Source organism: Sorghum bicolor, chromosome 1, assembly GCF_000003195.3.
Source record: "Sorghum bicolor cultivar BTx623 chromosome 1, Sorghum_bicolor_NCBIv3, whole genome shotgun sequence".
Taxonomy (NCBI): domain Eukaryota; kingdom Viridiplantae; phylum Streptophyta; class Magnoliopsida; order Poales; family Poaceae; genus Sorghum; species Sorghum bicolor.
The window spans coordinates 65,479,404-65,619,595 of NC_012870.2; the positions used below are offsets into that span (position 1 = coordinate 65,479,404).

General features: G+C 43.1%; 12 protein-coding genes and 1 pseudogene across 20 annotated transcripts in view; 10 read left to right on the forward strand and 3 right to left on the reverse strand.

Moving 5' to 3' along the window:
* Nucleotides 737-2,564, forward strand: LOC8082622 (S-norcoclaurine synthase 1). Its single transcript, XM_002465198.2, has 3 exons — nucleotides 737-1,097; nucleotides 1,411-2,016; nucleotides 2,121-2,564. The coding sequence occupies exons 1-3, from the start codon at nucleotides 831-833 to the stop codon at nucleotides 2,364-2,366; spliced, it is 1,119 nt and encodes a 372-aa protein (XP_002465243.1). The 5' UTR covers nucleotides 737-830; the 3' UTR covers nucleotides 2,367-2,564.
* On the forward strand, nucleotides 4,766-16,289 carry LOC8082623 (S-norcoclaurine synthase 1). 2 transcript variants are annotated; one of them, XM_021456597.1, is made up of 5 exons: nucleotides 4,766-5,118; nucleotides 5,492-5,542; nucleotides 14,741-14,865; nucleotides 15,041-15,377; nucleotides 15,539-16,289. In XM_021456597.1, exons 1-5 carry the CDS (start codon nucleotides 4,858-4,860, stop codon nucleotides 15,782-15,784), a joined length of 1,020 nt encoding a protein of 339 aa, XP_021312272.1. In that variant the 5' UTR covers nucleotides 4,766-4,857; the 3' UTR covers nucleotides 15,785-16,289. The 2 variants fall into 2 exon arrangements, with proteins under 2 accessions (XP_021312272.1, XP_021312263.1); XM_021456588.1 differs by having other exon boundaries at nucleotides 4,768-5,118; nucleotides 5,420-5,542; nucleotides 15,539-16,288.
* LOC8082624 lies at nucleotides 20,601-21,818 on the forward strand (annotated as a pseudogene).
* LOC8082625 (telomerase reverse transcriptase) lies at nucleotides 23,281-35,055 on the forward strand. 4 transcript variants are annotated; one of them, XM_021451237.1, is made up of 12 exons: nucleotides 23,281-24,004; nucleotides 24,160-24,240; nucleotides 24,844-24,909; nucleotides 24,994-25,167; nucleotides 25,351-25,953; nucleotides 27,163-27,289; nucleotides 29,026-29,155; nucleotides 29,850-29,949; nucleotides 30,705-31,790; nucleotides 32,677-33,179; nucleotides 34,212-34,472; nucleotides 34,623-35,055. In XM_021451237.1, exons 1-12 carry the CDS (start codon nucleotides 23,663-23,665, stop codon nucleotides 34,894-34,896), a joined length of 3,747 nt encoding a protein of 1,248 aa, XP_021306912.1. In that variant the 5' UTR covers nucleotides 23,281-23,662; the 3' UTR covers nucleotides 34,897-35,055. The 4 variants fall into 4 exon arrangements, with proteins under 4 accessions (XP_021306912.1, XP_021306913.1, XP_021306915.1 ...); XM_021451238.1 differs by having other exon boundaries at nucleotides 31,047-31,790; XM_021451239.1 differs by lacking the exons at nucleotides 23,281-24,004; nucleotides 24,160-24,240 and adding an exon at nucleotides 24,264-24,711.
* LOC8082626 (GDP-mannose 4,6 dehydratase 2) lies at nucleotides 42,754-44,314 on the reverse strand. Its single transcript, XM_021452797.1, has 3 exons — nucleotides 43,798-44,314; nucleotides 43,516-43,593; nucleotides 42,754-42,806 (listed from the first exon to the last, which is right to left on the reverse strand). The coding sequence occupies exons 1-3, from the start codon at nucleotides 44,312-44,314 to the stop codon at nucleotides 42,754-42,756; spliced, it is 648 nt and encodes a 215-aa protein (XP_021308472.1).
* On the forward strand, nucleotides 45,494-47,415 carry LOC8080808 (cytochrome P450 93A3). Its single transcript, XM_002465202.2, has one exon. It carries the CDS (start codon nucleotides 45,510-45,512, stop codon nucleotides 47,190-47,192), a length of 1,683 nt encoding a protein of 560 aa, XP_002465247.2. The 5' UTR covers nucleotides 45,494-45,509; the 3' UTR covers nucleotides 47,193-47,415.
* Nucleotides 53,422-56,384, forward strand: LOC8082627 (probable F-box protein At2g36090). Of its 3 annotated transcripts, none has more exons than XM_021451087.1 (3): nucleotides 53,447-53,749; nucleotides 54,481-55,304; nucleotides 55,407-56,384. In XM_021451087.1, exons 2-3 carry the CDS (start codon nucleotides 54,531-54,533, stop codon nucleotides 55,650-55,652), a joined length of 1,020 nt encoding a protein of 339 aa, XP_021306762.1. In that variant the 5' UTR covers nucleotides 53,447-53,749; nucleotides 54,481-54,530; the 3' UTR covers nucleotides 55,653-56,384. The 3 variants fall into 3 exon arrangements, with proteins under 3 accessions (XP_002465248.1, XP_021306762.1, XP_021306761.1); XM_021451086.1 differs by adding an exon at nucleotides 53,852-54,019 and having other exon boundaries at nucleotides 53,448-53,749; nucleotides 54,481-56,384; XM_002465203.2 differs by having other exon boundaries at nucleotides 53,422-53,749; nucleotides 54,481-56,384.
* LOC8082628 (villin-2) lies at nucleotides 56,394-71,785 on the reverse strand. The gene is made up of 24 exons (XM_002467792.2): nucleotides 71,493-71,785; nucleotides 70,454-70,619; nucleotides 70,259-70,358; nucleotides 70,099-70,164; nucleotides 69,765-70,001; nucleotides 69,494-69,671; nucleotides 69,264-69,396; nucleotides 68,559-68,718; nucleotides 68,328-68,484; nucleotides 68,149-68,252; nucleotides 67,900-68,058; nucleotides 67,449-67,517; nucleotides 67,294-67,362; nucleotides 67,001-67,138; nucleotides 66,475-66,603; nucleotides 59,565-59,715; nucleotides 59,428-59,438; nucleotides 59,199-59,339; nucleotides 58,987-59,112; nucleotides 58,723-58,779; nucleotides 58,540-58,641; nucleotides 58,257-58,461; nucleotides 57,661-57,854; nucleotides 56,394-56,759 (listed from the first exon to the last, which is right to left on the reverse strand). The coding sequence occupies exons 2-24, from the start codon at nucleotides 70,507-70,509 to the stop codon at nucleotides 56,646-56,648; spliced, it is 2,856 nt and encodes a 951-aa protein (XP_002467837.1). The 5' UTR covers nucleotides 70,510-70,619; nucleotides 71,493-71,785; the 3' UTR covers nucleotides 56,394-56,645.
* Nucleotides 73,122-83,451, forward strand: LOC8080809 (alpha-N-acetylglucosaminidase). Of its 2 annotated transcripts, XM_021459288.1 has the most exons (19): nucleotides 73,122-73,762; nucleotides 73,885-73,964; nucleotides 74,372-74,583; nucleotides 74,844-74,965; nucleotides 75,324-75,409; nucleotides 75,869-75,963; nucleotides 76,171-76,252; nucleotides 77,089-77,195; nucleotides 77,361-77,391; nucleotides 77,829-77,946; nucleotides 78,273-78,323; nucleotides 78,464-78,573; nucleotides 78,710-78,812; nucleotides 81,187-81,285; nucleotides 81,821-81,931; nucleotides 82,011-82,246; nucleotides 82,479-82,716; nucleotides 82,801-82,879; nucleotides 82,978-83,451. In XM_021459288.1, exons 1-19 carry the CDS (start codon nucleotides 73,517-73,519, stop codon nucleotides 83,214-83,216), a joined length of 2,445 nt encoding a protein of 814 aa, XP_021314963.1. In that variant the 5' UTR covers nucleotides 73,122-73,516; the 3' UTR covers nucleotides 83,217-83,451. The 2 variants fall into 2 exon arrangements, with proteins under 2 accessions (XP_021314963.1, XP_021314970.1); XM_021459295.1 differs by lacking the exons at nucleotides 73,122-73,762; nucleotides 73,885-73,964 and having other exon boundaries at nucleotides 74,434-74,583; nucleotides 74,834-74,965.
* On the forward strand, nucleotides 90,770-94,137 carry LOC8082630 (XIAP-associated factor 1). Of its 2 annotated transcripts, none has more exons than XM_002465206.2 (5): nucleotides 90,770-91,133; nucleotides 92,373-92,508; nucleotides 92,966-93,103; nucleotides 93,187-93,308; nucleotides 93,686-94,137. In XM_002465206.2, exons 1-5 carry the CDS (start codon nucleotides 91,063-91,065, stop codon nucleotides 93,855-93,857), a joined length of 639 nt encoding a protein of 212 aa, XP_002465251.1. In that variant the 5' UTR covers nucleotides 90,770-91,062; the 3' UTR covers nucleotides 93,858-94,137. The 2 variants fall into 2 exon arrangements, with proteins under 2 accessions (XP_002465251.1, XP_021314984.1); XM_021459309.1 differs by having other exon boundaries at nucleotides 90,775-91,133; nucleotides 93,692-94,137.
* Nucleotides 100,584-113,911, forward strand: LOC8082631 (rho GTPase-activating protein 7). Its single transcript, XM_002465207.2, has 23 exons — nucleotides 100,584-101,087; nucleotides 102,314-102,350; nucleotides 102,879-102,955; nucleotides 104,312-104,382; nucleotides 104,478-104,556; nucleotides 104,659-104,803; nucleotides 104,883-105,002; nucleotides 105,101-105,178; nucleotides 105,805-105,860; nucleotides 105,962-106,031; nucleotides 106,598-106,685; nucleotides 107,110-107,353; nucleotides 107,522-107,746; nucleotides 108,338-108,652; nucleotides 108,796-108,845; nucleotides 109,516-109,576; nucleotides 109,657-109,740; nucleotides 111,114-111,227; nucleotides 111,307-111,476; nucleotides 112,114-112,180; nucleotides 113,062-113,250; nucleotides 113,328-113,512; nucleotides 113,648-113,911. Exons 1-23 carry the CDS (start codon nucleotides 100,998-101,000, stop codon nucleotides 113,661-113,663), a joined length of 2,631 nt encoding a protein of 876 aa, XP_002465252.2. The 5' UTR covers nucleotides 100,584-100,997; the 3' UTR covers nucleotides 113,664-113,911.
* LOC8080810 (phosphatidylinositol 4-phosphate 5-kinase 6) lies at nucleotides 114,294-125,783 on the reverse strand. The gene is made up of 17 exons (XM_021452804.1): nucleotides 124,381-125,783; nucleotides 123,422-123,586; nucleotides 123,161-123,326; nucleotides 122,955-123,068; nucleotides 122,461-122,654; nucleotides 122,272-122,354; nucleotides 122,105-122,189; nucleotides 121,619-121,907; nucleotides 121,370-121,435; nucleotides 117,796-118,085; nucleotides 116,572-116,736; nucleotides 116,300-116,465; nucleotides 116,084-116,200; nucleotides 115,759-115,952; nucleotides 115,575-115,681; nucleotides 115,426-115,495; nucleotides 114,294-115,212 (listed from the first exon to the last, which is right to left on the reverse strand). The coding sequence occupies exons 1-17, from the start codon at nucleotides 125,763-125,765 to the stop codon at nucleotides 114,915-114,917; spliced, it is 3,954 nt and encodes a 1,317-aa protein (XP_021308479.1). The 5' UTR covers nucleotides 125,766-125,783; the 3' UTR covers nucleotides 114,294-114,914.
* The window catches only part of LOC110432420, a 5,474-nt gene continuing 4,084 nt past the window's right edge, over nucleotides 138,803-140,192 (forward strand). Inside the window, exon 1 of the mRNA XM_021452813.1 lies at nucleotides 138,803-138,823. Coding sequence (XP_021308488.1) covers nucleotides 138,803-138,823 — 21 coding nt within the window. The remainder of the gene's footprint in view (nucleotides 138,824-140,192) is intronic.

Sequence of the window (140,192 nt, forward strand, 5' to 3'; positions counted from 1 at the left end):
CAAAACCACCCTCTATAGTATCTTACTACCTCCAGCACTCCTTCTCCACCAACACCATTGTCCACACATTGATCCAAGACTGGCCTGTTGCGCCCTAGTCGCACCTACATATCAGCCCGTCGTGTCTCTTGGCGTGACAAGGGTGGTGCTCGGCGAGGTCGTGGCCACGTGGATCGCGGTGTCATGGTTGTCGGTGAAAGATGGAGATGTCGTGGTAGTTAAGGCAGCGAAGCTTGGCAGATGACATGGGGAGGATGGCCTATCGGTGGTGCGGACTCCTCACTCTACATGTAGCCGAAGCTGGAGGTGCTCTTCTCCGATGACGCCACGTGCCACCAAGAGGTCTCTCGGGCATCGTCCAACAAGGCTCCACCGTGGGCCACAAAATCAAGGAGTTCAGGTTGTCCATGGCGAGGTATCATATCGCTGAAGCCCATCCACAACAGCGAGATGGATGACGTAGGCGAATACGCACCGGTTCATCTCGGTCCTGCCAGAGGGGTTTTAGGTGCAGATGGGTGAACGCGGGATGCACAATTAAGGAAATAACTATGCTAGGGTGTTTTTTATAAAATTTTATCTTAGTCGGCAACTATATGAAGAGATATGGTCCTTCGGTGCACGATTAAATAAGTTTAGGGAGACAGATTTTGAGTTTGTAAGTTTATGTATCTAAGTGGCACAGAGGCACAAGTTAAAGGGCCGGTAGTGTATTTAACTCTCTCTCTATATATATAACATAAGCGTCATCAGCAGGTCTTGAAAAGAAGTCTAAACGAAGGAGGAGGAGCAGGAGCTCATGTGGTAGGAAGGAGCAAATTAAAATAACAATGGCGGACGCAGCAAGAGGCATGGGGTCTCCATCTCTCCCGGTGGCTAACGTGCAGGCGCTTGCCGAGACCTGCAACACCGGAGTTGACGAGCCGGTCCCCTGGAGATACCTCAGCAAGGATCCTACCGCGGAGGAGGTCGTAGCCGCCGACGACAGCGCTTGCGCGATTCCGGTCATCGATTTCCGTAAGCTGCTTGATCCGGAGTCGTCGTCGTCGGAGTGCGCCAGGCTGGGATCCGCATGCCACCACTGGGGATTCTTCCAGGTATGCGTAGTCGGGTGTATATATATATATATAAAGATGAACCATGCAAGCATGCGTCAGGCATATAGGAGTATAAGAGCAAGTATTATGGTGGACTGTAAGCTGGCTAAATGCTGATGTGGAGGAGAGAAGGAAGGAGAGAAGAGAAGCAGGCTTACAGCCAGCTTAGACAAAAAAACCAAGAATCTTTGGGAGAGAGATAAGTAGGTCATATATTAATAGTGAATAGTTAACTATTGTATGGGTGGGGCTGCAAGAAGACTGTAAAGAATCTTACATATTGATGAGGTGCACGTGCATGTGTATATTGCAGCTCATAAACCATGGAGTTCCGGATGAGGTGATTGCAAATCTGAAGAAAGACGTAGTCGGGTTCTTCAAGCAGCCGCTGGAAGCCAAGAAGGAATGCGCACAGCAAGCTGACAGCCTTGAAGGCTACGGCCAGGCCTTCGTCGTCTCTGAGGATCAGAAGCTGGACTGGGCAGACATGCTCTACCTCATTGTGCAGCCGAGGGAGTCGAGGGACATGCGCTTCTGGCCGACACGCCCTGCATCCTTCAGGGACTCCGTGGACTCGTACTCCATGGAAGCTTCGAAGCTAGCGTACCAGCTGCTGGAGTTCATGGCCAAGGGCGTGGGCGCCGCCGACGACGACGACGACCCGGCGGCGTCGCTGCGACTGCAAGGCGTGTTCCAAGGGCAGGTGCGGGGCATGCGGGTGAACTACTACCCGCCGTGCCGGCAGGCGGCGGACAGGGTGCTGGGCCTGTCGCCGCACACCGACCCCAACGGCCTCACGCTGCTGCTGCAGATGAACGACCACGACGTGCAGGGGCTGCAGGTCAGCAAGGACGGCAGGTGGTTCCCCGTGCAGGCGCTCGACGGCGCCTTCGTTGTCAACGTCGGTGACGCGCTCGAGGTACGAGTGTACGACTACGACGGCGTACTTGGTTTGGTGATTTGGTCCGGCCGTTTCTCTGTCGATGACTCCGCCTGTAAACGCCTGTGAACCAATTATTGCAGATCGTGAGCAACGGAGCGTTCAAAAGCGTTGAGCATAGGGCCGTGATACACCCAACCAAGGAGCGGATTTCGGCGGCGCTGTTCCACTTCCCCGACCAGGATCGGATGCTTGGTCCTCTGCCGGAGTTGGTGAAGAAAGGCGACAGAGTGCGGTACGGAACAAGAAGTTACCAAGATTTCTTGAAGCAATACTTCACTGCAAAGCTGGATGGAAGGAAGCTCATAGAGAGTTTCAAGTTAGAGTAGTAAAAACGACTCTATACATATCATTGGAGATTGGAGATGGAAGGAGATTGACGACCTCTCTCAACTCCAACAATAAATAAATGATCTTGTAACGACTAGCTCAATATATTCAGCCTTGAACTGGGTACTGTTTGGTTCTCTCTAAAATGTAACGCAACCTCGGGTATATGCAATTATATATGCATTATATTACCGTTACATCTGTTTGCTTCCTACTGTCCACGAATTCAAGCAACGATCACAGCTAGCTATGACTACTCCCCAACAATCGACGATGCCGCCTTGTTTGTTTGGCTGATAAGCTATGACAGAAAGTACTGTTGGTTGATTTGTTGTGAGAGAAAAACACTGCAGCTGATAAGCTCAAGCGACTGTGCACTGCGTACATTATCTTGTATTAGCCATTGTCCACAAATTCAAGCAACGCGTCATGTTGACTAGTGCACATGGAGCCATTGGTGCCTTTCACTTCGACTAGTGCACATGAAGCCATTAGTGCCTTGAGCATATGTATGGGTCCCCCCATGAAGGTATATTTCTGATCTTACTGTTTGTATATTCAGCAAGAATTAAGATGTTCATGTTGTTTACGATTAGTATGTTCATCATGGTTGTTATTGTAGTTTCTAATTGTAGTTCACACGTACACATATATGTTTCCACGAAATTACTACTATTTTTCTATATTAAGTTAACATGAAATGCCTAAATTTCTAACCGTTACTTTGTGCTTTTGAGCACATATTTGATTTGAAAATAAATTTTCGTAAGAGAAAACTTTTCTGCTTTGGAGAAGCTAAAGAATATGAGACCCAATACATAGATCTTTTTGGCTGTAATCCTAGCACTTTCCCAATGAGAAGAACGTTTCGAGAAATGTCTCGGTAGAAGAACGTTAGCAGGAAAGGGTGTGCGTGGAGAAACCACCCGGCCCCACAACAGGCCTGGGGGCTACACCGGCCCTCGGCACTAGAAGTTCAAAGGTCCTGCTAGGAACCATAGGGAGCTCGGGCCAAGTCTACACCCTAGCCACTGTCCGGGCCTTTACTCGGGGACCAACCAACTGAGGTTCCGAGCCAAGATCAGAAGTCGTCTCAGGAATCTATCAGGCACCTTGAGCCAGGCACTGCACCATCTGCCAGTTCCACAGCCGCGAGGCACTATCGGCAACTCCCTCGGTAAGGTCCCACAATGAGCATGACACAATAGGACAAGGGATTGCCCAAGCCCTAGGGGAAGAGGGCTCTAGGCCCGCTCATAAACCCCTCTAGCGAGGGAGGCTCCTTGCACACCAAGAAACCTCGAGAAGGCCCACCTGGGAGAGGCTCCACAACGACACTTGACGGACAAGCACTAGACTACCCAAGAGTCTTAGGGAGTGGTTATGGCATTGTCCACCCCCTCCTACACATCAATGGAGTACCAGACGAATTCAAGACGAAGGAAACCCTAGGTTAGAATTGACTCGATTTGTGCGCCACATGCCCTCCTTGGTATATAAGGAGAGGCAAGGGCAGCTAGACAAAGGGATGACTGGGCGGTTGATCAGGAGAATGATCAGCCAGGTAGAAACTAAGAACCCTAGAAAAGCACCACACAATCTTAATTCCTTTGTTGTAACCCCCAATTGAGCATTCCTAACACAAAGAATACCATATTGCTGGATGCAAGGCTCAGAGGCCGAAACCAGGTTAAACCGATTGTGTCCCTTGTGTGTTTTGAGTGTCCGAGCCACCGGAGACCCACATGTCGACCTCCGACGAACAAAACCAAGCATGTCGTGGTTCCAAACCCGCGACAATTAGCAGTAGAGATGGTGAGCACCTCTTGCTTCTACTTTTCTAATTTATAAGAGGGGGGATGAAGGGTGGAACGTGACATTGTAAACTTGTTCTCGTAATCAATGTATATCAGTTTGACCTCTGAAATCTCGAGTTCAATCTTTGCCCCTATTCTTTCTAGGTACGGTTTTTGGAGACTCCTTTGATTATTTGCTCTTATCTTTTTGGGCTGTTTGGTGTTGATCTTTTGGTGCTATGGCTTCCTGGGAACGTATCTACCATCTTGTTTAAACAGATTTCACACGAGCACCCAGAAATCGATTTTGAAAGAAAATGGACAAAAAGAAAACCATTTTGGAGAGCCCCTTCTTAGATCTGCTTTGATTCAGGGATAAGAAAGCACTCGGGAGTGATTTCGGGATATTGACCAAGTTCTCTCGTCGGATAATTTTTAATTGGCTCCAATGCTCATCCTTCTGCACGTTTCGTCGTATGCTCGCTTTCATGTGTCAAATGAATTCAGTATCACCACGTAAAGGCAAAGTGGACCACATCTTTTTGGCTGATCATATCAACAGTTTCCACAGACATTTATACACATCAGCGTCATCGACTGCACGTCCCTCAAAAGAAGCTGCACAAAGGAGCAGGAGGTGCCCGTGGGGAAGGAAGGAAGGAGCAATTAAATTAAACTATATATAGTATCATCAATGGCGGATGCAGCAAGAGAGATCGGGTCTCTTCCTGTGGCTAACGTACAGGCGCTTGCAGAGACTTGCAATAACGGCGGCCATGTCCAGGTGCCCCAGAGATACCTCACCAAGGATCCTGGTTCTGAGGAGGTCGTTGCTGCGGACGATAGCTCTCACGCAATTCCGGTCATCGATCTCCAGAAGTTGCTTGAATCCCAGTCATCGGAGGAGGAGTGCGCCAAGCTGGCTTCTGCCTGCCTCAACTGGGGCTTCTTCCAGGTATGTACGTAACTATGTGCTCATCTATATATTTTGACGCAAATTAAATCAATGGTACTCCCTCCATCCCAAATTATAAGTCATTTCAAGAATGTTGGAGAATCAAAACATCTCAACTTTGATCAAAATTATAGAGAGATTTATAACATCAATAGGTATTACTATGAAAATATAATTAATGAAGAATGTAATGATACTAATAAGTTGATACTATAAATATTATTATTTTACCATATAAATTTGGTCAAACTTAAGATGGTTTGACTCTCCAAGATTCTACATATAAGGTATATACGTGCAGCTTATCAACCATGGAGTGCCAGACAAAGTGATTGGAAACCTGAAGAATGACATAGCCGAGTTCTTGAAGCAGCCACTGGATGCCAAGAAGGAATGCTCGCAGCATGCTGGCAGTCTTGAAGGCTATCACTACTGGAAAACAGGACTTCGCCAAGTGCCTGGCGCACTTGGCGAAGGCCACTTTACAATTGGCGAAGGCTTCGCCGAGTGCCGCACTCGGCGAAGAGCACTCGGCGAAGATCTTGTCGGTGAAGAGCTCTTCGCCGAGTGCCAAATTTCGGCACTTGGCGAAGAAATGTTTTATTTTTTTAAAAAAAGTATTCTTCGCCAAGTGCCACGTGGCAGGCACTTGGCGAAGCCTCTGCCTTCACCAAGTGTCAGCCACGTGGCACTTGGCGAAGCCCCTCAGCCCGTGACTTTTACACTTGGCTTTCCCACCTTCGCCAAGTGCGGCACTTGGCGAAGAGGCCTTCGCCAAGTGCGGCACTTGGCGAAGCTGGGAAATTTTATTTTTTTAAAAAAAATGTCCGGGCTATTTCCGCGCAATCCGCTATTAGGACAGCGTATCCATCGACAATTACTCATCACATATATCACAATATAGCACATATATCACATATATCGCAATACAACCATCGACATGTCCACAACCACATATCATCCATCACAATCACATAAACACATCGTCCATCCTCGACGAACACCACGTCCAACACATAGTCCATCACATAGTCCATCACAATCCATCAACTAAGTCCAACACATAAACAAGTAAAGAGACGTGCGAGGTACCTACGGCTCCCCATGGTGAGCAGAGTGTGAATCAGCCCACTGGTCCCACACAGGGTCACCCTGCTGCGGCTGAGTAGAGGCACCCGGCGGCGGACGAGGGAGAGTCGGCCACCCGGCCTGCGGAAGAGGGCCACCGTAGACCCCGGCCTGTGGAGGAGGGCGAGTCGAGTACCCTGGCCAAGTGAACTGCGGAGGGCACCGAGGGGGCCACGTGTACTGCGGAGCAGCGCCAGGGTACACGTACTGTGGAGGAGGGGCACCGTGCAACCCTCCCTGTGGAGAAGGCCCCTGTGGAGAAGGCACCTCTGGTGGAGTCGGGTTCGAACCCGCTGACTGTGGCTGCACAACGAAGTAGGGAATCCGTTAGTAACTGTGAGATGATCGCAAAAGCTAAAGAAATCAATGACTTTGAAGGTACTCACCGGGGTCCCGAAATACACCACTGGCCCACCACCTGGCGCCTGCGAAGCTGCCTGGGCCTGCGCTGCCTGCGCGGCTGCCTGCGCTGCCTGCGCTGCCTCTAGTTGCTGTAGTAACGAGGGAGGGATGGGAGGTATTACCGCACCTGGTATCTGAATCGCCCCAAAGTAGCCAACCATCTCCTCCAAGACCTTTGCAGTGGCAGCTTGTACCTGGGCCTGGATCTGTTCCTGCATGTCACTCTGCATCTGATTCATCTGAGCCTGCAATATACGACACACAAGGTTTAAACAATGCAAAGGAAATGATCGAATACATAAAGCAATGGACAACGAAAGAAAGTGAAGTCACCTGAAAGGCCGCCACCATCTGCGCCGAGCTCTGCTGCCGAGGTCGTATGGGCACGGAGCTGCTCGTGCTCCTCGACCGAATCGTGGCGAGGTTGTCCACGGAGGACGAGGAGATGGCGCTGTTGGCCATCCAGTATCGGCCGTGCTGCTTCCCTCCTCCCAGCCTCATCACGAGGTCTGTGTCGAGGGGCTGGGCGGTCGGGTCGAAGTCGGCCCCATGGCGCTCGCGAGCCGCCGCCGTGTACTCCGTGAGCTTGGTGTAGGCGTTCTCGTTGGTGTACGCCTCGGGCCCGTGAGCTGGGTCGTACACGTTGTCCGGAGCTGTCGCCTTGCCCCTGTGTGCCAGGGCGTACGCCAAGTACTCGTTGCACTCTCGGTTCTCGTGCGACCGTGACTGCGAGGAAAACACAAAGACGATCACAAGTAATGAAAATTGAGCGTTAGAATTAAAAAATGAATAACACAAGTAATATACCCATCTCTCGGCGTACTGGGCGAGGGGCTGTGGGCCCTGGTGGTGTGGCAACCCAGGCATCTGCAAGCGGCACTCCTGACGCTCCATGTGCTTCGCATAGGCCTCCTCTGAGAGCCACTTGTCCACAATGTCCTCCCAGCAGTTGTGGTATGCACCGCACCAGTCCGGACACACCTGCATGCCATCAAAAGTGTTTGATACATCATAAGGTGAATTCAAGTCAACCAATTTGGAATGAAAGAAAACATAACAAATGATTTGTGCTTACGTTAAGGTACTGCTCCTTGGTGAGGTCGGTCCTCTGACACACCATCTCCCTAGCCTCTTGCTTGTCGACCCGTCGATTTTCCACGTCCCCGTAGTGCTTGATGATGCAAGAGAGCCGCGTCTCGTGGTAGAATTCCGAGAGGCGGTTTTTGGCGACCACGTCCAGCACCGCATTCGCCTGGTCCTCGTACCCCTCGTCGCACTTGTAGTAGTTCTGCATGCAAACGCGATGTAACCTTTCATTATTTGAAGAAGTATCGACAAGTGCGTAGTATTGACCAAGGCAGTACGATGAAGACTCACCCAGAAGTCTTGCTTGATCTTCTCAGCAACGCTGATGCCGAGCGACTGGTCCTGAGCGGTGTAGAAGGCCTCCCACGAGTACGGCGGCCCGTCCACCCCGGCATGGAAGACTTTGCCAGGGTAGTGTTTCCGAATGAGCAGAGTCACCGTGCCATTGATGTGGCGACCTCGCTCTCCGGACACAACGATCCAGTTCCTGCACAAGTAATTAAGAATAATTGCTAGTATGAGGTTTGAGTTTAAAAATGTCGTACGAACCAATAGTACAAATATACATGGTTACTTACTTGTTGCCGTTGGGTCTGATCACCGGGCGCTGGTGTGGGAGGGGCATAGCCTGGAGCCTAGAGGGCCCGCGCAGGTAGACTTTGCGGGTACCAGAGGAACTGGAACCCCCTCCACCTGTCGTCTCACCGTCGTCCTCGCCCCCCTGCTGGTGGTCGTCGTCCTCGCCCCCCTGCTGGTGGTCGTCGTCCTCGCCCCCTCGCTGGTGGTCGTCGTCCTCGTCCCCCCGCTGGTGGTCGTCGTCCTCGTCACCCGGGGGTGTCCGCGGGGGCGGCTCCTCCCTCGTACGTGTGCGGCGGCTCCTCGTCCTCCTCACCGACGGCTCTGCACCGTCGTCGGCGTCCCTCGACTGGTAGAGGGACGCGACCTGTCGCTGGGGTCTGCTGCCCGCTCTCCTACCTCCTCCCGGCATTGTGCCGAGTGCCTGCAATTACAAAGATTAAGCCAATTAGTACAAATACACAAGAAGTACTAATAAAGACATGCAAAATGAAATAAACATAATTACGAATAACAATTAAATATTACATGCAATTTAGTCCTCATCGCTATCAATGTTGTCGAACGATTCTCCCTCGCCTTCGCTACTAACAGCCTCGTCATGGTCACTCGGCGACTTCAAGCGCTCAAGCAATCGTAAGTCCCTAGCATCATTCACCTCATATCCCTCGTCCTCATCAACTTCGTTGTCTACTTCCATATCCATTAGTGAACGAATATCTATCTCCAACCTCCCTTCTAGCCCCTCAGGTTGAAAGAATTCTCCGACATATGTGTTAGGATCAAAGTTGTAATCGTCATCGTTCGGGACAGGCGCTTTACCACGTGGCGATACCAAGTGCACAAGGTACCAACCCTTGAGATTATTATTCTGTTGGCACGCCCATGGGAGATAATAAACTTGTGTGGCCTGTTGAGCCACAATATAGACATCATCTCCATGATACACGCGATCATGTCGAATTTCGACTTGCCCAATCTCAGGTGCTCTTCTGACGGCATCTGGATCGAACCAATGGCATCTGAATATAACTACATTGAGAGGTTTTGCACCCTCAAACGTGAGCTCAAATATTTCTTCAACTATGCCATAATAGTCGCGATCATCGGTGCCGGGCGTACGAACTCCGGTATTCGTGGTGCTTCGATTGGGCCGACTCTCCTCATAACTTCTCGTGTGAAAGCGATACCCATTGACATCGTAAACTGTGAATGAGTTGACCCTATAGGCGCAGCCACGAGCAACCTGTTTCAACTCATCATCAATATCAGGATCCTTGATGGCCTGCGAGGTGATGACAGGTATAGATCGTTACAGTAATTGCTCATACAACCAAAGTGGAATGTAAAAAGATCAAACATGGTAAGTTAGACGATACCTTCGTACTAAACCAGGAAATGAAATCAGGCGAATTATTTTTGAGAAGGTGATCTTCTTCTTGAGCAGAAGGTTCCCAATCCTTGGTCCAGGTTTCATGAATAAATTGTCGTTGATACTCATGCACTTCATCAAGGTTGAGCAACAAGTATAGCATGATCTTGCGCCACTCAAGATAGCATAAGGTCTTGGGGGTACCTGCACTTGCTCTTCCGAGTTGCCCTTTGAAAAGGCTCAGGTTCGACGAACTCTCGTTGTCATTGTAACGGGAGAGCGGATTGTGCACGCTAGGAAGATTATCCGTATAGTAATTGGTTGTGAAGTTCGACACCTCCTCAAGAATGGATGCCTCTGCGATGGAAGCCTCAATTCTGGCTTTGTTTCTACACTTTTTCCTCATAACCTTTAGACATCTCTCGATTGGATAACACCAACGGGCCTGCACGGGCCCCCCCATCTTTGCCTCGTACGGTAGGTGCAGAATCAGATGCTGCATCGGCAGGAAGAACCCAGGTGGAAAGATCATCTCCAGCTTGCATAGCAACACAGGTGCTACACTCTCTAGGTCACGAACGACGTCCCGAGACAACTCTTTGGCACAGAGCTGGCGGAAGAAGTAGCTCAACTCTGCCAACACGCGCCACACAGGCTCAGGTAGGTATCCTCGAGTCATCGCGGGTAGGAGCCGCTCAATCCATATGTGGAAGTCATGACTCTTCATGCCGTTGACTCGCAGGGTAGACAAGTTCACTCCCCTTCTCAGATTCGCCGCATACCCATCAGGGAACAATAATGTTTTCATCCACTGTAGAACTTCCTTCCTATGTTCCCGTTTCAGGATGTAATCAGCTGGAGTCCTTTTCCATCTCTTGCCGGCCGCAGGAGGCTTCATCACTAGATTTGGTCTATCGCACAACGTTTCCAAGTCCAATCGGGCCTTTACGTTGTCCTTTGACTTTTCCTGAATGTCCATGAGTGTTGCCCAAAGTGCCTCAGCGACATTCTTTTCAGTGTGCATTACATCGATGTTGTGTGGAAGAAGAAGGTCATCGAAATAGGGCAGCTTAGTCAAGCCCGACGTATGAGTCCACATGTGTTCATCTGCATATCCAATAAAACCACCATTGACTTCATCAACTTTCAGACCCTCTATCTCAGCACGGACCTCGGCAGGGCTCATCATGTGAGGAACTGGGTCGCGAACTTGAACACCCTTCCTGAAATGCTTGTTATCTCGTCTGAATGGATGGTTAGGAGGAAGGAACTGACGATGTTGGTCGAACGAAGAATACTTCCCACCACTCTTCAACCAAGTGAACCTCACAGCCGTCTTGCATATTGGGCATGGGAACTTCCCGTGAACACACCAAGCGCAGAATATGCCATACGCCAGGAAGTCATGCATGGAGTACTGGTACCACACATGCATTATGAAGTTCCTCTTTGTAGCTCGGTCGAATGTCAGTACACCGTGTTCCCAAGCATGGACCAATTCATCCCACAAAGGCTGCATGAACACACCCATATTGTTCCCCGGGTGTCCAGGTATTATCAGCGACAAGAATATGTTCTTCGGTTGAAACATGACGCCGGGGGGGAGATTGAGGGGGATCACGAACACGGGCCAACAAGTGTACGGGACCGCCATCATTCCATATGGGTTGAACCCATCTGTCACCAGCGCTACACGGACATTTCGTGCCTCCATGGCTTTACCGGGATGTTTGCCATCGAAGTGCCTCCATGCCTCACCATCCGACGGGTGGACCATTTTGTCTGGATTGTATCTTTTGTCATTCTTGTGCCATGTCATCTGTTTCGCTGACTCCTCCATCATGAACAGCCGTTGGATCCTCGGTATGAAAGGAAGGTACCGTAGGACCTTATGGGGGATACGGCTCTGTTGTAAGCTGCCAGCACTACTATTTACCTCAACATACCTAGAGGAATTGCATTTCGGACAGTGTGTTGCTTCCTTAAGATGTCCCCTGAACAGGACGCACCCTTCCTTACATGCATGAATCTGCTCATACGGCATCTTAAGTGCACGAAGAAGCTTCTTTGACTCATACGTGTTTTTAGGCAGAATGTGACCCTCCGGAAGAAGGGTGCCAATAATTGTCAACGTGAAATCAAAGTGCTCTCGACTCATGCTAAACTGCGACTTCATCCCCATCAAGCGTCCCAAGGCATCCAGCTGCGAAACCCTTGTGTGATCATGCAGGGGCTTTTGTGCCGATTTGAGCATCTCATAGAACGCTTTTGCGGATTCCTCTGGCTCGTCCTCCATTCCTTCCCCAAAATATGCGTCATGCGCGTCTTCCATCATGTCTGGCACCCCACCATCACAATCATACTCCTCTAGACGTTCTCTCACCACCTCCTCTCTAATTCGACTGGCTTCACCATGGTAGATCCAGCGGGTATAGTTCTCAACAAACCCGTACTTGAAGATATGTTTCCACATCTCACTCTTCTCGAATCTAGACATGTTCTTGCATTTGCTGCACGGACAAGGAATCCTTCTCGACCCTTTAGCGGCCTCGCCAAATGCATGCTCCAAGAACGCCATGGACTTTTGAACCCACTCTGTGGTCCTACATGCGAAGCCCGTGTACATCCACTCACGGTTTTCCATCCTCTGACATACACATGCGTGAGACAATAATACAAGTACGAAATGCATCTATAAGGCATCACTACAATGTAATAGGTGAAGGATAGGTCCTAATCCCACCCGAGGATGCGTAGATGAGGTTAGCTTCCATGCTCTACTCCCGTTCGAGTCCGAGTTTCGGCAGCACCTCCCCGCTGTTCTCCCGATACACGTCCTAGAAAGGAGAGTGTGTATCCGGAGAACAACGCGGAGGTGCTGCCGAAACTCCGACTCGGACCGGAGCTGAGCATGGAAGCTAACTCATCTACGCATCCGTGGGCTGTCCAAAGTATGTGGACAATCCGAAACAGATACGGTCAAGGAGGATATGCACTGATCAACATACCACCAACCATATCTCTTTCGGACGGGAGACGCCTAACTGGGCTAAACCGGTCTACATAATACAACGGTAAAGGTCGAGGGGTTATTTATACCTAAGGTGTCGGAGTTGAAAGGATAGCGGCGCAGTGGTGAGTTGACGCAGTGGCGAGTCGGTGCGGTGCAGGTAGAGCCGCAACGCCTAGGTGCTCCGACTCCGCTCGGACAGGTCCTGCTAAGCAATAGAACAAACAAAACACCATAAGTAAAAAAATTCGACAGAACCTCCCCTGTACGGGGATGTTTCAAAACCTGCAAGAAAATAGCTAGCCGGCTCGATGGCCGGCGTCCATAGTCGGGGCACGATGGCCCACACATCCCCAATCCCGGCACGAAGGCCGTTAACCATATACGTCAATCACATCAAGGGCCCAATGACCAAAAACTTAGTTCTTTACCAAGTTTCGTCTCCGGGGAGGTTGCACGTGTCGGACGATGGAGCGGCGGTGCTAGAGAGACGGCGGCACGGCTCTCCTTTCTCCTTCCCTCCTTCCCTTCTTCCCTTCTCCTCCCGGCCTCTCCCTTCTCCCTTCTCCAACTGGCCTCCCTCCCTTCTCCCTTCTCCTCCCGGCCTACCTCTGCTACCCCCCGCTGCCTTCTCTGGCTGCAGCGCGCGGGGGAGGGCCGGGGTCTCGGGCCACGGGGGCGCGGCGCGCTGGCCGGGCCGGGGCGCGGGGAGGGGCGCGCGGGGCGCGGGGAGGGCCGCGGTGGCCGGGCGGCGCTGGCCGGAGCGGGCGGGGCGCGGCGTGGGGCGGGCGGGGCGCGGCGCGCTGGCGGGCGGGGCGCGGGGGAGGCCGCGGCGGCCGGGCGGCGCTGGCCGGAGCGGGCGGCGGGGCGGGGCGCGGCGGCGGGGCGGGGCGCGCGGGGCGCGGGGCGGCGTGGGGCGGCGGCGGGGCGGGGCGTGCGGGGCGCGGGGAGGCGCGCGGCCGCCGGCGGGGTGCGGGGGCCGGGCGGAGGCGCGCGGCCGCCGGCGGCGGGCGGCGCCGGGCGCGTGCGTGCGGGGCGGGCGGCGCTGGGTGCGTGTGTGGTGTGTGTGCGGGTGAGTGCGTGTGTGGCGTGTGTGTTGTGTTTTCTTTTTTTTTTTTGAGTGAAATGCAGATTCGCCAAGTGCCAGATCGACGGGGAGATGTTGGGTTTCTGAACGTCCGACGTGCAAACTTGCTCCAAACTTTTTCAAATTTTTATCATAGCCTTCCCATACCATATCAAGGACGGTGGACAAGTTTCGTGGTTTTCCGAGTTCATTTGATTTTTTTATAATTAAAAAACCCCACGCACGCAAGTTGGAAGCGTTGCCCCGCGAGCACGCTCATCGACATTTGGTGCCAGGACATGGATTTGACCTAATTGCATCCACACAAGCAAGAATAACAACGTTGTAACCATAGGACACTATTATTCCATGCACCTGCAGTTCAAATCGAATTCGTCGGAAAAAATGGAACGAGTCGCAACTAAATGAAAAAATATAGAAAAAAAACTTCAAAATGCACCAAACCTTGACAAGTTACTAAAGATAGGGTACTAAACCTCCACAAAAAATTTGGGAGCAAAACTCAAAAAGAAAAATTTTGACTTCGCCAAGTGCTAGGGTTGGTACTTGGCGAAGAGGTCTTCGCCAAGTGCCAGCAACGTGGCACTTGGCGAAGAGCGCTTCCAGGCAATTTCCCAGGGTCCTCTCTTCGCCAAGTGCCACGTGTATGGCACTCGGCGAAGCCTCGTCTTCGCCAAGTGCCAGACGGAGGCACTTGGCGAAGCCGACGGCAAGGGATGGGGATGGATGCCGTCAGGCTTCGCCAAGTGCCTTTCTTCGCCGAGTGCTTGGCACTTGGCGAAGAGGCCATTTCGCCAAGTGCGTTTCTTCGCCGAGTGCTTGGCACTTGGCGAAGCCTTCTTCGCCAAGTGCTGGCGTCGCCAAGAGCCAGGCACTTGGCGAAGCCTTCTTCACCAAGTGCCCGATTTTTGGCACTCGGCGAACTCTGGGGCACTTGGCGAAGCCTGGGTTTCCTGTAGTGTATGGACAGGCGTTTGTTGTGTCTGAGGATCAGAAGCTGGACTGGGCGGACATGCTCTACCTTCAGGTTCATCCGAGTGAGTCCAGGGACATGCGCTTCTGGCCTACTCGCCCTGCATCCTTCGGGTGACGATACTGATCGATACCTTTGCATATTTATTAATTCTCCCATTCATGATCAGCTCTATAGTCTTTTTTTTTTAACTTATTACTGGAGTATATGCATATATAGATATAGAATTAGCTGGTAATAATAATAATAACCTCGATATTTTGTCTTAATTATTTGATTATTATTCAGTCACTCCGTAGACGCGTACGCCTCGGAGACCAGAGAGCTGGCGTATCGGTTGCTGGAGCTGATGGCCAAGGCCGTGGGCGCCGAGCCGCCGGCGGTGCTGCTCGGCGTGTTCCAAGGGCAGCCGCAGGGCATGCGGGTGAACTACTACCCACCGTGCCGGCAGGCGGCGGACCGGGTGCTGGGCCTGTCGCCGCACACCGACGCGGGTGGCCTCACGCTGCTGCTGCAGATGGACAACGCCGCCGTAGACGGCCTGCAGATCAAGAAGGACGGCAAGTGGTTCTCCGTGAACGTCGTCGATGGCGCCTTCGTCGTCAACGTTGGCGATGCACTTGAGGTATAGTATAGTAGTACGTAGGTGCGTGGTGTCCCCGTCTAATCACGTTGAAAACGTGTGTTTTCCTTCTGCCTTTTCTGGGGAGGAAATTTTTGAGGTAGACATTTTGAGGAATTTTTGAGGTACGTCTGTCTGTGGTGCTGATGTACCCTGTCTTGCAGATCATGAGTAATGGGAAATTCACCAGTGTTGAGCATAGGGCCGTGATACACCCGGCCAAGGAGCGAATTTCAGCGGCAATGTTCTTCTATCCTTGCCCTCATATGATGGTTGGTCCTTTGCCAGAGTTCGTGAAAGGCGATAAAGAGCGGTATGGATCAACGAGTTATGAGGATTTCATGAAGCATTACTTTGCAACAAAGCTTGACGGAAGGAAGCACCTAGAGAGATTGAAGTTGGAGCAGTAGCTACCCACACCTCCTCTACCTTACGTCTGTACCTATCGCTGGAGGCACCAATAAATTATATGACAATGACCAGCACACAATAATTCTTTTTTTTTCTTTTGCCAATATATTGAGCACAAAATAATTAATTCTGTCTTCAACAGGAAAGCTTGTGTGTTTGTTCTCAAGGTAATATGCAAGCGGTTGCTCCAGAACAACGACTTCTCATGCCACATGGGTCAATAACAAAACTACTATAAGTTTTTACGGACCGGAGTGTTAGTACACCCCTCCACGACACATGAAACAAGTGTTGATGCTCTGAATACCATCTGTAACACTCCACATTACCACTCCACAGGCATATACAACAAAATCTGATGCTCTAAATACTGTATCTAACACTCCACGTCTAAAATCTGCTTATATGGCCTAGATCTGTACGTGGAATGGACCTGTGTATGTATAACACCTATTTTACACTCTCATTCTCGCTTTGTATAAAAGGGTTAACCCAAAGGTGCTATATTTGGAATGACAATGATTAAGTTATCCATCACCTCTAAAGTTTTGAGGCGGTACTGAACCCACCAACCACAACTCCTCATGTCCCATATGGGGCTAACTTTACTACAGGATACTAACGGGCAAGGGTGTTACATTCACCGCCCTTAAGGTTGACGCCCTCGGCAGCTCACCACATGTGCAACAGATGTCCAGAGCCACCCCTTGGTACACCTCACGGGCACATGCAACAAGGGTTGATGCTCTGAATACCATATGTAACATCCTACGTCCAAAATCTGCTTATACGACCCCAGGTGCTACGCGTATGCAGGCTCATTCCACATGTGGAGCTAGACCATATAAGCAATTTTTGGACGCAGAATGTTATAGTCTTTCATGAATGCCCTAATGCTACGCTCATGAATATTTTTTGTTTGCTATGAATAGAATATTCATATTCCATTACTAGTTAAAATATGCTAATTGGTGCTTCTTTATAGGCTCTATCTCCAGTAGGCCCAAATCTATCCCACTACTACAAAACAATTTTTGGGAACATGGTAGGTGGCTCTTGATTGAGCCATCAATATACTGCCCTATGAATCAAGCCACCTCTTTAGATGTTGTAGATGCATCTTTAGAGGTGGCTCCATATTCAGTTGTCTCTACCATTGATACTATAGAGGCGGCTAGAGTTACCAGCTACCTTTGAAAATAGTTACTTTTTTAGAGGCGGTGGGTAACTCTAGCCACTTCTATAGAGCCAATTACAGTGGCGGCTAGATAATGTGCCACTTTTGGTTCTAGTATATGTAATCTGACACTCACCCACTTTGTCTCCTCCTCTCCCCCAAACCCTATCTTCGTCTCCTCCAAACCCTCGCTTTTGCCTCTCCGCAAAACCCAATCTTTGCCTCCAAACCCTCGCGTGCGCGGCAATGTTCGACCATCATGGCTACGACAACAACACGCGGGCGCGAAGTGTATGGTGCCAATTTTCACCCTCGGGTGGCGACTGTGGGGACAACTAGACTGTGGTGCATTGGAACCTGTTGTACCTCATTGACTCTGACTAGGTGGGGAAGCCGACTAACATGTGCCTCACCTTGCAAGGCGGGGCCGCAGGGGGTCCTCCATCCGGAGGGCCGGCAATGGCGCGAGTGCGGCGACCCCTGCAGCGGGGTGGAGTAAAGGTGCAGCGATGTCGACCCCGGCATCAACTTCGACCCCCACAAAGTAGGCTAAGGTGCCTCGACGGCGACCACCACTAAGAAGAAGGTTGTGTCCACCGATGGGCAGGGCAAAGGCACGAAAAAAGTCGGTTAGACCATTTCTTTGATGTGTACATGCAAGAAGATTTAGGGAGTTAGGGTTAATCAATGCACTTATGAGGATTCAACATTGTAATGTGATGCCTATTTCCTAGTATACTTCATTGAATTAGTGACTAGAGATGTTTATCTTATTTAGTTAATCTAGTGTTTAATGTGATTGGTGACTGACGATGTATTTTACTGGATTGACTAAAGATGTTTATCAATTTATCTGATTAGTTATCTAGATTGGTGATTGAAGATATGATGCATATTTCTTTGGCCCCGTTTGGATCTTTGGAATTGAGTTTGTTTTAATCACCATACTTTAGCGATATATTAATTTAGCTAATATGGTTGTACATGCATTATATTTGTATATATTATTATTGGCTATACAAGAGAGATACTTATGTATTGCATTTCTACCTAAGAGGTCAAGTTAAAGAGCGTATTATAAGTTGCAAAGTAGAAATATATAATATTGATATATAGAATCAATTTCTATCTCCCATCTCATGAATGAGATAGGCTTATATATGAACTTTGAAAAGATGCTTTGTTACTTATGAGATGTCTTATACTCTTGTCGGTTTTGTTTCCTCTGTGTTGGAAATGTTACCATGACTTTTAAGTCTACAACTGTCATTGTTCTGAAGGCTTAATTTTTGCAGCATACTTCTTCCACAAGAATAGTAGGTAATCATCACTTTGTGGCTGTGAAAACTTTTGACCAATCTGCAAAACATGCCAAATCAGCAATGGTTGAACTGATCTGCTTGAGTTGGGTGGCAGTTTATAAAACATGCGGGTGAATTACTACACGTTGTCTTGTTGGTTTGGCTGATAAGTCATGATATAAAGTACTATTGGTTGATTTATTGTGAGAAAAAAATACTACTAAATACCTAGAAGATTCGGCTAATAAACTTAAACGAACATTCTTGCCAGACTCACCGGCCGGGTGCTGGGTCTGTCGCCACACACCAATGCATCTGGCCCTGAGGCTGCTGCTGCAGATGAATAACGATGTGCAGGGCCTACAGGTTAAGGCCTTGTTTAGATACACCCAAAAACCCAAAACTTTACAAGATTCTCCGTCACATCGAATTTTGTAGCACATGTATAAAGTATTAAATATAAATAAAAAATAACTAATTACATAGTTTACATGTAAATCACGAGACGAATTTTTTAAGCTTAGTTACTCTATAATTAGACAATGTTTGTCAAATAAAAACAAAAATGCTACAATGTCAAAATCCAAAAACTTTTTACATCTAAACAAGTCCTAAGAAGAATGGCAGGTGGTTCGCCGTGGACGCCGTGGACGGTGCAGCGCCTTCATCGTCAACGTCGGTGACGTGCTTGAGGCACAGTTGATGATCATATCGCTAGCCATTACGTGACGGGGAAAGAGAAAAAATACTCCAAAATTTTATTGTGAACACCATATGTTGTTGTCATTTCCTTTATTTATTACAGATAGTGAGCAATGGAGAGTTCAGAAGCGTTGAGCATAGGGCCGTGATACACCCAAGGAGTGGATTTGGCGATGTTTCACTGTCCTAGCCTGAATCTGAAGCTCTGTCCTCTGCCGGAGTTCGTGAAGAAAGGCAAGAAGTTGCGGTATAGGCCTTGTTTAGTTCCAAAATTTTTGTAAAAATCGACACTGTAGCACTTTCGTTTGTATTTGATAAATATTGTCCAATCACGGACTAACTACACTCAAAAGATTTGTCTCGTCAATTCCGACCAAACTGTGTAATTAGTTTTTATTTTCGTTTATATTTAATACTTCATGCATGCGTCTAAAAATTCGATGTGACGAGAAATCTGAAAAAAAATTTAAAAATTTTTTGGGAACTAAACAAGGCCATAGATCGACGAGCTACCCGGATTTTTTGAAGCAGTATTTTGCAGCAAAGCTTGATGGAAGGGAGCGCTTAGAGTGATTGGAGTTGGAGTAGTATCCCTGCTGTTCTCGGCTATCTCAAGTACTCCTTCCATCCTAAAAATCATAAGTTATTTTAAAAATTTTGGAGAGTCAAAATATGTTAAGTTTAACCAAATTTATATGGTAGGATAATAACATTTATGATATACTAACTAAGTATCATTAGTTTCTTTATTAATTATATTTTCATAGTATACCTATTTGATGTCATAAATCTTTGTCATTTTTTTTATAAATTTGGTCAAACTTGAACTCTCCAAGATTCTTAGGATGACTTGTAATTTGGAGTGGAAAAAGTATATTGTCAAAGAATCTATGTTAATGGATGAGTTGGATATTCACCTACGGGCCATTATGGGAGAGGAAGAATGTTCATTAGCAATTTTGAGGACTTGGTTCACATTTCTAGTAGTATAACAATAATAATTGTAAATCCAAAGATGGGCCTGCTATACACTCCAGCCCACTAATTCCTTGAGGCCTCTTAAATGGGCCTGCTATACACTCGACCCCACAACAGCAAAATAATAACGCTTATCAAGAAATAAAAAAAAATACATGAGGATAGTAATTGAGAGGCTAAGAGAGACTCGTGGATGATAAATGTGAGAATGACATGATGGATATGTGCGTGCTCATGTCATGGATGATGAGTGATTGTTAAGGTGAGTTGATCAAACTTAATTTGTAATGGGGTTAGTGTGATTTGGACTACTAAGGCGTTGAGTTGGCGTGTGTTCTGCCATATATCTCCTATCTCGTGAATGTGTAGATGTTAAGTTTCACCAAGTTAGTGCTACCAAAAACATATTGGCATTAAAGGATGTGTTTGATTTGAGCTCTAATAGGCAATGCGCAGATGATCATGGCCCTATAAGTCTAAAATCAGAGGCCTCATGAGTACTACCTAGCCAACCAAATTTGCCCTAAGTATCATGTTGGGCGAGAGGTGGAAATTAGGATTAGACAATCAAAGGAGAGTACATAAGTAAAAAAAGCAATCCACGTATCCATTACTAAAGGCTTACCAACCAATATATTTATGAATCATGTAGCCGGAATGGGTTTATTTGATAAGCCTCTAGTTGTGAATAAGGGACCATAATGCAAACCACCTCTAGTTGCTTATTGTTGGCACCGTATGATCTAGTGATGGGTAGTTAGTGTCTAGTGTATCATCTGGTGGTGCTATTAAGAGTTGAACTTGCAGGTAACATGCTTAGTGAGGGTCTCTGTATGATCTAGTGGTACCTGTGTGGTGCCTTGTGTGGATGGATATGGTGGTACTGTGCATCTACTAAGTTCAAGTTGGCCAATTGGCAGAGCCACGATGGGTCCGCACGACGGTGAACCATCGTCGTCCCGGCCCTGGACAGCGCCGCCATCTCGGCGGACCCGGACAAGGCGCTGGAGGACTACGTGGCGTCGCTGTCGACGCTCCCCATGGACTTCCCGACCTCCGAGGCGGCGTACGTGCGCCGTGGTGCTCCGCATCCACCACGCGCTCGGCGACGGCACGTCGCTGGTGTCGCTCCTCCGGCGTGCACGCGGAGCGCCGCCGACCCCAGGGCCGAGGGCCCTGCCGGCCATGCCTGCGCCGCCGCCGCCGCCGCGTCGTCGTCTACGGCGCCCCGCCGCGGCCCGCGTGGTCGGCGGGAGCCCTGGCGCTCGCTGTGTGGGTGCTGGCGTGCGCGCGCCGTGCTCGCGTGGAACACCGTGGTGGACGTGGCGCGCTTCGTCGCCATATGGCGCTGCAGCTGGTGCGCGACCCGCCCAGGCGCCCACGGTGTTCGCGGGCGTCGAGTTCAGGCGCAAGCGGTTCGTCATGCGCACCCTCAGCCTCGACGACGTCAAGCTCGTCAAGCACGCTCTCGGCTGTGTGAGTCGTCGTCGTAGTAACACAACCATGCATCATGCATGCACATTTTTTTCTTCTACCGTTCTATATATACGTGCTGTATAATGCTGCATGCATATGGTGTTTGACATCTGATCTGTTTCCGTGCATATGCCGACGCACACTGTGACGGTAAATGACGTGCTATAGTGGGGGTCACGTCTGCTGGCTGCTGCTCTGTCACGGTATCATTTCCGAAAGCTAGATGACGAGCAAGACACACAAGCAGAGGCACATGCTTTAGATCGGTCCTTTTTGTCAATCTAAGGCCAACGTCCGGCATACAAGTAAGTAATTACATTACACCGACGACACCTATATGTACTGTACGTATTATTAGACATTTTTTTTTTATTTTTTTAGACCAAAGCATCCATCTAGCTTTATTAGAAAGCGTAACGAACACTCACGGTCCAGACTAGGTTTATAATATTTATAGTTTTGGCTCAACCAAAGAGAAACACAAAAGCTCGATTTTCTCTCTATAGAACTCTAAAGAACCATGTGGGACGATAACCAAAGAGAAATACAAAAGCTCGATGCTCTCGTTTTGGCTAAAGAGCATCCAAATAGGGACGTCAAATATAAACAAAGTACTATAATAACTAAATTCAAATTTTTTCATCAACTAAATAAAGCCTTAATTCCATTGCTTTAAATCGATACTAAAGTTCTTTCGAGGATAAAAAAGGAAAAAGTTTACTTTTCTTCTCTCAATTTTCACGAAAGTCTGTTTTCCTCCCTCAACTCTAAAACTAGGCAAATCACCTCCCTAAACTTTCCAAACCGTGTATTTTACATCACTTGAGCGGTTTTGAAGGTGGGTTTGATACATTCGGTGGTTTGCTACAGTAAAAATGATTTTGTCTTTTTCTTTTTTTATTTCAGCTAAATCTTTGAAAAATCATAAAATAGAAAATCCTTTTTTTTACCTCCATATAAGTAGATCTACACAATAAACACATAATATTGTATGTTTTAGTAAAAAGTTTTTGCTATGAAGGTTTTGTCTTTTTATTTTTCATTTATTGTAGCTAAATATTTGAAAAATCATAGTAAATTACAGAAAAACCATAAAATAGAAAACTCAATTTTGTTAGACTCCACATGAGCATATCTACACTGCAATATATAATATAGTATACTTTAGTACAATTTTTTTATTGTAAATTTAGATATATGCTTTTTATAATTAATTGAAATAATTTATAGCTGTAGCTTCTATAATTATTTTGTCGGACTAAAGGGTACCCATATTATATGTTCATGGTGTATATATACTCATGTGAAGTCCAACAAACTTAGATTTTCTATTTTATGATTTTTTTATGATTTACTATAATTTTCAAAGATTCAGCCAAATAAATTAAAAAAAAAGATAAAACCTTTATAACAAAAACATCGCACTAAAACATACTATATTATATGTTTACTGAGTAGATCTACTTATGTGAAGTCCAAAAACATTAGATTTTCTATTTTATAATTTTTATGTGATTTACTATGATTTTCAAAGATTCGGCCGAAATAATTAAAAAAAGGAAAAAAACAAAAAACACCGTAAGTGTAGCGAAACCATCTTTCACTTCACTATAACAAAACCGCTTTCGAAACCACTCTAAGGAAGTAAAATGTACGGTTTGAAAAGTTGAGGGAGGTGGTTTACCTAGGCCTTGTTTAGATGCACCCAAAAACCCAAAACTTTACAAGATTTTCCATCACATCGAATCTTACGGCACATGAATAGAACATTAAATATAGATAAAAAAGATAACTAATTACACAGTTTACCTGTAAATCACGATACAAATCTTTTAAGCCTAGTTACTCCATGATTGGACAATGTTTGTCAAATAAAAACGAAAGTGCTACAGTGTCAAAATCCAAAATGTTTTTGATCTAAACAAGGCCCTAGTTTTATACTTAAGGGAGGAAAAACAAACTTTTCGTGAAAGTTGGAAAAGAAAAAATAGATTTTTTTCTAAAAAAAAAAAATGCCATCTCGCCTAGTGGGCCAGCAGGACACGCGTCGTCCGTCTACGCGGTAGCTGCGTGCGGCGCCGCTGCATACATTTTTTCTCCCCCTCCCGAAGGGCGCCGCTTCGTCCAAACTCCCGCCCATCCCCCATATTCCCGCTCGGGGAGTCGCCGAGTCGGGTGCGGCTTTCATTTCCCCTCCCGCCCAGCGCCCACCTACTCGCTTTCTCCGCCTTCCAAGTTCCAGGATGACGCGCCGCCGCCGCGGCGGAGGCGGCGGCCCTCGGGGGAGGGTTCCCCGGGAGCTCCACCAGGCCTACGGCACACTGGCGCGCACTCTCGGCCACGCCGTCCTTTCGCTCCTCCCGCCGCCGACGCCGCCGGGCACGCCCTGCTCCGCCTGCCGCGGGCGCGGAGGCGCCGCCGGTTGCCTCGCGTGCCGCCGCTGGGGGTACCTCCTCCGCGACGGGGACCCGGTCGCGTACCGCAGCCTCGTCACCCGCGCTGTCTGCGTCGTCGCGCCGGCTGGGTCGTCCGCACCCCCGCCGCCGCGGTACACGCCGGGGAATGCCGGGCACTCGCAGGCCAAGGTTCCGTGCGGTTGCGCTTCTCCACGTCTCGTCTTTTTTCCCCCCCTTGCCTTTCTTTTTTTGTGCCTACCTGTGCATAGATCTCGTTTGTTCTTGTTGCCTACTCCCGTATTTGAGATTGCCGGTTGTCTGCCTGCATGTTGCTCGGCGTTTAGCTCGTTCGGGAGATGATCAAGTTGATGATGGCGGATCGAACGTGGAGGACAACCAACGTCCTCTCCAGCGGTTTCCATGCGGTATTAATGGCTTCTAAATCCTACAGAATGACTCTCGCAGTTCTATTAATATCTATGTCTTCCATTCCCTATTAAAATAAGTGTGAGCCAGGCAACCAAACCTGTCGCATTATTACATAACTTTTCCTTTTTTTATTTTCTGTACTAAACTAAGTATGAGCCAGGCAACCAAACCTGTCGCATTACCGAATATGGCTGACATCTTAAAAGGGTGCGCTAAAGACAGCACGTAAATCCTGTCAAACCACTAAATGCTAACTTACTGCTTGTAGGCAGCTCAGTGTTGTTAGATGAGAACAAGATAAAAGTTGGATACCAGGCTTTTATTTAAGTTTATCCAAGCTGGTCGTGAATATTTGAAGGGCAAAATCTATGTTTCATTAGTTATTTGTTCATCCCATGATGCAGATGTCGAGAGACATTCTTCCATTGTCTAAAACAATGCTTCATTAGATTGTTCATGTGCACATGGTAATGTTTTAGATAAACATAAATCAGTTCTTTCTACTTCAGTTAACTGTTGTTGCTTAACCTGACTCTTTGATATGTTTCTATTGCTATCTGTTGCTCCTTCTATTTACTTGGAATCCTTATTTGTATCAGGGTGCCCAAACTACGTGTGCTAGTGAGCTTGTTTCTTCTTTATCTTGGGAAATTCTCTTGCAAAGGGTCAGTAACTCGGTATAAAGGAAGTCTTTTTTATGATGAATGATATCTGTGTTGCATTTTCTTGACATCAATTGTTGTTTTCAGATTGGGGATTTACTCATGTGCTATATTCTAAGGCATTCATCAATATTTGTGCCTGTTAAGAAGGACGGTTTTTTTCAAGTAACTGGCCTCCCACTCAATGTTTTCCTGCAAAAGCCTATGTTTGCGGATATGACAAAAAATCAACAACCCCAATCCACGAAAGGAAAATACTTGGTAAGAAATTATGTTCAGCTGTTCTAAAGATTACATTCAAATCTTTTGTAACACTTCCAAAATAAATTAATGAACTTATGCCTCAATAGCTCTGACTTTGCTGTAGGAAATCCTATGTTTCTCTTGAATAGTCCTTGGAATATTATTGTTGTTTTAGCTGATTCCTTGTCTTTGTGACCTCAGTGCTATCTGTGCCAGATGTCACAAAACATATCTGGAGGCCATGTCAACAATTCAAAAGTTGCATTCCCTTCTCCAGATACCAGCACTTGGAAATTTGATAATCCAAAAAGCTCTGGAAGTTATGGTTCTGCAAAATTTACAGAACCCAATTGTTTAATTGAGGAATGTAATCGCTCAGAACTTCCTTTCACTAATGGATCAATAAAGTGTTCCAGTTTAGATTATCAGAATCCTAGGAAAAGAAAACGGCTGTACAGTTGGCAACGCCACAACAAACAGAAGCAGATTTGTTCTGAGGACAGGTTGTCAACTGGGGGGAGTAAAATAAACATCAGTCGAGTTGGTGTCCATGATGTATTACTGGAGGACTTGGGTGCTACGGTGAATGATAAAGTGCAGTTTTTGGAACCAACAGTAGATAATGATTATTTAGCAAAGAGCAGTGATGTGACTCATTCACATGCTAAAGAGCCATATGGTGTATTGTCCTATGAAAAATCACCAAGTTCTGTGTTTGATGTTAGACCTTCCCAGTGTAACAATACATCGAAAATTCAATCTACATTCCCTCAAGTTGGACTTCCCAATTTCATGCATCTCAATGTCAGTAATCTACCAATCTTGTCAGAAATTATTATTTCATTCCACAATTAGATCTTTGACTATTATTTCTACAACCTGGTCTGTTTATGTACACATGACTATGTTTTTAATTAGAAGTATTAGCTTGATTCATACTTGACTATCATGTGGGAGTGAACAAGAGTATGCAAGAAACAGGCCCATGCCTTGTGACTAGCACATTTAAACTGTGTCCCAAAAACATATCTTGCTTGAGTAAGTTTGAGTTACTCATCCACAAATCGGGGATTAGTTATGTTAATTTTCCCTTTTTGGATGACTGGATCAGTTTATTTATACCTTTTACACTAACCTATGACTGGATCAGTTTATTTGTACCTTTTACACTAACCTGAGGATATGGCAACATATTCTAGGAAGCAGTACATATTTGTTTCCTGGTTTTACTTCTACCTTTTACTTTACCTGAGGATATGAAATCATATTCTAGGGAGCACTATAGATTTGTTTCCTGTTTTTCTGTAGCCACCTTCCTCAGCACATGGTGGTTGCTATGTTTTCTTAGAATCCACAAATGAATAACTGTTAACGTTCATACTGTTAGATTTATATGTATTGTATTTTCCCTCTACTTGGAGGGGTTTTATGCATATGTGTACACATGTGTACATTTGTGGATGAGTAGGCCACATTCTAACACATACATGTTTTGGTTCTTTGGTCGATAGCTTGCAGCATACTCCCTCCATCCACAAATAAATGCATGTCTCGTTTCCCAAGGAGTCAAACCTTTTTAAGTTTGACCAAATATATATAAAAATATACTAATATTTATCATATGTAATATGTATCATTAGATTGAGCATGAAATATAGTTTCATCATATACTTATTTGCAAATACAAATGTTGATATTATTTGATATATTTTCTAGTCAAATTTAAAAAAATTTGACTTCTTAAAAAGCGATATGTGCATTTATTTATGGACGGAGGCAGTACAAATCACCATTCAATCTTTTGGTGAATGTGTACAGTACTTCTGCAACTTTGCAGCATACAAATCTTTTCAGTAGCTTGCATATATTGCTTGTCCTTATCAGTTTTTTCAGTGTTGCATATTTGCATTGAGTATTCTTGAAAATTAAGAGAACTGAGCAATTTAATATCTTATTCATGATATCATGAATCAATAAAACAATTAATGTTTGTGTTATATCTTTGACTTACAGAATGGTCCCATTTGCTTCAATTGCTTAATGTTGAATTCTTCCAAATGTGTATCAGTGGATTTGCTTATATCAAGACATGCTATCTTCTACAACAGAAGGACTTCCTACAACATCTTCCATGGCAACCGTATCCTTATCTACTTTATGTGCTGGCTTACACATGTAGCATATGTTGATAGTGTCTCTTTTCTGGTAATAATTTGAATAGTTTTAAAATGAAAAAAAGCCAAGTTACTCATACAAAATGGCTGGGATGTTGGAGCACGAGGCAAGGAGAATCTGTGATATGGTTCCACTACTTTCTAGGTTGCATTCTGTAATATCCCTGTTAGCATTGGTGTTGTTGGTCCACATGGCCCAGGTTGTATACTTGTATTGGTGTCTGGTGGTTTAGTACCTCCTTGGATTATAATACTTGTTGTAGCTCCAAACATAGTTACACATTCATTAGAGCTATTGGTTTGCTTTGTACATAGATGAGACATTCACAAATTAGATTTTTGTAACCACATAGTTTTGTGAATTCTGACATTCAGAGTGAAATACAACTCGATAAACAATGGAGCTGCAAATTCTTTTTCTGCCTTTCCTACTGAAAAGAAGTTAATCCAGGTAATGGATCAAAAGAGCAATTTTTTTTGTAACTACACATATGGTCAAACATCATATAGCCAAAATTTTAATGGTATCAGTATCACAGAACTACAAAAACTTGATGCAGATCAGCAGAAGTCTTTTAATTATCACATTTGCTTGAATGCAAGCTTAATAACCAGAGCCCACATTTCTAGTTTGAGCAAGCGCAGAACACTCCTTGTCCCCTTCAATTGTTAGATAAACAAAACAGTACATGGATAAAAAAAAAATAAAGTGACACTGTAAGTACACAAGAACTCTTGCTGCAAAATAAATTTGGTCAAGGATAAAGTGACCCAAGTTGTTGGACCCTTCCCCTGAACCTGCGCAAGCAGGAGCTACGTGCACTGGGGCTGCCATTTTATAAAAATACCTGGCACATTTGCACATTAGTTACAGCCTTGCATGTAGTATTAGTTTAGATAGGTTTTACCGTTTTAGCAACACATAAGAGTTAAATATGAAGCGACACCAGTGATTCAATTTCAGGCGACAAGGTGTTGTAACTTATAACTTGGGCAGAAATGTTAGGCAAACTCAAGAGCTAAGATATGTGATCGCATCATAATGGTGAGATGCTCCTGTATCTTACATATGGACCTGAATTCTTAGCTAATGTCCAAACTAAAGTAGGTTTCTATCAAAAGTCTACTCTTATGTGTTATGATAATGGAACATTTGTAGCATTGTGATATGGGTTAAAAAAATACAGTTTTGTCACATGTGTAGTTTCCTTTGAATTTACTCAATCTTAAAGTGTGTAAATGTAGAACATGACTAATGCAGTGGTTAGACACCCAGTTGTGGTGCCAGCCAGCCAGGTCACCCTGAATCTCGCAGAAAAAACATTGCCTTTTTTGAGTAAATGCTTTCAGAGTTATATGGGATCATGTCGTGGGCTTCTGTCATTTGGCACCTTTCTTTACTCTTAGTGGCAATGCTCTAGCCTCTAGGAATGATTCTGCCAAGGATTGAGTTTTTTTCTTAAAGCATGTAAAGGGTATATGAATTTTTGTTTGTGTTTGTTTGGTATATGATTTTCTTCTGCCCAATGTGCTGATTCTTGCAATGTAGATTTAGGATTTGTGCGATACCTCTAGGAGCATAGAAGCACTAATCATGTTACAATAATATTTTTTTCTTCCACCAGTTAACCTTTTAGCAACCCTGCTTTTATGATTTTTCATACAGTATTGTATGTTAGTTTTCCTTAATCAGTGCTGTTAGACATATTAAACAGAAGGAAAAGATCAGATGCATTATCTCTTATAATACATATATTTGGAATCAAGGGATGCTGCACAAATTTACTGAAACGTGACTGCCATGTGTCTAGTACAACAAATTCTAATTGCTTGTGAGTCAAATATGTAACTAAGTATATTGTTAGTAAGGTTTATTAAGTGAAGAAGCTTCCTAATATTTAACATAAACAAGCTTTAGACTAAACGTGGATATTTCATCATTAAGCAAAAATCCATTCAATGGAACATTTCCATTTGATTGGCAAAGGTGGGTCCAGTACATAGATCCATAATGGATTACACTCATCACCATATGCTGCTCTATGAACATATAATGTAGGTTGAGTACTAATCCAGACCATGGAAACAGATGATGGCTACATGGTAACGTTTGTTTCATTATTTTGTTTGCTATAGTCTCTTTCTATCAAAAGCAGATATTACTTAAAAATATCCTTTCAAGGCAGTAAGGTTTTTTGCTGAACCTTCAGATCCAAATATACGTATGTGTAATTACTGCCAGTGCAAGGCGATTAAAACATCACATTCTAGATGTTGATACAGCCATTGTTGGAATGCATAAATCAATAGTTTTCTCCACTTATGTTTTCAGCTTCAATTTTTTCTAATAACGCATGTTCACATACCTACTAGAACTCTAGAAGCTACGGGTGTTTACTCATCCTTATCTCTCCCAATTAAGGATCATATGTTTACAGGCTACACATCCATGTTTACTGATCACTCTCTCTAATGTCTTTTCTTATTGACTTTATTAATGTAAATTTCTAAGCTTTTTGTTGTCAGGTGCCTTTCACTGCCTAAACTAATGAATAAGCTCATCAGAAATTCTAAGCGCTGCCAGTATAAGAAACTATTTCTGAAGCATTGTTCTGTCAATTCCAAGGTACATATGAACAGATGAACATGTTGAACTGTTTTCAATTATGTAAGAAGCACTTGTTAGACAGCAGGGTGTGGCATGGGCTGCACTTCCCAGCCTTTCTTGGGCCCTGCACTCGCACATGATTAGCATAGATATCATTGAGATATTTTAGGCAAGGAGTCGTTTCTGTTTCCATAAGCCAAATCCTAGGTCTTCCTTGCCTATATATGTGTGTTATCCATCACCCTCAATAATCAATCTATTATTCCCCGTGTCAATACTTGTTTACAGCACCTAACAGAGAAGTTCATTGTTACTCTGTCTTTTATAATTTGTTTCGTTGCAACACTTACCATCCTAAAGTTCTTTGCCTTACCAAAAATCTATTATGTTATCTGAACTTTATATATAGGATTACAAATCGTGAAAGACATAATATGTTAGACTAAATTGTAGTTTTTTTTAAATTTCTGACTCTTAGAAAAATCATGGCTATCCAATACAAATATGAACGAGCATGTTGGTTGTTGTAGCATTGGATATTAGTTCTCAACTATTATGTTGCTTAACAAACCAAAACAAATTGTTTAATCTAGTGTGCAGTGTTCTACCTTTAGTTGCTATAATATTTGACATATGTATATATGTTGGTCAAAAATGATAATAGACATGTATAATGACAAACTATAATATTTGACATATGTATATATGTTGGTCAAAAATGATAATTGACATGTATAATGACAAACTAATGATTGAAGTAATATTCTTAACAGCGTGCAACTGATGTTGCCAAGAATTATAATGGCAAGACACAATATTTAGTTGAAGAGAAATCGGAATATTATGATCAACCTTATGTTCAGTTGGAGGCTTATAATACACATCAGCAAGTAGTTTCCTTTATTTGGGCAGTGTTGACACGAATTATACCCGAGCCGTTGCTAGGAAACTCTTGCAGCAAGAGATCTTTAAGGATAAACATTTGGAAGTTTATTAAGTTGCGTAGGTATGAAAAAAATTGCTTGAAAGATTGTATTGGTGAGCTGAAAGTATCACATTATTCTTGGATATCAAATATTGAATTATCTGATTGCTATTGCTCTGATCTAATGAAGAAGGAAATTTGGTTATCAACTGGATCTGACGAGGAGAAACTTCAGAATCTACTACATTGTTGGATTAGCTGGATGTTTTCTGATATTGTGATACCATTACTGAAGGCATATTTTTATGTTACAGAACGAGAATCAAGAAGATATGATGTTTTCTATTATCCAAAGACAGTTTGGAAAGACTTAACTAGTACTGCTATTGCTTCCTTAAACAAACAAAACCTAAGGATTTTGCGTGGTACATCCAGAAAAAAAGTAAGACAATTATGTTGTTCTTCAAGAGTGAGGTTTGTTCCAAAAGCAAAAGATATGAGACCATTAGTAAATCTCAAAGCTCAATCAAAAAATGTCCTCCTCAATAATTGTCATCTGATTATAAAAAAAGTAAGGGATGAGAATCCAGACAAGTTTGGTTCTTCTGTTTTTGATTACAATAATGTGCATCAAAATCTCTGGCATTTTATTTCTTCAGTAAGAAGTCACCTGAAGGAAAAATTCAAGATATATATTGTTGTTGCCGATGTATCAAAGGCATACGATTGCATTAATCATGATATGTTACTGAAAGTTGTGGATGATGCGTTGAAATGTGATGACTATGTTTTGAGGAAATGCAAAAAAGTAGTTTGCAACTGGTCTAAGAATGCCCTCTACCGTTTTGATTCAAATGTTTCTATCTCCAACGGTGATGGTATATGTGATTTCTCGATTCAGTTATCATCAAGGGGTGGCATTTTAGTTGACCAGGTACTATATCATAACCCACATACTGTGTTACATATACGTATTAACAAATTTTTATGCAAACTTTTCATTGGAAACTACTGAAATGGAATTATAATATTCATGACCTTGCTGTTTCTGTTCATTCTTATAACTACTGAAATGGAATTATAATATTTATGTCCTTACTGTTTCTGTTCATTTATCTGAGTAGAATTCCAAAAATAATCACCATCACCCAGAAGCGCAAAGTATTAGAAGTGAAGGGGAAACATGATACTTTTTGGGCCCTATGTTAGCTTAGTGATGATTGGCTGGTCGCAAACAAGTTCCTAAAAATTACGGAAGGAAGTCCTTCATGTAAAACATGTTTGTTTGCAATTGTATCAATTAGTTTTGTCCATGTAAAACAGGTCTCTTCCTGTTAGGCTGTTACATCCTAACAATTTACAGAATAAAAGGTTTGGTAAGTAATATGCGGCCTCAGATGACATGGTTTGCAACCCAATATAGATTCTTAACTTAGATAAGCCATGTTATGTAAACATGCAATATATGTGCAAATTAGTAGACTTTCTTTATTTATAAATGGTTTTAACATTGCTAGGTGAACAACTATAGAACTATTGTGCAAATCAGGATTATAGTAGTGTGCAACAGCTATGGCAAAAAGACTGTAAAAGGATTTTACAGCTTTACTTTCTTTTTGACTAACCTCCAATAATGCTAATAAAACCACTAACAAAGTGCTAAGGAAACTTTTCCTGTCAGTAAAATGGTTCTAGGATGACTGCCTGTAAGTTGATTATATAGTGATCCTGTGACACCTTTCATGCTATAGTTGTGTATTTGCTTGGTAATTTGTTCATTAACTATAGTTTGAGTTAACCTTTTCTCTATCCAAAATTAGGGAAAATTTAACAAGATACAAAAGAAAGAGATTCAGTGTTTCCTTTCGAAGCAAGTGAATTGCAATGTTTTGAAGATTGGGCAAAACTTTTACTCACAACAAATAGGCATCATTCAAGGAAACAAGTTATCTCCCAAACTTTGTTCCCTGTACTTTGGTCATCTTGAAAATTCTGTGCTTTCGGAATTTCTTCATGATAGCAAGATTGATTCAAAAAAGGACGTTTCAACACCTAAAAGTTTATTAATGAGGTTCATTGATGATTTCATATTCATATCTTTCTCCAAGGAGCATGCTCTAGATTTTTTCAATAGGATAAGAAGAGGGTTTTCCGACTACAATTGCTACATGAATGACAGAAAATATGGTTTCAACTTCGAGGTTGCAAATAGTGAGCATTGTTGTAATAGGATCTACAGGTCTGATGATGGATTCTCTTTCATACCATGGAGTGGATTGCTTATTAATTGTGAAACTTTGGAAATTCAAGCTGATTATACAAGGTATGCCTTTTGGTGTCGGGTTTAGTTGGTGAATTCAATACATTAATAATAAGATATGGAGATGAATTTTACTAGTCCATCTAATTTGTGTCAAGATACTCACTGAGTAGTTGTGGACTAGTGGCTGTTTCCTCTAATCAATATCAACTTAAAACAGTTTGGTTTTGCCATATTTTCTGTTGAAATCTTGGCTTTCCTTGATGTGATTTTTTTTAGTAAAGTCTGATTTGCCTCCATGAATTAAAAAAAACCCTTAAGTTCAAATACCAACATAAGCCCCTCAACTTTCGATACCGAACAGATTACCCCTGCAAAATATTTCATAGTCCCCTTAACTTTCAGTGACTAGCTCATTGTTAAATCAGATTTGACTGTTCCTTTTTACCAGTTTGTGAACAAAAACAGTCTATCCATAATATCTTTGGACAACACAGCATCAAACAAGTATCTTTGACAACTAATTTTCATAGTATTGTGTTGGTAAAAAGAAATAAAGGTACAACACTATTATATTACTTAACTTGCATATATTATATTTTGGAACTTGCACACAAGAAAAATTTATTGAACACTATTTTAACATATTAGTCTATATATGGCAGTCAATGTTTTGGAAATTTGGCTGCTCAAAACATAAAACATCATATATCTGAATTAGGGCAGTGTTAACAGAAAATCTAGGCAGTTCCGTGTCTGGTTAGAGATGGCATCGGGGATTTCCCTGTCTGGTATTGCCTCCCTGTCCCTGTCCCCATCCCTGCGAGGCTAAAAATTTCCCCATCCCTGTTCCCGATAAAACTCACGGGGGATGTTTTCTTCCCATCCCCGCCCCCTTTGGTAAAGGAGTCCTGGTCATTTTTCTTAACCTTTTGCCTTTGTAACAGAAACTTGATTCTTCCCACTAAATCATTATTATATTTCTTACTACTTCCTAATTTTGTTCCTGGTCATTTTGTTCCCTTTGACAAAGTTTCAGAACCTAATTTTGTCTACCACACTGTTGAAGAAGTAATGGAGTGCATCTTAAAACAGGTATCTGGACATTTCCTCCACCATCACTGTTAAGACACATTCTTCAGCAAAGTACCTTGAGAGCAAGCTACGCCATTACATGCGTCCGAAGTGTCATCCCATTTTCTTTGATTCCACGATCAACTCACCAGGCACAGTAAGACTGAATATATATCAAGCTTTCCTCTTATGTGCAATGAAGTTTCATTGTTATTTCCGGAGCATGCCTGATGCCAGCATTAGGAAACTGGAGCTACTGCATATAATTAAGAGAACTTTCAGGTACCAAATTATCTTCAAATGTTTTATAGTAATGTGTAAATGGTGCTAGATTTTATTATTTATTGACTATTAATTAACAAAGATTTAGTATCAAATGTATTGGAAGTTGCTACTGTCTTTCCTCGTGATTTCATTTTTTTGGTGAAGCAGGTATATGCATAGCCTCATCGTCAGGCGAATCCACGACGTGGAGCTGCAATACAATGTACGCCCAGTTCTGAAGCTTAGGCGAAAAGAAACCATGTGGCTCGGCCTATCAGCATACCTTCGAGTGCTTCAGAAGAAGCAATCACGTTACAAGGATTTGTTGGCATTGCTGAGAGAGGAAATTCAGAGGTGTGGCCATCTGGACCATCACAATGATGGTTTGCGCTATGCTGTGGATGACTCTCACTCGTCAATGTTCTGGAAATTTAAGTTTTAGAAGGAAACTGGAGGGTAACTACTGCTTTGTGTGAACGGGAACCTTTTGTGTCCAAGTGACAGACGAGTGGCATCAAGCATGATTGTGACTTTTATTCGATATACTCCTTCCATTTCCTCCACCATCACTGTTAATGCAGTCTTTATGATTTCTATTTTTTCTTTTAATTGGGAGTTTAAGATTTTGGATGCAAAACGGGAAAGGTAAAGACCAACATAGGCAGAGCACTTAGGTTGCGTTTGGTTGCATTTATTAGTCTGTATGCAGCCTTGTACAGTGCAGCTAATCTGTGTTTGGTTGTATGTATATGCTCTTATATAGGCATTCATCATAGTGCTTAAGTTAGGCCAAATGTTGTACTAGTGTGCTAGAATAGACCGGATTAGGAATTGGAATCCTAGAGGACTAGGCGTCACTGATGCAGCACACAATAATTTTTCCCAATAATTTTGGTTCTGGGATGCTTGTTGTCCGATTCATTCTAGAATTCGATGAAGTTGGTATGGTCCCAGAGGAAGCCCCCAACCCTGAAGAAGCACCAAGATAACCAGCACTAAATGTTCAAAAGGTTAATGCTGATGCTAGTGTTTTGATAGTTGAACGAGATCCAGGTTTTCGTCGGCAAATTTGGGAGTGTCCTGTTAATAAAAGAGACCAACTTCACAAAGTATACATTATGCATGGTCCTTTTTAATTTCACATGGACATATCCTGCTTCTGGTCCAGCAAATCATATCCTGGATACATATCCTGCTAATAAAAAGAGACCAAGTAGACACATATCTTGCTTCTGGTCCAGCAAATCATATCCTGGACACATCCTGCTAATAAAAAAGACTGAGTTCGCAAAGTATACATTATGCTTTTCCTTGGTTAGAATATTTACCTTCAAAAGTTGAGCCTTGTGTTTCCTTGTGTTCTATTTTATAAGGAGCCATCTGGAAATGCAGGGTCAGATATATTTATAGTGAAAGTATTTAAAATTTGGAGAAAAAAAGAATGATGGAGCTAATCATTCTTGGTTCACATGGGAAATGATAGTAAATCTGCTCATAATTACAATATGAAGTGTTATGATAATTTGAAGAATACACCAGGCCATATTGAGCATGTAGTGCAGAGACAAACAAAGATATCAAGCATTTGCGTGGACATATATTGATGCAGTTCGATGGTTAGCATTTCAAGCTTGCCCTTTTGGAGGATATGATGAATCAACTACCTCAAAGAAAGTTGATTCATATAATGAAGAGGTCAATGCAGTTGGCTGCTGGTGCTGTTAAATTGATGATGTCATTTGACTTTGTATTTATTTTACATCTGGTGAAAGAGTTGATGGGAATCACAGTTCTTTGCAGAAAGTTACAACAGAAATCTCAAGATATGAATGGTTGGAGCAAAAGTTGATTCAGAATCTAATGATTGGAGCAGACTTATCAGTGAAGTGACAACTTTTTTAGTAAACAAGGCATTACTGTTCTAGATATGAATGTGTAATATGCTATTTTTTTCAGCCTCGTTCTAGTAGTGAGACAACAGTTGGGCATCAATATAGATATGGTGTTTTCATAGTTGCAATTGATCAACAAATGCAAGAGCTAAATTCTAAGCTCAGTGAACAAGCAACTGAGCTTCTCATTTTGTGTACTAGTTTGGATCTTAAAGATGCATTCAGTCAATTCAAGATTGATGATGTGTGTTCTTGAGCTTCAAAGTTTTATCCTGCTGATTCTTCAGAGCAAGAAAGAATTAAATTGAGATGTCAATTACAACATTTATGAACTTGATGTGCCTACCAATCCTGCTGACTTTTCAGATCAAGAAAGAATTAAGTTGAGATGTCAATTACAACATTATGAGCTTGATGGTGCCTACTGACCCAAAGTAGTTTCAGAATTTAGCAAGTGTTGCAACGAAGCTCTTCAAGACACGGCTTCAAAATAAAATGAAAGATGCATTTTTTGAGAGATTGTTTATCAATCTACATTGAGAAAGAACTTGCAGTATAATTCACCACGGATATCATCATAGATGATTTCTATTCTACGAAGACATACAAATTGAGGCTCAAATGAAAAAAAAAAAGGTAAGCTGCAACTGGCTGGCTTGGTCGCGGAATGCAATCGGGGCCGCATATAGTACCTACCCTGCCTGCCCAGGCCAAGAATCGACGGTCGATGGAGAGTGGAACAGCAGAAGCTATCACGCAACAAAGACGGCAAGTATACTAGTAATCCATTCCAATCCTTTTGTCTGCACGAGAAAGCGACCAACCTCTGTGTAGACGACGTGGAAGCAGAGGAGACGAGAGAGCAGGCGACGGCCGGATACAGAGGAGAGGAGCTGAAGCATGCACGGGGGTATCCATCTGTTGGTGTTGGTGATGGTGCCACGGGACATGCGCACAGCAGGAGCTGGAACATGGAGAGGCACAGGACAGGGCAGAGAAAGAGAGAGAGGTAGGTGCCACGGGTGGTCCGTGTTCGTCCTCGTTGCTCCTGGCCTTTTTTGTTATAATTCGGGTGCTTTCATTAATCACTAGGTCGTAGCTAACCCCGTGCGTTTACTGCAGCAATTGAAGAATTTGTTTTCTCATAGATTAAGGATAAGAATAGATATATTGGTGTGCCAGGGGATTGTAGAGATTCTTTTTTATGGATGTCTAGTCTGTTCGTTTGTCATGAAAAGCCATGACTAGAAGTATTGTTCACTAATTTATTATGAGAGAAAAATATGTATGACTAAATACTATAATATTCACTGCACGAAACTGGAATTGCTTTGGCGGTCTCAAATTTTCTTGGGGGCCAAAATCAAACTGCCAAGGAAATAATAGTTTTCTTGGCAGTGCTACTCCACACTAGTTTAAGTAAACCGCCAATTAACTTAACGGTTCATGACAATCAAGAAAAACTATAATTTCCTTAGAGGTGAAGAGCAGCCAAAAAAACAACAATTACCTTGGTGATCTAGAGTGTTTTTTTGGAGGTTGTCAACCCTCAAGAAAATTAATTTACTTGACGGCTGTTGACCCTCAAAAGAACTTTTTTCCTTGGCGGTTGTAACATTTTCTTGGTGCTTTGGCAAATTAAGTCTGATTATAGTTTTCGTAGCGGCTAGCCTTCAAGGAAATCATCCTTGAGTGCTAGAACCGCCAAGGAAACTAATTTCCCTTAGCTTCTATCCTTGAATGTGTTTGTTTGACAGTTTGTGGTCAAGGATCATTTCCTTGGCGGTTTAACAACTTTTCTTAGCGGTTTTTGGCATTTAAGACAATTCGAGATTGTGGTAGTGATTTGGCATATGATTTTGACATATTTTACTGGAGGAAGCGTCTGGTTAGAGCAATCCATAGATAGACTTATAAAAAAAATTAAAGCTGCAAGTAGTAGGAGTGCTGTAATAAGGAATGTAGTTAATCTAAGGTAGAAATACTGTACATAGGGATCTGATAGTGATCCATATACAGTAGTTCACATAGTATACAATGCCTTGGGATGGCTCTATCTTCTAGAATTCTAGCGATAGGCACGTGGTGACCAGCAGGAAAGTAGATGTTGGCCATAGCGTCGATGTAACAGGCTAACAACGCACCTTATTAAAGTTGATGCAGACATGCATGACCATATGAAGGAAGATTAACACATCACGTGATCACCCTATATATGCATGGTCTCCATGCTGGAGATGTACGTATGGCCTGCAGATGCATGCTGATCACTGAGAGCAGTGGGCTTTTCAAGCAACTGGAAATGAGTATAGTGGGCGCAGGTCCTGCTAATAGGATCACCATTAGATTGATGATCACCATTAATGCGTCGGTTTCCAATATCAGTCTTCCCACACCAAGATTCAAGGCTGCTTTGGACCCCATGTAGGCAGGCTACTAGTTCAGCCTGGAACACACTCAACATGTAGTCGAGCTTCTTCCCCCTACCGGCAAGCACAACATCATCATCATGATCTCTAAAGAGGAGACCCCAGCTGCCTGAAGCCGTCTCCTCTTTAAATGATGCATCACAGTTTAGCTTTAGGACTCCTTCTGGAAGTCTAGTCCACCGCCTTTTAACCTTCAGATGAGTCTGTTTTAGTGTTTTTCAGTGTTAAATGATTTGGTATCTTCATTTAGCATAAGACCTGATAGAACGTGCCAGCAGTTCTGAACTCCTTCGCCTTCGTTCCCTTTTCTGGAACTGCATTTCGTTTAGACCACAAGTACCACAGCGTGATCGCCATTTTGACCCTGTCGTTCTGATCTTTTGCTTTCATGAGATGCTTGTTGTTTCCCACACGCGGCCACGGCTTGGCTGCTAGTAGTGAGTTAGTGACCGATCTCTCTCCATCATCAGTTCTTGCCACACCTGCTTGGCAAACTTGCACTTAAAAAGATAGATGAGCTCGTCCTCTTCTCTGCTCCTCGCCACACATCGGTCCCCTTCTGTATAAGATTGTGTCGGAGGGGATGGCTGTCATAACGCCATATATAGAAAGTGTCTGGTTTTGCCTGGACATTTCATGTCCCACATTTGACGCCACAACGGATTAATTTCCCGTTGGATTAGGACCACTGCTGCTCCCTCCTTGTTCACCCTCCCCGTACTCTACTACGAAGAATATCATGCCGACACATCTTGTACGCACTGGGAGAACACTGAAGCAGCCAAACTTATCGAGGTACTAGGCCAGTTGTTGTCATTGCCTTCGAGGACAGGCAGAGCAAGCTAGGATAATGCGGGCGTCTTCTTCCCAAAAAGATGTCCTTGATTAGTTATTCATCCCACGAGCCCGTGATCGGATTAATTATTAGCTCATCTACATGGGTGAGTAGGATGGTACCTTTAGGGCACTCCCAATGCAAGACTCTATCACAGAGTCCAAGACAATTAATTACATATTATTTATGATATTTTGCTGATGCGGCAACATATTTATTGAAGAAAGAGATAGAAAAAATAAGACTCCAAGTCTTATTTAGACTCCAAGTCCACATTGTTCGAGGTAATAAATAACTTTAGACTCTATGATAGAGTCTGCATTGTGAGTGCCCTTAGGGATAATTGGTCTCCTTGAGCAGTCCCTTGGAAGCCATGGATCTGCTCAAATCTTTAAATTTCTCCATCAAATCTCCATTTAACTCTAATTCTGTATGAAACTATATTTGTGTGCTTTCCATTATCAACTTAATCCATTGCTACACAAAACCCATTCTCCACAGCGTCGCTTCTAGAAAATTACATTCAACGCAATCATAAGCCTTACTCATATATAATTTGTGAGCTACACATGACCCAAATCTCCATCCCTATTATATTCAACAAAAATGTGTTAATTCATAGGCTATCAATATATTGTCCGAGGTCAACCTCCTAGGTACAAAGGTGCCCTGATTTGGAGTTATGATATCTAGCAGTACATAGTGTAGTCTACAAGACAGTACTTTTGAGATCACCTTGTACACCATGTTGCAAAGGTTTATCGGCTGGAGCTCAGTTACTTTCTTTGAGTGTTCGGTCTTCGGGATCAAGGCTATGGCAGTGTCGTTCCAGCCCTCACGAATGTTTTGACCATTCATAACTAGCATAACTCTAGTTGTCAACTCCCCCCCCCCCACACACACACACAAAGTCCTAGAACTCCTTGAAGAAAAGCGATGGCATACCATCTGGACCATTATCGAGTCCAATGCTCATTCATGTGGGGTGTAACACGGGGCTGTACAGCTTCAAGAATTTACTGCACCCTCCCCTCATCACCACCGCCACTAGACCTGAAAAGCTATGCAAAATGGTTATCATTGAAAGCCTTCTTCTCCTCTTCATTCACCACCCATCCTCCTTTTTTAAAAATTTCGTAAACAATTTCTCCTTCGTTCAGAGCATGTTTTGTGGAAAAACTAGTATCGCGATCACCATATTGTAACCAATTTACATGTGCTCTTCGCATGTAATACAAGTCTATTTGCTGATCCAATCTTTCAACTTTAAAGCACCAGACCCAAACTGCCTCCCTCCCTACTGCTGCATCACTGATCGTCTCGTGTCTTCATTTCTCTAACTACTTCTAGGCTAGACGCTTCTCCATTTCCTCTTTCAACCAGTTGGCCTCAAACTTGAAAAGATTTGAGCCCCTAGCCAGACTCCTATTGAGCGGCCTCTCTATTATAATAACCACCAAACCTGGTCAGAATGAAACGTATCCCCATTCTTTACAAACACTAGTGGAAATTTCTGCCTCTCCACTCCGCGTCCGCCATTGCGCTGTCCAACCTTTCCCTAATGTGGTTATCCCCTTGGTCTGTTTGTTCCTCCACGTGAAAACATCTCCCACAAACCCCAAATCATGGAGACCACACAACTCCAGCGTTCCCTTGAATCGATCCAAGCACACATGTGCCCTCGGCAAGCCCCCTTCCTTCTCATGGTGGAAAAGAGTCTCGTTGAAGTCCTTGGCACACAACCATGATATCAAGGGTGGATGTTGTGTTTGCAAATCACACACAACATCTCCCACATCTTGAACTTCAACTTTGTCTTCGCATCACCATAGACCCCCATAAAACGCCATCCATCCCCACCAGTCTCTGAGACCTCCACATCAATATAGTACTTCAATTTGCTTTGTAGTAACATATTGACACCTCTTCTAGATCCGGACCAAAACCTAATAAATAACTTGAGGAAGAGAGGGACAATAAAGAGCAAATAACAGCAGGTAAACACAACAACAATAAACATGTGGGACACAAAAATTTATTCTGAGGTTCGGCTCGCCACTAAGGCTTGTGTACATCCTCATTGTTGAGGTGACCACTAAGGTTGGAGTCTTTTCACCTCCTTGAATCTCGCAAGCAACCACAAAGGTAAACTTGAGTTCTTTACTAGAAAATTTATGGTGATACAAAACTTTCTAAAGTTTTCCTACAAATTGGGAGCTCTTGGACGACGTCTAGCCAGTTAGGGGCAAAGCTCCAAAAGTAACAAATGCAAATCCAACCAACTTAACGAAGAAATCAAGTGCTCAAGCTTAAATCGATGTTTCTCTCACCAAATCTCTTCTCTCAACTCAATCTCTTGCAAGATTTGGATCTAGGAGCAAAGAGGAGATGAGAGGGTGAGCTTGAGAACACTTTTACTGAAGGTGTTGTCAAGTGAAATAAGTGGGTAACAATTAGAAAAGAGGAGAGAGCTATTTATATTCTTAGCTGAAATCCAACTGTTCAGATCTAAGCTAAAACTTTTGTCTCTATACCAAAACACTATTCATATGTAAGTCCACTGGGCTTGCTTGCAAAGGGAGCTAGAACTTCCGGCAGTTGCCCGAACTTCCAACATACGAAAGTCTACAAAGAGCAACTAAGTGTTTGTGAGGTGATTTTATGTCACTCTCTTGATTTTTATTATTATGCTTGAGCACTCTATCTTCCTCAGACCAAATAAATTTACATCTCTTTTTATAGTGCGGCATAGCCTAAACTCAAGATCAAATATCAAAGAATTTAAATGTCTTTGAGTCCATCACCGCATCCTTTTGTAAATTGGGCTCCACGATCTTATGTATTATCCTCATTCTTATTTTACCTACTTGTCATCTTGATAAATCTCATTAGTCCTCTAATCGTATGATCATTATCATCAAAACCTATAATTAGGACTTGACTGCACTTACAATATGAGACTTGCGAGAAGGTGAAGAGAAAATGGTTGTTGCCAAGATCCTTGCATTCCATGCCATCTCCAGGGCACCAGATCCAGCCAAGGGCCTCAACCTTGATCGCCCTTTCTGTCAGCACCTTGCCCACCGCCGGAAGATCCTTCGATCTACTCTCCAAAACTGAACTCCCCCACCACCTTAGTTTCATTATTCTCCTTCTCGGACGGCCTCAAAGTTCTCCGTCAAGCCCTCCACCTTTTCTGATACAAAAATGGTCGCATATAAATGAGATGAATACAATTATAATATTTATTTAGAATCATCGATATAATAGGATATGTACAGTAATGCAATATATTATGTCGCTGATTTTTTTTAGAATTACATTGTACAATGTAGACGTCAATACATAGCCACACTCACCTATATGAACATATGTAGGTAAACCCTACCTCTAGAAGCACCTTGACTGATAGGTCTCGACCGTGTTGTTCGCTTGACTGATAAGTCATGACTAAAAATACTGTTTGTTGATTTTTTTATAAGTGAAAAATACTGCTGAATAGCTGACAGATTCAGCAGATAAGTTCAAACAAACTGACACACTTACTGTTGTCAGAGATGCCGCCTATATTAAATTTTAAAATAAATTCGAAAAATACGAGCACCTGCTTTTTAATATATGTTAATTATATAATATTTTGTTAGCTAGAACATTTTTTAAATCATATATGTATGTATTTTTTATACACATAAGATTTTGTGTAGATAATAAATCAAATAAAGGCCCCAACACTTGCAGGAAGCCGGACATGCAGCTTCGAAGAAACGAGTAGTGCAAATGTATCCCGTACGTCCTCCTCCGGCTCTCTGCCCCGGGTACAATGGCAGCGAGGCGACGCACGCGATCGGGCGAGGGCGATCCCACTACTACACAACTGTTAACAGTGACGGACACTTTACGTTTACCACAGCGGACATTGGCGTCCGCCACGAATGGAAGGTCACGGTTAATCGTGGACTCACCGTGGCGGGCGCCTATGCCCGCTGCGTAAAATGGAATTACCGCAGCAGGCAACATAAGGTGTCCGCTGCGGTTAATCTCATTAACCGCAGCGGGCACCTTATGTTGCCCGTCACGGTTAATGATTTAAAAAAACAAAAAAAATCTGGACAGGCCCGCCGAGCCCATCCAGAGGCCCGACGAGCCCATCAAGGAAACCCTAGCACCGCCGGTAGTTGACGGTGTACCAGTGCACGACGACCTTGGCAGCGGCGTAGGGGGAGCGCGGGTGGAAGGGTGTGTCCTTGCTCTGCGGTGGCGGCGTGGAGCTGAACATCTCCGAGGAGTCGCATGGTAGTAGCGGATGGGCTTGCACGAGAGGCGGACGACCACGAGCATGTGGAGCGCCCTCGTGGCGGTGACGTCGGCAGTGTAGTCGGGGACCTCGAAGGAGATGGCGACGTGCGACTGCGCGGCGAGGTTGTAGACCTTGTCGGGGCAAATGGCGTCGAGCGCGCAGCGGAGGGACGAGGAGTCGGAGAGGTCAGCGTAGTGGAGCCGCATCGGGGGCCGCGGCGACGACGACACCGCGTGCAGGTCGTGGTAGATGTGGTCCAGTCGCTGCGTGTTGAAGTTGGAGGAGCGGCGGATGTGGTCCAGCACCTCGTACCTCTTGGATAGGAGCAGCCCCGTGATGCTCGTGATCAGCGCCACCTTCCGCGCCGGCGCAAGGGCAGTGGCGGCCGCGTTGTTGGAATGAGCCATTTGGGAAGCGAGGGAGGAAGGGGATTGCAAATTTGGGGTAGAGGGTTGGCGGTCAGATCTGCTCTCGCAGGGGGATGGAGTATTTATATGACCCTTGCTATCGGGCCACTGGTGGGTTATTTGGGCTTCGAAATTTACTGTGACGGGCATGATAGGTTGCCCGCTGCGGTAAATCAATTTACCGCAGCTGACATCTTAATATGTCCGTCACGGAAAATATATATTTACCGCAGCGGGCAAAAGTGTCCGTCGCGGTTAATTAAAAGTGCCCGTCATGGTAAATCATGAGATTTACCGCAGCGGGCAAAAAAAACGCCCACCACGGAGTGAATAGTAGCAACGTCACGGAAGTTCGTTTCTGCAGTAGTGTCCTCCTCCGTTTGCTTGATGTTTATTTTTGCTGAATCTATTAATTATTTAGTATCGTTTTTTTGTCACAATAAATTAATAAATAATACTTTCCACTATAACTTTTTAGCCAAGTAATTAAATAGGACATGCTTAATTGCTTATATTATCTTAGGGCAGATACGTACAACACGCCCGGAAATGCTGTTTGTATGCAGCTAAAATTTTGCTAAAAACCTGTTCAGTGTGTGCAGCAATTAAAGAAGAGAGAGATGCGAGCCATGGTCGTCGACGACGAACACGCGTGCTCCCGGGTACATTCGAAGCGGGGTTGTTTCGGCACACAGGTTTCTTCTTCGGCACATGTCGAGTGCAGCGACGCCGGCTAATAGGAATACGGGAGTAGCAAGGCGTAGCAATGGCGATGCCGGCAGGAAAGCCACGGAGTGTTGACACGACGGTTCTATCTCTCCTTATTTAATTATATTTAGGAGAGTTTGGCTCATAAGTTATGATTAAAAATACTGTTATCTGATTTCTTACAAAATACTGTTAATAGGATAATCTTAAGTGAACAAGCTAAGTAGCTGAGGATAATAATTGGCGTTGTACGTGCCCTACTTTCATTTCGCCTCGGTCGGAAGCCCCTAGGCGGCTAGGCCCTAGGGTTTGAACGGTACTGCACCCTCTCCCTTACTTCTGGTGAGAGTAGCACGTACGGGCGGCCCGCGTTCGGCTGCGTGGCCTGCGTTCCTCCCCGTCGCTCCTGGTCCTGCCTTTTGGCTGCCCGTCTCACTCACCATTCACCACTGCACTGCCCCATCTTCTATTGTAGTACTGGAGTACTATGTATAAGGGACGAATAACAACTAGCCAGCCAGCAGCCACAGGCCACAGCATACGAGACGGAGACGAGACGAGAGCAGAAATGGAAGCAGCAGCAGCTGCTGCTGCCAGCGGCGGCGGCGGTGACCTGGCCCTACTCCCCGGCGTCCTGCTCCTCCTGGCGCTCTCCACCTTCGTCGTCATCTCCAGATGGAGCAACCGCAGCAGCAGGAGGCTGCCCCCGAGCCCGATGGCGCTCCCGCTCATCGGCCACCTGCACCTCATCCGCCCGCCGCCGCACAGGGCCTTCGACCGCATCCTGGCGCGCTACGGTCCCCTCGTCTACCTCCGCCTCGGGCCCTCCACGCACTGCGTCGTGGCCGGCACCGCCGACGCCGCCCGGGACCTCCTCAAGCACGAGGCCAGCATCGCGGAGCGTCCGCTCACGGCCGTCACGCGCCACCTCGCCTACGACGACGCCGGCTTCGCGTTCGCGCCCTACGGCCCGCACTGGCGCTTCATGAAGCGCCTCTGCATGTCCGAGCTGCTGGGACCGCGGACCGTCGACCAGCTCCGCCCCGTGCGGGAGGCCGAGCTGGCCGCCGTGCTGGCGGCGGCGCGCCGCGCGGCCGACAACGGGGAGGCCATCGACGTCAGCCGCCACCTCATCAGCATGTCCAACAACGCCATCATGCGCATGGTGGCCAGCGCGCTGCCGGGCCACATGACGGAGGCCGCCAGGGACTGCGCCAAGCACGTCGCCGAGCTCGTCGGCGCCTTCAACGTCGAGGACTACGTCGCGCTCTGCCGCGGCTGGGACCTGCAGGGGCTCACGCGGAGGACGCGCGAGGTCCGCGACAAGTTCGACGCCCTGCTGGAGATCATGATCACGGGCAAGGAGGAGAACCGTCGTCGGCAGCATGGGCAGGGACACAGCACCACCACCGCCGACAAAAACATCAGCAAGGACCTTCTGGACATCCTCATGGACGCGGCGGAGGACGTGAACGCCGAGGTGAAGCTGAGCAGGGAGAACATCAAGGCGTTCGTGCTGGACATCTTCACGGCGGGCTCCGACACCACGGCGACGAGCGTGGAGTGGGCGCTGGCGCTGCTCATCAACCACCGTTCCTGCATGGACAAGCTGCGCGCGGAGCTGGACGCCGTGGTGGGCGCGTCGCGGCTGGTCGGTGAGCAGGACGTGGCGCGGCTGCCCTACCTGCAGGCCGTCTTCAAGGAGACGCTGCGTCTTCAGCCGCCGGCCGTGATCGCGCATCGGGAGACCATCGAGCCGGTGCACGTCCGGGGCTACGTGATCCCGCCCAAGACCTCCGTCTTCTTCAACATCTTCTCCATCGGCCGCGACCCGGGGTGCTGGGAGGAGCCGCTGCAGTTCCGGCCCGAGCGGTTCATGCCCGGCGGCGAGGGCGCCGGCGTCGACCCCAAGGGGCAGCACACGCAGCTCATGCCGTTCGGGAGCGGGCGCCGCGCATGCCCCGGCATGGGCCTCGCCATGCAGGCCGTGCCGGCGTTCCTAGCCGCGCTGGTGCAGTGCTTCGAGTGGGATGTGCCCGTCCCGCCGGGGCAGTCCAAGGCGCCGCCCTTGGACATGGAGGAGCAAGCGGGGCTCGTCCCCGCCCGGAAGAACCATCTCGTGCTCATCCCGACGCCGCGCCTCAATCCGCTGCCGGCGAGAGCTGCCTAGCTAGCATCGCCGACACGTACATGCGGATGGATGCAGTCTCGGCTCAGATGTGTCCCTTTCCTCTCCACGAGGGGGCAAGAACCTTTTCGATCGCCTTTATATTACGGCTTTATTTACCACTCTGTGTGTGTGTGTGTTACTTACAAACCGGCACGTTTATGTTTCTGTTTATGTAGTATATAATATACTATATTTCACTGTGACACATGCAGTTCGTTTGCAATTATTGAGGATAAGAATCAGATCACCCATGGAACCAAACACAAACAAACGTTGCCTGCAGCCAAATAGTATGTAGGACAGATGCATCTACTTTTGTTGTGCACGGATGAATACTCAGATTCAAAAAAAAAGGGAACATACTGGATCATGGTCGTCTTTTTTAAATAATTCCGAGTAATAGTTTTTGGGTGTTTAGGCACAAGCTAGAGAAAAACACTGTTGGCTGCCCGAAAAAATACGACTTATAAGACAACAAACAGAGTCCTAGCATAAAAGCATTAGTTGAAACCAGGGTTCAAAATTTCGGCGAAATTTCGCGAATTTCGGTAATTTCGGTGGTGGCCGAAAGAAAAATCCGAAATTTTATTATATACTAATACATGTGCTATATAACTTTAGACTCATATTTTTTATTGTTTATATTGCATATTCTTCTATTCAATAGATGTGTAATCATAAATCATATTGATACTTGTTTAGATCTATTTTTTTTAAAAAAATAAAAGCATACTTCATGTGCTAGTCTCTAAAAAAATTTCGGCGAAATTTCGGCCGAATTTCGCAAAATTCGGTAATTTCGGTGGTGGCCGAAATTTTTGCGATAACGAAATTAAAAACCTTGGTTGAAACTAAACTTTTACACATACACAGCTGCTGTATAGTACATGTGTGACATCCTTATCCACGTGTAATAATAATAGCTATAACACTGAAACTGCCACGTCTAGAAAATGTTGAGTACCACAACCGTCTAGTAATTTTTTTTCCTTGTGCCACGTCATTTACGTCGCTTAAGCCTCCGATCGATATATGCATGGTCGATCATGGCCTGCCGCGGATCCAGATAGTCCCGCCATCACGGAGAGGAGATCAGGAGAGGACAGCCAGCACCGGGCCGGCGGGGTCGTCCAGGAACTGAAGAAGAGGAACCTTGCATTGTGCAATTTGCATAGCATAGCAGCAGCTAGCCTGTGGTGACCACAACCAGACCCAGCTGTTGCCATGGCGCATGCACGCGAACGAGACCTCCGATTACGGCCTTCCGTTCCGGGCCGGGGACCGAAACCAGTGGTACTTGCATGGTTGCCGCGCCTACGGGCGGGGCGGGGCGGGGCGGGGACCTCCTTCCTTTCCCACGGCACGGGATGCGCGCGGACTGACGGCGACAGGACTCTAGACGACGGGAACGGGAGTCGGGTGGGGTGGGGTGGGGTGGGGCGGACCGGGCGTCTGGGAGGAAGAAGGGGCCGCTCCCGCTCCGTCGGCCGCCGGTGATGTGCGGATCTACTACTACTAGCTGCGCCGAAAAGAATGTCCATCCACCACGCAGAAACGTCAGTTTCTTTTGGGTGTGTTTTATTTATATAGCTACTAGTGCGCTGGGCGCAGGGGCCCCGTTTGGTTTCATAGTTTTTTTATCACCCAAGACACACGCATAACATATTAAATATATACTGTTTGTAAAATAAAAAAACAAAACGAATCTTTTAAGTCTAATTAATTTATAATTGAATATTAATTATCAAATAAAATGAAAAATACTATGGTATTATATTGGCTCAGCTTCTCTTTCTAAAACAATTCTCTATATGTAGAATCCAGTGTCCAAACATAGGGAGATTTTATTGTCTAGACTAGACTAGAATCTGCTGGATTGTAAAATCCAAATCCAGAATCCAGATTTCCTATAATCCCTACGGCAAACCAGACGGCACCTCACCTTCGTACTCTAAGGCGCGGATGAAATTTTTTAGTGTCACATCGGATGTGTCGGAAGGATGTCGGAAAGGGTTTTTAGAAACTAATAAAAAAGACAAATTACATAGCTCATCAGAAAACTGCAAGACAAATCTATTAAGTATAATTAATCTATCATTAGCGCATGTAGGTTACTGTAGCACTTAAGGCTAATTATGGAGTAACTAGGCTTAAAAGATTCGTCTCGTGATTTTCAACCAAACTGTGTAATTAGTTTATTTTTTTTATCTACATTTAATGTTCCATGCATGTGTCCAAAGATTCGATAGGATGGATGAAAATTTTTTAGGTAAGTAACTAAACAGGGCCCGAGACTTTGGGCCTTGTTTAGTTCCCACCGAAATCCAAAAAGTTTTCAAGATTCTCCGTCACATCGAATCTTGCGGCACATGCATGAAGCACTAAATATAGATGAAAACAAAAACTAATTACACAGTTTGCCTGTAAATCACGAGATGAATCTTTTGAGCCTAGTTTGTCTGTGATTGGATAATATTTGTCAAATAAAAACAAAAATACTACGGTACCGAAATCTGAAATCTTTTCGGAACTAAACAAGTCCTTCACGACGCATGCAACATACAGTAGGACGGCTTGGCACAACAGCACACGTGTGCTGCAGCGAAGTTGACATATATGATGCTTTTGACATATATGATGCTTTTGACATATATGACGCCTTGTTTAGTTTTCCAAAAATTTTGCAAAATTTTTCAGATTCCCCATCACATCGAATCTTTAGACGTATGCATAGAGTATTAAATATAGATAAAAATAAAAACTAATTCTACAGTTTAGTCGGAATTGACGAGACGAATTTTTTAAGCCTAGTTAGTCTATGATTGAATAATATTTGTAAAATACAAACGAAATTGCTACAGTGCTCATTTTGCCAAAAAATTTTGGAACTAAACAAGGCCGTCGACATGACATGGTGGTATCATGGAACAGAGATGCATACAGTGCAGACCCTCGTACTGTACATAGGAGTACTGTAGTGGAGTGCAACGTAGAGTACTGTAGTACTTTGTGCATATGGACTTCTTTACTTCTAAAAAATTTTGCAAAATAAAAATAGTAGCACTTTCGTTTGTATTTGACAAATATTATCCAATTATAGACTAACTAGGCTCAAAAGATTCGTCTCGTCAATTCCGATCAAACTGTGTAATTAGTTTTAATTTTCATAATACTCTATGCATACGTCTAAAGATTCGGCGTGACGGAGAATCTGAAAAATTTTACAAAATTTTTCAGGAACTAAGGGGGTGTTTGGGACTGCTCTGCTACACGTTTTTCAGCTCCGCTCCACGTTTTTTAGGTAAACGGTTTGAGCTCCACGCACTCAGTTCGAGAAAAAAAGGTGGAGTTGTGAGAGCACTTTTTTATGGAGCTGCTCTATGGTGAAGTTTGTGGTTTGTGGAGCAGAGTTTTTTTGAACACCCGCTAAACAAGGCCATAGAGTAGTACGTACCAGAAACAGTTGTAGATGGTGAGGTGGTCCTCCGCGTGTCCACAAACAGTATAGATCCGCTCCAGCGAATCCACGCCAGGGGATGAAGAGCGGTGGGGACCACCTCATCCTGGCGCCCTGCGCGCCAGCGTCAGCCAGCGCCTACACGATGGAGGACCTCTACAAAACAACGAGAATATTCGTTTAAGTATATCTATCAAATTTGTTAACACTAAATTAATAAATAAAAATAAATTCTATTTTGATGTGGTGTGAAAATGTCGAACACCGGATTAATAAATGAAAACAGATTTACTTTAGGAAATAATAATGATGATAATAATTAGAAAAACTGCTTCAACATCCGGTACATGACGTGGGGAGCAGTACAACCGTCTACACGCACGTGCCAATTTAGTACAGTGTTTTTTTTCCTACTGTAACAGAACGGCTTCAGGATCGGACGCGTGTCTTGACGCTGGTCAATTGGCCATGATGTGCATGAGATGGAGATGGAGATGGAGATGGAGATGGAGACGGAGACGGGAGTGGAGTGGCCCCGCTCTGCCTCGTTTTGCCTTTGGGCCCGGGCCGGGCACCTGCGGATATGGGATGGGCCGTGAGAGGAGAGTAGTTCGCGAGATGGCACTTTGCAAGAAGGGTTGCTACTGATAGTGCATCAGGACTGGTAATTGAGTAATGGCTTGATTTGCTCGCCAAAAAAAAAAAGGAAACATGGCATGACTGATGACTTCATAGTAGGAGTATGGGCGGCTACCAATTATTGTTCAACTATAAACTAACTATGCTCAAAATATTCGCATCGCAAATTATAGATAAATTGTGCAATTAGTTATTTTTTTATTTATATTTAATGCTCTAGACATGTGTCGCAAGATTTGTATGATAGAAAATCTTGAAAAGCTTTTAGATTTTGGTTGCAACTAAACAACGCCTCACTGTTGTTGACTTGACGAACTGTTATTTCGATGACACATTTGGGCCGACATGTGTATATGGGCCTGGCCGTACATGGGCTTTGCCTGGCCAGTGTACGCTATGGATCTCCACAACTTCAGTCCTCACTCACTCAGGTCACACCACACAAGCAAACAAGCAGTGGCCAGTGTACGCACAATACATACTTACATAGACAGGCACAAATCGCACCGTAAGACCCAACTCTAAATCCTTTTTGTCTCCAATGCTGAGTTGTTTGTTTAATTACTAGTTGGATATTAGTTACTTTGATTGGTTATTTTTTGGAGCATGGTGGAATGGTGTGTATAATATAAATGCATCCAAAAGCAAAGGGAAACTAGAGGTCAAGAGGTATATGTTGCAATTAGCAAAGATTGATATAAATTGACATTTGTGCTATTATATACCTGTTGTGCTCTTGAGCCATTTTAATTTTATTTTACTTTCTTTGTTATCGACTTCGTCGTACCTCAAATTACTTCCATCCTTCATCACCTCCTCGAATAGTTTGCTAAACCCACTTGCTATCCTTCAATTTTTTTAGCTAAACTAAAGAAACCACCTTTCCAACAGTTTAGCAAATGACTTGCTAAAATTTGGCAACTTGTCATTTCCTACCTCCACCGGCGCATATATGTGCGTCGGTCTCAACTTGCCATCTGGTTTGCCATCCCGTAAAAGCTAGACCAGCACGCACAAGTGACGTGCTCCCTGCATGCGGTCCATACAACTTCACTCGTACATGCATGATCTTGCAGTACATGCATTATCTCAAATGGCAAACTATTGAAGATACAATTTTTTTTACTTGCCATATTGTTTTAGCCACTTGCCAAATCATAAGATTTGCCAAGTAATTTTTGACAAATTGTTGGAGATGCTCGAACTATATACCTTTAGGCTTTGTTTAGTTCTCCAAAAATTTTACAAAATTTTTCAGATTCCCCGTCACATCGAATCTTTAGACGTATGCATGAAGTATTAAATATAGATGAAAATAAAAACTAATTGCACAGTTTGGTCGGAATTGACGAGACGAATCTTTTGAGCCTAGTTAGTCTATAATTGGACAATATTTGTCAAATACAAACGAAAATGCTACTATTTCTATTTTGCAAAATTTTTTGGAAGTAAACAAGGCCTTATAGTTTTTATGTATCTACATGTGATGTATATCTAATATCTAGATAGGTACTCTCTCTATCCCAAATTGTAAGTCATTCCAAGAATCTTGAAGAGTCAAAGCATTTTCACGTTTGACCAAAATTATAGAGAAAATACTAAGATTTGTAACGTAAAGTGAGTAAACTATAAAAATATAATTAAGAAAGAATCTAATGATACTTAGTTAGTACTCCCTCCGTCCCCGAAAGAATCAATTCATAGAATCCGTGCCAGTCAAACTTTTTAAAGTTTGACTAACTTTATAGAAAAGAGTAACAACATCTATAATATAAAATACACATTATATGAAAATATATTCTATGATGAATCTAATAATACTAATTTGATACTATAAATCTTAGCATTTTTTTCTAGAAATTTGGTCAAAGTTTAAAAAGTTTGACTTAGGACAACTCTAGAAATTGACTCTTTTGTGGACGGAGGGAGTATCATAATAATAATTATTTTATTATATAAATTTGGTCAAACTTAGAAAAATTTGAATCTCCAAGATTCTTGGAATAACTTAAATGGATGGATGGAGTATACAGTAAAATATAACCGAGGGGAGAGCCGAGAGCATCGGCCAACTGTGCACCGGCCGGCACCCCCAAGAAAAAAAGGGTGTGCGCTGGCAGATCGGCACAGGACCGGGTCGTCCTGCACCGCGGAGGCTGCGAAAGAGAACACAACGCCGCGCAGCCGGCAGGCCGGCCGTCGCCGCGTGGCTCGTTGGTACGCCCGCGAGCCGCGAGCCGCGACCCCGCGTACACCATGTTCCGGCCTAATCCGGCGACGTTACTCACGATGCGATGCGAGGCCGAACCTGGGGACAGCTGCAGCCTCTGCAGCTGGGGCCTGTCCTTATTTAAACCCTGACGCCACCACCTTGTGCTGCTCAAGGAGTAGGGAATACTGAATAGTCAGTCAGTCGTCTGTCGTCTCTACCTCATCCACCTGACGATTCTTGATTCTTGAGGTGAGCTTGCCAATTCTCTCGTCTCCCTCTTCCCATCCGGAGGATTTTGTTGTGCTTTCGACCTCCTCCTCCCTTATTCGATGCTTCTTGCTCCTCCTGCAGCTGTAACCATAGATCTGTGGGGGGTTTTTTTTTTTGGGGGCGGTTCTGATTCAGATTTAGTTTCCTGCCCATGGTTTCTTCCCTCCCTCACCAGCAAGAGGCTGTCACTCCAATAGAACTTATGTACAACCTGTTCGTTGCCTCCTCCCAGTGCCTGGCCAAAGACTGGTTGGTTTCCCAACTCATGTTTTATTAGATGCTATTAGTTCATTGCTAAGCACGTGCCCAGTTCTTTTGTTGGGCATCAATGGAGTAACCACAGCATTGCTTCTCTGGCCAATTGAAAATGTTAGTTTCATTCATTGTCAGAGTGCAATAGAAGCGGAGAAAGAGTATCTGTGATTATAAATAACAACTGTAAGTTTCAGGACAATTCTATTGATTTTGTGCTACCGAGCAGGCTTGGAACTGGATGCATTTAGTTTTCCAGATCTGGGAATTTGGTCGTTTTGGCCTACTATGCACCGTATTTTCCTTCGGCTGCCTTGGGACTCCAAGAAATTTAACTGATGATGGCCCAGAATTTCAGCAACACACCACATATTTTGCCTTTGAAGATTTGTTGATATAGTATGTCAATTAGTATACTGAGAAGAAACTAACCAAAGTCCTGTTTTGTTATGCTCCAGGTTGATTTGGTGTCATTCTCTTTTAGCTGCAACTGCAGCAGGCTGTGATCATGGCATCGCTGAGTGCCGACCTTTTCTATGACATACTCAAGCGTCTCGATGCTGCAGCTCTGGCAAGAGCAGGCTGTGCCTGCGCTGATTTTCGTGCCATATCAAATGAAGAGGATTTGTGGGAAAATGCTTGCACATCTCTGTGGCCATCAACAAGACAAGATGATGTTAGGAGCTTAATTGTTTCTGTTGGTGGATTCAGGAAGTTCTATGCAGATTGTTTCACCCTTATATTGAACAAGGATGTCCCTGTGGTTCAGACTAATGAAAGTAATTTCTTTGCTGAAGAATGGGCCGAGTCTGACTACTACTACTATGATGACATGGATGAGCTTGAAACCTCATTGCCTTCAGATTTCGTATCTTTGATTGATGTATGGTACAAAGACCGTGCACTCTACTCAAAGGTCATATGGGGAATTCCCAACTCAGACAGTGCCAATGGATGGTTCTATAACTACCCATTCCGGATAGACTTGTTTCAACACTCAGCTGAAAACAATGAGAACAATAATGGAGAGGTATTCCTATCCACCATCAATGACTTACCATCAGTGCCCTCGATAGAGCAAGAAAGGAAAGACGGGAAACTATGGAGGGAACTGAATGATGGCATAAAGTTGAGCTGGATCATTGTCAACCGGAAGATGAAACGGGCAGTGAACCTAACGAGTTGGCACCCGCTGAGTGGGCAGAGGCACTGGCCAACCGATACTGATTTTGTTCTACGGTTCGGGTCTGTCCTTCCGGCAAAGGAGGTCCTGCCCTGCCAGGTAGCAGAATGCATTCTGCTGATGAAATTCCATGTGACGAGCATGGGCAGCGAGGAGGCTGGGGAACCTTCAACACTTGCGCTAACGGAACTGAGTATGCAGATCGAAGACATGGGCGGTGTTCATCTCAACGGGCGCTGCAGCCTCCTCCTTCTCAAGGAGGCGCTGAGCTGCCACCGGAGCAGGAACTATGATGAGGTGCTGGAGTCTTGCAATTTGTATCTGAAGGCACAGAGTGAGCTGAAAGAAGAGAAGATACGCAGTGAGTGCCGGTTCGACACACTCTGTATTTTCAGTGGCATTACAATATTTGCTGCTATCTGCACCATGTGCTATAGAAAATTTTAGAAGTTTTGACTTTCTAGATAAGGCTAGCTGCAGATTTAATAAATGTTGTAGTGATGCACATGTTTGAGAGCTTGTAAACACAGCCTACTTATTATTGCTGGTTATTAGTTCTCCTTAGATATTTCATGGGGAAAATAATCTAATGTCCTCATATATGAAAGTGGAAAATATAAAAGTCTGCTACAAAATTCAGTTATTTCTACTAGTAGAGTCTAGTCACAATTGGTTCAGAAACTACAATAGATCATAGTGACTGTAGCTCATCGATCATCTTCCTACTCCGTTTCAAATTATAAGAGGTTTTGGTTTTTTTAGATTCATGGTTTCTGTTATGTACTTAAATATACATTATATCTAGATGCATAGTAAAAGCAGTGTATCTAGAAAAGTCAAAATGTTTTATAATTAGAAACAGAGGGAGTACTTGATAATCCACACCACCAAGATGACTAGGGTGTCAAATCCCTAGCGACCGGACTGACCTGACTTGTCGACCATCTTCCTACTTGATAATCCTATCATATAGTCCCATGATCACTGCTGGACTGCTCAGCGGTAAGCCAGTAAAGATGATTAAACCAGTAGAACACTGCCAGAACAATAGAAGCTGAAGTCTTATAACAAAAAATATGTTCCATACACCTTGGTGCCAATGCATCATTACTTACAAAAATCTCACTAGTAATGCCATTTGCACCAATTTGATTTTTAAGAAAATAAAAAAGAAACACGTGAGAGGTCAACAACATCCAGAACGACCTCAGAATAATGGAGGGGCTAGGGAATAATAATATGGCTCATTGACCTATATAACGCGCCCAAACCATGTGCAGATAAAGGGTAGCCTATACAAGTCACGGATAAAGCTGCTGGTGATCATCAGTGGAACGAAAATGATGAGAATGCTGGACAGCGTGGACTCTCCTGTGGAGAGGAAAAAAGGAATGTGTGACTCTGTGCAACGGAAGGGCTTTATTCATAGCCAGCAGTGTTTCAGAAAAGATCGGCTTTCTTTTTCTGCAACTCTTGCTTCCATCTTGGCTGACCGTAGAATTCCTCTCTGGTCATACCAAACACGGTCTCAAATTCACTGTCCACCAAATATGTCTGCAGAAGAAAAGTGAACTTAGCCTTTGGAATCCATAAACATGAGGTGCAGAAGAGGCTGCCATACAATAAATTGTAATAGATATTCCAATGAGAAAACGATTAAAAAACGTCATCAATTTAGTTGCATTTGTAATAAACCTATATTAATCATAATACTTCAATTAGAAAAATGGTCACTATTCCTGCTTCTGTTGCAGATAACTGCTGGTTGCGGCACTAGGCCTACAAATTACTAAGAGCATCGTTATCTTTGTGAGCATTGTTAAATCATAAATATGTATGAAACTGAAAGCATAGAAGGATACATTTTCTGGAGTTCTAAAAAGATGGGCTTGGCTGTGATACTGATAAGATCTTTACCATTTCATTTGTTCTCCTTTTCTATGTCAGTTTGTTTATTTTCCAAATAACCTTTTACAGTTTAAACCTCATGTTCTTCATGACTAACAGTAATTGCAGCACAACGCCGACAATCCTGACTGGTATTTTCTAAATTGGAAGTCTGAGATATTAGTAACTAGAAGTTACCTCCGAAATAGGACGAAGCAAAGTTATAATAAATTCCCAAAACTTACCTATTTACTGTTTATGGTGAATAAGCTTGCCTACAAATGTTTACAAGAAAAAATGTTCTATCTAGCATGTTTTATGGGGAGAGGAAAATCAATCCAGTAAATATAATTTTTCAAGTAAATGCTAAGTGCCTGAGCTTTAGTTGAGGCGAACTTAGGTGCCTATTTTCTTCCTAATATAAATAAATCCACCAGTCCTCCTAAATTGGTGTAAAATGCGCACAAAGTTTCATGTATAGTTACAACAAATACTCAGCCCTTTCACAAGGAAATGAGGTAATAGAAGAGGGAGAACTTTTTTCAAGGATGCAGTGGGAATCACAAACCTCTCTGCGCTTGTAGTCTATCCCACTAACAGGGTCAGTGGACTTTGATATCAAGCGTTCATAGCTAAAGGTCGTCTGGCCTCCATTTTCGTTAGCAGTTTGTTCCTGTGAGACATCAGGCTCTGTTCTGACTTCTTCAGACCCTGTTTCTAACTGATGAGGAGAAGCTGGAGCTAATTCAGTCTTCTCAGCATCTGCATCAAGTGAAGGTATCATCAACCTTTAATATCAAGCTAAGGTGTAAAAAAACAATCACAGAACTCTCCTGGGTTCATCTTTATCTACTTTCTTGCAGTTACTAAGCGAATCCTATTCATTATTGACAAGTAAAACTCCAGTAAACACAGTTAACGAACTTAAACACATCCCAGATCCATTTTACTCTTCCAGAGCAAAACCAAAAGGACGCAATTTGACTATTTCTACAAAAACAAAGTGACGCAACATGCCGGTGCTAAAAATATCCAATATTATTTTCCAGAATTACTACCATCACAGGAACAATATCAGTGGGATCTTGAGGCATGCTTCTAGTTTTGTTATCTTCCTAAAGAAAAGGTGAAACTTCAAATCAAATTTAGGTTGGCAACTCTAACCTGCTGTTGGAGACGACCTACGACTGTGGCGAGGGCTGTGAGATCCCTCTGCAGTCAAAACATTGGACAGTGCTGCAACAGCAGCGGCTCTTTGAGACCCTTGGGGTTTTGACGATGTATTAAGGGAAGAGGACAAGGCAGCCATTGCTGAAGCACGTTGAGTATGCTCGCTGTCACCTGATGAGCTTGTGGGCCTCTCGTCTGACTGAAAACCCACAGGACTTGGTGGTTAGCAGATAAGAAAAATCGGGAAGGATGGAGGGAAGGAAATTATTAGCAGTACCTGTTTTCCTTGCGACGATGTATTCAATGCAGATGAAAGAGCTGCCAAGGCTGATGCCCTTTGAGTTGGCCCACCATCACCTGATGCGCCCTTATTTCCACCCTGGAAGCAGTTAAAAAGGCATGAAGCAGAAAAAAGGAAAAATAACACGTATCACTCATTGAATAGCAAAAGTGAACTTACCTCTGAACGCATTCCAAAAAGAACTGAAAGTTTCTTCTCAAAAGAGTTTCCATGAATCTGTTTCAAGAGTGACACATATCAGCTTAACCGCAAGCAAAGAAAAAAGGTATGCCGAATATTGGACATATGAAAAAAGTCCATTAAGTGAAAAAAGGTAAACCTTCAAAATATCAGCTAATCCCATACAAATAGATAATAAATGGAACATAGTTAGAACGAAAAGCTGAACTTGTGAAATACAGAAGTAAACATCTAAGAGCATACCACGGATCGTGTGTTATCCCAGGAGAAGTATGTCCTGAAGAAGCAAGGTTCATTCCCTTCATTGACTTTATAGAGAGGCACATCAGGAGAAATACCTTCAAAGGCCACAGCATGTTGTACGTATTTCTGGGAGGGAAGCAATCGTTTATAGGAGTTGGACGATAGTGATCCAACCAAAAACAGAAAGGTTAACACTTAAACTTGGTACCTACCTGACCAATGTCAAATGCTTTCTGTTTTTCTTTTGTCTCCACACACTGACCCATCCAAACAAAAACCTCACCGTGTGTATCAAGTATCATCGTATCTTCAGTCAACAAATCATCTTGTGAAAAATTGAAAACTTCAGTAACCTGTGTACAAGTGAGCTTTCAGAATTTTTTGAAAAAACAAGATTATTGGAACATGACCAATTTGGATCAAATCAATACAGCAACACACCTCCAGCTTCCCTGACAAATGGTGATGATGTTATCGTGATTGAAGCAAAAAAAATGATAATTAAACGTTAGGGTCACTATAAAGCATAGAAAACAGATTGAGAAACACTGTGAATAGAAGGTTTGACTACTACTAACCATTCCTAAGAGAGAAGGTATACAAATGAGGCTCTCTAATAACAGCATCAGGTGCAGCACTTTTACTTGTATAACTCTGCTTTCCACCAATAGAAGACCAGAAAATAGAGCTCTCAGTGCCCTCCTTGCAATGTTTGACAGCAACACCGGTCTGTAGGATTAGGGGTACAGATAATTTAAGTGAGTAATAGTGGCCACGGTAAGACATGTCAATTACTTGCAATTTTATCAGAATCAAGTGCTGCTGGGGGAGGAGGATTCAGCAATCAGCGTAGTTCTGTCCAACCTCGTTGGATCATTAATAAACCTTAAATTAGACAGCAGTGAGAAAACACCAGTATTTGTGCATACAATTATTACCTTCCAGCATGATGAATTTTTATCATAAAGATCATTCTGTTAGCAGCTTTCAACAAAATCGTCTTTCAGAATTGTTTTGCTCAAAACAGGTTTTCCATAAGCTTTACATAACACTCTAATAGATAAGCAGCACGAAACTGCAAATAAACTTGAAAAATATGACGAGGTACTACCTCCAGCCCAAAATTAAGGCATTCAAACTTCAAAAATGTTTTCATTATACATTAATCATTTTGATTGTCACATGCAATCAAGGTTCTAAATAGCCCACTATAGATTTTCTAGGGTCTATCACTACGATATTGTTAATTGTTCCGCTATCACTGCTAAAGATGCTCTAGGTCTACTATGTAAGACATAATCTGCAGCTAAACCTTTCTTGTTCTGTTAATGATCATAGGCAGGCAATAGGCTAGCCCTTGATCACATAGGAGTATGGCAATAGGCCACTCTAGTACAGTAGTTGGTAGAACCATACATCAGCCATACTTGGTAGGAGGATGATGTATGCAGTGTACTAGGAGTAGATGGGGCTGTACCCAGCCATGCCTTGTGTACCTTATAGTTGGTACAAGGCTTGTATATATATACCATGTATGCAATGAAGCAAAGGCAGTTCAAGTGCCACTTATTTCCTGGGTTCAGGTTTCAGCCAAGACTGAAACCGTGTGTGTGAGTGTGTGCCTGAGCTCGGCTCATCTTCTACCTTGGGTTAGGGGAGAGGAAGAGGGAAGGTGAGCAGGGTCTGCTTACCTGGTGCCTGTGTGCAGGTGCTAACAATTGGTATCAAAGCCGTACAAGCCGTGTGCTAGGTCCATCGACCGGCGATGGCGGACGGTGCGGCTCGGAACGGTGGAGGGGAGGGCTCAGAGCGTCAGCTCCAGCCGGCGCCACCGCAGGTGGAGGTGCGCGTGGTGAAGGAGTTCGGCGGCAGCAGCTCCTGGCCCATGCTCACCCGCACCAACTACGGTGAGTGGGCGACACAGATGAAGTGGAAGCTGCGCGCGCGGAAGTGGTGGCGGGCGATTGAGGAAGATGATCGCACCGAGGACGCCCAGGTGGGAGTCATGGAGGCGCTCATGGCCTCGACGCCGGCGGAGTACCACGAGGCGCTGGGCGCCAAGGACACCGCGAAGCAGGCCTGGGAGATGCTGGAGTCGCTGCGTGTCGGCTCGGACCGAGCCAAGCGGGCCAGGATCCAGCAGCTCCGCAGGGAGCTCAACGACATCAAGTTCAAGCCCGGAGAGTCGGTGGAAGAGTACACTCTCCGTCTTCAATCTCTGGCCACGCAACTGGCCACCTACGGGAAGAAGGTGGACGACGAGGACCTCGTCACCAAGCTGCTGTGCACCGTCCCGGCCAAGTATTCGCAGCTTGCCATGTCCATCGAGACGATGTTGGACATCTCCACATTGTCTCTGGAGGACGTGGCTGGGCGGCTGCGAGTTGCAGAGAGCCGCATCACGCCGGCACCGGAGAAGGAGAAGGCCAAGTTACTACTGACGGAAGAGGAGTGGACCGCGCGCATGAAGGACAAGCGCCGGACCAGGGAAGGCTCCTCCAGCCGCGGCGGTGATGGCGCCAAGGGGCGCGGGAAGCCGCCGGCGGACAAGAAGAAGAAGAAGAAGAACACCGACCCCAACGCCTGCAGGCGTTGCGGGAAGGTGGGGCACCGGGCACGAGAATGCCCGGAGAAGAAGCCGGAGAAGAAGGAAGAGGCCCACCTAGCTCGGGACGACAGCGACGACGAGTGCGCTCTGTTGATGGGGGAGTATTGCGCGCTGCAGGAAGGCGAAGCAGGGAAGGCGGAGGCGGAGCAGGGGACTGCGCCGCAGGCCGTCGAGCTTGACGAGTCTCGCGCGCGCGTCCTCCTTGGAGCGGACGGTGAGGAGCTGGAGCAGAGATGGTACCTCGACTCAGGTGCGAGCAACCACATGACAGGGAGCCGCACCGCCTTCTCCAACCTCGACGAGTCAGCCACCGGAAGCGTGAAGTTCGGGGATGGCTCAAAGGTGCAGATTCGCGGCCGCGGCACCGTCCTCTTCCGGTGCCGGAACGGCGAGCACCGTGCCTTGACGGATGTCTACTTCATCCCTCAGCTGCGCACCAGCATCGTCAGCCTGGGACAGTTGGACGAACGCGGCAGCGAGGTCCTGATTCGCGACGGGGTGTTGCGGATCAGGGACAGGGAGCGGCGTCTTCTCGCCAAGGTATCGCGCTCCCGTAACCGACTCTATCTTCTGGATTTGAAGGTAGAGCAGCCCGTGTGTTTGGCGGCGTCGTGCAAGGAGGAGCCCTGGCTGTGGCATGGCCGGTTCGGCCACCTCAGTTTCGACGCGCTGGGCCGTCTCGGGAAGATGGTGACAGGGCTGCCGGCGATCCAGCATGTCAGCGAGCTGTGCGACAGTTGCCTGGCAGGGAAGCAGAGGAGGCGGCCGTTCCCGAAGACCGCCAGGTACCGCGCGGCGGATCCGCTTGAGCTGGTCCATGGGGACCTTTGCGGGCCGATCACGCCGGCGACGCACGGCGGGAGGAGGTACTTCCTCTTGCTCGTGGATGACTGCAGCCGGTACATGTGGCTGCAGCTCCTGACGAGCAAGAGCGACGCGGCGGAGGCGATCAAGCACTTCAAGGCACGCACGGAGATGGAGTCCGGGAAGAAGCTGAAGGTGCTTCGGACTGACCGCGGCGGCGAGTTCACGGCGGCTGAATTCACCACGTACTGCGCCGAGGAAGGAGTAGGGCGTCATCTCACAGCCCCCTACTCACCGCAGCAGAACGGTGTGGTAGAGCGCCGGAACCAGACCATCATCGGCATGGCGCGATCTATGCTGAAGGCGAAGGACATGCCGGCTGAGTTCTGGGGAGAAGCCGTGAGCACAGCAGTGTTCATCCTGAACCGTTGCCCCACCAAGGCGTTGAAGGGGCAGACTCCATTCGAGGCTTGGCACGGACGCAAGCCGAACGTCGCGTTCCTACGCACGTTTGGTTGTGTCGGCCATGTGAAGACCACCAAGCCAGGCCTTACAAAGCTGGAAGACAGGAGCACCAAGGCGGTGTTCCTCGGCTACGAGGAGGGATCAAAGGCCTATCGGCTCTACGATCCGGTCGGCGGAAAGGTGCTGGTATCTCGAGATGTGGTGTTCGACGAGGCGGCGGCATGGAAATGGGACCAGGCGGAGGAGCAGGGAGGTGGTGGGCTTGGCGACACTTTTGTCGTGGAACAAATGACGATCCACGGCAGGGAAGAAGGGTCAGGAGGGCCAGCAACCGGGGAAGCCGGTGCCACTGCAGCTCCAGAGGTGGAGGAGCCACCAAGTCCAGCGACAGCTGGAACGCCAGTCCACTCCCCGGCGGCTGGGGTGGGATCCCCTGCCTCGCCAGGGCCGGCAACGCCAGCGGCCGGAGACGTCGAATTCGCCACACCACCAAGTGACTACACCGAGTTCGTGGATGCTTACCACGACGGCGAGGAGATCCGTTTTCGCCGAATCGAGGGCATCATCGGGGAAGCAGAGGTGCCTGGGGTCGCAGCACGGCTGCTCGACGACGACCCTGAGCTTCTGCTGATGAGCGCAGAAGAACCCTCATCCTTTGCCGTGGCGGAACGCGACGCAAATTGGCGGCGTGCCATGCTGGAGGAGCTGCGGTCCATCGAAGACAACCACACCTGGGAGCTGGTTGATCCGCCGGCGGGATGCCGGCCGATTGGCCTCAAGTGGGTGTACAAGGTCAAGAAGGACGAATACGGCGCGATCGTCAAGCACAAGGCGCGGCTGGTGGCCCGTGGCTTTGTGCAGCGCGAAGGCATCGACTTCGAGGAGGTGTTTGCGCCGGTGGCGCGCATGGAGTCGGTGAGATTGCTGCTGGCACTCGCAGCAGCCAAGGATTGGGGCATCCATCACCTCGACGTCAAGTCGGCCTTCCTGAACGGCGAGCTGGCGGAAGAGGTTTACGTCAAGCAGGCGCCAGGCTTTCAGGTGAAGGGGGAAGAGCGCAAGGTGCTTCGGCTGCGGAAGGCGCTGTATGGTCTGCGGCAGGCCCCGCGGGCATGGAATGCCAAACTCGACGCCACCATGGCGGAGCTCGGCTTCGCACGGTGCGCCACGGAGCATGCCCTGTACACACGACGACGGGGGAAGGAGGAGCTCATCGTCGGTGTGTATGTGGACGATCTAATCGTCACTGGCGCGCGGGAGGAAGACATCGCCAAATTCAAAGCGGAAATGGCGACCCGATTCAAGATGAGCGATCTGGGCGCGCTCTCGTACTACCTCGGCATCGAGGTGAAGCAGGAGAAGGACACGGTCAGGCTGGGGCAGCGCGCCTACGCGCTGAAGCTGCTGGAGCGGGCTGGAATGGGCGACTGCAGGGCTGCAGCAACACCGATGGAGGAGCGGATCAAGCTCTCCAAACAAAGTGTGGCGAAGAAGGTTGATGCCACACGATACCGAAGCATCGTTGGTGGGCTGCGCTGGCTCACTCACACCCGGCCGGACATCGCGTTCGCGGTCGGGTATGTGAGCAGATTCATGGAGGATCCAAGGGAGGACCACTGGGCGGCGGTCAAGCGACTGCTGCGGTACATCCAGGGGTCTTTGGACCTCGGTGTCGTCTTCCCCAAGCACGGCGATCTTCGGCTGAAGGTGTTCAGCGAAGCGCCGCCCAGGGCAAAGGGCGGTGAGCCAGGACTCACCGTGTTCAGTGATGCAGACATGGCGGGTGATGTGGATGGGCGGAAAAGCACCTCCGGGGTGTTCGTCTTCCTAGGAGCAGCGCCGGTAGCCTGGCAATCACTGAAGCAGAAGACAGTGGCACTGTCAACCTGCGAGGCAGAATATGTGGCTGCTGCTACGGCGGCATGTCAGGCGGTCTGGTTGCGGCGGCTGCTGAAGGAGCTCACTGGGAAGGAGTCTCAGCCGCCGGCTTTGCTGGTGGACAATCAGCCGGCCATTGCTCTTGCCAAGAACCCGGTGCTCCATGACCGGAGCAAACACATCGACGTGAAGTTCCATTTCCTCAGGGATTGCGTTGATGGAGGACAGATCACCATCGAGTTTGTCGACACCGGCAGGCAACTCGCTGACATTCTCACCAAGTCCCTCGGACGCCTCAGGTTTGTTGAGCTGAGGAAGATGATTGGCATGGATGAGGTCAAGGCTTAGCAGCAGGATTAGGGGAAGAACTGTAAGACATAATCTGCAGCTAAACCTTTCTTGTTCTGTTAATGATCATAGGCAGGCAATAGGCTAGCCCTTGATCACATAGGAGTATGGCAATAGGCCACTCTAGTACAGTAGTTGGTAGAACCATACATCAGCCATACTTGGTAGGAGGATGATGTATGCAGTGTACTAGGAGTAGATGGGGCTGTACCCAGCCATGCCTTGTGTACCTTATAGTTGGTACAAGGCTTGTATATATATACCATGTATGCAATGAAGCAAAGGCAGTTCAAGTGCCACTTATTTCCTGGGTTCAGGTTTCAGCCAAGACTGAAACCGTGTGTGTGAGTGTGTGCCTGAGCTCGGCTCATCTTCTACCTTGGGTTAGGGGAGAGGAAGAGGGAAGGTGAGCAGGGTCTGCTTACCTGGTGCCTGTGTGCAGGTGCTAACATACTAAACACCACTATTTGTTTTAGCCATGAAATATCTTTGGCAGCATTAATCCTGGTCGAGGCAGAAATTCATACCTTAGTCTAAAAGACTATAATATGTGCCTCTCCATTAGGTTATTTACATGATACTGATTTAATAAATCATTGAACAACTGATCCTTAAATACTGAATGAATATGATGTTAGTCACAACCGTAAGTATGTTAATTGATATGGTCAATGTTAAGTAATAAATGTGGAGGCATGCTCTCCTAGAGCCTGTACATGTATTTAATTATTTATGTTCATATAATTTTGCTTTGCTAAATGTTTCCGTGCATAATTGTAATTAATTAAAAATTTCATGTTTTCTATAAAATCGCTAAATGAAATAGATTTCGCTATATTCTGCTATAGCTTTTGAAGGAGCCCACCGCTAAATATCTTAGCCCACGATTTAAAACATTGCATTCAATCAATATAGATATGGTTAATTACATTCACATTCAAAATATATTGATTTCACTGTAATTTAAGAATTTTTGGCAATGCTACTTGAAGAAATATAGTCAGAGGTGTGACAATATCCTAAATGACCAAGTAAATAGGAAGAGAGTTGTTATAAAAGTAGCTCATTAGGAGATAGCTAGGCAAAGTCGGATTGGAGGGAGACTAGAGTATTGGGGGATCTGGGATTAATTCTTGTTCATTGCTTTCTTTCCTTGATACATCTCCCTTTATGTAGAGAGGATTATTGGTCCCCTAGGAAGGCTCAATCAAATCCTAACAAATCATATCCAGTCCTGTTTCTAATTGACCAAAATCTAATCATATCTCCAATTGATCCAATCCCTCTAATTAATATTATGGGCCCCTGGCCCCCTAGCTGATGCCCCATAACAAGGTTATCATGCATGAAAAGGAATTATCAAAATTGGTTTCACTATTCCATACCTTCAGAAATTCAGCAACTTTAGCAGCCCACTGTTGTTGTTCAAAAGAACTTGAATTTCCATTCCATAAAAACATCGAGTTTTTAGTTTGCAAAACAAAACAATCCGTGGAACTCAAGGATGTTGGGACCTAGAAAGTCAAATAACAATTAGTTCAAGGGAGCAAAAGGTTGGACTCTTTTAAGTTATTTAAAGTGCAGGCCATAATGAGAACATAGTGATTCCATCCAGCATTTGTTCCATACTTCATTTCCCCATAGCTTAGGATTTTGAGCAAACCCATAGATGCATAAGACTTGATATGCTATAAGAGCAAAAGTTCTTGAGCTCGAGACTTAGTAAAATCAACCTAACTTATAAAATTGCTATGGCCCATTTTTAATATGCGCCATAGGTAATGGATGATAGGCATGACAGATATTGCTTAGGTATTATTGCCTACTTTTTCTCATTAACTTAAGATGTTCATGATGCTTATGTGAATGGAAGTCAATATATTTCTAAGAACAGGTAGAGGTAAGAAATACCGCATCAACTTGAAGTGTTTTATTGTTATGAACTGCTGTTCCAGAAATTCGAATGAGAGCAACGCCATCAGCACAATATGTTTCATCTTTCAGACCCTTCTCTTCTACAAATTTCTTATAACCAGAACTAGTACCACCCTGCATGATTTGACAAATACATTCTGGTAATTTCTGGAGTAATGTTACAAAACATTTTTCATTTCTATCGAATGCTCCAATATGAGTTCTTTGTAGACCAGCACACATTTATCATTAACTCACTATACATGACATAATCACAGTGAGCATCATACCTTAAGAATAACCATTGGTTGGAAAAGAGCAACAAATTGTGGTGGCTCTTTTCCTTGATAAATACGACCCTACAATAACACAAATAAAATACAGAACTCATCCATAGGAAATATTTGATGCATAATAAAAAAAATTCAAAATATGAATACAGTACCAGGACAGGTCTTCCTTTCAAAGAATTCCAAGTTGTATTAGCTATTTGAAAAACCGCCTCTTGATCTTCCTATGTAAAATAAACAAAGAGTAACTTCATAGATATATCACAGCACAGTGCATGGGCACTGAGTCCACCATGAACCCTTGTATATGTTAAGTACATCAAGGCTCATATAGTCATATATTAATTATAGGACACACAAATGTGTAAGGACCATCATTATTTTAAACAAACGTGTGCAATAATAGCTTCTATTTTGATGTGAGAAGAATTCATGACAAACAGCTTTACAGATAAGCTTAATAAGAAGGTTTCAGTGTCACAATTTGACCATGACAAGCAAAATAAGAAATATGCATTCCAATAATGGGGGTCCATGGAAGATGCAAAGCAAGAAAGTTCAGTGCACTACATCTTATAAGCATGTACATATTTAAATGACAATTACCTGTACACTATTTTTCCCAATCCAATAAGTTAGATAGAACTCTTCTTTTTTGTCAGCAGAATGATAAGTGTAGAGAACAACATAACAGTCTCCACTGTAGAATTTTCCAAGTTCTTCCTTTGGAAGAGCAGTCTTCACACTGCCATTAACACACCAAACCTGAAATATGCACAGCTTGCTTGTGATTTCATTTCTACACTGCATTCACTATTGTACTTGGTAGGAAAATGTGAATAAGTTCAGCGAAACCTCAAGCTTTCCACCGCCATCTAGCAAAGGAGGAACTTCGTCATTTACTGGTGCACTAGTTTTTGTGATTCCTTTGACATCGACACCTTTCTGCTTCAACATTGCTGATAAAACATATAGATGTTAACAGTGAATGACAAAAGGTCATTTGTTAAAATACCAATAAATAAGTATTGTACCTGTAACTTTCACTCGGCCTTCCTCTGTGCTGGCACTCCCTGCTGTGGTACTTACTGGCCATGACTCAAACTTAGACTTAAATGTATGATTCTCATAACCTTGAATAACTTGAGTTATTCTTGCTGTCTTTGGTCTATTTTCTTTAATAATGAATTTCTACAGGAGGTAAATTTTAGATAGGATATATTTTGAACAAGGCAACAAACAATAAAGTTGGGCTGTAGTTTTACCTCAACTGCCGCACTGGCAGCTTTCCTCTCCTCTACCTGTGTTACCCGACCAACCCACACAAATAGCTCAGCCCCACAGTCAAGTAAAAAGCATTTGGTGTTCTCCAGAACTGATTTTGTAAGTGCAGTGTCTTCTAACTTCAGTTGACCGTTAGTGATACTGCAAACATAACAATTAACAGCATACAATAAAACTACTCGATTATTAAAAAATAAAGAAGAGCAGCTGAAGATTAGTGAGGTGAACAATATAGCACACATACACAGGCCAGTCACACCTGAAGATAAAGTAATAGGCTTTGTGAACCAAGCAGAGTCTCGAAGTATGCTGCGCAATGGTAAAGTTCTACGACCTATAAGCACTCTCAAACCAACTAACTAATACGTACTGAATTGCCGAAAAGAATTCATTTGTAATCAGGAAAGGAACTTCTGTAGAAGTGAGCTGTGAATTCAGCAGAACATATTGGATTGCTAATTTTGATTCTAGCATTAAAAAATGTGTTTATCAGAAAGTTGCAAGTGGTGACTGTCACCCATGCATAACTTTTAAAAAAATCAGAAAAATATAAATGTGTGAATGCTTGAATAGGTATGGTGAGCCCACGTAAAAACCAGGCCACTCATAGGTGTTAAGAACAAGTGTCGATAATTAAAATCAGAAGATCAAATATAACTAACTGTACACTCATAAAAAGGACATACCTGAAAAGCTTTGGTGCTGTAGTTTCAAGAACAACGTCATCATCACTTATTGTTTTTTTCCCTATTGGCGCAAAACCTCCAAAAAGGACCCAGAATTCTCCCGAATCTGATTCTGCTTGCAGTTTCCCATCATCTATTATTAAGGCAAAAAAAAAGATATAAGTGTGTGTGAACTTGCTGACTTTTTTACATGTATGTATGAAATGAAATTTGTATCATTCTCATCTCACCAACAATTGCAACAGCACACACTCCATCATGGTATTTCTCCTTTAAATGTTGGATCACTTCCAACGCCTTGGCTCTTTCTTGAATGTTGGAGTTTGCGCCGTTGAATTGGTATATTTTATTTTCAGTATCCAAGATAAAGACATCATCATGGTTCAATGATGAACGAGCAAAGGGAACCTGAGTAAAGAAGTCATCATTAGGATATTGACTTAAATAGTTCATGAAACATATACTGTAGGAAGCAAGGAGGTGGAACACCAATTAATGCACCTCTTTAACTCTGATAGCTCTCTTCCCTTTGCAAATATATAGCCGTACTTCAAACTTGTCCACCTCTGGCTTTTTAAACCCAGAAGCAAAACCACCCTCCATGGGTATGATGCAGGGTTTAAAATAGGAAAGGAATTTATCAGACTCGTAGCACTGTGGTTCCCTGTGCTGTACCGCACGACCCCCAAGCATGCTGTCAAGTTCAACCGTCTTAATCGCGGCAGTTCCAGCTTCATCCTGCGTAAAAACAACAGCAATTTCGAGAAGTGGGCATATGAAATGTCATTTGTAGCATAGAGAAATCTAAGGTGGTGGTACAGAAATTAAAATCTACCTGGCTAGAATCTTTCCCGATCCAGAAATGGATGTCAAAGATATAAGCACCTCCTTTACAGGTGGTCTAAAAAAAGGGGGCAGATGCATTACTAAAAATACAATTTCTGTAGGGAAATAGAATGGTGCCTCTGGAAAAAGGAAGGGTTAAAAGCATTTACCTGCAGAACTATATACGAATCTCCACAGTAGAATTTGCCATAATCTGATTTTGGCAAAGCGACTGGCTTGAAATCCTCGATCCTCCATATTTCTGTTCCTCTGTGTTTAAGTTAAGGGGCGCATACCCAACATAAAGAGAATACAGAAGCATTGCGTTGAATGAAAAATAGCTAAAACACGCCCAGTAAGGATACGGTTTATGGCCAGCTCCTTGAAATGCGGGCTCGAGCACCACTTTTGCATTCGACATTGTGCAGGGATGGATATATGTTACTTGGACACTACAGAGAGGCTCCCACCACCCGATGGACAACAGTCAATAGAACACTAGAAACTCATGTGCTGCATGCAAGAGTGCACCTAGAAGAAAATGTAAACCATTAGAGACAAGAGAAACCACCAGAAGTTTCAGATATAAACAGAATGCATACAAAGTAATGTTTGCAAAGAATAGATTTGCTCTCAGTTTTACGTTATCACGGAAACCAAAACGCATGCCTGGCTGGTCTTTTTTTCCCTATATTTTTATCACACATCACATCCAAATTCATCCCCGATCGAGCACTCACGGATGGAGCGCTAACGATGGATCGATCGATCCAACAAGCGAACACCGACCGCAGACAGACAGCTTAACTGAAGGCCGATCTGATCGCATCGCAGTCACGTACGCATCCACGGCAAGGGCAGATCAATTCAACCCGCGGGATCGTTAGATCCTGCTCCCTTCATCTTTAATTATAAGTCATTTTAAAAAATTTGGAGACTCAAAATATTTTAAGTTTAACTAAAATTATAAAAAAAATTATAAAATTTATAAGATTAAGTAAATATACTATGAAAAATATAGTTAGAATATTTAATTTGTATCATGTTATCATATAAATTTGGTTTACTCTTTGAGATTTTTAGAATAACTGGGATCGAAACAAGCCTTGTTTAGTTCCCAAAAAATTTTGCAAAATTTTTCAGATTCCCCATCACATCGAATCTTTAAACTCATGCATGGAGTATTAAATATAAACAAAAATAAAAACTAATTAGACAGTTTGATCGAAATTGACGAGACGAATTTTTTGAGTCTAATTAATTCATAAATACAAACGAAAGTGCTACAGTGTCGATTTTGCAAAAATTTTTGGAACTAAACAAGGCCCAAAGGGAGGGAGGAAAGGGAAAAAGGAAATGCAGAACCGTGGGATCATATGAGGAGGCCGTCGATCGAGCGGGTACCTGCTAGACGTGTAACGCCGGTCGCCGATCGATCGATGGAAGCGGAGCGGAGCGGGGGGTGTAGCCTCGAGCCAGAGAGGGGAGGAAGGTGGCAGGCGAGCGGCGACGGGAAGGGGACGAGACGACCGATCGATCCCAGTGTGTCTCCGAGGCGACGTAGGAATGGGGCGGATTCGATGGGGGTGGTGGAAGTGGAATGGATGGATGTTACTACTACGCGACGCCGCGGCTTTTGCGGTTGCCTGATTTTAGAAATGGACCCCCTATTTATACGGGCGCGCGCGCGGCGATCTGCCTGCGCCCTATACGTGCGGTGCGGCAGCGACGGGGGAGGGACGGATGGTCGGTGGCTGCTAGGAAAAGGTGCGATCGAGCTCGGAGTACGAGAGGGGACAACGGAGAACGGACGTCGTTGCTACTGGCTGCCTGCGGCGTTCGTCACCACGAGTGTCCGGCCAGGGCCGCGCTACTGCTACTGCTAGTGGTAGTGGCATTAGCATTGCTCGCCCGGCCAGCAGAGGTACGGTACGGCCGCCGGTGACTGACAAGATTCGGTCTCGTAGCGAGCGCCGTATGGTAGGTACGGTGGTGAGCTAGGCCGGCCATCAGCATCAGGGTCCAGCTGCGGTCCGCATGATGCGGCCGATAATTGCGAGCTTTCGGTCGAGATGCATGGGAAGCTGCAGTGATCGTGGATGTGATGCACACAGCGCACACGCACTCATCATTTCGACAGCTACGGTAACAACGTACGGGTTCACGCACGGGGGGCGCCACCTGACCTGACGCTTCCCCACCACCGCCCATCAGCCCATCCAACTAGACTGTGAACATGGGCTGTCCTACCCGGCCAGGCCCAATCAGTGTACCAGGTAGGCTTGGGCTCTAAATCATAAACAAATAGAAAAAAGATTTGATGTGACAGGAAATTTTGAAAAGTTTTTTATTTTTGGGGTGAACTAAGGTCTTATTTAGATGCGAAAATATTTTCGATTTCGCTACTATAGCACTTTCGTTTGTTTGTGGCAAATATTGTCTAATCATGGACTAACTAGGATCAAAAGATTCATCTCGCGATTTACAGTTAAACTGTGTAATTAGTTTTTATTTTTGTCTATATTTAATGCTTCATGCATGTATCGAAAGATTAGGTGTGACAGAGAATTTTAAAAACTTTTTAGTTTTTGAGGTGAACTAAATAAGGCCTAAACAAGACCTAATTTTGTATAATAAAATGTAAAATGAACCTCTTTATTGTGTTCCTCTCCTCGGAATAGTAAAAGAATAGACATATATGGAGTGTTTCATTTGAAGTCCAGACGAAGGAGTTACGCTTTTCAAAAAAAGTTGCAACCGAAGTTGTGATCCTTATCGGACGTTACGAGAGTCTGAAGTTTCGACACACGTTAGAACTTTCGACGAACGTCAAGAAACCTGGGGAAAAAAACCCTGCTCAGGTGTCTAGGGTCGGAAAAACCTAATAAAAAACTTTGTTTGGAAATGATCTTTTAGTGCTGCATATTTGATTTTTCCCAAACTAAATTAGGACTCGACAAAGGAAAACTATCTAATGCACAGAGCTAGCACGATCGTTTCAGCATTTCAACTGCTCCAAGCCTCCAACTCATAAACACACTTCCAAGTACGAAACAGACTGAGGAAATTCCAAAATCGGTTGTTAATTAACTCCTTGGCCGGCCTCATCCAAATGGAAGAAGGTTTAAAGTCCTGATGCCCCCGATAATCTCATCAACTGCGTTCGGCAGGCGGTCCAAATCGCCGCCGCTCCGCTCCATCATCCACGCGCGAATTATCTATCCCTTCCCGATTAATTAATCTCCGTGCCGCGATCGTCACGGATTCCTTCTTCCTCGTTCCAATTCCAACTGAGCCGGTCAGCAGCTGCAGCTGCAGAGTGAGAGTGATCGGCTACTTGTACGCGTGCGCGAGCATCACCGTGCAGGTAGCAACCGGGGTGGACTGAGCGCGGTCCCCAACACGGCAACACGGGCCACAATTCAGCCATGAGGCTCTCGCCGCCGCGGCGCCTCCTCCCCCTGGCCCCCTTCCTCCTGCTGCTGCTCACGCTCCTCTCGCCGCCTCGAGCGGCGGCAGCAGCGGGCGGCGGCCCATCCGCGTGGGTGGCGCTCCGCGGGGCGGCGGGCAGCCGGAAGGCGTCTCCGGCGGAGCAGGAAGCGGCGGCCGCGGGGCTGCTCCGCCGGCTGCTCCCTTCCCACGCGGGCAGCTTCAGCTTCCAGATCGACTCCAAGGTTTGAGCATCCTAGTGCGGCTACTTCCTGAGTTCCTGGTTCCTCCCAGTCCCCGGTCCCCCGCTTGTTTCGGGGCAGCATTGGTTGACTTCCCTGTGCCCGTTTTTCTGTGCTCGCTCCAGGGCGCCGTCTGCGGTCAATCAAGCTGCTTCAGGATAAGCAACGTCGTTGACGGCTCGGGCAAAGGTGGAGCGGAGATTCTGTATGTTCCTCTTTTTCCCTCGTATACTTGCCATGATGCATGATGCCGTCAACTTTGGCCGCGTAGATGATCCATCTGAGGTCTGAGGCTGTGCTTTGTGGCTTGCCTCACCACTGTATGGTGGGTGCCCAGCTGGCATCGATTCATGAGGTTTTGATTTGCATAATAGACAAACATGGTGATGAAGTCGCTCATTCCTGTTCTAAATTTTGCTCTTTGTATGATCGCTCCTCATTAAGTTGGCGCATTAGTTTGCTTATATAAAATCCAAAAAATAGTCCAGCGGCTTGGGTTCCTTAATTGAGCATTGAGAATGCATGTAATGCAAGAACTGCAAAAATTGTACATTTGTTATGACTACATCGTGAAGGTGAATGCAATCACCTCTTCATGTTTATGCTATACAGGATCCAGGGAACCACAGGTGTTGAGCTTGCGTCTGGCCTACATTGGTATTTGAAATACTGGTGTGGTGCACATATCTCCTGGGACAGGACTGGGGGTGCCCAGCTGGCATCGATCCCTTCTCCTGGATCTCTGCCACGGGTGCAGGGCAAGGGAGTCAAGATTGAGCGTCCTGTTCTGTGGAATTACTATCAGAATGTCGTCACTTCTAGCTGTGAGTCCTTTCTTGCCTCTAGTGCTTCTATTGCAAATGAAGAACTGATGTTTCAGCATTTGTTCTCCTACACCCTAATCCTACAGATTTCATCTTATCATTTTTGTCTCTGTTGACCGGACCCTTCCATACTTCTAACATTTATCCAACTGGATTTATTTATAATTTCTAATTTCAAAAGAAGTGACTCTGAAGCTTCCCACTATTTAAGTGGATTCCAACATTTTTTTCTCTGACAAAATTCATGTAGCGTTCTATAGACTCCTATGTGTGGTGGGACTGGAAAAGATGGGAGAAAGAAATTGACTGGATGGCACTTCAAGGAATTAACTTGCCTTTAGCATTTACTGGACAGGAATCTATCTGGCAGAAGGTTTTTAAGGTAGTGTGACAGACACATCTACTGCATATTCCTGTTCTTTGTTTTTTCTTGTCCCTACGTCTTTTTGATCTGCCTTGTTTAGTTTCCAAAAAAATTTGCAAAATTTTTCAGATTCCCCGTCACATCGAATCTTGCGGCACATGCATGGAGCATTAAATATAGATTAAAAAAATAACTAATTGCACAGTTTGTCTATAATTTGCGAGACAAATCTTTTGAGCTTAGTTAGTCTATGATTGGACAATATTTGTCAAATACAAACGAAAATGCTGCAGTGTCTATTTTGCTACATGTTTTGAGTTTCTTTTCAACCTCCTGTTGCTATGGGGGCCTTGTTAATTATTGCATTTTATTTCAGAGTTTTAATGTTACCGACAGAGATTTAGATGATTTTTTCGGTGGACCAGCTTTCCTGGCTTGGGCTAGAATGGGGAACTTGCATGGGTAAGTAAACAGTTCTTCTACGTGTTCAGGAAAAAAAACTATAAAATAAATGAGGCTACATTCTCTGATATAGGTGTTTGTTTATTAGTTCAGATAGCATGATGAATAGCTTATTCTTAAAAAATAAGGAGCCATATTCTTGTTTAGAAGTGTCGAAGATGTATCTTTAGTAGGTGTTCACGGTTTGGGATTTTGGTTCAGTGGAACTCTGCATTTTGCTGCATTGAATACAGATTATTAAAAGTTTCTCTTCCTGCTTGTTTCTCTCTGCATATCATTGTTCCCATTTCATGTGACCAAAGATTCATTCTAACTTAATTATAGCATTGACCACAACATTGCAGTTGTTCTATACTTAACTAGTTAACTTTGTATGATATTAAGACTTTTCGGAGATGATCATTTGTACATATCTGACATATAAAAAGTAACGCATATATAATTCTTCAATTTCTTTAGCTGGGGTGGACCACTGTCACAAAACTGGTTGGATCAACAATTGGCATTGCAGAAGAAAGTACTATCCCGGATGATTGAGCTTGGGATGGTCCCTGGTACGTTTGTGTTTTATTGTCCAAAATTACTATTCTTCAACCTTTAAGATATGCCATTGCATTTATACCACCTTTCCATCCTTTTTTGGCAATGTATTTCTTATATGAAGTCAAAAGATCAATGGACTTTTTACTAGCAATATTCTATTACTACAGTGGGTTAAATGCTGTTTCAAGTTATACTTATGACGCACTACTACTTTACAGTTCTTCCATCGTTCTCAGGAAATGTTCCAGCTGTTTTCGCAAAATTATTTCCATCAGCCAACATTACCCTGCTTGGTGATTGGTAACATACTTTCTTATATCGTTTGTACCAATATTTTCTGAAAATTTATGCTGGCTTAGGCAGTAGTTATGGTGACCAAGAAGTCACCAAGTCCAAATTTACTGGTGATCATATTCATAATGCCTCTTGACAAGTAACTTCTGTAAATTACTTGGACTGTAGGACATCTGGAAGAGTGTAATGGACAAGAAGGATTCAGACTCACTTAGTTACAAACATTTTATAGTTGGGTTAACACTATATAGGGCTACTGGCACGGTTGCCAGCCAACAACTTATTTGTAAGGGACAATATATGCATACATGATCTTATAGCTTTACACGATATGTTTTTATATCCTCAGTTTTCAAGAAAAAGAAACTGCAGTTTTGACTCAACTTCTTCGCACTAGACTGTAGAACTAGAAGTCTTAAGTCAAAATTTGCTACAGGACACGTAACCTGATGCCGAGCTGCCTGCGGACACAAAAAAGTGCTACATGCTGACAGTCACTCTGTCAATGCGAGAATTTGCTAGAAGACACCGTGTCCATTAAAATAATCATTTCCAACCTAGAGGAGACGGTGTCTTCCAGCAAATTATCACATTGCCAGAGTGACTGACAGCATTTATCACTTTTTTTTATGTCTGCAGGCTGCTTGACATCAGTCTATGTGTCCTGTAGCAAATTTTTGCCAAGTCTTAAACGTATCAAGTCTGTGTACTGCCAGTGCTTATGTGCCTTATTTCAACATGAAAGTATCAGTTGATTAGCATTTCATGTTTTCAGTTATAAAACTTCTTACTGAAAATATCTTATGTTGTTTTGATTTTCTACGTGATATTTTATACTTCAGGAATACAGTTGATGCTAATCCTAAGTGGTGCTGCACTTATCTTCTTGATCCTTCTGATTCATTGTTTATAGATGTGGGGCAGGCTTTTATCAGGCAACAGATAAAAGGTATATACCTGCCATTTTTGTGTGCAAGATATGATCATAGGAAACTTGAATTTGTTCTGAAGTTTCTGGATCAAATAAATCAATTAATAAGAATGCACTTTTGATTTATGTTTTTGTATAAGGTTTCGTATTCTTTCTTTTTTGAACTTTTCTGGATGTTTGCAGAGTACGGCGATGTAACCAACATCTATAACTGGTAAGGCCTACTAATCTGCTTCTTTGAAATGTTGCCTGAATGCATTCTGTGATTGCTCTGTGTATCCTTTGCATGTTGGGTCACAACGCTTAGCTGTCATATGCAAGGATCACAATTGATTGGTTCTGTTTCTATAAGCCATACCCTAGTTCATCCTTGCCTATATATGTGTAACCTTTCACCCTCCATAATCAATCAATCAATTCCGTACCATATTCTTGCTTACAGATACATATCGTCCTGTTTAAGGTATTGATAGTGGATAGTTCAAAATTCTTGATTTATTGGTCATGCATTATGTCATTCTGATCATGTCATTGGCTAGTGGTTTAGCATGCTTTTGAGCATCCTGTGTATATTCTTGTGCTCGCTTGCTGTTTCTAGTTTCTACATCATGTACACATTGCACATTTTACAGTTTTGGTTGTTACTTTCAGTGACACGTTCAATGAGAATACCCCACCAACAGATGAACCAGCATATATTTCATCACTTGGTTCTGCTATCTATGAAGCAATGTCCCGAGGTAACAAGAATGCAGTGTGGTTAATGCAGGTGTGCTCACTCTTCTTTTACCTTTTAAATGTAAAAACATTCTGCATTTATCATTTTCTGTTGTGATAGCAACCATATATCCTCTAGACGATAGTAACTTGTCCAGTTAACAAGATGGAGTGCAGAGTACAATGTAAAGAAATACACCATACAATCTATTATTTATAGTGGTTCATTCCATGTTCTTTTTTTTAAAAAAAAAAGAAAGTTATGTATTAAATCTTACTCTTTGGATAGAGAAAAATCTTGTGTTTTCTTTATCAGACATCATTAGATGAACACATAATTGGAAATCTTTGAACTTTACTTTGTGCTTATTGATGCAGGGTTGGTTATTCTACTCAGATGCTGCATTCTGGAAGGAGCCACAAATGAAAGTAAGCTCAAGTCTTGTCTTCAATGAGTTTCACTTTGAACAGCCAAATAAATGTGATAACTCATAGAATGAAGGTTAATGCATATGTTCTTTGTCCTTTTAACACCTATTTACAAATGGGTTAACCTGCCCAATTTTCAGGCACTTCTTCACTCTGTTCCAATTGGTAAGATGATAGTTCTCGATTTATTTGCTGATGTCAAGCCCATTTGGAAAATGTCCTCTCAGTTCTACGGTGTACCTTACATCTGGTATGTCATCTTTTAACAACCCCTCCCTCCCATCTTGTAACTCCAAACCATTATTTTGTATTCACATTGTCAATTTAAAATATGAATATAATTCCTGATTTTCAACCATATTTACTGATTGATTTACTCAATCTAGGTGCATGTTACACAACTTTGGTGGGAACATTGAAATGTATGGCGTACTTGATTCAATTTCATCTGGCCCCATTGATGCCCGTACAAGTTACAATTCAACAATGGTAAGTGCAAATTTTGTCCTATGGAGCAAACATTTCATTTTCATGTGTGAGTTGAAAATCTGTCATCTGCTGTTTCAATGTTGAAGTGAATCAATCCCTCCTTTCTTGCTGGAGTTCTGTGCTCCAGTGGTGGAGCTTTTTTTTTTTTGAAAACCACAGGAGAGCTGCGTTTCATTGCATTATAGAGAAGAAAAATAGGGTGGGTCCCCAACAAGATCCTCACTCATACGGGGACCAAATATGAGTGAGGCAATTACACACACACCTTTACTGGGCTCATAGAAATCAGCTGAAGCTAGACCCTAACTAAGCAGCCCTAGTCACCCAACGCCAAACCAAGCTCAAGGAGCTTCTTTGCCCCAGCCATGCACCAGAGACTATGCTCATTCTTTAGCTCACTCCAAAGCATGCTCAGCGAAGGAGAAACCCCCTCAAAGACACATGTGTTTCTATGTTTCCAAATAATCCAGGCCCCTAAAATAATTAGAGAATTCACTCCTCTCCTGTGTTCCTTGCTCACTCTGCTGATCGTCTTGCGCCACCATTCAGCAAAACTCCGCTCGTTTTGCCGGGGAGTTGAATCAGCTAAGTTTAATGGGGTGAGTAATTTGCACCATACTTGTCTTGCCATCACACAAGATGTTAGCAAATGTTGTATTGTCTCCTCTTCCTGATCGCATAGGGGGCATTTATCCGGATGTGAAAGACCCCTCTTAGCAAGCCTATCGGCTGTCCAACATCTATTACGGATCGCCAGCCACAAGAACATTTTGCATTTGCTTGGAGCCCAAGACTTCCATAGGCGGTGCCACGGCTCAAAAGTCGCTGCACCATAGAAAAAAGCTTTATATGCAGATTTGGAAGAGTAGCAGCCACTTGTATCTAGCCTCCATATGTGGCGATCCTCTTGGTCAGTCAGAGTGATACTCATGAGACAATCACAAAGCTGTAGGAATTCTCTCATACCGATCCAGGATAGGCCGCCATGAATGTCTCGTGCCCATTGCACGTTAGAGAGAGCTTCAGCCACAGTACGTCTTTTGCGAATTCTTGGCGAGACACAAGCAAAAACAGTTGGTGCAAGATTTTCAATCGAGCACCCATGCAGCCACCGATCGGTCCAAAAGAGAGTATTTTGTCCATTCCCTATCTCTGTCGTGACTGCAATAGAGGACAAAGCTATAGAATTAGGATGTGTTGGGAGTTCGAGATCAGACCATGGACGGTCAGCTTTAGTCTTTTTCAGCCACTGCCATCTGACTTGCAAAGCCCAGGCCATCACTTCTAAGTTAGGGATGCCCAATCCCCCAAGATCCAACGGTCGCATGACCTTCTCCCAAGCCACCAGACAGCAGCCTCCATTTGCTTTTTCCTTTCCTTGCCACAGAAATCCCCTTCTGATCTTGTCCACTGCCTTGATGAACCATGACGGGATGTTGATAGCAATTAGCAAATGAATAGGCATGGCAGAGAGGACAAATCGGACTAATGTTGCACGTCTAGCCCTATTCATAAGGGCTGCCTTCCAGCATGGAAGTTTGTCCGCAATTTTTTCTATCCATGGCATGAGATCCCTCTTGCGAAGCTTCCTGTTTGATAGTGGTAGGCCCAAATACTTGCAAGGGAATTCTGAAATTGTACCCGGAAGAATATCTTGAATTACTCCCAAAGACCCTTCTGTACAACTGATGGGAATGATATTGCTTTTCTGAATATTAGTTCGCAATCCTGAAGCATCTCCAAACACCTTGAGGATATCTCTGGTGATCTGCAGCTCCCCTTCAAGTGGCTTAATAAATAAGGCAACATCATCAGCATATAGGGAAAGCCTTTGTCCTGTCACCCGTGGGGATAAAGGTTGCAACAGCCCCTCATTCGCTGCCTTCACAAACAGACTGTTAAGCACATCCATCACTAAAATAAAGAGCATCGGGGATAAAGGGTCCCCTTGACGAAGGCCTCGTTGATGTTGTATGGGTTCTCCAGGTTCCCCGTTCAATAAAATTCGAGTTGAGGATGATGCCAGCAGATTGGCCACCAAATTGCGCCAAATGCATCCAAAGCCCAAGTGTTGTAGCACTTCTAAAACAGTGGTGGAGCTAAAGCCAGGCTAAAGGGGGCCATGAGCCCATGACCCCTCTTGATTCTTTAAATTTCTTAAGAAAACACCTTATCCTAGGTAACAACAGAGCATGGTTTACATAGCTTGGCCTCCTGTACATCTACCATCATGCTCCATCGCTGCTGTGCTTGTTGTTCTTCTTGATTGATCGTTCCATCTTTCATGATATGCATGTGTTTCAGAACTGATATATTTTCAGTGCTGTATCTAATCTGACTATTTATGCAATGTTTGACTCTTGCTCTTCTCTAGATTGGTGTTGGCATGTGCATGGAGGGAATAGAGCACAATCCAGTTGTTTATGAACTTATGTCTGAAATGGCATTTCATAATAAGAAGGTTGAAGTTGAGGTAAATAGTACAAATGTAAACTTAGCCTTCGAATTATGATTTACTGCTATTCTTATTTCTTCATCTTGGAACTATTACAGCTGTATAGACTCTATAGAGTATGAGGTGCCATTGTAGACATAGTTTGCACTTTATACATAATTATAGGGTACATTCTGTTTATGCACCACTACATAAATTTTATCAATCTAGTCAAAAGATAACTGCTTCTGAAAGTTCTTTCCCTTCATGTGATTTCAGTGAGATCAGGATTAATGGAAGTTTTCTGTCTTGAGTTAAATGTTGAACTGTGTGTCAAAGAAGGATTGCCAAAAATACCGTACTTTGTAATTTGTGTAGTTTCTTGGTACATATGCTTTGTACGACCTTGTTTACATGAGGTGAATGAAGTACAAACTGTGCTACAGATAGTATTTGTCTCTTTCCTTCCGCAGCAGATTTGCTATGGCTATTGTTTTATAATCGTCTAACATCTTGACTGCAGGTTTTGCTTTGATAGTCGATTACCATCTAACATTTGTCCATAACCTTCCAGGACTGGTTAAAAACATACTCCTATAGGAGATATGGTCGAGCGAATGCTGAAATAGAGAAAGCTTGGAGATATTTGTATCATACAATATACAATTGCACCGATGGAATTGCGGTGTGATTTCAAACGAGCTCCTCTGTTGCAACTATCCAGAGCCTGTCCCGAGTAACATATCCTTATATTTTCGTTGCAGGATCATAATAAAGACTACATAGTTGAATTTCCAGACATAAGTCCCAGCTCAATTAGTTCTCAGCTTTCTAAACGAAGGGGTATGTCAATTATGAGAAACCATAGGAGGTTTTTCTTAAGTGAGGTGTCTGGAAGCCTACCACATCCGCACCTATGGTATTCTACGAAGGAGGCCATCAAAGCCCTTGAACTATTTCTTGATGCAGGAAGCACATTTTCAAAAAGTCTCACATATAGGTACAATATGCAACTTTCTTTTAAGTCTTGAGATTGTCTGTTCTTATTTTCAGCTATTGCCAACTCTATTCCTGTAGTTTACAGTTGTCAATTGATTTAAGTGCCAAATCAGGGTACCAAATGAACACTTTTTTCCTTTGTTTTCTGGTTTAATGAGTAAAACTAATTATGCTGCTTGGGCATGTTATTGCTTTAACTGATCCTTACTGCTGGGTGATAACTTTTACCTCAGGTATGACCTTGTCGACCTAACTAGGCAGTGCCTATCCAAACTAGCAAATGAAGTGTACCTTGATGCGATGAGTTCGTACCAAAAGAAAGATTCAAATGGCCTGAATTCTCACACGAGGAAATTTCTTGAGATCATCATGGATATTGATACACTACTAGCTGCTGATGATAACTTTCTGCTGGGCCCCTGGCTGGAAAGTGCAAAAAGCCTTGCTATAACTGAAAAGGAACGCCAGCAGGTATGTTACACATGCATTCTTCATCTAATATCTGGATCCTATATCAATCCTGTTATTGAGGACTGAATTGAACCTTTTTACCAGTATGAGTGGAACGCCAGAACACAGGTGACGATGTGGTATGACAACACAGAGACCGAGCAGAGTAAATTGCATGACTACGGTAATGCCTAGTACAATAGTTTGTTAGTTGATAGCTACTAGCTGTATGGTTCAGCTTTGTGTTACTAATGTTCTTCTCCGTAAACACCAAATTACCAGCCAATAAGTTTTGGAGCGGGCTACTGAAGAGCTATTACCTTCCAAGGGCGTCAAAATACTTCGCCTACTTAACAAGGAGCCTGCAAGAGAACCAGAGCTTCCAGCTGGAGGAGTGGAGGAAGGATTGGATCTCATATTCCAACGAGTGGCAGTCCGGGAAGGAGGTGTATGCCGTGAAGGCCACGGGTGATGCTTTGGCCATCGCCAGGTCACTGTACAGAAAATACTTGAGTTCTTGAGCTAGTCGTCGCTGCCAGAGTGCCAGAGCCTTGGAATAATTGTTGCCGTGGGGTAATTGTGCACGGATGTTACAAATGATTGATTGTGTAATTGTGTTCTTCAGTAAGTTGCCTGTTAAAACAGATGCCACGAAAGGCAGATGCATATGTTAGCAAGTTGTAGGGTTGATATGTGAAATATTTGTCTTCCATGATCACGTGATGTAGAGCGAAACCCTCAGCATTGATTTCTTGAGCTGTTGCTGCTGCGGTGCTGCCTCGGAGCTGAAGGCCAAGTAAAACAGTGTGCCTTTTGCATTGCAGTTGGCAAATTTTGAGACTTGCACTGCAGACTGCAGACTGCAGGCGTACTCCGCAGAGAGGTTTAGGATGCAGAAACCGCTGAAATATGAACATCGCTCACAAGGTTCTGGGACTCGGCTTTACTTTCTTTGAAACGTATAGTTTTTTTTAAGGTCCCGTTTGGTCCTCTTGCTAAATTTAGCCAACTAAAATTATTTTAGTTACTCTTGGATGACTAATAGATCTAAAATATTTAAGCTCTTTTTTAGTCAGTGTTTTTAGAATTTTAGCTGGTAAAGTGATTAAAATTTAGTTGGCTAAAATTTAGCAAAGGGAACTAAATAGACGCTTAATGTAACTCAACTTTACTAGGGAAAAAAAGATCAAAACTACTGTGAACTTTCTGCAAATCAAGTAGCAAGAATCACCATGACTCAACAATAATACACATCGCAGATTCACGTACAGTTAAAGATGAATGAAGAAGCAACCTAAGAAGCAAAAAGTCTTGCTCTATGAATGGTAAAAACGAGCAGGAGATCTGCCTCTTTTAAATTGAGAACATTATTGAGCAAAATAACAGCTGTCAACAGGAATATTTTGCTCAAATTTGCTTCAAATGCAGCATACAAATAAGAAAAAGAGAAACTTCCCTGATGTATTAATGGAAGAAACGAGCGAGAAATATGCCCCTTCTAATGTTGAGCAAAAAAAACAGCTGTAGGTAGGATCATTTTACTCAAATTTCCTTCAAATGCAGCACAGCAAAAAAAAACTTGTTGCAAAAAAAAAAAAGAGCCTGTCAGACAACCCATGGGCCACCCCAGCTAGGCAGGACCCAACCAGGAACGATCCTCTACAGCACCAGACCCAGCATCAAGCTTAATCCTGGCCGTTAATCACGCTCTGGCCCACAGGTCATGACTCATCAACCAGGCTTAAGTGCTTGCCTCCTTATTAGTCAAGGATGCAGCGGTACGATCCTATAGAACAGATCCTGTTCAAGTAAGGTCGTGCTGCAAGGCTCCAGAGCTGAGGTTTTAAGCTGGCTCTCACTCGCCTGAGCAAGCGAGGTGGTGCTAATCGGTGGGACTGGGCGACTGGCCAGCAATCCCACTCCCACCCAGCATGTTGCGTACTGGGCCGCTCCATTCTGGTATATGCTCCCCTATGTGTGGGCTTCAGGTCGAGCCGGCCCATCGAGGCTGCATTAGCTTTACCTCTGTTGATGATGCTGATTCCTCACCTAAGCTCAGCTGATTCCTAGTAGGTGATTATAGTTGGCCCTCCACAGAGCTAAGCATAAAAATGTTACTACTAACCATCACAAATCGGTGTAAACACAACAGTATGAAGTACGTCATAATGAGCTAAGCAGCAATGGGCGATGTTGTGCGAGTGCGTCGTCGTCTCTCATCTAAAATCGATTGCCTTGTACTACACCGTCGACTGGCCTGGAGAGATCGGCGTCCAGCAGGAGCATAGCCAAGGCTGGCTCCATTTCTGACGACCATCGGCACCATGGGCTCGGCAAGCTCCGAGCAGGAGCTGCCTAGCTATTAGCATCTCGACAACCGCGCGCGGGCGTGCCGGGCTTCTCGTCAGGCTTTTCTTGGACGCAGAGGAGGCCGACCACAATTGAGTTCTTAAAGGCCTTGTTTAGTTGGTGAAAATCTTTTATTGTAATAATTTTATTTGTATTTGATAATTATTATCTAATTATAGACTAACTATGTTTAAAAGATTCGTCTTATAAATTACACAAACGGTAGAATTAGTTATTTTTTATCTATATTTAATGCTCTATATATGTGTCCAAAGATTTGATGTGACAGAAAATTTAAAAAAAAAATAGGTCTTGTTTAGTTCCAGAAAAATTCAAGATTTCTCTTGTGGCATATGCATGGAGTATTAAATATAGATAAAAAAATAATTATATAGTTTGTATATAATTTGTGAGATGAATCTTTTGAGTCTAGTTAGTTTATAATTGACAATAATTATCAAATGCAAATGAAAGATCCAAAAAATTTTACCAACTCTACATGGCATTAAACGAGGCCTTAGGTGTCTATCCTTGTCCGGGTCCCGGTGAATGCAGGCCCCGCAAGGACGTGCCTTGGGGCATTTTGTTCCAGTATAAAATTACCGTAGCAACGGTGCTGGATACATACGTAGAATATATCACGGTTTAGACAACACATGAATTGCAATGACATTCTTCTGAATAGATAAGTAGTAATGGTATAACTTGTAAAATTATTGGGCTGTTGGTACAGCTCATAACAGCTTTATAAGCTGTTGTGAGCTGTTTTTGTTGTTAAACCCTTATTTCTAAAACAACTTTATGGGTAAAACTGTTTTTCTTCTCCTCTCACAAAGACATGAGTTAGGATGAAGCTGAAAAAAACAGCTTATTGCAACTTTCTCTCTCATTTCTCTCTCTCATCTATGCATGAAGTAGTTGGTGAAGCTATTTTACCAAACACTTTTTCTAAAACAACTCAGCTTCATTTAAAAAGTTGCTTATAAAACCATTTCTAAAAAAAACAGCATACTAGTGAAGTTGAGCTATGTCAAAAAAAAGCCTATGACACCAATCCAAATAACCCTTGTTTTAGAGTCCGGTCACAAATAAAGATATGTATAATGTGATAATACAGAGTTCGATTTCTGTACGTATTGGCTGCTACCGCTTGGATGAAATGGCGGCAGTTAGAATCAGATTTCGGAGACAGCATGCGCGGTTTCATTGTTCTTTGTCTTGGCGGGTCCGCTCCGTCTCCTACTCTCCTTGGCCCTCAAGTTTCCCTCGGCATGCAAGTTCGATCGGCGTACAAATATCTCGTCTTCCTCAAACAGTCATCAAACTGGAACGGGCGAGATCTGAGATCACAAGGCTAGCATTCCCAATGGCAGCGGCGACGGCGGCGGTGTCGGCATCGCCTACGCCTAGCGACGGCGAACCTACAGCTGCAGTGGACGAGCTGGGCACCACATGGCGGAGCCTCCCCACGGACGCCTTCGTGGAGATCCTGCTGCGCCTGCCTCCGAGCCGCCAGCGCTTGCTCCGCCTCGTGTGCCGGCACTGGCGTGCCGTCATCGACGAGCGGACGCCGCCGCAGAGCAACAAGCCCGCGGTGCTCGCGTGCTTCACCGGCCTCACGTCCGCATCGATGTACGTCATCGACGACGACGACCTCGGCGCCGGTCGGTGCAGGCAGGTGTGGGGAGTCCGCGCCGACCCCAACGACAGGACGAAGCGCGTCGACGTGACCATGGTCGGCACGTGCAACGGGCTCGTGTGCCTGTGCGACAACACCAGGCCCGGCGGCGCCATCTCGCTGCTCAACCCGGCCACCCGCGAGACGCTGCGCGTCCCGCCGCTGCCCATCTCCCACCGCGCCGGCGGGACCTGGAGCGGCTACGGCAGCGGCAAGGCGTACAGCTTCGGGTTCCACCCCGTGACGGGGCGGTACAGGGTACTGCACCTCCCGTGCCGCGCCGACGTCACGGGCGGCTTCACCGCGCTGCAGGTGTTCACGCTGGGGGACCCTTGCCCCTCCTCCTCGCGGGCGTGGCGCGACGTCCCCGTCTACTTCCCCGGCGGCGCGACCGCCACGTGCAGCGTCGACGCCGGCCTCGTCACCGTCGACGGCGCCACGTACTGGGTCACCAAGGGCGCCGAGAGGGTCGTGTCGTTCGACCACGAGGACGAGCGCGTCGCGTTCGCCGCGCCGCTGCCCGTGGAGGGCGGGCCTGGCTACGTCCTCCGCCTCATGGAGGTCCGCGGGAGCCTGGGGCTCGCCGTCTGCGCCGACAGATGGCCGGCGCCGACCAAGACCGACGTCTGGGTTCTCGGCCGGCATGCGCAGGGGTGGAGCCGGCAGTACAGCGTGCAGGTGCAGGCGGGGGTGTGCCAGCGGCTCGCGGGCCCGCACTTCGCGCACGGCGAGTACGTGCTCACCGTGAGCGCGCCGGAAAGCAGCCTGAAGCACCACCTGTACGCGCACAGGATGCGCGGCGGCGGCGCGGCGGGGAGGTTGCAGAGCGGCGAGGTGAGGTCCTTGCGGATCAGGGACGAGGGAACGGTGGCGGCCTACCTCAAGGGCGGCTACTACTACCTTCGGACCTTCGCCTACGTCCAGACAACGGAGCCGCTGAGCGTGTACAAAAGGAGGCAACAAATTACCAAGCTGTCTTCTTGATTTCTACCTGATGGTCATAGACTTTGCTAGTGAATCTCTTTCATTCAGACATTTCATTCGGTATATTCCCTAAATTTGCCATAAGCAAATTGTTTGGTCAGTTCAATATCCTCAAGATTTGGAGACGTCATTAGTCTTTTTTTCTAAAAAAAATACTCACAATCAAATATTTTTCCCACCCAAATGAAAAAGAGGCTTAAGCATTTCTACCGCTTTTTAAGCGTGATTTTGCCCTTATTTTTTTAACTTTATAAATTTACCCCTACGATTTCAAAACAAAGCGAGAGTTTACCTCTGCTCCATAAAGTCTCTCTAACGGCGTTAACTTTTAGACAAAAAGACAAATTCACTCATATGATTTTGCCCCTATTTTAATTTGCTCTTTGTGTTTTTACCCCTATTTTTATACCTGTGTAAAACTCGGCAAATTTCGAAAAGAAATCAATAATATTTTAACTAAAAACCCATATAATTACAAATTAATCACGCACGTGCATTCACAAAGTAACAGCATCGAATCACGAGCGTAGCCGAACATGTCACATTAGTCGAAGCTTTTTGGAATTATACATTATAAAAAGTGGGCTTCGGTCTCGCAATAGAGTTTCGTCAGTTTACCATTATGAAATACGATCCATCCGCTAGAATGCCATCTGATCACTTTGGAAATCTTTTTATTCCTCTTCTGCGCCTGGCCCTTCTCTTTTTTGTTCACCGATTGCTTGTTGGGACAGAACGGAGGGAGGCAAACGGAGAGCGGCATGACAATTGGCGAGGAGTCGACGAGCGCCCCCCACGACGAGCAGGCCCCACAGTGCACGCCCCATTAGCTCACCCATGGTGCCACCCCTCCCCGCGCTCCCTCTCCTCTTTTAGGCTATTGTTGCTTTCTCCTAGCGTCGATGCAGTGACCTTCCCCATGGCCTTGGGGGCACTGCAGTTGTGCTGTGCTCCATGGCCGGCATGGAGGCGCTGCAGACGCGCCAAGGCGAGCTGGGCAGGCGACGTTGGGCATGAGGGCATAGAGAGGTGGGCGGGTGTGGGGAAGTAGGCGGGCATGAGGAGGGGGTGGGTGTGGTGGAGCTGTCAAGAGAGAAGGGTTTCCATGAGTAAGGGCTTCCTACTCACTTGACGTTGGAGAAGAAGCACCGCGCCAGGCTCAGTTCCTTGTGCGACTCCTTATGTTTTGTCCTAGGCACGAGCTCGGTAAAAGAAAAAGAAAGGGACAGGGAAGAGGACGAAAAAGATCCCAAAGTGTTTGGATGGCATTCTATAAGTTGGTGAAGCCCCACTGCAGGATGGCCGTGCATGTGCCAAACAAGGCCTCGATCCAGATCACCTCACGTTTCAGAGCTCCTCCCATGGCGGCCCCTCTCCATCACTCCTCCATGCATGGTTGGGAGCACAACCCCCGTCGGCACATGTAGGAACGAGGCGGCGGCGGCGCGATGAAGGCACGAGGCAGCGGTGGGGCGTGGTTGCCAAGTGTTGCTCCTCTGGCTTGGTTGGCGCGTGGTGCTTCTCCCTCTCCACCAGCGCTCGATGTGTTCCTGAGCTTCGTGAGCCCGAATGTCGAGGTTCAAATCATGCGCTCGCTTAGGTACATGCTTGCCAAGTGGTGCCTTCTGCGGGAGATATAGCTAGGCCCCACGGGGCACAGAGAAAGAAGTCATAGGGCAAGGTTATGAGAGATGGGTATTTTGTATATCCTCATCGGTCGGGCCCACATATCAAGGATGTCAAAAAGTGAAAACTTAACAGAAGGCTGACAGAATGGCTTAAGAGGCAAAAAAGAAATGTATCCTGGCATCAGAGTCCGTCTAACTTTTTAATAGCACGTAGGAATCGACTATCTTTTATAATGGTACACGGAGAAAAGTCTCTTAGAAAACTACTGAGGGCATTGTTGTCTTTTTTGTGATGACTTTTCCTTTTTTATTTTATTTTTTTGCCATTTAATCCTTGAGACTAAACGGTACAGGGGTAAAACGATTGCTTCACTCCAAAATCACGAAGATAACATCACAAAGTAAAAAAAAAGCGATGGTAAAATCAACTTTGAAGTAGGGGTAGAAACACCAAATTCCCAATAAAAAACTAACAACATCTTGACTGTTTTAAATAGGTTGTTAAAACCGTATTACTTTTTAACCATGAAAAACTAAATCACTTTTTTTTGGAAACAAGACTACGAAACATCTCGTCAAAAATTGCCCAAAATGATATGCATGTTGCATAGAAAAAAATGATATGCACGTTGCATAGGAAAAGGAATAGCGTTGTCTAACAACAAGAGTCTTGTACCTCATCACATACATGTTTAGACTAACAACAACATATACCATCTCACATGCCTCTGTTGGTGGTACCTACAACTTTCATTAATTGATGGTACCATATTAGTTGTTTTAGCATATTTAATGTCTATGGTTCTATTCAGCAACCGGTACTTTTTAGTCATACAACATTTCAACATCAACCTAAGCTAAAATTTAGCAAAATAAACAGAGAATTACATAAGGAAATCTAAATTCTATAAAACAATCCTCCAAAGCAGATAAATTAAAGGGAACATATGTAGTGCAAACCACAACCTCTGTGAAAATCTATGCAAACCATGATAAAAAAGTCATCTAAATTCACCAAAAAATCACACGTGTAGATGATATGACGATACACAACCTTGTAAAATATCTTATTTAAACTCGAATTCTTTTGTGAGATATAAAAATAACAAATTTCTAGCAAATCATGTGGACACCGTTCTGGTTTGAAATTTGTTATTTTTATATCTCACAAACAAAGTTGAGTTTGGACACGATATTTTATAATGTTGTGTATCATCAAATCATCTACATGTGTGATTTTTTTTATGAATTTAGACAACCTTTTTGCCATAGTTTATACAAATTTTTATGAAGGTTGTGGTTTGTACTTAGATATGTTCCCTAGATTAAAATCCCTAAAAATCTGACATGTTTGACATGGTCACATGGGAAGTGATGGGAAGGGAAGGTCGGTGCCGGTAGCTACAGCCGGCAAACGCGAAGAACTGAGTATGCCACGCCTGACCGACCCCTCTCCTCGCTTAATCTACCCACCCGGCCAGCGGCCACCCGTCTCGCCCTCCCATAAATTCTCTCTCGCTGCCGTGCCCACCGATCAATCACTCCGCCTCGCCTTCGCACGACCGCGTCTCCGCCCTCCGCCTGCGTCTCGGTCGGAGCCCCCTTCTCATCCGCAGCCTGCCTCTGCTCGGCGCCGTCCCGACTGCGGGAGAGGGGAGCGCCCCGTCGCCGATCCGATCGGGAGCCGCAGGCCAAGCGGCGAGGCGAGCCCGTCCGTCAGGAAGCGCCATGGCAGCAGCGGCCGCCGCCGACTCCGATCCCGCCGCAGCTGTGGCCGCCATGTCCACCTGCGCCCACTGGTCTGTCCTTGGCTCCGATTTTTTTCCCCTTCTCCCTGTCCCTCGCGCTTCGCGGTTCCCGGTTCCTTGGTGCACGTGCGTCGCCGTGTCGGTGATGCCCTTGATCTCGTAGGCTTGGATCTGAGCTGGGGAGAATCCCGATTCGGTCGAGGAGGATTTCTATGGTGGCGGGAGGAGCTGTTTGTTGGGTTGTGATCCACCGCTCCACGATGGCGTGATCAGTATGTTGATGTTATTGGCGTAGCACGACATTTGGACTTAGCAGGGATAGGAACATGAATTCTGGCGACTTCCTACTCTTAGATTGTGTTTGGATACTCGACGAATGGAGTGGTCTAATTGGTACGAGCATGAGGTATGGGGTGATTCCACCTTATCTAGGACGAGGTGGTTGCTCAAACCAAACACCCACTTAGTGACTACTATACCTAGATCTGTCTGCCGTATAATTTTGCATTTCAAGCTAGCTAAACAAATTGCAAATCAGAATGAATGATGACTTGGTCGATGGTTGGTATATGTATTTCTACACAGATTGTTCAAATTACCTTAGATGGACTAATCAGTTATTGGTTGAAGAAAACAATCTGGGAGATATGTTTCCTAATCATTGGTACCAAGATGCTGTTATTCTTTTTTTCTTAATCCAATGTAAGGACAATGTGCGTTCACGTGTTTATTCTTTCTGGGTTTGTTTGTTGGTTACTTGTATAAGTAACGAACATAACTGTAACTCTGTAAGAGTAAGTGATTGTAGAAAACTCGACTTGTATTCAACACAATGTGCAGTACATATACAAGGCATGGATAGTGCACAATGATCAGCCCTACAAGCTAGGATCAAGACCTGGTATTTTGTTCTACAGTTAACCGCTAGACTTGGTAACGAACTAGCTAATGGCCATCCAGTTATGGGATTCTATACCTGGTCACCTGCAATAATATGGTTTATTCTTCGTAGTGTTAGTTAGAAATTAGAATGAATGAGCAATGGGAGAGGGTATTGATATCTAAACACACTTAAATCCCTTTACATTCCCATGCTTTCTAGAATAGGATTTTCCTCTGGGTCAGCTATTTTTCATTCTACAGTGTGTCCAACTACTGTTGTTAGTCAAGTTTTATGCAGCTTGTGACTTGCTGGTCAACTGTAGTCTGATGAGCTCAGGCAGTCATACTTTATTTGCCAGATCAGATGTTAGGTATCGCTTAATTTTCTTTATCTTTTATGTTCATCAGTCAGCGCGAGATCCCATCTTCAAACATCGACTTGCATTCTGTACATTGTGCCCGCAACCTTCAAAAATGCCAGCACTGTGGCGAAATGATTCCTAGGAAACTTATGGATGAACACTATGATGAAAGCCATGCCCCGGTATGTTCGCAATGGTTTAAGTGTGATTCCTTATGAAATCCATGACATACTTAATCTTTCTCTCTTTGAATGATTGATAAAACTTGTTTTTGTTTTAATAATGTTGTAAGTTTGTAGCTCTTATAAACATAGTAAATGGGATCATATGTTTGATATTCTTATCTTTTAAGCTAATTGGAGAGTTTAATGAGATAGAATCAACATTACAGTCAATTTTGGCACTGGTCCTTTTCTTATCACCTTGATAGTTGATAATATGTTATCTGCTTCCTAGACTTGGAATTTGCATATACATTTTGTTTTCTGTTACATTGCAATTGAAACTCTGAGCTAGTGAAATACTATTGATACATAGGAGCAAGAGGAGTAAACTGCATTTTGTGTCCATGATGTTTAGAGCATTTGATTTAAGTAATTATATTTTAGTGCATTAAATATATTTTATTCTTGCATACAGATCAATTGCTCCCTCTGCAAAGAAACAATAGAACGTGAGAGTTGGGATATTCATAAAGGTGAAAAGTGTCCACAAAGAATGGTCGCCTGTGAATATTGTGAGTTTGAATTGCCTGCAGTTGATCTCCATGAACATCAGGTATGATTTGTTACTTCCTGTGTAGCTATGTATGTTTTGAAAATTTATTATACATGGTTTGATCACACTGTTTTGCCATAAAGGATGTATGCGGAAACCGAACAGAACTCTGCCAAACATGCAGAAAGTATATTAGATTGCGTGAATGGATAGGGCATGAAATACAGTGCCATACGAACTCAAATGGTTCTGCAGACACATCCAGGTATAAACAGATATCCTTTTCCATGAACATGGACTTTTGGATCATTCATATTTGTAACATTGATATGATCCAACATAAACATACTGCAATCATTTTTTAATTTTTTGAACATGCAATCATATATTTCTAGTGAACCTAGATTGTTTCTGTACCAAATCAAATCCATGGAGCTCATTATGCTTGAAATTCATTACGCAAATATAATACCCAGGCCTTTCTACTTCCAAGTTCGATATTCTTTTCTCATCAAGATGGTAATGGAACTCAATGCTTAAGTTTGATCACATATTTGGTTTGCGCTTGTATCATCAGTTTTAAGAAAATTAGATGTCAATTCCTGTATAAGTTCAGTGTTAATTGGATTAATGTTTTTGAAGTGCCAGAGCAATTCCAGAGAGAGAACTACGACCGCCGCCACCAGTGCGACCTGCACGACCAGCACGTCCTGCTCATGCTTCACCACACAAGCGGCTCCTCTTCACAATTGCTGTCACTGGAATAGCAGTTATGATTGGCTCCATACTGTTCCAAAGGGACGAGAGTTTCTAGCTCCAGTAGCCATGGACTTACTCTGTCAAGTTGTATTAATGTATAATAACCCCCTCGAATCAGTGCATAAATCGAGTCTGTTTGAGAGTATAGCCCCAGGCATGGGTTTGTTGAAAAGCAAAGTAACCGTGGGTAAATATGTTCGCCCTTGGCAGTTCTGAAACTTCTGTTTGTTTTGACATTGGACTTGAATTGTTCATCTGTAAGTCGAGACGAGTTATACAATCAGGGTACCATATCTGGAATTGCAACACGGTTCAGCTGTTAATATTTTTGTTTATATCCTGTAGTGACTTGCAGATTGGAAAGCAATGGTACCTTGCTACGGGGAACTGCTTATAGTATTCTAGCGTATCAATTTGTGGGAAACTGGATTTGTCTATGAACTTTGTCTCGATGTTTTTTTTTTTGACAAGGTACTTTGTCTCGATGTTGTCAGCTACGGATTACATCATGTAGGTTGGAGCGTTAGGTTTGGTTTGATTGCCTGATGTGGAACTGCATGGATGTGAGAAACTCATCAAATTAATCTACCTGTTTTACATCTGGATCAAGTTTGCTTCAAAGTGGCAATAGATTTTGGCTTCGACTTAGCTTGTAACCAACTACATGGGGCTTTGGGAGTTGCAGCTCACGTGCTCAATCTTTTTTTTTTTGGAGACGCACGTGCTCAATCTTAATCTGGTAAAGCTATGGTTTTCCATGTGATGATGAGGACTTGAAATGCGCTACAGCCTTGGAGCCATACATGTGCGCTGCTTGGCCCCAATCTACAAACGGATCCAAAGGCAATGGACCAGAGACAGGCAAACATCTTCAGCAGCGGCAGCTGCTCTTTCATCACAAATTGTACCCTCTCTGACTGTTTGTTGGTCCTACAGTTTTGTACAGAGGCTTACTCAACAGGTTACTACTAACTTACTGTGTGAACCTTGATGAGAATGGTTAAATCTACTGCTGTGATCTCCTCTGCAGAAGCTGGTGTGGGGCTGGCTGTTTCCTCAACAGGCCAAGATTGGCTGCGACGATGAGCCCATATGGCAAATTGGCAATGGCATGAGGGCTGCAGCATGTGATGCTTACTTTAGTGTTTTATATGACTGTCTAGGATTGCAGCATGCGATGGTTACTGCTAGGGACAAAAACTATCTATCTGCATGTACTAGTATGCATCAATAAAAAAAATAGATCATCCAGTCCCGTACTAAAAGCCGTGGCTAAAAGTACTGTTTGCTGATTTATTGTGAGAGAAAAACACAGTTGACCAGAAGAAAAAATACGGCTTATAAGATAAGCATACAAGCTCTAACAAGAAAAGGAAACGAAAAGAAAAGTCAGATCCAGTATGCGACTGGATGGAACATTGTTATTTCTCCATCATGATCTACTCGTATGCAGTAGTGGAGTGGAGTCATCATAATTGAAAGCTAAAGTGCTAAACCCTTCTTCCCTCTTTTATACCAAGTTCATAAAAGCAGCATCGCGCTCACATGGCAAGGTGTGCCTTTTTTTAAAAAAAGGTTTTAATAAATAAATAATGTGTACTTTTTTGTTTTAGGCCTTATTTAGTTCACCCCAAAAACCAAAATCTTTTCAAAATTCTTCGTCACATCGAATCTTGCGACACATGCATGAAGCATTAAATATAGACGAAAATAAAAACTAATTATACAGTTTATCTGTAAATCACGAGATGAACCTTTTAAGCCTAGTTACTCCATGATTAGATAATGTTTGTCAAATAAAAATAAAAGTGCTACAATTCCGAAAACTTTTCAGTTTTCGGAACTAAACAAGGCCTTACTGGTGTGCGTTGTACGGGGCCATGAATTTTTATTCACGTCTACTGCCAAGCATTTGATCATTTTTAGAAAATAAAAAAACTGTTAAACGATTTTGCATTGGGATTCTAATTTTTTTATTGTATTCAACATAATTCACGTGTACTCCCTCCATCCCTTTTTAATTGTCGCTTGTGCTTTCCGAAAAACAACTGCCGATATTTATATATTAAAAAATATTAATATTTATAATACATAATTAGTATCATTAGAAAGATCTTTGAATCTAGTTTTTTAACAAATTTATTTGAAGATATAAATGTTGCACATATATTCTATAAATCGAGTCAAATTTGTAGCACGCACACCAACAACGACAATTAAAAAGAGACAGAGAGAGTATGTCAATACTTTTGTTCCGAATTGAATACGGCCCTGACATTGAGCCTCTTCCGGTCTGCACATGCAGATTTTTATTCCTGACTTTTGTAGTTCACAATTGTCAGGCTTTTCAATTGACTTTAAAGCATATTGTCAATAGGTTGTACATGCCCTTAGGCTTTTCAGGATTTATATTTCACATACAATGATAAGGGCCTTGTTTAGTTCCAAAAAAAATTGTAAATTTTTTTACATTCCCTGTTACATTGAATCTTTAGACGCATGCATAAAGCATTAAATATAGATGAAAATAAAAACTAATTACATAATTCACCTGTAATTTGCGAAATGAATCTTTTAAACCTAGTTAGTCCATTATTAGATAATATTTATCAAATACAAACGAAAGTGCTACAGTTGCCAGTTTGCAAAAAAAAATGGAACTAAACAAGGCCGAGGTTACACTCTCTAGTCGAAATGAACTTGACAAAATTTGAATTATATTTTTTTTATTTGATTTTGATTTATATTGTTTGGAAAAAAGACAAGAAGCTAACAAAGCACACTGTAAAAATTTACAATTTATTTCTTGTTTATATTTCTCTGTATTTTTTCATCTAAAACCCTTCACGTTTTCTATTCTTGCTATCATAGTATGTGGAAAGTAGACGTGAATGATCAAATGCTTGGCAGTAGACGTGAATATTATGATAACTATGATAGCAAAAATAACTATCTTCATGTAATAGTATGCATTAGTAAAAAAATTTAGATACATCTATTTAATATAACAAAAAAAGGGGGAAAATGAGAGAAAAGTCAGATCCAGTATGGGACTGGATGGAACATTGCTATTTGTCCATCATGATCTACTCGTATGCAGTGGAGTGGAGTGGAGTCATCATAATTGAATGCTAAAGTGCTAAACCCTTCTTCCCTATTTTATGCCAAGTTCATAAAGGAGCATCGCTCTCACATGGCAACAATGCCATCTGGCTTTTCCATGCCCTTTGTTGATTATCTTGATAAGAAGTGCTGTTTTTTTTAAATAAAGTAAGGTGTACTTTTTTGTTTTATTGTGCTGTTGCTTCGGTCTCATAAACCGCTTCCAAAACAACAACAGACATATATATATATATATATATATATATATATATATATATATATATATATATATATATATATATATATATATATATATATATACCGGATACCCCGACTAGAGAAAAGGTTGCTCGCTGCCACGGCATTGGCAACCATGCCATACGACTTCGGATCCATGCCTTTCTGGTTTCCCTTCCTTTTTTAAAAAGAATAGTTTTAAATAAATAAGATATACTTTTTCTTTGTGTTTGCTTTGTTGTTACTTCTGTCTCATGCATGAACCACTTCCAAAACAACAACAATCAAATAAAATCCAAAATATATGAACCCCCAAGAAAAGGTGGGTTGCTACATGCCAAAAACATATAGAACAGTTAGGCGTTTTTTTATTAACCATTAAGAAGAGACAATAGATATATAAATTCAAGCCAAGAAAGTATTTGAATCTATAGTTGATCCGACGGGACGATGGGCCCTTTGAGGGGTGGGAGAGGGGGAGGTTGTATGTGACATCGGGCTCATTTTGATTTTGGCCTAAAGTGTTTCATGTATATATTGATGTGATATTGTGGAGGTTTAATCTCGCCTTAATTGTTGGAGATGAGTAAAACATGTAACATATATACTTCTAGAGTTCATACCAATCCCGAGTTGATCTTTTATGTGGTGAAGGCCAAAGCGTAAGAGTGTTGGTGGTATTGCAGATCTATTCAACGTGTAGAGTGGATCTAATAAATGCACTTGAACTCTAGGATGTTACCGCAAATACCTTAAAGTGGAGGCACTTGATCCATGCGCTCAGAATCAAAAGACATAGAGAGCATCATTGACACATTGCTGACGCCTCTAGCTCTATCAGACAATCTGATGGTGATAGGCCAAGTGCAGGGGCGGATCCACGGGGTGGGTTGCCCGAGCTGCAGCCTCCCCTGAGCCTGATTTATGCCTTTAAATCTATAGTATTTTGTTTCAAATTACCATTAATCTCTAGCTTTAGTTCTAAACCTTCGCTATTTAGCCCCCCCTTTTATCCCAATTTTGGATCCACCCCTGGCCAAGTGTATGATCCATTAAGTGTATGTAGTGGCAACGCCGGCCGCAGCAAGATAATACGATAAGGTTCGATCAATCCTACTACACAACTTTCCTATAAAACAAAATCCTACTGCACAACCTAAATTTACAACTATTTATATATTTTTTAAAAAAGAATCGATTCCTCGTACTACTTGTTACGATGTTTTCCCAACCTTGGCCTTGTTTAGTTCACCCCGAAAACCAAAAAATTTTCAAGATTTTTTGTCACATCAAATCTTTCGGCACATGCATAAGTATTAAATATAGACGAAAATAAAAACTAATTGCACAGTTTATCTGTAAATCGCGAGACAAATCTTTTGATCCTAGTTAGTCTATGATTAGATAATATTTATCACAAATAAACGAAAGTACTACAGTAGCGAAATATAAAAAATCTTTTGACATCTAAACAAGGCCTTTTTTTTTGTTTCTGGACGTTAGGAATAGGAACGTTCCGCTGTGGTGTAGCGTACCCGATTCCGTACGAGCACAACATATAGTCTTCTCCATCCTGGCAAAAATACGTACACTTGAGCGTCTATATACACGGCCGGGACGTACGGGGCCCGAACAAAAGTACGTTAAACGTGTCGACCTGCGACAGCTCGGCGGCGCCCGCCAAACGCCGGCGGCGTCGTGAGGCGAGAGATGCTCTCGTCCACTGCCCATTTGCTCAGCGGCTGTGGTCCGGCGGTCCGGCGGCCTCCGGCGCGCCCGTGCCCCGTGCTGCCCCGCCCGGGCGAGGACCACGAGACGATGCACCCGCTGGATACTGTAGCGGGTGAGGAACCAAACAAAAGCGAAAGGAGATGCAGGGGCCACACTTCTCAACGGCCCAGCCAGCCAGGCGGGCGCGCGGGCAGCCCACCAGCCCCCCACTAACACATTAGCCAATTAGCTAATACGCCCTTGGCTGTTTAAATAATGGCGAGGCACTGACACAGGTAAAAAGGCCCCAGACGGCTCCATTTTCCTTTTTATTTGTTATATGTCCCTTCTTTTTTTTTTGAGCTCTATATGTCCCTACTTGACACGGCATATAATGACGCCCACTTGTTAGTGGCAAAGACTAACTCATAGCGAAGTCGCTATCGCTACGGAAAGAGAGATACTACAACTGAATACCACGAGAAAATAGACTATTTCGATCTCTTGATTGATATTTTGGGATGAATTTTAGATTGACACGTGAACTCCAATATAACAATCAAATCACCGTATCTGTTGAGATCAACGCATCACGATGAACTAATGAAGCTTAGCTATATGATATTTGGACAGCTCGAGTATCACGAGGAATAGACTACTTCAAACTCTTGTTTGATATTTTAGGATTAAATTTTAGACACGTGTTCCCCTGTATAACAATCAAATCACCGTATTTGTAGGGATCAATGCATCACAAATTTACGATGAAGCTAGCTACCTTGTTCGCTTGGGTTTATCAGCCGAATCTGTCAGTCATTTAGCAATGTTTTTTCTTTCAGAACAAATCAGCCAAAAGTACTTTCTCCTATGCTTATTAGCCAAACGAACAAGGCGGTAACGAGCATAGATCACCATGAATGAAATTGTAAAAGCACTTTCTTTGCACTCTTTTTTTTGGATGACCAAGCCAAATGCCGTGTTAAGGGTTCTTTTTAGCATACACTCCATAGCTATGAGGTTTATGTTGGATATGCAATATTATAAACTAAATTAAAGTGGTTTAAATATTTACGTTAATCTAAACTATAAATAAAACGAGTCATGTAAATGCACTTACTACGACTACAACTCTAGATATAGGTTCTCCTAAGCCTTACGAAATATAATTTGCTAGAGCGAGTTTGTCAACCAAGGCATAAAGTTTATGTCTGCTCTTCCCATTTACTATTATTTATTTATTTATTTATTTATTTATTTTCGTTTTTATTTAATAAATAATTTCATTGGAGGAAAACACTTAATTACTAAGGCAACACTGCTCTCTTTGATCTGAAAAATTTAGGCAAAAAATTACTACATATATGAAAAAAATGTAATCCTAGTTTTAAACTAAGTCAAAATTTGACAAGTTCATAAAAATAGTACCACATTAATATATTCAAATATGTTTATTATAAGAATATATTTTATGATTAATTTAATGATGTCAATTACATGTTATGAACATGAATATTTTTTATATATTTAATTAAATTTAAGATTGATTGATTTTATTGAAAAATAAGAATTATATAATTTTAGATTTAGACATAATAAATAATAGGTAAGATTAGTTAGGACCAAACCCAACCATGGGCCAGGGACTTAACCGAAAAAAGTAACACAAATCACCTATTCCCTATCCGAACGCTGGCTTTAGCTTAGCGGAGAGAGAAAGCGTAGAGAGCAAGGCCCCAACCCCACTCCCCCACCGCCCGAGAGGCTCCAAAGCGGCCAGCCCGTGCAGCTGGACCTGGACGACGAAGAGAGAGAGAGAGAGAGGGAGCGGAAAGACGGACAGCGCCATTGCTGCCATCGCATTCACAGCGCTACCATCTGCGTCGCTTTCCTTTTCCTCCCCTTCCCCTCGCCGTACCACCACCCCTTCCTCCCTTCTCCGCCTCTGCCGCCTCCTGCAGAAGCCGCCGCACAAAACCCAAACCCTAACGGCCGCCCCTCCGAGGCGCGCCAGATCGGCGGCGGCGGCGGCGGCGGCGCCCACTGCGGCTGCTCCGGATCCAATGCAGCGGTTGCCGTAGCGCGGGCGCGGCCGATCTGAGGTGGTGGCGGCGGCGCAGGCGCAGGCGCAGGTGCGAGTGCGACAGGGATGTCGTCTGCGCCGGTGGCGGGGGCGGCGTTCGAGCGGTACCAGCAGCAGCGCGGAGGTGGCGGCGCCGCGACGGCCAACGGCAACACGGTGCGTGCGTGCGTTCGCGCGGTTCCTTGCGTGGGTGCCGGGGGTTGCGTGCGGGGGGTTTGGTGCGGTTTTCGTATCCGGTGCTGATGGGCATCGCATCTCCCTCCCCCATTTCGCGTATCGCTGGGTGCCCGGTGCCTTGCTTGCTTGCTTGTTGAGCTTGCATGGCTTGACCTGCAAGGATGCGCTTCTCCACTGTGTTGTTGGCCTGTACAAGTCGCTGCTTCTATTGCTATTAATAGGGCGGATTAGACCTTGGTTGGATTGCAGTGCTGAGGTGACGGCCTGTAGAGTTTCCCCCCGGCTGGGTCCTCGGTAGCTACACTTGAACGGATTGATGATGATACTGGTGGATTGCTGGCAATGCAGTTCGGATTCGGACTGGGTGTAGGTGAAATTTGTCATCAGGCTGCGGCGGAGATACAACTTAGAAGTGCATTTCTAGAGGCCATTGTGTTGACTGCACAATGGTGGGAAGAGCACTGTGGGTGTGATCTGCCTTGAAAACTTAGGGGTTTTGGTGGGCTGCTGAGATAAGTGATATTGATTTTTCCGCAAACAAAAGTGATATTAATTAACATGGGACAGGCTGAAAAAGGAAGATCAGGCTAGGGTATTTGTGGTATGCAACATGGGGTGGAAACAGTAAAAACATGCTACAGTATATGGGAAACCAAGCAGCGAGTGATATTGTGGTTGTGAGAAGCAACAATACAAGTAGGGAGAAGAATCTACGAGGCTGATATGGGAATACACTTACTGTAGCACGACCTGCCATCAACCATCCAAAATGTGTATGTTCTTTATGGATCAACAGGCTTATAGCCACAAAACATGCAGGCGTCATGGAAATTCAAAAAAGACGTTTGTCATTAATGGACCAGCCCAGATACTTATACGATAACATCTTGTTATTTATTTTTAGAAAAAAAAACACAGACACATTGACCAACTGAAGCAAATCACTTCAGTGACTCCTAGTACCTGTTCATGCTTGCCACATTTAGGATACAGCTGGGCATTTCCCGTTATCACTAGTGCTGAAATCAAAACTACTTAACTGAGCAGGACAATTTTTTTTATTGCTCCATACTACTTATACTGAATCAGCCTTTGGTGGTACATGATTGAAAACTAGGGTTTTGGGGGTGGGCTAGTGCTGTATATAACTCTTTCATTATTTGCTGTTTGTATTACATGTCTGATGCCAGAACCGTTCTAACCAGGTTTTCAAGAGTGGGCCTCTTTTCATATCATCCAAAGGTAACCCCTTATCTCCCTATCTATCTTTTTCAACATAGTGTTTCCCACACGGTGCTCATGTCATGTAAGTTCCTTGGTGAACAATAAAAAATATTCTCACCACGAACTTGAAGAAAATTCTAGAATTGTTTGTAAAAACTGAAAAGATTGTTTCTTAAAGATGAGCCTGAAGGAGTTGCTTTATGCATGAAAAAAAAATCATTGCCTGTATCAATTTTTTCTCAGTTAGTTCTCCTGAGTTAATTGTATAAGAAAAGTAACCGCTGTTATATACAGTCATGTGTTAGACACTTTTTTTTTTCCGACAGCAAATCAACCAACTAAATAACCTCTCATTCTATTTGCTCAAACAATTTGAGTTATTGGAGTTATTATTTAATATAATAAAATCAAGTGATCAAACGATCTTTTCGCTATATAAATTCATTAGTTCAGTTCAACATGGTTAATTGTACTCTTTTAAGTTCTGTTCTGTTAGTACCCTTATTGTTTATTGAGAAAGAGAACTCATGCCTCTTGCTTTTTCAGGGATTGGATGGAAATCATGGAAGAAACGTTGGTTCATCCTCACACGAACATCATTGGTTTTCTTCAAGAGTGATCCTGTTAGTACCTCTTTACCTGAAGTCTCTGTGTTGTCAGAATTCTATGCTTAGCTAGATCGGAACTTCAATAGTTCAATATAAACCATTCCAAGGAGAAATTACCATCAACTGTAACATCTGATGGTTGATTTACTTCTTGTGGTAGTACAACGTAGATTTCCTTAACTGATAAAGTGATGCTTCCTCCATCCAGAATTGATTAGTGCCTAAAGGGTTGGACACCGAGACTAAGGGGAGGAAATCCCGCCCCATTCCATGGGGGTTGGAGAGGATTGGGATGGATTAAGAGGGATTTTGACATGCTAGGGATTTAAACCACCTCAACCCCCTCCAACCAATTGGCAAACGAACAGGCCCGGTGTTGCATACATGCATTTAAATTAATCGTCATTGTATTGGAGCCACGTGCAGCTAATCATGCTTGTGTAATACACGTGACAACGCTGATGCAACTAGCGCAGCTTGTGTTAGCCCATCACACATACAACAGAAAACATCAAGAGCTAGCCAGATTTGCCAACAGCGTGCGCGCTGTGAAGCGACGCTAGTGTCTGACTCGGCCCCATATGTTATGCGCTCATCATTCTTGGACTGAGGGAGTACTACTTATGGATCTGGAAACTTAGAACTTGGATACTTCTCTCCAAATTGCACCCTGGAAATTCAGTTTGTCTGCATTCATACAGAAACAAACAACATGCATGAGTATTTGCTGGTTCACTTCCTCAATGGCAGACTGCTGGTTGATTTCACTGTTGAAGTGTTGATATGTTTATGAGTCAATCTCTTCTCTGCTATATGTCTTACATGCAGCAGTAATGTTATCATGTGCCACATCTTTTTCTGTAATGTGCTTCTTCCTTGCTTTGGATGTATAAGAACTAACTTATGTTACCGGATACCATATAGTTGTATAAAGATATGCATCAAAGGTCCACTTATTTGGGAGTGGTAAACCCCATGCTATGAGCAGCAGGTCCACAATCAGGATTTGTTTGTTGCCCATTAAATTGGCTAAATTAGATAAGAAAGTTAGAGATTTGATCCTTTAAATAAACTTCCGCCCTAACAATTAGTTCTAAATTCTTTTAAAAGAGGAGGATTATCAAAAAAGAACAAGCAGAAATCAGACCTCCTTGCCTCAGCCATACACTGCCCTCATGAGTCATGACTGCTTGCTGGCGCTGGGGCTTTCACTCTTGGTTTGTTGTCCACTACAACTATACCCTTAGAATTTAATTGAACTACTACATGGCCATTTTATTTTTTTTCTCTTATTATTTTACCCGTCCAATTTATATCTCGTGTAAGCACACCTTTTCTCACTTGACTAATAACCTTTTGTTGGAGTTGCAGAGTACCTTGCCCCAGAGAGGTGGTGAAGTGAATGTTACTCTAGGAGGGATTGATTTGAACAATTCTGGGAGGTATTTATCTCAGTCTTGTAATTCTTTTTTCATGTTCCTTTTTGCTGTGTTTGTTGTGCATCAGTAACTGTATTATGAGCACTTCTCACTTGCAGTGTGGTAGTCAGAGAAGACAAGAAGTTGTTGACCGTCCTTTTCCCAGATGGCCGTGATGGTCGTGCATTTACTCTTAAGGTATTCATCATTTCTTTTTGACTCAATAATTAGGTCCCTCTGATAACAGTTTTTTGTGCTCTCTCTCTCTTCAAAAATTCACCTCTGTAAATCGTAATACAGGCAGAAACATCTGAAGATTTGTTTGAGTGGAAAACAGCATTGGAAGAAGCTCTTGCACAAGCTCCAAATGCAGCTCTTGTGATGGGACATAATGGGATATTTCGTAATGACACAGCTGACACATATGAAGGAGCTATTCCAAATTGTTAGCCTGCTGCACTGTTTCTTTTCATTCTTCTCATCTTCAGAACTTTATTAATTATGCCTTTCCCCATTGTCCACAGGGAGAGAGAAGAGGCCGATCAAGTCATTGGTGACAGGCAGGCCAATTCTGCTTGCACTTGAGGATATTGATGGCAGCCCTTCTTTTTTAGAAAAAGCCCTGCGCTTTCTTGAGAAACATGGTGGGGGCAAAAACTATCTTGAACCTGAAGTTTTTACATGTTGCTGAGTTAATTTCCTTGGCATGAGTTTTGATTGTTTTGCAAATCTTCTCTTGCAGGAATAAAAGTGGAAGGAATTTTAAGGCAGGCTGCAGATGTGGAAGAAGTTGACAGGAGGTTGCAAGAATATGAACAAGGTTGGCACCATTTCTTTTGAATAGTATTATTAAACATTGTTTGCCTAGGTGGCAAGGCATGGAATTTAGTGGGAGGGAGGGAGTTAGAAGATAGGAAGGGAACTTGCCAACAGGGCTAATAAGAAGCTCTCCCTGCTGACTCCGGCTGTTGGACCAGGGAAGCACCATCTCCAGTCAGCTGTGGTGGCAGTTGATTTAGAGGGGAGTAGCGGCTGAAGTCGACTTGGAAAGGGTGATGCGTCGGTATTCCATCTGAGGGGTGGTGCTGGCAGTGAGGGGGCATGGAGAGTGACAAGGAGTAGCGACGCGCTGCATGAGGGAGTGATACTGGGATCTACTGTTTGGCGCTGCTTTGAAAGGGAATGCAGTACATAGGTGGAGGTACAGGGAGGCATCGAGTGAAGTATGATTATGGCCTTATGGGAGTGGACGGGCTGGGTCAGTATAGCCCCCCCTCCCCTTTCTTTCCTCCTTTATGTTCATATCGCCTTGCCTGCCACTGCTATGAACTAAGAGAGGAGGGAGGGAGGGAGAGTTGTTATCAGGTCTTTGGTTTTGGCAGCTTCTTGTGTTGGTATGACAACATTTTGTTGATTAGCCTACATATCGTTTTAATTCCATACCAGGAAGGACCGAGTTTTCAGCAGATGAGGATGCTCACATTGTCGGTGACTGTGTAAAGGTACCCATGAAATTTCGGTTTCATATTTTTTGATGCTCCACAGATCATGAATAATTGATAATTGCTTCTCACTAACTGTATTGGTTGGGATGCCTTTTTAGCATGTTCTCCGAGAGCTACCATCATCCCCCGTGCCTGCTTCTTGCTGTACAGCATTGTTGGAAGCGTTTCGTAAGTATTATATTTAGTTTGAGCCAGTTATGCTTGATTATTTATATGTTCTGTGATGTGATGTAAATATTATATATATGCCTTAAATCTCTTTATGGATGGTGTGGTGGGGCTGATGATTGTCTAGGAATTATCTTTTTTAGTACTGTAAACAGGTAAACAGTCATACAAGTGATGGTTTGGGTTGTTTGCAGTCAGCCTATGAAAACTTTGATAATCAATTACTTTGTGCTTGTTAAGGTTGTACATTTGGTAGTGTGCATGTAGGTTTGTCTAAAAAATTCTTAATATATATTTTGCTATGGTTTGTAAACATAGTATAGTAGAAATAAGGAGTCAAATATAACTAGTGGAACTTGCACCTATGGATTTTTCTTTGTTGGTGGATCATGTTGGGTTCATCTGAAGCTTACAGAACTTTTTTTTTTTCAGTGGTGTTGCATCTTAATAACTCAGATGATTATTATTATGGATGTATCCAAGAGCCCAGGACTATTCATGCATTCTTTTTCTTTTGATGTTTACTATGTGGCTTACTGTTCCTACCCTGTTTCACTTGCCCCTAGGCCTGGAAACTAAGGATGCTAGGATAAATGCTATGCGTTCAGCTATATCTGAGACATTTCCTGAGCCCAATCGGAGGTTGTTGCAGAGGTTAGTTTTTTCATTTTTTTGTCATAGCAATATCCTTAAGCACTGGATAACATCTAGTGTTTATTTTTTTGGGTAAGGTTATCTTATCGTTAGACATTCCCTTGGTCAGACAGGTTAATAGCTTATGCTAAATGCACTGCATGATAATTTTTGTGTGATATACGGTTTGCTAATGAGGCTAAGCATGCCATTATTGTCTTGCAGATGCTATTGGCACTTAAAATAATCATTAATACTCCTTGGCTTCACAATATTTGTCTACTTTACTCAGAATTACAATTTTCACAACATTAATTGAATATATTTATTGCATTTTTCTTCATCCCTGCTATTAATGATGTGAAGCATAGGTATTGGAACATTTGTTATTACAAAGAATAGTTCCTCAAATAGTTGTAATGTTTTTCTTTCTTTTCTTTTGTAGAATTTTAAAAATGATGCACACCATTGCATCTCACACTTCTGAAAATCGAATGACTGCATCGGCAGTTGCTGCCTGTATGGCGCCTCTTTTGTTGCGTCCACTTCTGGCTGGTGAATGTGAGATGGATGAGGTATTTGATATGGATGGTGACGATTCTGCTCAGCTTCTTGCTGCAGCAAACGCCGCAAACAGTGCTCAAGGAATTGTCGCAACTCTCTTGGAGGAATATGATGGCATTTTTCATGTAAGATTCTTTCAGCCTTGGATTTAATCTTTGCAGTATCCACATTGAATTTGGCTCTAGAAAAATGTATTTGAGCATATATCATGTTAGCAGTGCTTGAAAATTTGCACATGAGAGAGAAAGAAAGTATCACTCCCTATTGATCATCTACGATTACCATTTTTACAGGATGAACACCTCAGATGTTCCTTGTCACCTGAGTCTCAAATTGAAGATAGTGGTACTGAAGCATCAACTGATGATGGGAATTTGGATGCCAAGGGCAATGGATTTCATGATGCAGAAAATGATGTAGATCAAGAAATGGATGATGACAACGGTGTGGAGCGTATACTTAGTGGAAAATTGAGTGAGAGCAGTGGATATGCTGGCAGCGACCTCTATGACTACAAGGTTTGGTTTTGTGTGCTTCATTCTTTTGATTTTTCTGATAATTGGTGTTTGGTGGTTTTACTATTACTACTGTGAGTCTTTACTCTTTAGTGTGAGTATGGTACTGGTGTGCAAGAGATGATATGAAATGGTGACATACAGAGCGTGATGTGTGATGTATCTGATTTTCTGTTAAAGTATATCAAGCCTATATGTGCCTGCAATATATGGGCTTGATATACTTAACATTGTCATTGACCAATACAAATATGAATGGCTTGAATGGAAGTGTTGCCAATTTTCATTATTACCTGGCAGAATCTAGTGTGTATGCAATTAAATGATAGTGCAGGCCAGAAGCCCCATTTTGTCTGTGTTAACTTTTGGACATGCATCTAAGGAAGAACTATGTTTAAGGGTTTGTTGGTGAATTCCAATTTTTATGATAGCATGTTTGCTTGTTACATTCCTTTCTGGCGCCAACATTCCTTGTGTTGACTGTTTCTAGGTTTTGTTATAGCGAGTCCTAATATTTAATGCTGTATTTGTTGATGTGCTAGTTTCCATGCTGTACTTTGTCTGTTGCTTACTGCCCTTTTCCTGATTGAACAGGCAGTCAATGCTGAAGAGTCATACACTGAACGCCCTGTGGAGGTGTTGGAAGGAAATTTGAATTTGAGCAAAGTACAAAATAGCCGTTCAACTGAAAACGGTTCTGCGAATGTGGACACCTTACTCAGTGAAAACAATCCTTCTAATCCAGCAGTTGGTCATGAGACTCTGTCTATGGGGGAGATCCTTTCTTCTTTTGATCCTGGAATTTCTGTTCCGAGCCAAAGTTCTGAATATTCTGTAGAGAGACAGTCAAACAAAATGAATGGATCTCACCCACATGTGAAGCGGAGTAACTTTTGGGGGAGGAATAACGTAAGCAAGAAAATTAGTTTTGCATTTTTTTCTGTTTTCCTTTGATTGCACTCTAAATTGAATTCCATTTTGCTCTTGGTTTTTTTTGTTAAGTATAGCCTTAGCCTCATTCAAATCCTGATTCTTATGCATGGTTCATGCAGGCAAGGAAGAGCCAAAATTCAGAATCAGTCGATTCATCTGGAGAAGAAGAGTAAGCTCTTTGCCATTAAAGCATTGACCATATGTGACTAATTTTTCATGGAGTGGAATTTGTTGATTGTTGTAATTGTAACTATGAGAAGTCGGGAGATGGGAACCATTCTAGATAAAGCCACCACCATGCCAGGAGGGGGAGGGGCACATGGGCTGCCTGGTGGGCTGGGCCTGTCCATTTCTTACTCCTTTCTTTTTCTTTTTTCCTTTTCTTTTTTCTTCAGCAACTACTGCTCTAAGCTGATGCTTTAAGTTTTGCTTAAATTCTTAAGGTGTCGCCTCGCCTCCTCGCTTTAGTTGCTTAAGTGTAAGGTGGTAGTCTGTCGCCATGCCTCGCCTTACCGCCTTAATAACCCTGGTTGTAACTATGAGAAGTAATTTGCATTGAGGGAATTTAATACCACCCTTTATGGCTTTATGACAGTAGTCTTGTAGCATATCTTTGTCCATTCTTAGTACTTAGTTATAAATATGGAATTGCTTGTATTTGAAGCTCACTATTTAACAATGACAATAATAGTTTCTTAGCTTTCTCGTTATGTTGCCACATCTGCCTCTGCGTTTTACAAACAAAGCACACTTTTCTTTTGGTACTTTCTTTTCTTTTCTTGAATGCTTGTAACCAGAGTTCAATTTATTTACTTTTGTTACGCAAATAAACATTTCAGGCTTGCTATTCAAAGGCTCGAGATTGCGAAGAATGATCTGCAAAACAGAATTGCCAAAGAGGTAGGGGAAGAATGCACATATGTGCTCATTAACCTTGATCTAGTGGTTTCCTGTAGTCTAATAGTGTAAGTGCCTCTCAGGCTAGAGGGAATGCAATTCTACAGGCGAGTTTGGAAAGAAGAAAACAAGCGCTACATGAACGCAGATTGGCTTTGGAACAGGATGTATGCTCCATTTCCTTGTCTCTTCAGTTTGCCTATACATGGTTTGTTTTTTAGAAACTTAAGAAGGAAAGTATACTCCCTCCATTCCAAATTGCAAGTGGTTCTGGCTTTTCTAGATACATAGCTGTTACTATGTATCTAGACATCATGTATATCGTGCATAGCAAAAACTATGTATCTAGAAAAGCCATAACGACTTATAATTTGGAACAGAGGGAGTATAACTTTGGTACCTTAGCTCCTGGGATGTCCTGTTTACCTTGTATTTCTAGGTATAGTCCCCCATCTCTGGAGCATGTTATTCAAATTGTCAAGAGCTTTTACTATGAACTTGCTACAGGTTTGTTGAGAGATGTGATGATTGATGTCATTATATTCTCCTGCTGGCTTTAACTTGCTTTTTCAAATAGTTTTGTAGCACCCTACACCTATGGTATAATTAGTGTCTGTGATACCAAGGTTGAAAGAGTTGAAAAAGAATTCACATCCATTAATGAATGATTCCTTGAAAAGTTAAGGATTAGTAGTTCTTCAAAATAAAGAATGGATTGGGCGGGCCTTGTACTGTTGTACACATGCGAGAAAAGGTAATAAAAAAAAGGAAGGAGATGCTTTCTTTCTTTTCACTCAGGTGCTTTGCGAGATGAAAATCTCATGCACACAGTTTTGCATGAGAAAGGATCGAGGAAACTGGAAACCTCTTTGACTAAGACTCTCCCTCTGTTGAACTTTTTTTTTGTCTGTTAAAGAAGAAAAATGGTAGGAGCTCTGCCTCGCTATTTAGGTAGAAAAAGAAATCTTAGTTACATGACCTATTTTCAGTCCTGAAAGATCTCGCGGCAGGCACATGAGGAGAAAAGCAAGAAACACTACAGAACTCTCTTGCGTCTCACTAGGAAACCTGCTTTTGGATTTTTATTGGAAATGAATCCCTCTAACACTTCAGTAGTGTTCTATATGAAACTTTGCAGCCTAGACACAAGTGTGAAAATCTTGGTCGCTAGGCAAGAATTGAAAGAGGTTTACCTTATTTCTTTTGGGATTTTGGTGTTTTTGCCCCTATTCCATAGTAGCATTGAAAATCTGTGTCCCTGCTAGGCTGGGGTGGTCATGGTAATTATAGACGGTCCTTTATCTGTCAGTAAATTATATGGAAGGTTTGAATTGCACACAACTCAATAATCAAGGGGACAAAAAATATTACCTTTGCTAAATTCAAGGCTTAAACTGAACATAATCCAAAAGTTGGGGGTATCAAATGTAATGTGTACTTTCCCCTTATTTTGCTGCTGACATTATTGTTTAATAATCCAGATGTGTACATGGTTTTATAACTTTTATAATAGTACTTTCTACAACTGTTATAATTGTAGGTCTCCAGGTTGCAAGAACAGCTACAAGCTGAGAGGGATCTGCGAGCTGCATTGGAGGTTGGCTTGAGCATGTCTTCTGGACAGTTTTCAAGTGCTCGTTCGATGGACGTGAAGGTACCTTACTACCTTCTACCATACCTACACTTACTGGCTTTGTTTTATTGAGTCTCATTTTCTTCCCTGTGTACTTTAGACAAGGGCAGAGCTTGAGGAGATTGCTCTCGCTGAAGCTGATGTTGCAAGGTTAAAACAGAAGGTTGCAGAGCTTCACCTCCAACTCAATCAACAACGTCAACACCAGTATGGCTCTGTAGTGGATGCAAATGATCGTCATCACCGCCTTCCTGGTCACTTCTCACAGCAGTAAGATACAAATTCTTCCCTTTTACCCCTTTGGAACAAAGGATTCATGGAGGAATTTTGTAGGATTATAAACCTATAGGAATTTTTCCTATGTGCCCCTTTGGAACAAAGGATTATAACCTATGGGAATTTTGGAGGAATTCTAACATGAGGTCCAACCTCTTGGAAACTTTCCTCTGTGTCTGTCTCTCTCTTATAATTCCTGTGTTTCTCCTGTGTTGTATCCAAATGCTCCATTAGAGAATTCCCTACATTTTCAATTGCTGTAGTGTTGCAAGTGACATGCAACTCCAATCCTTTTTTCCCCTATTCCTGTGTTTTTGATATCCTGTGTTCCAAAGAGGCTCGTCCTTTAGGATGTTTCTAGATCTGAGGCGATGTTGGAATTTGGTTTCTTGCAACTGTCCAAATCCAAAGGGGATTTGTCTGTAGTTCTAAGCCATTCAAGGGAATCATTTCTTGAATATCAGAGAATCATGCTTAACTTGGTTGTAAGTTGTATTATAGATTCTTCTGTATGCATTATGTCACTGGATTAGACTATTCTTGCATTCGTAATTAGCAGGTCAATGCTTCTAGACATGTGTTGTATATCCCATGTTCCCCAGATTTTGACATGATACTTTTGATCTGCCAGAAACTTTGTTCAACAAGGATTTGATATGAACCTTGCTTTCTGCAATCAAGAGAAGCAAAGAAATGAGGTATGTTATGAAATTATTTTTTACACAATATTCGTATTTAGTGCTGAAACCTGTTGAAATTTCAATTCCTAGAGCTTGACTTGTTAGCATGCATGGTTCAGTTCTCTTGAAATGCTATGTTGATTACAGACTTTCAGTTTTGCAATATAATGGTACTCTTATCGTTCATGGCTGGTATAATTAGAAAACTAGGAGGATTCACCACACGTTGCCGCGGGTATGAAGAAGGAATATAAATAGGTTAGAGTGTGTATTCCCTAGTTTGACAGCTTGCATGTTCAGAGAAATATGTGACTTGCTGAAGTGGACACTACAATCGTATGAGCTAGTGGATTTTAATTGTGTGTGATAGTGGATTGCCTAGTTGGATAGCTTGCATGTTGAGAGAAATAGGTAGTGGGGTTTTGCTTTATAAGAGTATAAGATTAAAACCTGTTCAGCTGGTAAGCAAAAATTAAGTGATAGAAAATGAATACCTGAGTATCATGCCTTGATTAATGACTAAAGCTGTTAGTGACCAAATTATGCAGAGCGGCAGTTGGAGTTTCATGCTTATAGTTTCAAAATTAACTTCCGCAGGTCCACAGTATTTTGGTAAAGTGGACCGACCTTTAGTCAGGAGGTTTAATATTTACTGCAAAATTTCCATGTGCTAAAGTTGAGTTTGTCATAGTAAAAAATGGAGAATTTTTTTTGGAGCTTTATCTTGGTGTTCATAACACGTTAGTCTACAACTCTACATGTCCATCCATTATCAACTACATTGGAAATTTTATATGCTAAAATGGCTGGTTATGTGTGACATTCCCATTTAAATCTGATGAAAAGTTGGTGGATTCTATATTGCATCAAACAATACTTACATTGAATCATGTCTGCAGGAGAATTCGGTGGAGTCATCACAATGGAGAAACATCAAACAGCATGTGCTACCTTATGGTTCTTCGAGGCCACTCACACGAAAGCTTTCATTTGATGCCTCCTCAAGTGAATCAAGAGGCACAGAAGCCTCAACAAGTATGTCAACAGAGAACACCTCTGTGTCCATCAATGTCCCAAAGTTGGCAGAGGTAAGCGAGACTTGCAGTGCTTTGTTGTTAAATATGCTGCTGTAGCTTCTAAGATGATTTATATTTTTGTATGTTAGGGCATTGAATTTGGGAGGCAACCAATGGTCACATCCTCCACATTGGTAGAACTAACAACTAGACTAGATTTCTTCAAGGAGCGAAGGTCGCAACTGATGGAACAACTTCATAGTCTTGATTTAGGACGTGGATCTGCTCCTCAGGGTTTTCCTTACAAGCCACCCTCTCCTTGGAACCACCCAAGGTAGGGACCATTCAACTTCATGATTGTAAATTCTTCAGTAGGGTTCTTTTCTCCCCGCCTGGCAATTGTAGAAAACTGCATATGCGAGTGTAAATGTATTTTGCTCTTCAATATGGTTTTGCTTTTGTGTTGCAGGAGAATAGCTCCTTAAGTGGGATGTGTGATAGTCTTCTGTATGTAATGTTGTCATGGAGGTGCCTTTTAGACAAGTTTTTTCCAGTGTTGTGGCGGTGTATATGTATTTTGTGCTTCTCATAGAAATTGGATAGGTTGACTACTTGTATGGCCGTTTGATTCATGCCAAGTGCAAAGGATGAGGAAAACTGGGATCAAATGAGAACCCAGCATGAGTTTATAAATAACTCGGGGAAGGCTCGAGGCTGTGTTTTATCCTCGCAATTAGTGCCCATCGCTTGTGGATTGATTCCGTTCTGTGTCGCTTGTCTCTCAGGCTTCCTGCCAATTTCTATGCGGTTCATATTCTTCTGAATAGGAAAAGAAGATACGGGTGCTCGCGAGGTACCTGGTGAATGTGTCCAGTTATTAACTAATAGAAATTTTAGAACAAAAGAGTGTACGAAATGTTCGTTTCAATCTCCACCCTGTCCCATACTGCCCCTCCGCCTGCGCAATCCCTCACTGCTGCCCCGCCACACCGAACGTTTGACTCGTGGACTGGAGTGTAGTTGGAGCTGGTAGTTGAAAATATGGATGGATTTACATTTGAACTGATCTGAGAAAGTAGCCGAAAGAATGCATGTTGTGGGTTGAAAACTTGAAATCATCCAACCCAAGACAATTCCATCAGAGAATATATTCAATGCACGCTACTAGCACTACCAGATAATAAGAACTGTGACCTGTTGCCTCGTAAAAAGATTTACATCCCTGAACTGTCATTACAAATTTCTCTGTAGGTTGTCAGCTTCTACACTAATATCAGCGATTTCTATATGCATGTATGTATACTTTTTCTTAGGCATAGCTTGCCATCGCCGCGCTATGCCACACCACACCACACGGTGCAGTGTGACATAGCAGCTGTAGAAATGCAGCTGCGCGAGAGCAGTTTGCCAAACGACTGTTTTTATGAAAAATACTGTTGAACCTGCTTATTGAAATGCACCGACATCTCGAATTGGAGCCTTATTTCTCTATACATGAGTGCCAGCTGAATCCCTCATCAGAGTCCGCAGGCAGGGGGCTTCATCAATCTGACGACTTCTTCTGAAGCTTCTGTCGTGCGCTGCAGTCTGGTGTGGAAGTAGCAAAACTCTGCTGCAATGCAATGCAATGCGATGCGATGCGATGCGAGCAGTGCCATGGATGTCACTACATTTCAAACACTGGTTATCTGTGTCAGCGGCAACGGTAGCTCCCACACCCAAGCTTCCATGTGTCTTCACAAGTCGAACTTGTCTTCTTGGAACGCTTTGAATACGAAATCTCTGAAGCGTCTCGAGTACTGCTTCGGATCGACTGCCGAAATGGATGTTGGGTCATATTGGAAAGACTTGTACGCATGCTCAAGCTTTTTACTGATATCGTAATCTTGGAGTATGTCTATGATCCCAAAATATAGTATGACGTCGTAGAACTCCCCGGTAGGCTCTCCCATAATCTGCACTTCACAGTCACTCTTTCTTATTGTCCGTTCAGCTCTTGTCGGCATGTTTGACCCAAGTTTTATCTTGGCTAACCTGTCCAAAAAGAGTCTCTGTTGTTATTTATTACATTAACATTAGAAAGCATTAATTCATCCAAAATTTGCAACTAGAGCCAACTCAGCCAGCACAGATGAAGGGAATGGCAAAAAATGTTGGCTTCCACGTTTTTGACCCAAAAAATGTTGTCAGGACATATCAAACAGATCTACTCGTGAAATAGGTTAAGTATATCAAGTCTCATTTTACCTGTTTGGATCCGTATCTCCTCTAGACAAGTGAGGCGACGATCCTCTGCTGCTGTCACTATCAAATGAACCTTCAAGTAATGCAGTAATGCACTTCGTAAGGTAATAACCATGTAAAAATTTATTAAAATAGTTTTCATTTCAACCAACCTCCGGTCAATAGCCTATCCCTAGTATCCCTAAAATGTACACCAACCAGAAGACTATAATCCATGATATTTTCCTGCTCCAGAAACTCGCAGTCCCTGTCGACTTGTCTGCTTCAACAGATTCAGCCTTTACGTTAATATGTATACATTTTTAATGGTCTCTTATCAGCTCTAGCATCACTCACCTTTGGAACTCTTGGTACCAATGTTTTTGCAATCGAAATATAAAGTTGAGATCAAGATCCTTCAGAGTAGTGTACTCATCAATCTCTGTCTGTGGCTTATCAGTTGTACGTCCAAGGGATGAACCTTTCAGGTCGAATCGCCTATGAATAGAGTAATCGGAGCAGAATAGATTTCCCATTATGACAAAACGGACCTGGTTGATAGTACAGACAGAAAAGAGACAATCAGGATTCGGCCATGGTATGTATACTAGAAAAGAGTATCTACTAATCATCACAGCTAACTAGTTATACCATGATAAATAGATATATACTCATTTCTGACCTTCTTTTGGTTAGCTCCAGCTAATTTGACACAGTGAAGACCAAAAAACTTTGTGACTAGAGTGTTCTCAAATGCTCTGACATGATTATAATAAGCTCGAAGCATCTTCAGAAATATCTATATGATATTATGATAACAAATGTTAGTTGAGTAACAACAGAGCCGCTGATGACCTATGGAATCAAGGAAGTACTTGGACAAAGACAACAAACTAACCTTCACTTCAGATTTCTTCATTGTCTTTATCATGTACTGGTCGTTGCTCGTGAGATAAAAGAAGCTTCCACTCTTACCAGGAGATGAGAGCTCCCGGAGAGCCTGGTCTCCACAAAGAGATAACATATAGTCTGCGGCATCAACCTTGAACAACTTGCGCAATGTCCTACGATTCAGTTCGGAACAAATTATGTTAAACTGCCAATTAGCATGCATGCATGACACCATAGTCAAAGTGTACATATGTATTATGGATGGGAGTGATGACCTACCGGAATACTTGCGGGCAGTAATCCTTCCATTTGAAATCACAAGAACTGTGTGGAGGGGTGTATTTTGAGCCTTCCGGAGGGAACCTTGTCCATACTTTCTCCTTTGGGTCAAAAGCTGATGACTTAAGATCAAGTGTAATTGGACCTTGCTTTCCTACTGCATGCCTGTCATACAGACAAGATGAGTGGGACATAAACATATTTATATCCATATATTCATATGGCTCATGGCATTCTTAATATCAGAAGTATGATTGCATATCTACATGATAAATAAACTACTTATGGCAGAAACATGTTTTTGCCACGCGGTAGCTACATTACTATCCAGTGAAAATTATGCTGTTGAAAACTAGAATACAGAAAAGCCGATCCTGTGTAAATCTGCTAAACTCTTTATTAGGTTCCCATACAATCTTCTAAACTCTTATGTCCCTGGACTTTCTCCATACCACACAATCTGCAGAACTCTTATGTCTCCTTATCTGTGGACAAGACATTCCCCTGTCCAATCTGTTAAACTCTTATGATTTCAACTTTATATGATAGAAAAATGAGGGATGCCTCGCATTGTAAAAGTGACTTGCCAAGCTTGGGCGTCCAACCAATGATCATGTGCCAAGCGTAGAAATATTTGTCTGCATTCATGACTGCCGATTAATTTCAGTCTAAAGGCACCTGGTGTTCGCATAATACCATCCATGATCTTTGAATGCAATAGCAGGGATAGACCTTTCTATGTCATCATTCCAGGACATTAGCCACCGTTATTATAGAGCTCAATCGTAGCAAAACATCGCATTAGACTAGATGATCATCTTGAAATCTCATAGCATGGCTGGAGGGGAGAAAACAAACCATTCATCAATCATCCCTTGGCATTGTTCAAGAACAGCTCCTGCTGTGTTCAGCAATCATAGGTTCTCATTAAAAAGGAGAAAAATCTTGCAGCTTTTACATATAGGACCACGATGATCTAGTCTCCAATGACGATAAGAACGAATCCCCAACCAAATGCTATAAATCAACAGATTTATGACAATGGCATTACATACTTGAGATGAAATGCCCAATAATTTAGCACACATTGCATCAACCGAGGCCATCAATTACCGGACAAATGCTGTGAACGAAGCGTTTTTGCTTTTGGAAAGGGATCATTAGCCAGAACCACCAACCTGATGCCGAAGAAATGAGACACGGGCGGGTAAGGTGGGCACCTACCTGATGCCGAGCTGCAGGTTGAGCATAAGCTCGTAGTTCTTGTGGCCCTTGGCTATGGTCTCGCCCTGCCGCCGCGGGCCGCGGGACCTACCGCCGGCGTAGGGCCCCGTCGCCGGCGACGGCGGCGGCAGCCCCCTCCCATCGCCGGCGTCCTCCACCCTCACCGTCGCGGCGCGCCCCCTCGTCGTCGTCTTGGTCCTCCAAAAGCGTCGCTCTCGCACCTCCTCTCGGCAGCAATGCCGCACGTGTTGTCCCCATCCAGAGACCCGCGCCCCCCGCAAAACCGGATCCTTTCAAAGTTTCTCTCTCCTCCCCACGCCCCCCGGAAGTTTTGCTCCGCCACGACGCCGAGCTCGCGCGCCCGCTCGCTGCCCGCCCCGCCGAGCTGTGTGCTCTCCCGGGTTCGTCTCCTCCACCACGTGCCGCACCTACAGCTACGCACGTCACACACTCCACAAAGCTTACTAGAGGAGCCTTTTTGACTTGGATTTTGCATGATTCTAGTAGCAGACTTATAAAATATGCAAAAGATGACATTGTATATGTTAGCAAGATGGTATAACCACACATTATGATTTATATATTTATGTCATGATGATGATGTTAGGCCTTATTTTATTTGTGAGTTTTTTTTGAATTTAGTTACCGTAGTATTTTCATTTGTATTTGACAATTATTGTTCAAACATGAATTAATTAGGTTCAATTAATTCATAATGTGTAGGGAGTAGTTTTGAAGTGTTTGTTACGAGAAACAATTTTAGTTGCTCTCTTTCTCCACTTAAATTCAATTAATAAACAAGCCCAAAAAATTCACATACTTAACTATAAGAAGTGTGCATCTAAATGCGTAGCAAAAGCTATGTATCTACAGAAGCCAAAACATGCCTATAATTTGGAATGAAGGGAGTATAACACATGGTCTATTTTGAAATTAAATATTTCAAAACCTATGAAACTTGGCCTTGTATAAGAGGTGTTCTGTAGCTAGAGGACGTGTGTGGCATTTTTATCTTTGATGAGGTAACTAGGTCTGAAAACTTGGTGTGCGTGCTTTGTGTTTGAGTTTGTATGGTTTTGAATTGTTGTGGTGTAATAAGGAAGAGTTATATACATCGATTAATGTAAAAAGCTGAGATATTAATATATTCTTTTTTCTACAAAATATTTGTTGAGTTTTATGAGATCAAATTAGCCTTGATAAATAATTTATTATGATGGTTAGGAAAAGTAATCATGCAATGAGTTTTGGCTGGGCACCCCTTCGACCGCGCCAATCGGAGTGGCAATAAAACCGACTTGTCACGCTATAGGACCTCCCACATCGAATCAGCATTGCCAGCATGGGAGGCCTGACATATTACATCTAAAAATAGTTCTTAGTAGATTATTTTTAAAAATATTAATTAATAATAGACAAAAAAAAATCGATCTTACCATGGTGACGATCGTGCTCAATGGGCCCATGGGTTATTAGTTAGAAACTAAGGCATGGTATAGATTCAAAAAGTTTTTGAATTTTGACACACTTTTGTTTATATTTCATAATTATTGTCCAACTATGGATTAACTAGGCTCAAAAGATCCGTCTCGTAAATTAAAGACAAACTATACAATTAGTTATTTTTTATTTATATTTAATGTTTCATGTATGTGCCGCAAGATTTGATATGACGAGAAATCTTAAAAAGTTTTTGGATTTTAAAGTGAAGTAAACATCGTAGGACTCTTAACCTAGGCGACAGATGATAGGACATCTGGCTCACAAATCACATTTAGGTTAGGCATATATGGGTCTCATTAGAATAACTTGGTAACATCTTTCATTTATACTTTCGCTGATTTGTGTAGTCTCATCATAAGGATTGAATATTGAGTTTATGGTGGTTTAATTCTATGCTTGTTTAGTTCAAGAAAAGAATTTTTTGGGTGTCACATCAGATATGCCGATACACATTTGTGTAGATTAATCAAAAAACAAATTAAATAGCTCGCTTGTAAACTGCGAGACGAATTTATTAAGCTTAACTAATCCGTCATTAGCACATATTGGCTACTGTAGCAATTATGACTAATCATGGACTAATTAGGCTTAAAAGATTTGTCTCGCGATTTAGAACCAAACTGTACAATTAGTTTTTTTGTATGTATTTAGTGCTCTATGCATGTGTCGAAAGATTCGATGTGATGAGTGAATTTTTTTTAAGTGAAGAACTAAACAAGGCCTTATGCAAATTGGTCATGTGACTCGTGCTAGTAGAGTGCAGTGAAGGTACCTCTAGGGATTACTGAGGTTAGTTTGCTTAAGGTCCTGATTGGTTGCTTTTATTTTTTAACACCTATTATATCAAATATTTAGACATATGCATAAAGTACTAAACATAGACTATTTACAAAAACTAAAAACACAACTAGAGAATAATTTGCGAGACAAATCTTTTAAGTCTAATTAGTCCATAATTGGATACTCATTGCCACATAAAACAAAAATTATTGTAAGAAATTACTATTGCCTAATTTATTATAAGAGAAAAACACTGCTGAATGGTTGATAGATAAGCTCAAGTGAACAGGACCGACACATCAAGGTGTCAAGTTCGTTCAAGTTGTACCACGCATCACTCAAGGACAGTGGTTGATTGTTAGAGATTTTGTGCTGGAGTTCCTCAAAGTTTGGTTGGCGAACTGAGTTGAAGCTTAAGTCTAGTTTTTTAGTCTAGTGTCTTAAATTTTGTATCGCCCTATGGTGAAGTATGGTCTAAGTATTGCGAGTTTATATTGAACGACTATACTCATTCATTTGTGGATGTTGGTGGGCGAAATATTTATTTTCCTTAATAAAAAAAAACAGAAACTAACATATGAAGCAGATGGCCATCATCAGAAGCGGACCCTCAAGGAATACCAGAAACTGATGCGTTTGATGCCTCAGCTGAGCTGCATTGAGCTGGTCCACCTCAGCAGTGTACAGGAAAGGCCAAAGACATGATTTCTCAACATAAAGAAAGCAGATTATATTCCATCTTCAAATTAATATATTCCACCATCAGATTAACTGATACAATGAACCTTGCTTTCTTCTTACTCTTACATTCAGAAACACCATCAACACACCTCTCTTTTAAGTATTCAGAAGATCAGTGGATGACAACTAGAGGTAATAATCTTTAATGCAGTGACATGTAGTTCTCTGGCATATTCCAGGGAAAAACAGTTAACGAAGTCGAATTAGGATTTTGGACTGACAACATTCTCAGGTGTGAAGTGCCTCTATCAATCAAATAAGCACCTCGTCGTGCTTTGTTAAAAGAAAAAGACGAGAAGAAAAGAAAGTGCCAATCTGGGAATCCGAAAACTCCCCCTTACCTCCCAATTCTATTGAAAAGTATCGAGTCAACACAAGAATGGTATCCTGAGACAAAGAACATTTACAACAACCCCTCAAAGGCTCGGCACATTCGGTTACATGTTTCTATGTATAATTTGATTCTGCAAGTTACATTTCCTACTTTTTGTGAATGACTGAACTCCGTATCTGTGCATGTTGCTTTATATTTACATGGATTCCTGGAAACTGTGAGATCACCAGGTGCTCCAGCGACCCAATCATCCTGACGCCTTCCTAAGAAGCTGCTGAATTCCTGTTTGCAGCAAACCGATAATGTACAAGCCTGTCAATCAAATGTCACAATGCACTGTCCTCAGCTTGATCTCTCATATTTTACGATATCAGTTGCAGTGTCTCAAACCCCTTTCAGCTATCTACTTTAGCTTCTTGGAAAGCTTTGTATATGAAATCTTTGAACCGCTTGGAATACTGTTCAGCTGTATAGTTTATCTTCTTGGAAAGCTTTGTATATGAAATCTTTGAAGCGCCTGGAATACTGTTTTGGATCAACCGCTGAAATGGATGTCGAATCGTATTGGAAAGATTTGTATGCATGCTCTAGCCTTTTGCCAATATCATAGTCTTGAAGTATGTCTATAATCCCAAAGTATAAGATAACATCACAGTACTCCCCAGTTGGCTCTCCAAAAACATCACTATCGTTCCTTCGGATTGTCAGTTCAGCTCTAGACAGCATGTTTGCTCCAAGTTTAATTTTTGACCATCTGCTCCGCCAAAGAAAATTAATAAAATTGCTGTTAGAATGCATGAACAAGTTTGAGTACCAATTATCACATTAAGGCTGAAGAATGAATTAACCCAATGACAACTTGGGTTCTGGTACGCAAAGTGTTTTTTTTTTGAAGCAAACACAAAATGACTAATTAGGAATCTATAACTAGGATTTTACTAGAATCATTACCTATTTGGATCAGAACGAAAATGATCCCTGTCCCATCTTGAAACACGAGGTGTTGCAGGTTTGTCACCATCAATGTCAATGGCACCTTCAATGAATGCACATAACAAAGTCAGGATTTTAGCTTTCAATAAATTTGTAGTCCGCAGATGCATATATGTCTTCCTTACCTCTAAAATGTACACCCACCAATAGACTGTAATCCATAATCTTCTCCTGCTCGAGGAACTCACAGTCCTTGTCCACTTGCCTGCTTTAAGATATTTAACATCTACATTAGCACAAGGGTGAAACTAACAAGGTTACTGACCACTGTTTAGGTCATAATGACATGAGAATCAGGCATAAGATATTCACACCTTTGAAACTCTTGGTACCAATGTTTCTGTAACCGAAAGATAAAGTTAAGATCAAGGTCTTTCAGAGTTGTATACTCATCAATCTCTGCTGGTGGCTTGTCAGTTATACGGCCAAGAGATGATCCTTTCAGATCAAATCGCCTATGGATAGTATGATCAGAGCAGAACAAATTTCCCATTATCACAAAACGAACCTGAGCAGTACGTACGAAGGACACATAAAATCAGCCAAATAAATGATGCTTCAATACTAACATGTTCTGTTTGACAATGACAAGTATGAGGCATCGGTATGTAAAATTGTGTGTTTTCGGTGTTTAGGTGTCAGTGTTCCTGATGAATCCAGTTGCTATCAGTTTTGTAACTTGGTAAAACTATATTCTCTTTAGTGAATAATAGCTCCTGCTATCCGTTTACAAAAAAAAAGGAAAAATAAAATAATAATAGCAAGGATAAGTGACAAGGAGGCTACATGCAACAATATAGTTTCTAACCTTCTTCTGGTGTGCTCCAGATTTCACACAATGTAGGCCAAAGAACTTTGTCACTAAGGTATCCTCAAATGCACGGACATGATTGTAGTAAGCTTGAAGCATCCTCAGAAGCATCTGTGTGGTAATAGGTAATAATGCATTCTGAAAAACTTCTGCATATACAAGAAGCTTAGAAAGAGTTTGGAAAAAGACAGCAAGAGATATACCTTCACTTCAGCTTTCTTCATTGTTTTTATCATGTAACGATCATCATTCGTCAAGTAAAAGAAGCTTCCACTCTTGCCAGGGGATGAGAGCTCACGAAGAGCATCATTTCCACAGAGGGACAACATATAGTCAGCTGGGTCAACCTTGAACAGCTTACGGAGTGTCCTGCAATTGAACAGATGTATACGTTGACGAGCATAACGCCATGAAATGATTAAGAACATGTACTATGCATCTTTATTATGGGAGCGATGACCAACCGGAACACCTTTGGGCAGTAATCCTTCCATTTGAAATCACAAGAATTATGTGGAGGGGTATATTTTGAGCCTTCTGGAGGGAATTTTGTCCACACTTTCTCTTTTGGATCAAATGCTGATGATTTCAGGTCTAATAAAACTTGACCTTGCCTTCCTACTGCATGCCTATTCCATAAACCACATTCAGGAAATAAGAAATTTATTTCTGTTGTCAGAAAGGAATACGACATTCTAGAGATAAGAACAAATCCTCTCACCTAAGAAAATATATATTAAAAGAATTAGGAAACTATTGTGCTGATCTAATATGTAGCACATTCACAAGAACTATTAAATTGCATACGTAAAGCATGATTGGTAAAGTAAAATAGGTAAGGTGTAGTCATTTTCCTCTTGATATAGAACTATTTCAGAAAGCATAATCAGAACTGAGTCGTTTTTCAACTAATTATAACAATTCCTAAGGCAGTGCTAAGCCTGATGTACAACACTCAATCATCTGTTTACTCATCAAAATCCGGAACATGCTCTGTTGTTCCAGTTTGAAGCCCTTACTGGCCCATTTGGCATAGCTCTAGCTCCAAGATCTATGCTGGATCTGTAGTTTGCAGACTAAATTAAAGTGATTTAAATAATTTTATTTAATCTAAAAGCTCAAGATCCAGGATTTCCTAGAGCTAGAGGTGGTGAGCTCTAGCCTCTAGGAAGTCCACAGATTCTCAATGCACGGGGGCAAAATTTAAGGTTTAATACGCAGAAATTGTTAAGAAGGGGATTCGTTGCTTTCCCAGAAGTAGATATAAATTGTCACAAATAGCCACTATTAAGGGCTTCATTATCAATGTCGCATTGCAGAATATTTTGGGAACCATGTGAGATATCAAATGGGCATTTTCAAGCTCATCGAGTAGGTTACACAGAAAAATCAATTTGATAATCATCAGGGCCAAGAAATGCACCTGATCCCGAGCTGCAGATTGAGCATTAGCTCGTAGTTCTTGTGCCCTCTGGCAATGGTCATCCCCTGCTTCTTGGACAGCCGCAGGGGCGCGCCGTTGGGGATGGGGAGGTGTGGAGCCAGAGCGGGCGACGGTGGTGGCAGCCCCCTCCCTTCTCTGACGCTCCGCCGTCTCCAGTCGTCCCCAAGCTCGCACTTGACCTCCCCGTCCGACCCCCAGAAGTGCACGAGGCTGCCTCCCGAGCCATTGCTCCGACCAGACGACGAGCTCCCGCGGCCGCTGACCGACCGCATCAGCCATTTGAGGGATCTCAGAGACGTGAGCGCAGATTGGGCCTCGGTGCCGGAGCGCACGCACTCCGGCAGGTCCCGTGCGAACACCTCCCTCGGGTCGCGCGCCCGTGGGGAGTCGCCCGTCGCCGCCGGGGACGGGTAGTAGACGCCCTTCTGATGGACGGCGCCGCTGGGAGCCTCGCGGCCCCAGAAGCCAACGTAGAGGCTGCCGTCGGCCCAGCGGAAGGTGCCCTGGCCGCGGGGGCGGCCGCCCTCCCAGCCGCCATCGTAGCGGTTGCCATTGGCCCAGACGAGCGCGCCCCGGCCGTGGATGAGCCCCGCGCGCCAGCCGCCGGCGTACTCGGTGCCGTCGCGCCAGGCGTAGCGCCCGCAGCCGTCGGGGAGCCCCGCGCGCCACTCGCCGTCGTAGCGGTCACCGTTGGCGTAGCGCTTCTCGCCGGCGCCGTGCTCGAGGTTCTTAGCCCAGACGCCGCGGTAGGTGTCCCCCGCGGCGCCAACGTAGGTGCCGGCGCCGTGCATGAAGCCGTCGAGGAACTCGCCCTCGTAGGTGGCGCCCGAGGGCCAGGAGAACCTGCCGCGGCCGGTGGCCTTGCCCCGGCGCCACTCGCCCTCGTACATGCAGCCGTCCGCCCAGAGGTACTTGCCGGCGCCGTGGGGAACGGCGCCGCGCCACTGGCCCGTGTAGATGTCGCCGTTGGGGAGCGCCCGCTCGTGCGGGTCGGCTTCGTCGGCGGAGCCGCTGCCGCTGCAGGAGGGCGCCGCGTCGGCCTCGGGGTCCTCGCCACCCGCGGGCGGCGGCATCGGTGACACCCGGGTCGCGTGCCGGGCGCGCTCGCGCATTGGTCGCCCTCGCCCCCGCCAGGTGGTGGTCGGGGTTCTCGCCGGCGTGGCGCCGGGTCGCGCGAGGATCCTAGCAGCGCCGGCGCCCGCGCGCCCGCGCGCGGCGCGGCAGCATTGTCGGTGTGGGGAGATCGGGAGGCGGCCCACTTCCTTCCAGGGAGGGAACGTTGGAGGGTGGTCAGGAGTGGAGGAGGAGAGGTACGGAGGGTGGAACGTGCAGCGAGGTGCCCTCATGTTTTCTATTTTCCTCATGATTTTTTAGGTTTTCTATTCTGGAAATACTACCTTCGCCGGATCTATAATATCATATCCTTACAAATAATTTCATCCTATTATATCAAGGCGTCAACGGCTACATCCTGCTTGTATGTATATCAATCTCTATATACATATAAAAAATAATCGAATAACATCAACATCTATCAAGTGATATAAGTCTCAATCTCTACTCATATATCGGTGTCTACGAATCATCCTCTACTCGGAGCTCACACGTCCATGTCCTAACCGTTTCGATACGATATCTGTATAGTAGCGACAAAAGGCATGAGGAAAGGCCAACCTGCTTAGACAATGAGTCTTGATGCCACCAACATATGATATCGCCAAAACTAGAGGTGAATTTAGCATGAAAAATATATTTGCTAAAAAAGTAAGACAGAGTCGATGCCCTCTACTATGGCCAATACAATACCTTAGCATTTTCTCCATCAAGTTTGGTTAAGCTCTCCCATCAGCACCAGCCTACATATGGCTCCAATGGACGCGGGATGCCTATTGATATACTAACCAATTGAAGCTCAATGACTTTATGTCTCCGCATACTAACCAGTTGTTCATCATCTTCCAACAACATGTCGTCCTCAGAACTCTCTCTAAGCCCCCCGAAGTTCCTAAAACCATCAATCCTCTAACTTCAATGGACTCTCATTAAAATTTAGAAACATGACTTTAGATGCTTGAATAGTTTAGGGCATCATCGGTGAAGGCTAACAAGCTTAAAAAATCCGCAATCCATATAGGCATGAAACGTCTAGGCTTCAAAAACTCCCAACCCAACACAACACTTGTAATTCAACATGACTCCATCACTTTCATCCCCCGAATAAAAGCTAATTTTGCTCTAGTTGTAGACCTCCTATCATAATATCTTGTGGTGCTTGGTACACCGTACCTGTCCAACACGAAACTCGATGACCGCCTGCAGTCATTGCTTGGCAAAGACACTGAGCACTCTACAAGCATCTCTAAACCTCTATGGAACCAAGAATAAATGTGATATCCAGATTGTAATCCAACATGGACGCTGACACTCCTATCCAGCATGGCGTGTTGGGGAAGACCTTAGAGCTTGATTGTGGTTTGAAACTGATGATGCAAAGAACATGTAGTAAGGAGTTTGGAATGACCAACGTAGAAATTCATCTATATTGAAAGGTTTGTAGGAGAGACAAATAAAAAAGCAAATCAGCTCAGAAAAAAGGCCAAGAATTGCTTATATAAAACCAAAAAGGAGCACTAACACAAAAGCTTGTTGTCTTGACTCCCACGAATATGTCCAAACCTAGGTAAGCAAACCACTGAAACAAAAGCTAGCTAGTCCATTGCACCATGGAAGGAAAGAGGAAAACTTTTGGTATAGATTTTGAGTGCTTTAGTGTCTTCCTCACCATTTCACCAATCCTTAGATGTTCCGTACTCAAATTGTACTTGTGGATCTTTATTTTATGCAGATGATCAAGTACTATAAATTCATCCACGACATCTTTTGTACCAGTACTAGTATTACATATACATATACATATACATATACATATACATATACATATACATATACATATACATATACATATACATATACATATACATATACATATACATATACATATACATATACATATACATATACATATACATATACATATACATATACATATACATATACATATACATATACATATACATATACATATACATATACATATACATATACATATAACCATTAAACTCACCGCACCTACATCAAACTAAAGGAACGTATCGAATTCACGTGGCCAACTTTAATGTATTTATATTTTTTATAAAAAATATTTGAGTCCAAAGCTACCACAAACTACATTTGATTGCGCCTCTTCTGTCCTAAGAATCTATATGTGTATCATAGTCTTGTTTGTGTACTGAAATGTAAATTGCGTGAGCGGAGCTGAATGGTGCCAACTGCTAAAGCAAAGCACAGAGGACACGCTCAGATGCGGAGTACGCCATACTAGCACCACGGTAACACTGACGGGGCTGACGAAAAGGGAGAGCGCCCGTGCAAGATGAGCGGAGGCGTCGCTAGTTGTCGTGGGCACGGACAACAATGGTGGTCATCCGGGGGCCTCTAGACCTAGAGTGCTCTGTGTCGCGTCCTGCGCTGTTCTCACCCTATCTCATCCGCCCTTCGGCCTTCGTCGGCCTCTCACTCTCGCATTAAGCTCCTCGCTAACCTCTCAGCAGGTCACAATCCGGCTGAACAGAATGGCGAACAATCAGATAGAGATATAATCCTCGTGGATGCACTGTATTGTAGATTTCATAGGTGCTCATGGAGGAGGTAGACGGATAGAGTGTGGATGTGCATTCATAGAGGTGAATGTTGGTTTATGTATGTGTGAGTTTACACAAATTCAATCATAGATAATTTAACCACGCACCAACCATTCAAAGCTGAACTATTTCTACTATAAGAAACAACGTTTAGAGACTTTTAAAAGGTGGTTTTACTTCTAGCCATTTCTACAAATAAAGAGGAGGATCTTAATCAGCTTCTAAATTACCTATCAAATTATACTTCTAGAGACACTTGGTGTCTTTTTGAAGGAGAATATAATTGGTGGAATAATTGATATATTGTATTGGGCCTCATAGGCTGATCATATAGGTATAGCTCTATTTTTATAATAGACAGCTAGAAACACCAAACATCTAAAGAAACGCACTCTTGGCCCCACTCTCGTTCTAAAATTTAGCAAGACACAAACATCATCCTTCTTTCTCTTCGTCCTTTATCTATCGTCCTTACTTTGTTTCATTCCATCACTCATTCTCCCTCTCTTTTATCCTTTCATTCACCTAACTTAGCCTCTCTCTCTCTCTCTCTCCTTTATCCCTTCTACCTTCTCTCCCTATCACTCTCCGTAGCAAGTGTGTGCACACTAGTATGTACGACGACGATGTTAATTATCATATTGCAGAAATATGATATAATTGGGCCATCAATTTTTTTAGTCTAAGAGATAAAAGTAATGTTTTATGAACAATTTGATTCTGGCTAACTGAGTTCCATAAGTTTTGGTGAGGATTGAATTGCAAGAACTCTACCACCAAAATACAAACAAATTAGGCCCAAATCTAGAGAGTTGGATATCCTTGGCGGTGGATCCTAGATTTGTCCAACCAAGGCTCATGCCCACCAACCTCTAGCTTTCCTACAAGTACTCCCTCACTTGACCACCATAATAGGGTTGAGAAAATTCCTCATTTGACACTATAATAGGTTAACTGGGTTTGCGCCCAACCTCATGCATAGTTATGATAGGCTCATAGATGATAGTGTTATTCAATTAACATAATCCACCATGTTCAAATTGGTTCCTGTCAATAACATCTATGACATCAATCTTGAGATCTATCTACTACATCTTTTGTATATTTTATAGGGTATGTTGCATCTACATGGGTTGATAGAGATGAATGTGCGTCCACATATCAGTTTGACAAAAAAACACTATTTCGTAAAAATGACATTTGCTAAATATGTGTATGCAAATTGTGTATATATAGTAGTACTCCCACTGGTTTCCTACAGAATATCGTTTTGAGGTTGAGTCAATTATTTTAAACTTTGACTACAAATAAGTTTTTTTGGGTTGAGTTTGAAAAATGTGAAAATGATGTAAGTAGATTCAACTTGAAATGTAGTTTCATAAAACTATATATTAACTATATTCTGTAAATATTTTATAGCAAAATATAATTAGTCAAAGTTATTTTTTGGAGATCAAGTCATTGTAAAAACGATATTATTTAGGAAACCAGACGGAGTACTGTATATGCATCATCACGACTCGTTTGCTTACATCTATGTTACTAGATCTAGGTGCAGGTGCAGCCCCTTGACTAGTTTGCTTTGATGATGTAGCATAAAAGTTGTATAATTTATTTACCACACTAATAAACTCATCAAGTTCAGCTTGATAATAGACACCATGGAACTTCTTCATGTAGTACTCAATGCCCCTTTTCTTATACCTAGGGTCAAGAAAATATGCTACAGCTAGTGCAATGTTTGACTGCTCCCAATATTTCTCAAATTTTGCATTCATAGAAATTGCCATTTCTCTAATTGTAACATTTTCATCATAGCACCACTCATCAAGCAAGACCTTTATCTCACAGAAACCTCTATAAAACAAATTTGCAGTAGGGTATGAAGTGCCAGAGAGAATTTCAGTGAGATCATAAAATTTCTTCAAGCAACCATAAAGTGTCAATGCATTGTCCCATTCATCACCAGATGGAGAAAACTTGTCATACTTACGGCGATTTGAAGACTTCAGCCTAATAAATGCATCCTTGTAGTACAAGGCATCTCGCAGCATTAGATAGGTAGAGTTCCACCTTGTTGAAACATCCATTTGAATACCTCTCTTTGTATCCAACCCAGCTTCAGTGGCACACTTCATAAGCTCTTCCCACTGCAATGGAGACCCTTTCACAGCTAGTACAAGTGATTTGATCTTGTTGAGTGTTCCTGAAATGACTTTCAACCCATCTCTAGCAACTAAATTCAGAATATGGCAGACACATCTAACATGAAAAAAAATCCCATCACAAACTAGGGAACCATTACCATTGTTCTTCAAATCTGAAATTATATCGTTGACAGCCACTTCATTTGAACTAGCATTATCCAAAGTCAAAGCAAACAGTCTATTCTCAATGTACCACTTAACCATAACTTCAGTGAATGTTTGAGACAACTTTGCACCAGTATGCCTACCTTTTACATTGAAAAAACCAATAATTCTTTTTTGTATGTGCCAATTATCATCTATCCAATGAATAGTAACACACATGTATCCTTTGTTCTGGCATGAGGTCCACATATCCATTGTTGCACTAAAGCGGCACTTCAAAGTTTTCAAGTGTGCATACAAAGTTTCCTTTTCAGCAAGATATGTGCCCATTATTTCTTTCCTAACAGTGATACGTGATTTTATTGGAAAACTAGGACGAAGAGATTTGATGAAATCAACTAGATACTAATGCTCAACTATATTGAAGGGATATTCATGCATGGTTATTGCCAAGTTTAATTTCTTCAAGCTAGATTCTTGGTCATATTTGTAAGGCTGAACATGAGCAATTTCAGAACCAGGGTGCTTACCAACATTAAGCTGTTGTTGTCCCTTCACAATACTGTGTCTTGTTAGCAAATGGTGCTTGAATGAAGTCGTCCCATTGCTGCCCTCAGCTCTATATTTCTGGTCACACCTAGCAAAATTGCAATGCTCCCACATCTCCTCAACTAGGTTTCCTTCCACCTCTACATACTCTTTTTTCTTGGTGTAATATTGCCAGACCCATACCTCTTGCCAGAAAGGCGAGCCTGATCTGGATCATCATCCTCTTCAACAATTGGCACTTGAGTAGGTGGAGATATCGTTGCTGGTGCATCACTATCAACTGATGGTGCTGGTGCCACTGATGCTGCCACTGATCCTAGCACTGATGCTGCTGTAGCTGGACTTTCACAAGTTCCACTGGATGCAACACTTTGAGATGGAGGCTTTCTACTCCCTGATCCTACCAACAGCCAAGTGAAACATTGCTAAATCAGAAAAAACTCTCAAATAGCCAAGTAATCAAGCATATCCTTAATCAAGCAAAAAGATCCCAAATAGCATAGGAAGAATGGAAGGTGAACCTGCTGTTTGAGACGACTTTGTTGTCGATGCTGGTACGGGCGGCGGCTCCAGAAGGTCACGCACGCTCTTCGTCTTGGGCTTGCTCCCCTTGCCCTTCGTTCCAGGAGCGGAAGCACGCTCTCCAGTGGGCGCCATCTGCAATGCCAAGGGCATATTGTTGTCAATTGTGCAGCAAGACATATACTGCACAAATTCAATAAAATACGAAAGGAGAAAACAACATGTATAGAAAACTGATCAAACAAACTTAGCATAATGAATTCAGTTAGCAGTAGATTGGTTGCAATTGCAATAGCATGTCAACTGAACTTGCTAATCTGTGCTCCAAATTAAAATCAGATCATGATGCCAAGTTTTAGCCATGAAAGAAACATCAGATTAGGCCAACTTAACAGGATGCTTTTTAGTTAATACTTTGCAGAAATGGATTGGTACGGTTGCAGTGGCATGTCAAAATCACATTTTAGACACTACTCCATCAGCTTAATGGTCAACAGCCAATCACACTGAACTAATTTGGAGACCAAATTCACAGACCACACAATCAGGAGAGAAGACAGTAGGGTGAATGGGTGATGACGAACCTGAGATCTGACGTGTACAAGGGCCTCGGTGGCCGTCTCCTTCCTGGCACTCGCCGCAGCAGACCGGCAGGCTGCAGCGCTTGCGAGTCGCGAAGACCGGCAGGCGGCAGGCGGCAGACCGGCAGGCTTCTTTCAGGCGAGTTGCAGCTTCTTGCGAGTTGCAGCCTTGCAGGCTTCCTCAGGCTCCAGCCGCTTCTTGCGAGTTGCAGGCTTCCTCAGACTCCAGCGGCTTCCTTGGCGGAAGCGAACCGTGGTGGACGAAGTCACGAAACACGAAAGGGATAGCAGCCAGGGGCACCGCGCCGCCGCCAGGCTCAGGTCGGGTGCGGGAGTGCGGTCTGCGAGGTTGGGGTGGGGAGTGGAGGGAGTTAGGTTAGGGTTATGTTATTGGGCTGGGCTAAATTCTGGAGTGGGACTAGGGGTTATTGGGCTAAATTCGGATACTACCGAATTTTGAATACGGAGTATTTCGAATAGAATGTAGAAATGTAGAAATCGGTCGAAATAAGCTCATTCCGAATTCCGCTCCGTTTTCGAATTATTTTCCGAATTTCGTACCGGATTCGAATTATTCCGAGAAAACTGAAAACGATCGGGTAAAATATAGAAAACGAAGCAATTCGGTCGGGGATTTTCGTTTTTGTTTTCATCCCTAATCACGAGTACCCTTCAATTGTCATGCGCCACAAATAAACCTTTTGATTTGTCAACTTTAGCAAGAAAAAAAATAACGAAAACCGCTATTTCAGGTGACTCTCGTACAATCTTGTGATCGATTGAGAGGGATGTGATGCCTAGCCAGCTGCTAGGGTAATAATGCCAAATAGCTTGGCGAAGACCGTTTAGGACTTTCATTACGGTTGCGTTGAGAATTTGACAAGATGAGTGAGTATTTAGTGTATAGCCGTATATACTTCCTCCATTCTAAATTATAAGTCATTTTAAGATTCTTAAAAAATCAAAACATTTCAAATTTGATCAAAATTATAAAGAGAATTATAAAATTTTTTAACATAAAATAAGTATAAAAGTATAACTGGTGAAATATCTAATGATACTCTTGACATTATAAATGTTATTGTCTTATCATATAAATTTAGTGAATTTTAAAATATTTTAACTTTTTGAGATAATAACTTATAATTTAGGATGGATGGAGTATTAATTTTGTGTATGCCACTGCGCGTGGCGGTAACAGATAATCACGAGAATATATGGAAGGAGAAGGCCAGAGAACCGTGTATTTAATCTTGCTACTCCTACATCTAAAATCTCATGCCAAACCTCGAGAAGGATAGTATTAGTACCAGCGCTGCTACGGTTGGTTCTACGTACTTGAACTTTAGACCCAAAATGGTCTCTGGGCCCTGTGCAACTTGGAGATTTGAAATTGCTCACTATTTATCTCTTCTTAGGACAAGTGGTCATCTCAACAAATTATTTTTAGAAAAATAATAAATTATTCCTTTATTTTATATAAAAAAAGATAATAAATCTAAAGTGACCTTTCTATCAGAGGAAACTACTGGAGAGAAGACGTTATATATGTATCATTACTCACAAGAAGAAGAGAAGTTTGATACTGACGACTAGACCGTTACGTTTGTTCTTCGTCTGTGATGCCAATGTGGCTGTGTCCATCCGACCATATTATCATGTGTTGTGCCCCTGTCTGTCAGAAAGAGATGGGTAATTAAGATGACACTGCCGCGTCACCTTCTCATTAGTTGCGCGTAGCCCTACTACACTACCCTCTTTCATATACAGGAGGATTCTCGTAATAATCTCAACTCAAATACATATTCCTAACATGGATTGACGTACTGGATTTTATTCCTAACATGGACCGCCAAGAACTCGACGCCACTGCTCCTGATTCCTGAATACGGTTTTTGTGTCGTCGTCTGTGATCGTCTTGGCACTCTTGTTCGTTTGGCTGATAAACCATGGCAGAAAGTACTGTTGGCTAATTTATTATGAGAGAAAAACACTGCTGAATGCCTGGCAGATTCGGCTGATAAGATGAAACGAACACCTAGCGTGCAGCGCTGCCATCGTCGTCAGCATATATATACACTTGCGATCTCAAGGCAATCGAATTTGTGGTAAACTAAAAAGCACTCCCAAGTCCCAACCGTGCCTTGTTCGTTTTGGCTAGTAAGTCGTGATAGAAAGTACTGTTAGCTGATTTATTGTGAGTTAAATAAGCGAACAATTAACTAGTGGCTGCGGCAAGCACTTCGGTCTACTGTAGCACATAACAGCATTCGCAAGTGTGTTTGTTTACACGGCGAAAAGTTTTTTTTTGGTCCCTAAGAGTATATACTCAACCTTTCACTCATTATATAGATTCATATTAAAAAGTATATAAACACGACCCCGCACGTATTTGATTGGCTAGTTAGCGAGGCCCCATATGTGGCCTCTCGGCCTGTCCTGCATGCAACAAGCAACAACCACGACGTTTACGTGCCAGTGTTCTTGTCTGCTCGTCTCGTCTGCTTATTCATTCGATCCCTGTACGTACGTGCTACACGACATGTATAGCTAGGTGCAATGCACAGCACCCGCCAACCCGCAGCCGGATGTATATGATGGCTATCGTACTGTGCGTGTACGCGCGCGCGTCCATGCATTGCGTGTAGAAGCACGCGCAGCGCAATTAGGCGAGTGTCAATGACCCGTTTTAATACACTGTTTCCAAAACAAATTTGTTAACAGAGTATCAATGAAACAAACAATGAAACAACCTCCACAATGCATAAGTTTCACTTTGATGTTTCCTAGGCTAGGCAAAGCATTGCATCACATGCAAAATGGTGAAACGATTTAGTCTTTAGTGAGGATTTCATCCTGTTATACCGAAGGGATACCAACCAACAAGCACAATAAAGGAACTCAAGGACAATCAGCTTTTAGGCTGAAGCTACGACAGCGCAGCCCGACTGGGCCTTGTTTAGACCTTGTTTAGTTCTCAAAAACTACCTAATTTTTTTAAGATTTTCTGTCACATCGAAACTTACGGACCCGCTTCGTCCATGCATTGCGTGTAGACGCACGCGCAGCGCAATTACAAGGGAAGGGATACCAACCAACAAGCACAATAAAGGAACTCAAGGACGATCAGCTTTTAGGGTGAAGCTATGACAGCGCAGCCCGACTGGGTCTTGTTTGTTTAGTTGGAGATTTTTTTATTTTGGTTACTAGTATTTTTATTTATATTTGATGATAATTATTTAACCATAAACTAACTATATTCAAAAGATTTGTCTCATAAATTACAGGCAAACTGTACAATTAATATTTTTTATTTATATTTAATGTTTTATACATATGCCGTAAGATTCGATGTGACAGAAAACCTTGAAAAATTTTTAAAACTAAACCAGGCCTTAGATAAAAAATAACTAATTTTTACGGCACATGCATGGAGCATTAAATATAGATAAAAAATAACTAATTACATAGTTTGCCTTTAATTTGCAAGATGAATTTTTTAAGCCTAGCTAGTTAGTCCATAATCGGATAATAATTGCCGAATATAAATAGAAGTGGTACAGTGTCCAAATTAAAAAAAATCCATCATCCTTCAGTTGACAAATTAAGAATAGGCCATTTTGCTAATCTATACTTCTTTTTGTGCTGGCTAGAAAAAAACTCCGATCAACAATAGTATTAATTTCTTGATAATACCACTAGGGCCTTGTTTAGTTCCGAAAAGATTTCGGATTTCGGTACTGTAGCACTTTCGTTTGTTTGTGACAAATATTATCCAATTATGGACTAACTAGGATCAAAAGATTTGTCTCGCGATTTCCAGCTAAACTGTGTAATTAGTTTTTGCTTTCGTCTATATTTAATGCTTCATGCATGTGCCGTAAGATTCGATGTGACGGGAAATCTTAAAAACTTTTTGCTTTTTGGGGTGAACTAAACAAGGCCTAGGTACCTAAAAAGAATATAGACGTTGGTAAACTAGATAGAGCGACGTATCGCTCGGCACGCCATGGTCACTGGTCAGGCTCGTGGTTGGCACGGCCCAGACGTCGTCTGGCGTGCCAGGCTAGCCCACGTGCCGTGACTATGGCCCATTAGAACTTCGTACAAGGCTGGGCCGACTCGGATCATGTGGCGTGGTGAGCCTTGCTGGCGCGTTTGGCCCTTTTGCCAGGTTCTTTAGGCCTTGTTTACTTTCAAAAATTTTTGCAAAATAGGAATTATACCACTTTCGTTTGTATTTCACAAATATTATCCAATTATAGATTAACTAGGCTCAAAAAATTCGTCTCGTCAATTTCGACCAAACTGTGTAATTAGTTTTTATTTTCATCTATATTTAATACTCCATACATACGTCTAAAGATTCGATGTGACGGGGAATCTGAAAAATTTTGCAAAATTTTTGGGGAACTAAACAAGGCTTGAACCTAAATTTTATGAGGTGTTCAGATAGGTTTTGCACAGGGTGTTCGGCTAATAATAAAAAATAAATTACAAAAGTTCTCAGTAATCCACGAGAAAGTCACAAGGTGTTCGGCTAATAATAAAAAAACAAATTACAAAAGTTCTTAGTAATCCACGAGAAACCCAATTAATCTGTCAGTAACACATATTTACTGTAGCACCAATTGTTAGATCATAGACTAATTAGGCTTAATAATTTTGTTTAGCAAATTAGTCTCAGATTGTGCATTTAGTTTCATAAATAGTCTATATTCAATACTCGTTGCATGTGTTCAAATATCCGATGGAACAACGGCTGAAGTTTAAGAGGTGTAAAGATGGGTTATCCATTCTGCAATATGTGGGGATGACACGATGCTTTTCTTAGATCATGATTTGACCAAGTAATGAATATGAAGTTATTACTTTGCACCTTCGAGCAATTATTGCGTATGAAAAATAAAGTTCTACAAAAGTGAATTTTTGTGTTTTAAGCAAGCTAAAAATGTAAACTTTATTTATGTTAAATAATTTGCATTGAGATCAAGATGACATGAATTTGTGATTAATTACATGCTCGTGATGATCATGGGTGGATTTAGGGGTATTCCCCGATATTCTACCTAACTGTTCCGGTGCACTTTTATGTAGATATGTATATATACTTATATATATAAATGTATAATGCTATAATCTATAGTATTTTTGTATATTTCAACTCAAAACAAGTAAAAAACTGACCTTTCGATTAGAAGTCTCTAGTCTAGAAAGCAAATATTGGTCTATAATTACTAATTCGCAGTGATATTGGCTATATTTTAAGCCTAAGGATTCATTTTTTTATAATATAGAAGTGGGAATACCCAAGTTTACATCGAATATGAGTTATATAATGGTGGTAATATGGCTATATTTTAAGCCTAAGGATTCATTTTTTTATAATGTGGAAGTGGGAATACCCAAGTTTACATCGAATATGAGTTCTGATTGTCTTTTCGTGTCGGCATTGTATAACAGGAGAAATGTGTGATTCTTGTCGAGGTGTTTTCCTGATGGCTACACAGTTAGGAGCCGGTATTTGGCTGGTCAATAATAACCGTCAGAACTTGTTTTCTTACAGCCGTTTGTCAAAAAAAGTTCGTTTTTTCAGTGTTTCTGTCAGCTGTTTCCTGATTGCTGCCTGTCAGGAATTATATTTCTGATGGTTTTTCAGGCTTTCCTGTCGATTTTTGTCTGTCAAGAAAAACCCACAGCCTGGCAGTGAACACTCATAATTATTTGGTTGTAAATGAGGCACGCACCTAGATTTGAGGCACGCACCTAGATTTACCCGAACTATAGGAACCTTAATTACAAAGATCGTAAAGGAATTGAAGAGAGAATTGAAAAGAAGTTGTCTACTCCCTCCATGTAAAAAAAAAATAAATCCTAGCATTCAAACTTTGTTTAAAAAATGCAATCCTAGATAGCGGGATAGGGTACCATGTCCTATGTGGGACCCATTTGCTAGGCACATCGATCTATCTGTGTTAAAAAGTGGCTGTCATACTTGTTAAAAAGTAAAAAAAAAAAACATGCGAACGCAGGGCCGTCTCTAGGGGATAGGCAGCCGGTGCGACGGCCGGGGGCCCACGGTGCTAAGGGGCCTATAAATATATATGTAATATATATAATATTTAGTATATAGATTTATCTAATTTTTTGAATGTTTATACAAACACTATAGAAATTCATCAATTAATTTAAAAAAGAAATTCATTAATCAGCACGTCATCCACATCCACATATTGCTAGTGTTGTTTCATATTCTCGCTTGATTGATTAGTTGAGCCTCCTCTTTATCGTCTTCTCGTCCTATTACCCAATTGTCCAATACAACAATGTGGCTCCATGACACGCTAACACCACACGTCCGCACACGATGTCACTACTAGACACTGGAGCAAGAAGAGTAAAGGCATGGATGATCGAGACTTCACCAATTTTGTTGTTAGTATTCCGTGATAGAGTTCTAAATTTCTAATTCTATTCTATTTATTTATTTGTTGTACTATAATTACCTTTTATAAACTAAAACATATGGTGCAAATTAATTCTTTTTAGTTGTACTATATATTTTATATATTTGATATATAAAAAAAAATATTTGATGGGTCCTTACCTTTTTGTTTGCACAAAGGGCCTCAAAATTATAGAGACGGCCCTGTGCGAACGTCCGGGCACCCTCTCCCTCATTCATTTTTTGTCCACGCCGTATGCTCCAGAAGCTTGTGGAGTACTACCGTACGGCATGGTGAATGCATTGCGCGCGGTATTTTGGTATTTTTTTCTAGCTGCATTGGTATACGCATCTGATTTTATAATAATATTTTTTTAAACGGAGAGAGTCGTTAGAAAGAGATATTAAAAAACTCTTTATAGGAGGAATATACTAATGTTATTAATTCTGCTCCATCCAGTTAACCAATGTCTATATTTTCTTATTTTAGGTACCTAGTGGTATTATCAAGAAATTAAATACTAATGTTGATCGGGTTTTTTTTTCTAGCGGTATAATCAGCACAAAAAGAAGTATAGATTGGTAAAATGGTCTATTCTTAATTTGCCAACTGAAGGATCATGGAGGTTTAGGCATCCAAAACCTAGATATATAGGACGAGTGTTTATTATTCAGTAAGTGTTTATTATTCAGTAAACAATTGTGTAAACTTTTCAGTGAATACGATGGTTTGTGTCAAGATTGCTTAGGAATTAATTACGTTAAACATAAAACTATATCGCAGTGGAGATATAGAGATGAGTTTTTGGTAGTCCCTTTGAATGAGAAGAGAAAAAATGATTCTTACTCATAATAGGATATATATGGTTTATACATGTTTTTGATCAAAAGATATAAAAAGGGGTAATCTGTTGGACATACTATTCGCTAATTACTCCTTCGTTTCCAAATTATAAAACGGTTTGGTGCTTTTATATTTGCATAGATTTTACTTTTGTTACGAACCTAGATATAACGTATATTTAAATACATAACAAAGTTATGAATTTAGAAAAGGTACAACGTCTTATAATTTAGAAAAAGAGAGCAACATATATTATCTATACGATGGTAAACGATCAAGATAGCCCACATGACCACATGTACGTGTCATTCTACTACTGATCAAGAAGATAAGAACCGTACGTGGACCAGCTACGACTGTAGATTACGACAAGCTGGCAGGTCGGTTTTATAAACTATACGTGCGGTGACAGTTGAACCACATCTCTGCTAGGTAGTCTGCTACGGCGGTAGGAGTATGCATGTTCTATTTATGATACCGTATCTGCCGGTATCCATCCAATCCGACTTTAGCCTTGTTTAGATGCGAAAAGATTTTGAATTTCACAACTGTAGTATTTTCGTTTGTTTGTGACAAATATTATTCAATGATGGATTAACTATGATCAAGAGATCCGTCTCGTGATTTACAGGTAAACTGTGTAATTAATTTTTATTTTCGTCTATGTTTAATGCTTCATGCATGTGTCGAAAGATTCGATGTGACGGAAAATCTTGAAAATTTTTTGGTTTTTGGGGTGAACTAAGGCCTTGTTTAGATGCACTCAAAAACCCAAAACTTTACAAGATTCCCCATCACATCGAATCTTGCGGCACATGCATGAAGTATTAAATAAAA

What these genes read in the sequence shown, in the direction of transcription:
- LOC8082622 (XM_002465198.2), top strand. Translation starts at nt 831, where the DNA reads ATGGCGGACGCAGCAAGAGGCATGGGGTCTCCATCTCTCCCGGTGGCT. An exon ending in ACCACTGGGGATTCTTCCAG is followed by an intron (nt 1,098 to 1,410) that starts GTATGCGTAGTC and finishes TGTATATTGCAG; the next exon opens with CTCATAAACCATGGAGTTCC. An exon ending in ACGTCGGTGACGCGCTCGAG is followed by an intron (nt 2,017 to 2,120) that starts GTACGAGTGTAC and finishes CAATTATTGCAG; the next exon opens with ATCGTGAGCAACGGAGCGTT.
- LOC8082623 (XM_021456588.1), top strand. Translation starts at nt 4,858, where the DNA reads ATGGCGGATGCAGCAAGAGAGATCGGGTCTCTTCCTGTGGCTAACGTA. An exon ending in TCAACTGGGGCTTCTTCCAG is followed by an intron (nt 5,119 to 5,419) that starts GTATGTACGTAA and finishes ATATACGTGCAG; the next exon opens with CTTATCAACCATGGAGTGCC. An exon ending in ACTCGCCCTGCATCCTTCGG is followed by an intron (nt 14,866 to 15,040) that starts GTGACGATACTG and finishes ATTATTATTCAG; the next exon opens with TCACTCCGTAGACGCGTACG.
- LOC8082625 (XM_021451237.1), top strand. Translation starts at nt 23,663, where the DNA reads ATGACGCGCCGCCGCCGCGGCGGAGGCGGCGGCCCTCGGGGGAGGGTT. An exon ending in ACAACAAATTCTAATTGCTT is followed by an intron (nt 29,156 to 29,849) that starts GTGAGTCAAATA and finishes TTTTGTTGTCAG; the next exon opens with GTGCCTTTCACTGCCTAAAC. An exon ending in ATTGTTCTGTCAATTCCAAG is followed by an intron (nt 29,950 to 30,704) that starts GTACATATGAAC and finishes TATTCTTAACAG; the next exon opens with CGTGCAACTGATGTTGCCAA.
- LOC8082626 (XM_021452797.1), bottom strand. Translation starts at nt 44,314, where the DNA reads ATGGCTCATTCCAACAACGCGGCCGCCACTGCCCTTGCGCCGGCGCGG. An exon ending in GCCAAGGTCGTCGTGCACTG is followed by an intron (nt 43,594 to 43,797) that starts GTACACCGTCAA and finishes CATTTTACGCAG; the next exon opens with CGGGCATAGGCGCCCGCCAC. An exon ending in GGACGCCAATGTCCGCTGTG is followed by an intron (nt 42,807 to 43,515) that starts GTAAACGTAAAG and finishes TTTTTGTATCAG; the next exon opens with AAAAGGTGGAGGGCTTGACG.
- LOC8080808 (XM_002465202.2), top strand. Translation starts at nt 45,510, where the DNA reads ATGTATAAGGGACGAATAACAACTAGCCAGCCAGCAGCCACAGGCCAC.
- LOC8082627 (XM_002465203.2), top strand. Translation starts at nt 54,531, where the DNA reads ATGGCATCGCTGAGTGCCGACCTTTTCTATGACATACTCAAGCGTCTC.
- LOC8082628 (XM_002467792.2), bottom strand. Translation starts at nt 70,509, where the DNA reads ATGTCGAATGCAAAAGTGGTGCTCGAGCCCGCATTTCAAGGAGCTGGC. An exon ending in CTGCCAGTGCGGCAGTTGAG is followed by an intron (nt 68,485 to 68,558) that starts GTAAAACTACAG and finishes TACCTCCTGTAG; the next exon opens with AAATTCATTATTAAAGAAAA. An exon ending in AACCAATGGTTATTCTTAAG is followed by an intron (nt 67,139 to 67,293) that starts GTATGATGCTCA and finishes CAAATCATGCAG; the next exon opens with GGTGGTACTAGTTCTGGTTA.
- LOC8080809 (XM_021459288.1), top strand. Translation starts at nt 73,517, where the DNA reads ATGAGGCTCTCGCCGCCGCGGCGCCTCCTCCCCCTGGCCCCCTTCCTC. An exon ending in TATCAGGCAACAGATAAAAG is followed by an intron (nt 77,196 to 77,360) that starts GTATATACCTGC and finishes GGATGTTTGCAG; the next exon opens with AGTACGGCGATGTAACCAAC. An exon ending in GAGTAAATTGCATGACTACG is followed by an intron (nt 82,880 to 82,977) that starts GTAATGCCTAGT and finishes CCAAATTACCAG; the next exon opens with CCAATAAGTTTTGGAGCGGG.
- LOC8082630 (XM_002465206.2), top strand. Translation starts at nt 91,063, where the DNA reads ATGGCAGCAGCGGCCGCCGCCGACTCCGATCCCGCCGCAGCTGTGGCC. An exon ending in ATGATGAAAGCCATGCCCCG is followed by an intron (nt 92,509 to 92,965) that starts GTATGTTCGCAA and finishes TCTTGCATACAG; the next exon opens with ATCAATTGCTCCCTCTGCAA. An exon ending in TTGATCTCCATGAACATCAG is followed by an intron (nt 93,104 to 93,186) that starts GTATGATTTGTT and finishes TTTGCCATAAAG; the next exon opens with GATGTATGCGGAAACCGAAC.
- LOC8082631 (XM_002465207.2), top strand. Translation starts at nt 100,998, where the DNA reads ATGTCGTCTGCGCCGGTGGCGGGGGCGGCGTTCGAGCGGTACCAGCAG. An exon ending in AGCATTGTTGGAAGCGTTTC is followed by an intron (nt 106,032 to 106,597) that starts GTAAGTATTATA and finishes ACTTGCCCCTAG; the next exon opens with GCCTGGAAACTAAGGATGCT. An exon ending in CTCGTTCGATGGACGTGAAG is followed by an intron (nt 111,228 to 111,306) that starts GTACCTTACTAC and finishes TGTGTACTTTAG; the next exon opens with ACAAGGGCAGAGCTTGAGGA.
- LOC8080810 (XM_021452804.1), bottom strand. Translation starts at nt 125,765, where the DNA reads ATGAGGAAAATAGAAAACATGAGGGCACCTCGCTGCACGTTCCACCCT. An exon ending in AACCTGCAGCTCGGCATCAG is followed by an intron (nt 116,737 to 117,795) that starts GTAGGTGCCCAC and finishes TCTGTATGACAG; the next exon opens with GCATGCAGTAGGAAAGCAAG. An exon ending in GGATAGGCTATTGACCGGAG is followed by an intron (nt 115,496 to 115,574) that starts GTTGGTTGAAAT and finishes CATTACTTGAAG; the next exon opens with GTTCATTTGATAGTGACAGC.